Source organism: Zingiber officinale, chromosome 9B, assembly GCF_018446385.1.
Source record: "Zingiber officinale cultivar Zhangliang chromosome 9B, Zo_v1.1, whole genome shotgun sequence".
NCBI lineage: Eukaryota > Viridiplantae > Streptophyta > Magnoliopsida > Zingiberales > Zingiberaceae > Zingiber > Zingiber officinale.
In genome coordinates this window covers 59,852,627-59,996,805 of record NC_056003.1, presented here as the reverse complement: position 1 = coordinate 59,996,805, position 144,179 = coordinate 59,852,627, and the positions used below count along the sequence as shown (strand labels likewise).

The window sequence follows — 144,179 nt, the reverse complement described above, 5'->3', positions numbered from 1 at the left end:
GGGAGACTAACACACTCATGATAAGAAGGAACCCATAAAGTAATTTGGGATTGGTGCGGTAGTGCGGTAATAACTCTCTAGTGGAATGAGTTATTATCGATGAACTTGAGTTGTGTGTTCGGGGCGAGCACGGGATACTCGAGCTCATCGGAAGACCAAAACCAATTTCTCCTCTAGGTCCCTATTGTAGCCTCAATAAAGCCTCAAGTCCAGCCCAAGAAAACCCTATCTTGGTGTCCAAGAAGGGGCCGGTTCATTGCTTAGTGATCAAGCAATGGTCGGCCACATATTCTCTAGAAGTGGCCGGCCCTTGCCTTGGGCAAGGGGGCCGGCCGCAATATTTAAATTAGGAAGGTTGTTTTTGAATTTTTAAATTTCCTCAGATATTTATAATTTGTAAAAAGAGAGATTTCAAAAATTTATAAAATTTTCCTAATTTAAATTAGGCCACAAGGTTTTAAAATAGAGTTGTAAAATTTATAAAACTTTCTTTTAAAAAGAAATATTATTAGAGATATTTTAAATTTTAAAACTTGGTTTTAAATTTTAAAACTTTCCTTTTAATATCCACATTAGAAAAAAAAAAGAGTTTGTAAAATTTTATTAGAAGTTTTCTTCTTTTAAATTTAATAAAAAAAATTCTTTCTTTCCCTTTTAATAAGTGGTCGGCCACCTTGCTTGGTGCCCAAGCAAGGGGCCGGTCAAATAATTAAACATCAACAAATAGTTGTTTAATTAATAAATCAATCTAGGATTGATTAATTAAAAGGAAAGAAAAAGAAAAAATTGAAAGGAAATAGGAATGAGTCAAATTTTTTATAAAACTCTTTCCATAATTTTCTGTTGGGAAAACTAATATAAAAAGGGGGGAAGGGGAGGCCTTGAAAAACATAACAATTGATATTGTGTTGTTGGAGATCATCAAGTGGCCGGCCCCTCTCCCTCTCTTCCCTTTGCTCTCTTTTGCTCCTTTGTGGTGGTGGTGGCCGAATTCTAGAGAAGGAGGAGAAGCTTTCCGGGTGGTGTTCGTCTTGGAGGATCGTCGCCCACACGACGTCTAAGAGGAGGCGAGGGATACGGCAGAAGATCTCGAGGTTTTTAGCATACAAGGAAGAGGTATAACTAGTATTTAATTTCCGCATTATACTAGTTAATTTTTCTTTGTATAAATACCAAATACAAGAGGCATTCGATTCTTGTTTTTCGAATTTAATTTCGATGTTGTGTTCTTTTTCTTTTTTCCTTGTGATTTGATTGTTCCTTTTGGTTAACCTAGAGTTATATAAGGAAATTAAATATTAACTTTCCTTAAAAGGCTTTTCCTAGTCGGTGGTGGTTGCTCCTATATCCAAGAAGGCCAAGTGCCTCGCCATGCAGTACTGGAAGCCAATTTTGGAAACTAATATTTAATTGAATTTATAACCTAGGTGATATGGATCAAACGTGTTAAGTTCCGCAGGAGATCCAAATCTAAACCTAAAAGAACATATAAGTTAAACTTGGAATCAAACGTGTTAAGTTCCGCAGGAGATACAAGTTTAACTTAAAAGAACACACGGTAGCTAGGAAAGGTTCAGATCACGTATAAAATTTTTGTACAGTAGAGCCATTGGGTTTTTCGAGTAGCAACCAACAATTGGTATCAGAGCAAGGTTTTTGCCTCTGTGTATTTGGTATTAGTTTAATTATGCACATGTCATACATAATTTAGGCAGGTTAATAGTAGGATTTGCTAACTTTGTGGATACAGGATCCAACTATTATGGCTTATAGTTATTATGTGTGTGATTGGACCCTTGGACATGTCAAGGGCATTGATTATGTGTGCATGATTGTATTATAAAATATAGCAGGAGCTGTATTTAGTTTTATTAGGATTATATTTTTTTTATCTAGATACGTGTACATTCCTTTTATGGAATATAGGATCGATGGATGTAAATTTTATTTTATGTTCGATCTAGTTTACATGTACATTCCTTCGAGGAATATAGGATCGAAAAATGTAAAATTCTATTTATGTCGCGGATCGAATCTTGCAAAGCGTGCAACCTTTTGAGGATCAGAGTGGCGCAGCGGAACAAGGAGCAAGATGGATGCGACAACTAGACCCGGTGGCGGTGGCCATAGATGGCAGCAGCTAGGGATGACGACATACGGAGGACAACAATAGATAAAAGCCATAATAGTTGAAAATTAGTTTTTCTATTTATTGCTTTTGTATTGTGTTGTGTGTGAATGTTAGTGTACATGTTTAGTAGGCTAGCATCATCAAAATTCCTCACTTTAAATAACTAAGTGGGAGAGGAATTTATTTTAGTGAATTCCACGGTCTCCATTACTGGTTTGTAAGTGATGCAAACAAACTTGCGCGTTGGCTCTGAGTGCCTTCCTCCATATCGGATGAGTTTATTTGCGGATCACTAGATCAAACTTCCATTTCAGATGACTATAGGAAATTAATTAAGAGCGTGTGATCTTCCCCATCCGAAGGGGCACAATCTTATTAATGGACTTAGTGGCAAGTAATGGTATACACTTAGGCACGTCTAATAGTATCCTCCCCATCGGAGTCACTGCTATTATTTGTGTGACCGAAGGAAACCAACTATTAATTTTATTTGTCAAAAAGTTAGGTTGACAAGATAATAAAATTAATGGGATATACCCTCCTTTTACAAATGTTGAATTTGTATACGTCCACACTATCGTGGCATACAAAATTCACGGTGTTTTAAGGTGTTGGTTAATTTAAAATAGTATTGTTTGAGGAATCAATATTATTCTAAATTTAGAGTTCTGACCAAAATTTATTTTGTGATTCTTAAGATGACTTTCAACCCACTGCCATTATTCTAAAAGAAAACAGACTTACTGGTCCCAACTATATAGATTGTAAAAGAAACCTGGACATTGTTTTAACTGCTGAGGGCTATAAGTTTGTACTATCAGAGGAATGCCCAGAAACACCTAGCAATGATTCTACCCCAGAGGAGATTCAGCATCATAGTAAATGGGTAAAAGCTGATGAGATGGCGTGGTGTTACATCTTGGCTTCGATGTCAAATGTATTGCAACATCAGCATCAGGACTTACCAACAGCCTATGATATAATGAACAATCTCAAGGAACTCTTCGGACATCAGAATCGGGCTGCTAGGCAAGAGGCAATGAGAAAACTGATGACAGCCACCATGACTGAGGGGACTCCCGTGAGGGATCATATTCTCAAGATGATGGCTTACTTAAACGAAATACAAGTTCTTGGAGGGGAAATTGATGGGGAAACCCAGGTCGATATCATCCTCCAAACGCTGCCCAGAAGTTTTGAGCATTTTCGCCTGAACTATAATATGAATAAAAGGATGTATTCATTGGCGGAACTTCTGATAGAACTTCAGGCAGCCGAAGAGTTGTTTCGTCAACATTCTCAAATTCACTATGCTGAAAATGGTTCTACTTCTAAGCCGAAAGGCAAGAAGAAGAAGAAATAAAATGGCTCAGCAAAGAAGGTGAATAAACCTCAAGGTGCAGGACAGAAAGCTGGAATAAAGAAGCCGAAGGGAAAGTGCTTTATTTGTAAGCAAACTGGACATTGGAAGGCAGACTGTCCTCATAGAAACAGAACAATAAAGGTATATCTCATACTCTAGTAGTTGAAACATGTTTAGCGGTGTTATCTACCAGCACCTGGTGTGTAGATACGGGAGCCACTGATCATGTCTGCAATTCTTTGCAGGGGTTCCAGGAAACCCGACAACTATTTGATAGAGAGATAACTGTCTACATGGGCAATGCTACTAAGGTGGCGGCTGTTGCAGTGGGAGACGTCTACTTATCATTTGATAGAAATAGGAAATTGGTTTTAAGGAATTGTCTTTATGTACCCAGTTTTAGAAAGAATTTAATTTCAGTTTATAAACTGTATTTGGATGAATATTCGGTTTCCTTTAGTAACAATGTGGTTATAAAGAGAAATAAAGTGAGTATCTGTTCTGGTACATTGGTTGGCAATTTATATACTTTAAATCCAATTTCTCCCACAAAGCATAATATGGAAATTAATAATACATCTTCTAACTCTAATAAGAGAAATGAACCTTTGGAAATGAACCAAGCATATCTTTGGCATCTAAGGCTTGGTCATATTAACTTAAGTAGGATTCAGAGGCTTATAGCCGATGGACTTTTGAGTTCATTAGAGTTGGAAAATTTTCCAACTTGTGAATCTTGCTTGGAAGGTAAAATGACCAAAAGGCCTTTCAAGGCCAAGGGGTATAGAGCCAAAGAAGTGTTAGAATTGGTTCATTCTGATTTGTGTGGTCCTATGTCTGTCCAGGCAAGAGGTGGTTTTAAATATTTTATCTCTTTCATAGATGATTATTCAAGATACAGATACATTTACCTAATGCGCCGCAAGTCCGAGTGCTTTGATAAGTTCAAAGAATACAAGGCTGATGTGGAGAAACGACTAGGTAAAAGTATCAAGACACTACGGTCTGATCGTGGTGGCGAATACCTCTTAGGAGAGTTTAGGAATTACTTATTAGAGGCCCGTATTCAATCCCAACTGTCTACACCTGGTACACCCCAACAGAATAGTGTGGCAGAACGAAGGAATAGGACTCTTATGGAGATGGTTAGATCGATGATGAGTTATTCATAATTACCAAATTCGTTTTGGGGATACGCTCTGGAAACAACAGCGCACATTCTGAACTTAGTACCTTCTAAATCAGTATCTTCTACTCCCACAGAATTATGGAATGGGCGGAAGCCTAGTCTAAGACATATTCGGATTTGGGGTAGTTCAGCACATGTGCTGAAACAAGATGCTGATAAGTTAGAATCTCGTACAGAAGTTCGTATGTTTGTGGGGTATCCCAGAGGAACGAAAGGTGGTTTATTTTATAGTCCTAAAGACCAGAAGGTCATTGTTAGCACCAATGCCCAGTTTTTAGAAGAAGACTATATAATGGATCACAAGCCCAGTAGTAAAATTGTTCTAGAAGAACTTAGAGAGGACACGTCTACTTCAGTACCAACAGTACAAGATGAAGTACCACAAGAGACTGCAACACGTGTCACACATGATACACAACCACAGACGGTGCCTCGTCGTAGTGGGAGGGTTGTAAGGCAACCTAAGAGATTCATGTTTTTGGGTGAGTCTTCAGACTTGATCCCAGGCAAACATGAACCAGATCCCCGGACATATGATGAAGCACTCCAAGATATAGATGCAGTATCTTGGCAAAAGGCAATGCATTTCGAAATAGAATCTATGTATTCTAATAAGGTCTGGGAGCTTGTAGAATCACCTGATGGTGTAAAAGCCATTGGATGCAAGTGGATCTATAAAAGGAAAAGAGGGACAGATGGGAAGGTAGAAACCTTCAAAGCAAGGCTTGTTGCGAAGGGGTACACTCAGAAAGAGGGAATCGATTATGAGGAGACCTTTTCGCCGGTAGCTATGCTTAAGTCTATCCGGATACTCTTATCTATTGCCGCTCATATGGATTATGAGATTTGTCAAATGGATGTCAAGACAGCTTTCCTTAATGGAAGTCTTGAAGAAAACATCCATATGAAGCAACCAGAAGGGTTCATTGAAAAGGGCAAAGAGCATCTAGTGTGCAAGCTTAATCGGTCCATTTATGGACTGAAGCAAGCTTCAAGATCTTGGAACATCCGGTTTAATGAAGTAATCCAGTCATATGGATTTATTCAGTGTCCGGATGAGTCTTGTGTATACAAGAAGTGTAACAGAAACATGGTGGTATACTGGTATTTCTTGTACTATACGTTGATGATATTTTGTTAATTGGCAACAATGTCAAGGTATTATCAGACGTAAGGGTATGGTTGTCCAAACAATTTGTTATGAAGGACTTAGGAGAATGTGCACACATCCTTGGGATCAAAGTTATAAGGGATCGCAAGAAAAGAATGTTGTGCATATCCCAAACTTTATATATAGAAACAATCCTTGCTCGTTTTAGCATGCAAAACTCCAAGAAGGGTTTCTTACCTTTTAGGCATGGAGTAGCCTTATCTAAAGAGATGTCTCCAAAAACATCAAAGGAGATTGAGGACATGAAGGCAGTTCCTTATGCTTCGGCTGTAGGAAGCCTTATGTATGCATGTACGAGACCTGATATCTGTTTTTCCGTGGGCATGGTTAGCAGATATCAAAGTAACCCTGGACAAGGATATTGGACTGCAGTAAAGCATATATTAAAGTACCTGAGAAGGACTAGAGATTATATGCTAGTTTACCAAGCAGACGATTTACTCCCTGTGGGTTACACGGATTCGGACTTCCAATCAGATAGGGACAACAGTAAGTCTACATCAAGCTATGTGTTTACTTTAGGAGGTGGAGCCATTGCATGGAGGAGTGTTAAGCAAAAATGCGTCTCAGACTCAACCATGGAAGCTGAGTATGTGGCAGCCTCTGAGTCAACCAAAGAAGCTGTATGGCTCAGGAACTTTCTAATGGACTTAGATGTGATTCCTGGTTTGCCCAAGATCGTCACAATTTATTGTGATAATAGTGGAGCAGTTGCAAACTCAAAGGAACCATGAGCCCATAAGGCAAGTAAACATATAGAGCGCAAGTACCACCTGATACGAGACATCGTCAAGCAAGGAGAAGTTGTCGTCGCCAAGATAGCATCAGCAGATAACCTGGCAGATCCTTTCACTAAGGCCCTTCCGACGAAAGCTTTTGATCGGCATATGGAAGGGATGGGAATCAGATGTATGGCAACAGATATGGCAGCATAGACTTTTAGTATAAGTGGGAGATTGTTGGAGTGTATACTTAAAAGTTTAGCTTTTGTACACATTTATTTTGAAATAAAAAATCACATTGGTCAAATGTTTACATTTATTTGTTAAATGTAATTGTTCAATTAATTTATATACTAGATAACATGGAGTGTGGAGTCACACTTAGAAGATCATGTTGTCGGTTCTCTATAAATTATAAACAGTTGCTCACGACTAAGATGAAAAGGAACAAACCATCAGAATAGACGTAGTATAATTAAGTATTAGTTTATCTTGACAAATAAATTACACTGATACACTTTAAGTGTATTGAGTAGGATCATTTAGGTAAATTTTTTTTGTACTGACTTAGTAAAAGAACTAGACCTTAGTTATTATGGAAGTGTGTACTCTTAATCCTAATATAATAACAAGCATGTATATTTAATATTTATTTCTTTGACTTATCAAAGGGTGAGGTTTAGCTCAATAAATCAATATGCCCAATAAGTTGGGAAATGATATTACTTATAGTATGTGTTGTTGATTATAGAAGGAATCTGTGTCCTTGTTATCTAGGTTGAGAATGTCCCCAAGAGGAGCTCATAACGATTTCCATGTTAAACCCTGCAGGTGGACCTAGTCCAACATGACAATAAAGTTGGGCGGTACTACTCTTGGAGCTAGATATTATTTAAATGAGTTGTCAGTAACTCACTTAATTAGTGGACATTCGTAATCTTAAACACAGGGAGACTAACACACTCATGATAAGAAGGAGCCCATAATGTAATTTGGGATTGGTGCGGTAGTGCGGTAATAACTCTCTAGTGGAATGAGTTATTAACGATGAACTTGAGTTGTGTGTTCGGGGCGAGCACGGGATACTCGAGCTCATCGGAAGGCCAAAACCAATTTCTCCTCTAGGTCCCTGTTGTAGCCTCAATAAAGCCTCAAGTCCATCCAAAGAAAAGCATATCTTGGTGTCCAAGAAGGGGCCGGTTCATTGCTTGGTGACCAAGCAATGGCCGACCACATATTCTCTAGAAGTGGACGGCCCTTGCCTTGGTCAAGGGGGCCGGCCGCAATATTTAAATTAGGAAGGTTGTTTTTGAATTTTTAAATTTCCTCAGATATTTACAATTTGTAAAAAGAGAGATTTTAAAAATTTATAAAATTTTCCTAATTTAAATTAGGCCACAAGGTTTTAAAAGAGAGATGTAAAATTTATAAAACTTTCTTTTAAAAAGAAATATTATTAGAGATGTTTTAAATTTTAAAACTTGGTTTTAAATTTTAAAACTTTCCTTTTAATATCCACATTAGAAAAAAAAAAGAGTTTGTAAAATTTATTAGAAGTTTTCTTCTTTTAAATTTTATAAAAAAAATTTCTTTCTTTCCCTTTTAATAAGTGGTCGGCCACCTTGCTTGGTGCCCAAGCAAGGGGCCGGTCAAATAATTAAACATCAACAAATAGTTTTTTAATTAATAAATCAATCTAGGATTGATTAATTAAAAGGAAAGAAAAAGAAAAAAAATAAAAGGAAATAGGAATGAGTCTAATTTTTTATAAAACTCTTTCCATAATTTTCCGTTGGGAAACTAATATAAAAAGGGGGAAGGGGAGGCCTTGAAAAACATAACAATTGATATTGTGTTGTTGGAGATCATCAAGTGGCCGGCCCCTCTCCCTCTCTTCCCTTTGCTCTCTTTTGCTCCTTTGTGGTGGTGGTGGCCGAATTCTAGAGAAGGAGGAGAAGCTTTCCGGGTGGTGTTCGTCTTGGAGGATCGTCGCCCACACGACGTCTAAGAGGAAGTGAGGGATACGGCAGAAGATTTCGAGGTTTTTAGCATACAAGGAAGAGGTATAACTAGTATTTAATTTCCGCATCATACTAGTTAAATTTTCTTTGTATAAATACCAAATACAAGAGGCATTCGATTCTTGTTTTTCGAATTTAATTTCGATGTTGTGTTCTTTTTCTTTTTTCCTTGTGATTTGATTGTTCCTTTTGGTTAACCTAGAGTTATATAAGGAAATTAAATATTAACTTTCCTTAAAAGGCTTTGTCTAGTCGGTGGTGATTGCTCCCACATCCAAGAAGGTGAAGTGCCTCGCCATGCAGTACTGGGAGCCAATTTTGGAAACTAATATTTAATTGAATTTATAACCTAGGTGATTTGGATCAAACGTGTTAAGTTCCGCAGGAGATCCAAAGCTAAACATAAAAGAACAATAAGTTAAACTTAGAATCAAACGTGTTAAGTTCCGCAGGAGATACAAGTTTAACTTAAAAGAACACATGGTAGCTAGAAAAGGTTCAGATCACGTACAAAAATTTTGTATAGTAGAGCCATTGGGTTTTCCGAGTAGCAACCAACAGGAGGTCGCCCTCATCCGCACTAAATCCGCAACGTAGATGATCTCTGACCTCTTCATCGCTTATCTGCCTGAGGGTGCCCTCTGCTGAGCGTCCAGGGTGCCCTCAAGCTCCATGAGGGTGCCCTCTGCCCTGCTGTGCGGAGGTCATCAACTAGTGACTCGAGGCGCCTCCAAGATTCATGGACTGTTCATCAGTTCTGACTTCAGATTCTCGATCGGAAACCCTAGGTCAAACCGACGCCTACTATTCCCTCACCGGGGAACGCATCCTCACCTACTCCACTCAGGAGAGTTTACTTGTTGTCAGTTGATCGTCCAGACCAACTAGACTTTTCTCAGCGCCCGATGCTCCAAGACTTTTTGCTGGGCGTTCGCTCCACGACCCGCCCAGTGTTTCACCTGGTTCACGACACCAGGACTTTCCACCTAGAGTCCTCGACTCTTGGACTTTTGCCTGAAGCCCTTGACCCGTCAAGACTTCTCGCCTAGGGTTACCACCCCCTAGGACCTAGGGTTACCACCTCCTAGGGTTTTCCACCTGCCTAACCGCAGTTAAGACTTTTGCCTAAGAACACTTAGGACTTTTTTGTAAACTCATTTAAACATGTTAGATCACAAATGACCTCAACTTTGAACCTTTTTCCATTATTAAAACTTATGTTCGATCGTCGGATGCTTACCGCACCAACAATTGTTGGCGCAACGGGCCGGCATGAGGGGAGGGGTGAATTGCTTGAAACAAAAAAAAAATACACTCCTCATTCTTTCAACTCTTAAGGTGCAACAATAATAAATAAAAATAAAATAACAGAATTAAAGAAGAGACTCAGGGATTGACTTGGTTATAACCTAGGTGGTTGTTAATCCAAGGTGGTTGAAAAGCTCAGTCAGAATCTCCTTCTCTGAAGGCGGAGAAACCTTTTATACAATAAAAGCTTAAGTAGTTGCTAGAAAGTTAGTATAAGAGTTTATGATTAATTCCCTAGCTCCAAGGCCCTTTTTATAGGGCCTGGAAACTCTATCTTCAGCTTGAGGGCGCCTCCCATAAGCATGGAGGGTGCCTATAGTGTGGCATTTGGATAAAGTTTTATCCAAATGTGAAACAGTCACTTTAACTGGTTTAAGGGCGCCCTCAATGCTATGGAGGGTGCCCTCAATGTGGAGGGTACCCTCAAGGTGGAGGGCACCCTCAATGTGGAGGTCGCCCTCAATGTGGAGGGTGCCCTCAATGCCGCAGCGTATAAATAGCTCCATCTTTCCTTTAGATCTTCCGCTGCTCTGTTCGTTTGGGTGATTGCGGCCAACTGAAATGGGGCTCACCCTAACCTAATTTTTGGCCTTCTCCTCGAGTAGGCTTCTGCTCAGGCTTCTCACTCCTTGAACATCGCATACGTTCTTCTCGTCTACCGATGTACTCTTCCGCAGCTCTTTCATCCCTCCAACGCACCGAGCCCATCAGCTCCCTTCCCGTGTCATCCTTCTCGCCAGCTGCGTCTTCCGCTCGACTTCCTATGCTCCTAAGCTCCTGCACACTTAAACACAGGGATCAAAACCAAACAAGACCTAACCTAACTTGGTTAATCACATCAAAATAACCACGGGGTCCAACACTTAAGAATATCTTTCATAGCTTTCTAGTGCAATGGATTGGGTTTTGACTGATATCGACTTGTGACACTCAAAGTATACGCTATATCAAGTCTTGTAGATATCATATTATACATGATACTTTTAATGACTGACGCATAGGGAATGTGTGTCATCATCTCTATCTCTTCATCTATCTTAGGGCGCATAGACTTGGATAATATTGTACCATAACACATTGGTAAGTATCCTCTCTTAGATTCTTCCATTGAGAATCTTCTGAGTATGGTATCAATATATGTGGATTGGGTTAGCCCCAACATCCTCTTTGATATGTCTCTATAGATCTATATTCCTAATACGTAAGATGCTTCACCCAAATCTTTCATGGAAAATTTACTGGCTAACCATACTTTAATATCAGGAATGCCACTACACTCCCACTAACCTTCTTGTACACACATGATTCCTCGATATTTTAATAAAATTAAACTTTATGATTGTATCATCAAATCTGAGGTTTCAACTTCTCGATGCTCGTTTGAGACCATAAATTGATCTCTGAAGTTTGCATACCATTAAATCTAAGGTTCACTTCCCACAGATGTGAAATCATTAGGCTAAGACATGTAAATCTCTTCCTTAATATTACCATTAAAAATGTCATCTTCACATCCATCAACCATATTTTATAGTCATATCATGTAGCTATGGCAAGCAATATTCGAATGGACTTAAACTTTGCAACTGTTGAAAAAGATTCATCATAGTTAATTCCTTATCTTTGATTATATCCTTTTGCCACCAGCTTAGCTTTGAAGGTCAATACCTTCCCATCAACTCCAAGTTTCCTCTTGTAGATTCATTTACATCCTATAGGAATGATTCCTTCAGGTGGATACATTATTGACCAAACTTGGTTTGAGTACATGGAGTCCATTTCAAATTTCATAGACTCTAGCCATTTCATCAAGTGATATCAGATATTGCCTCCTTAAAGTACCTTGGATCACATCCATGATCAGGTTCATTCTCATTTCCTTCAAGGAGTAGACCATACCTTATAGGTACTCTTAAGATCCTATCAGATCTCCTTAAGGTGTGTAGTTATTCTACTAGCTGTTGGAGTGCAGGTTCTATTATTTTTTAGTTATGAAATCATCTTGAACCTCTTCAAGTTCTATCATCCTTCCTTTTCTATCTAATAGAAACTCCTTCTCTAAGAAGGTGACATTTTTAAAACAAATACTTCTGTTTTCTTGGGATTATAGAAATAATATCCAATAGAGTTTGGTGATCTATGACCAGCTCCAGCCATCTCCGCTGTCTCATGTTCATGTCTTTCTGAGTAAAGAAATACCTAAGACTTTGGTGATCTGTGTAAATCTTGCACTAAACTTCGTATAAGTAATGCCTCCAAATCTTGAAAGTGAAGACTACCGCTGCTAACTCAAGGTCATGAGTAGGATAGTTCTTCTCATAATCCTTGAGTTGTCTCGAGGCATAGGCAATGACTTTGCTATTCTGCATCAGTACAGACCCGAGCACCAATTTAAAAGCATCACTATAAATATCGAAACTTTCGTTATTCTCTGGAAGAGTCAGGATTGGAGCACTGGTCAGTCTCCTTTTCAGCTCAATGAAACTCCTCTCACAATCCTCTATCCATTCAGATTTTCGGTTCTTTCGGGTAAGTACTGTCAGTGTGGAGGCGATCCTTGAAAAGTTCTCTATAAATTTCCTATAGTAGCCTGCTAACCCAAGGAAACTCCTGATTTCACTGACATTCTTGGGTCTATTCCAATTACTCACAGCTTCTATTTTTGTCAGGTCCACCATAACCTCATCTTTGGAAATAATGTGGCCTAGGAAGGACACTTGATCGAGCCAGAACTCGCACTTGGAGAACTTTGCGTACAACTGGCTCTACTGAAGAATCTGTAGTATTGTCCTCAAATGTTCAGTATGTTCTTCCTGAGTTCTGGAGTATATAAGGATATCATCTATGAAGATGATTACGAACTTGTCCAGATATGCTTTGAATACTCTGTTCATCAGATCCATAAATGTAGTCGGAGTGTTTGCCACTCCAAAAGGCATAACTATAAACTCGTAGTGCCCGTACCTCGTTCGGAATGTCGTCTTCGGTACATCATCTGCTTTCACTTTCACTTGATGATATCCAGACCACAAGTCTATCTTGGAAAAGACTATAGCTCCCTTTAACTGATCAAATAGATCGTTAATTCTTGGCAGGGGATACCTATTTTTGATGGTTACTTTATTCAGCGCTCGGTAATCCACACACATTCGCATGGACTCGTCCTTCTTCTTTACAAACAACACCGGAGCTCCCCATGGTGAGTGACTAGGGTGAATAAAACCCTTGTCAAGAAGCTCTTGTAGTTTTCCCTGAAGTTCTTCCAATTCTGCCTGAGCCATGCAATAGGGTGCCTTTGAGATTCGATGGGTACCAGGGATGAGTTCGATCTCAAATTCAATTTCCCTATCCGGAGCTAAGCCTGGCTAATCATCCGGAAACACTTCTAGGTAGTCACATACGACTCTAACTTCCTCTAACTTTTGGTCTCTTTCTTGCTGGGTATTAATCACATGAGCTAGAAACCCAGCACATCCATCAGCTAACATTTTCTGAGCTTTTATAGCCAATAAGAATTTCTGGGTTCTCTTCCTTGATTCTCCGATGAACTCAAACTTAGACTCTGCCTTAGGTTGGAATAGGACTCTTCGCTTACGACACTCGATGGAAGCACCATACTTGCTCAGAAAGTCCATCCCAAAAATAACATCAAAATCAAACATGTTCAGCATTATCATATTACTATACAGTTCTCTGTCTGAAATTTTGATTGGCACAGCACGTAGTCAGTGCGTAGATGTCATTATCTCTCCCGAGGGTAGTTTCGTTAAGAATTGTCCGCGTAGGACCTCCGGGGGTATACCTATTCTTTCAGCAAATGCCATGGAGACAAACGAATGGGGTGTCCCAGGATCAAGTAACACAGTTGCATATAGACTAAAAATGCATATCTGACCTGTGACAACAGTGGAGGTGTTTGCTACCTCCTCTCTAGTAAGGGAGACAACTCGAGCATTTGTAGCACTTGGTGGAGCCTCCAGTCTGCCTTGACTAACATAAGGTCCCTCCAATGCGGCCTGCATCTGGTGTAACTGTGCCTGCTTGTCTCCATACTGAACAGGTTGTGCTTGGTAAAGGTAGGTGGATCTTGGTCGGGCAATACTTGGCTATATGCCCCTCTTGACCACACGTATAACAACCACTAGTGCCTTTGCAACAGATTCTAGGATGCATCTTTCCACACGTGGAACACGTAGCATACTTAGGCTGCTTGCTTATGGATCCTCCCTTTTTATTGCTCCACTGCTTTCGCTTGGAGCTCCCCTTCCAGGTTGAACCATGGCTCGGGGGTTTCTGAGTGCCAGAACTCCCTTGACTTTTATTCTCAATCAGTACTGGCTTCTACTGCTTGATACTATTTAGGTAATGTTCCATGATCAGGGCACTACTAATCAGCTCCTCTACAATCTGCGGTCTATTAATTCCGCTAGCTACATTCAAAGCTATTTCTGGCCTCAGCATCTTGAGCATTAGTCTTACCCGTTCTCGTTCTGTGCTGACCAACTCAGGGCATAGGTGAGCCAGCCTATTGAATTTCTTCACAGCTTTGTTAACTAATAAACTTCCTTGTCAAAATTCCATGAACTCATCGTAATGTTTGTTCGTGACCCGCATATGAAAGAACTCTTTGAAAAACTCAGTCTCGAAGTCAGACCAGGTCATTTAATTCACTATTCTTTTCACCTTAACCCGTTCCCACCACATTCTTGCATCACTAGTGAGGCAGAAGGAAGCGCACTTTATCTTTTCTACTTCTGGCCAGTCCAGCAACTCCATTATACTCTCTAGGGTTTTGAACCATGCTTGAGCATCCCATGGTTCGTTGGTGCCAGAGAAGTTTCTGCCACTGGATAAGGTATTCTTCCTGCCTCACTACCCTCGCAAGGGTTGTAGGTGTAACTGATGGAACCTTGGCCGTAATTGGTGCCACCACATTAGCTTCTAGTGGGACTATGGGAGGAGATCGCTGGTTAGCAGTCAGGGTGGCTATAACCTGCTGCTGTTCTGCCAATTGTCTCTGTAGCTAAGTTACTACTTCTAAAAGGTTTGCCGATGGTATAGACTCATTTATCTCTGGTTGAGGTTCATTAACTCTCGGCTGTCTAGCCGGCCATCCTCTGGCCATCTACATATTCATAATCAACCAGTGAGACATACGTCAGTCCACCATCATTCTTATTTGCTATTATTATCACTTTCATGTATAAGCATGCTTAATCTTAACTGTTGGTGCAATCGACCTCCAAGGTTTTAATGTCAGACAAATATGTTTAAGTATGCTTAAGTATGTTTAAGTATGGAGTTTGATTTAGGGAAGTCCTAGTTGTAGGCTAGGCAAGGGAAGTCCTAATTGGAGGCTAGGCAAGGTGAGAAATCTCGGTATATCGTGGAAGCCAGGTGGATAGGTCTGGAGGACTTGATCCCTGGGTAGCCGAATACTGAGTCCTAGTTGGAGGCTAGGTAAGGGAAATCTCGGTATGTCGTGGAAGCCAGGTGGATAGGTCTGGAGGACTTGATCCCTGGGTAGCCGAATATTGAGTCTTGGTGAGTGAAGCCAAGTTGAGAAAACCCTAGGGGGTGGTAACCTTAGGTAACGAGAAGTCTTGGAGGAGTCAACTCCAAGCAAGGTTGATCGGATGGTTTCCGGTCGACCGCGCACGGTCGACCGGACCAGCGGATCTCGGTAAATCTAGGTTTAGGTTTACCATTGTTTTCTGTATTACTATTATTGTTGTTGGCTAATATGGTATTGTAGGAAAAGTCTTAGTGGATCAGGTGATCAGACACTGAGCAGACAAAAGACCAAACATGTCTGGAGGATTATGTTTGGCAGGTAAGTTGAGGTATGCAACTGGAAGAGCAACAGTGAGGTCGGGTTCCTAAAGGGAACAACCTAAGGTTGCTGATCCAACTAAAGAAACTGGGAAGGTTTCCAAATTGAGATCAAGACAGTCCTAACTGTCATACTCATGCATTATATATTACTGTGCTAACCTTTGTGTTGCAGGGATACTTTGCTTAATACTGTGTTGCAGGTTTGACTGGATCGGTCGACCGAACCAGAGGATCGGTCGACCGAACCAGATGATCGGTCGACCGAACCAAGATGACTCAGCACAGATCAGTTTAATCAGCAACGATCAGATGCAGAAGGAAAATACACTGATCGGTCGACCGAACTCGAGGATTGATCGACCAAACCATCAATATTAAAGGCGCAGTAAATGCAGATCATGGAAAATCTCGACGAACAGGGAAGGATCCTGTTCGGTCGACCGAACCATTGAAGTCCAGTTAATGCAGAATATCGAGCCAGCTGCAGTCTTCATCGAGGAAGGAATGGAGCTGGTTCGGTCGACCGAAAAGAGGGATCGGTCGACCTAACCTCCAATACTCTTATAAATTGTGGCTCGAAGTCAGAGGTAGATGAACAACTTTTCTGATCAAAATTCCTGCTCTGCAATCGTCTCGTCTTCATCTGTGCAGCAAGCTACATCATCTGGAAGTGCCGACCTAAGCTACATCTCCATTTTATTTGTCGGTAAAATTTATTTTAAGCTTGCATTTGTAATTCATTTAAGCAAGATAGTAGGGTGTTACTATCTTGCTCCATTGTACGATCTGCTTCTTTCCGAAGAATTTCGGAAAGAAGAGTTATAGTGGTTTGCTCACCAGTGCGGTCAAGGACCGCGAGCCTTCGAGTAGGAGTCGAGCTAGGCTTCAAACAAAGTAAACAATCTGTCTCTTTTTACTTTCTGTTGTGCACGAATTTGATATAAAATAAAAGAATAGTTTTAAAAAGTGCGATATTCACCCCCCCCCTCTATCACTCCAAACGATCTATCAATTGGTATCAGAGCCTCGTTAGCTCTGAAATAACTTAATTGTTTTTCAAAGCATTTTAAAACTTTTTTCTTTTCTTTTAGTATATTATTTTTTCTTCTTATCTTTATCTTTCAAGCACTACTAATCCCAAGGCAAAAGTCTTGGAAATATTTTTCTTTTAAATCTTTTCTTGCAAGAATGTCGATATCATATCAAGAAGGATGAAGTATCTACAATCCTCCACCGTACAATCAGGTCTACTTCAATTCCTGGAGGCAAATGATGGAATGCTTCGTTGGAAGCAACAATTTTGACAACTGGATATCACTAAGACAACCTTCTCGAAACTCAGAATCAAACACAAAGGTAATGAATATGTTGATAGATATTTTGCCTAATGAAGTCTTGTGTCAATTAGAGGGTTACAAGAACGCATTTGAGATGTGGACCAAATTCATCAAGCTTCACGAGACTCCGTCGAGGCTAGAAGATCAAGACGAAAGTGAGTTCGAATCCGAGTCTGAATCCACAGAGCTATCCTCAGAGCCAGATCTAGAAGAACAAGATCAATCAACTTTATCGCACTAGTGGCTGAGGAGGAGGCTAATGGATCCAAACTCGAGTCAGAACAAGTGTCCAAACCTGAACCTAAGCCCAACAAAATGTTAGAGCCTGAATCTGAAGTGGCAATGATCAAGGGGGAGAATCCTAATGAGGATTCAAAAGGTAATATTTTAAATTCAAAATTTAAAGAACATATAACATGTTTTAGTTGCAGAGAAAAAGGACATTACAAAAATAAATTCCCGATGAACCAATCCGCACAACCGGAGGCAAAGGAGGAGCCTAAGCCTAGAGTCCAGAAAAGGAAGGACCACATCGAATGTTTCAAGTGCAAAAAGATGGGACACTACAAATCTCAATGCCCGGAGAAAAGACCCAAGGATTCAGGGGGAGCTAGTATGGTAAATAAATTTAAATTATATGAAAATTTGCATGCTTTAGATCCTTCTTATTTGAATTGTAATATGAAATTAGAAATACATGAAAATCCAACATTAAAATTACTTAACAAAAATAATCTAGCTAATAAAAACTTAATTAATTCAAATATAACTAAAATTGACCAAATCAACCAAAAACTTAATCAAGACCCCGATTCAGTTAATCAAAGTTTATTTATTCAAGATAATTTGAATAAAATCAAAATAATAATTATCTAGAATTAAATAACAATAAACATAATTTAACAAAAAAAAATTAAATAAAAATAAGAAACTAAACTATAAATCAAAGTTTAAAAAATTAGAAAAACAAAATAATGTTTTGAAAAATAAAATTAATATATTAGAAAACATTATTAATAATCTAGATTTAAGTTATAAATCAAAACCAAATCTAAAACAAAATCTCCACAAACCTAATTATAATCATGTACCTTTTAATTATGGAACATAATAATCGTAATAATAATAATAATAATAATAATAATATTAATAATAATATTAATAATATTAATAACTATAATAATAACAATAATAAAAATAATAATAATAATAACAATAATAATAACAATAAATCAATAAAACAACAATAACACAATAAATAAACAACTAAACAATAATAAATCATGTATGACTTGTTTGAATTCTATGACTTGCCATGTTCATGCATACTTATCTATTGTTTAACATGTCATGCATCTTTTCTTTATGCTACTAGTTTAGAACGGTTAGTTAAAAAGGTTTACCAAACCCTAACAACATAGCACCGGAATGGATTGGGATGATAGTACGTCAAGGAAACTTTATCGAAGGCATGTCTAGGCTGAATATAGAATTCTACCTAGTGCACTAGACTTAGTGGATCTGACCGAAGCTACCCCAGTTAAACATGGGCTAGTTAGACCAAAGTTTAGTATTAAGTTTTTTGGGCAGGAACAGTTTGGAAAGTCTTCAGCAAGTGGTCTAATGATATTCAAGTAGGTCATATGTCTCGCCACTGAACTGAAACTTATCCTTAGGACACCTACTTGATTAACCCAAAGCTAAGTTTGAATCTAACATGGGTTCAATAACCTTTTTCAATAAAATCTAATTCAAACTAAATTAATTCAAATTCAACCTGATTCTAACTAAATTCAAATTTAATTCAAAACTAATTTAATTCTAACTTAATTCAAACCTAATTTAATTATTAATTATTATTTTTAAAACTTAATTAAAATTATTTAAAAAACTAAATTAAAATTATTTTTAAAACTTGATTAAAATTATTTTTAAAACTTAATTAAAATTAAAATTAAAATTAAAATTATTTTTAAAAACTTAATTAAAATTATTTTAAAAAGCTTAATTAAAATTATTTTAAAAACTTAATTAAAATTAAAATTATTTTAAAAACTTACTTAAAATTAATTAAAATTCTTTTAAAAACTTACTTAAAATGAAAATTATTTTAAAAACTTAATTAAAATTATTTTAAAAACTTAATTAAAATTAAAATTAAAATTATTTTAAAAACTTAATTAAAATTATTTTAAAAACTTAATTGAAATTATTTTAAAAAAAACTTGATTAAAATTATTTTAAAAAATTAATGAAAATTATTTTAAAAACTTAATTAAACTCAATTAAAATTATTTTAAAAACTTAATTAAACATAATTAAAATTATTTTAAAAAACATACTTAAAATTAAAATTATTTTTAAAACTTAATTAAAATTATTTTAAAAAATTGATAAAAATTATTTTAAAAACTTGATTAAAATTATTTTAAAAAACTTAATTAAAATTATTTTAAAAAACTTAATTAAAATAATTTTAAAAACTTAATTAAAATTAAAATTATTTTAAAAACTTAATTAAAATTATTTTATAAATTTAATTAAAACTTAATTAAAATTATTTTTAAAACTTAATTAAAATTATTTTAAAAACTTAATTAAAATTATTTTTAAAACTTAATTAAAATTATTTTAAAACTTATTTTAAAACTCAATTAAAAACTTAATTATTTAATTATTTTAAATTAAAAACTTAAAATTAATCAAAATTATTTTAAACAATAAATAAATTAATTTAACTTTAACCTTTAAAAAGTAGTTAATTAAACTTATTTAATCATACTCAATTGAAACTAACTTATGTTTAAACCAATTATTAATCTAACAATCAACCTACAACCATAGCAATTAAAATTAATTCTTAACCTAATTAATAATCATTAAATTTTAAATTAATCCTTTATTAGTTTAAAATCTCTAAACTAAATATTAGTTCAAATAATGTTACCATTAATTAATCATTCATTTTAACCCAAAATTAATTTAAGTTAAACTAATATTTAATTTATGTTTAAAAAAAAACTCAAAACCAATAAAGTCATCTCACACAATTATAGGATTACCATACTTGAAAATTTAGAATGGGTGAGATGCTAAGAAAATTAAAATTTAAACTATTTTCTTAAAAAGGATTTTGAAAACTTATAAATCTATTTTCTTATGAAATATTTTTCAAATCTTGATTGATGATTGATTGGGTGTATTATATATATAATTATTGTTATTCACAGCCTAAGTCTTTAGAACCTTAAGTCAATCATGATAGACACACATAGAAAAGTCTTCCTTGTGGGTAACAAGGATATCTAAAAAATAGTGTCCAGTTAAGGGGGAGAGACTTGGTTGAAGGACATATTTTTTTCCTTTCAAAATCTTTCTTTTGAAACATTAAAAAAAATGCTTGATAAAATTTCTTTACAAATATTTTTGAAAATTATCTTTAAAACCAAATACTTTTTGAAAATTATCTTTACATACTTATTTAAAGAATTCTTATTTTGAAATTAACTTAAAAATATTTTTGAAAAATTGTTTACAAAACTCAAAATACTATCTTTTAAACCTAGCTCAAGCATTATCTTTTCAAAATCATATTCTTCAAACTTTTAGAAAATTTCTGAAAAATCATAGTTTCCAAAATACTTTGAATATTCCTTGAAAATAAAATTTTACTTAGAGAATTCCTTTGAGAATTTCCTTGAAAATTACTTGAAAATATTTTTTGACCTTAGCTTTAACAAGGATGCTTGATAAAAACTTTTTCCAAATATTTTTGAAAAGTATTCTTGAAAGAAATTTTGAGAAATTTTTGCAAGCATTAAAACTTCTATATCATAGTTTTGCAAAAATACTTTAAGTCTTGAAATACTTTTTGAGAGATTTTACTTTGTGCATTCTTTAAAATTATTTTGAAAAAGATACTGCAAATTTACTCGATTTTTTAATGGAATGAGGCTTTTTCAAAATCTCTATGACTCGTTTTTGAAAACTCTATTATACATCAAATGGGTGAGGGAATATCTTAGGCATATCTTGAAAATATTTACAAGTACTCCATCATTGTTGGAGCAAAACTTAGGGATCCTTAGCAATTAAAGCCATTTATGGAGAGTTCTTTTTGTTGTATGACAAAAGGGGGAGAAGAAGGGTTTAAGTTAGAAATCTAAATCTTTTTGAATTGACCTAACTTAAACATATTTGTCAAACATCAAAAAGGGGAGATTGTTGGTGCAATCGACCTCCAAGGTTTTAATATCAGACAAATATGTTTAAGTATGCTTAAGTATGTTTAAGTATGGAGTTTGATCTAGGGAAGTCCTAGTTGTAGGCTAGGCAAGGGAAGTCCTAGTTGGAGGCTAGGCAAGGTGAGAAATCTCGGTATATCGTGGAAGCCAGGTGGATAGGTCTGGAGGACTTGATCCCTGGATAGCCGAATACTGAGTCCTAGTTGGAGGCTAGGTAAGGGAAATCTCGGTATGTCGTGGAAGCCAGGTGGATAGGTCTGGAGGACTTGATCCCTGGGTAGCCGAATACTGAGTCTTGGTGAGTGAAGCCAAGTTGAGAAAACCCTAGGGGGTGGTAACCTTAGGTAACAAGAAGTCTTGGAGGAGTCAACTCCAAGCAAGGTTGATCGGATGGTTTCCGGTCGACAGCGCGCGGTCGACCGGACCAGCGGATCTCGGTAAATCTAGGTTTAGGTTTACCATTATTTTCTGTATTACTATTATTGTTGTTGGCTAATATGGTATTGCAGGAAAAGTCTTAGTGGATCAGGCGATCAGACACTGAGTAGATAAAAGACCAAACATGTCTGGAGGATCATGTTTGGCAGGTAAGTTGAGGTATGAAACTGGAAGAGCGACAGTGAGGTCGGTTTCCTAAAGGGAACAACCTAAGGTCGCTGATCCAACTAAAGAAATCGGGAAGGTTTCCAAGTTGAGATCAAGACAGTCCTAACTGTCATACTCATGCATTATATATTACTGTGCTAACCTTTGTGTTGCAGGGATACTTTGCTTAATACTGTGTTGCAGGTTTGACCGGATCGGTCGACCGAACCAGAGGATCGATCGACCGAACCAAAATGACTCAGCACATATCAGTTTAATCAGCAACGATCAGATACAGAAGGAAAATACACTGATCGGTCAACCGAACCCAAGGATCGGTCGACCGAACCATCAATATTAAAGGCGCAGTAAATGCAGATCTCAACAAATCTCGACGAACAGGGAAGGAGCCTGTTCGGTCGACCGAACAGAGGGATCGATCGATCGAACCATTGAAGTCCAGTTAATGCAGAATATCGAGCCAGTTGCAGTCTTCATCGAGGAAGGAATGGAGTTGGTTCGGTCGACCGAAAAGAGGGATTGGTCGACCAAACCTCCAGTACTCTTATAAATTGTGGCTCGAAGTCAGAGGTAGATGAACAACTTTTCTGATCAAAATTCCTGCTCTGCAATCGTCTCGTCTTCATCTGTGCAGCAAGCTACATCATCTGGAAGTGCCGACCTAAGCTACATCTCCATTGTATTTGTCGGTAAAATTTATTTTAAGCTTGCATTTGTAATTCATTTAAGCAAGATAGTAGGGTGTTACTATCTTGCTCCATTGTACGATCTGCTTATTTCCAAAGAATTTCGAAAAGAAGAGTTATAGTGGTTTGCTCACCGGTGTGGTCAAGGACCGCGAGCCTTCGAGTAGGAGTCAAGAGCTAGGCTCCGAACAAAGTAAACAATCTGTCTCTTTTTACTTTCTGCTGTGCACGACTTTGATATAAAAGAAAATAATAGTTTTAAAAAGCGCGATATTCACCCCCCCCCTCTATCGTTCCAAATGATCTATCATTAACAACAGTTCTTACTAATCATAACAGAAATAAATGCGTAAAAGTTATGGGAAGGTACTTTCTTACTTGGAAGCTGCAGGATCAATGCTTGATGTGTATATGGCGGAAGGGTGGAACTTGCTCTGATACCATATTGTAACACCCACCCCTCTAATAACTTTAACTTACAGGACAGACGTTACCCTTTCTGTATATCTAAATTTTGTCATTCTTACACATTATATACTGCTTAGTCCATGGATCTACTCTAACTTGTTTCGACCGATGGAACATGAACTGGAGCCAAGCAGAGATGCACGGTCGTGTGAATCCACACGGTCGTGTTCCCTTGGCTGAGAGGAAGAGGTGCACAGCCGTGTGAATCCACACAGCCGTGTCCCCTTTGGCCGAGAGGAAGAGGTGCACCGCCGTGTGAACCCACACGGCTATGTCCCCTTGGCCGAGAGGAAGAGGTGCACGGCAGTGTGAATCCACACGGTCGTGTCCTCTTTGGCCGAGAGGAAGAGGTGCACGGCCGTGTGAATCCACATGGTCGTGTCCCTTTAGCCAAGAGGAAGAGGTGCACGGTCGTGTGAATCCACACGGTCGTATCCCCTTAGCCGAGAGTAGGAAGTAGGGGGTTGTGTGATCCCACACGGCCATGACACGGGCTGTGTGGAGGTCACACCCCACCCTACAAAAGGGCTTGTTCTCCCCTTTGGGGAGACCCTAGAGCTCCCCTCTTCGCCACTCTTATACTGTCAAACTAACAACTTCATCCTAGATAAATAGTGATAGTATTTCATATAGAGCGAAAAGAAGATATTACTTTAACATTGAGTTCCCAACATGTTCCATAAAATAACAAGTTCCTGATCTCCTTCCACTGTTCCATCATGCGCACACACAAAACACTGCTCCTGCTGCCTCCTCTTACTCGAGCTTTCCTTTTTCTTTATCTGCAGTATAAGGAAATACAAATCTATAAGCAAATGCTTAGTAAGTACCATCTACTCACAAAATACGCATTAAAACAAGAATAGGCTTTTCAAATTTGCTTGGGAAAACACAAATCTCGCGTTGACGTTAATTCACACTAAAACGCATAATTCTGAAATATGTACATGGCATGCATTTTTAAATAGATTTATCATGCAAAACATCAACTTAAGACTAGGCTAGCAATGAGAACATGTAATGGAAACATAAGTCTTGACATACTATAGAGTTCATCCAAGTTAAACTTCATAACTCAAACTTAAGAAGGCTTCTACTAAGACAAATAACGCAGTTTGAAAACATTATATTACATAACTAGTGAAAATAATAATAACTTGCTTAGGCCCGGCATTGTACCACTTTGCGCACATCCTAAATAAGATCTGAGGTAGCTAATCCCGAACCTATCAAGGTAATACTAGGCGATCTAGGAGCCTAGGGAAGATCTAGGAGCCCACCCATGGGCCTTGTGTCTAGTAAATGTCATTTTAAAGTAAAATACTTTCTTTTAAATATCGCTTTCTTGTACTTGCACTTGTTTGTCATTTAAACAAACACCTTATATGTGATTAATCCCCTCACACTTATAGGGTAGCACTTTAGGGCACTTGAATACATTTCTTAGCCCCAAAACTAAATGGGAAGCAATTCAAGATACTCTAAACATGCTCTTAATCCTAAAACTTTAGAGGGCATCCTACATATCATATCATACATCTTCTTTAACATATTATAGCATGCGTCTTCTTAATCAGGCATAAAAGATATCACTACATGCATCATCGAAGCAACTTATACTACAGGTGAGTAGTACTTACATCCTTTCGTTATATCTTACTATTATTGGGTGAAGGAAGGACAAATCCTCGCTTGTACGCCTTAATCTCCAAGACACCCTTCCCGCGCGTCCTAATCCTTGTGAAATCTCTTCTCCTAGATTCTCCCCTTAAAGAACTTAGCACCTTGGAACCCTAGGGTTCTTGGCCGAAACCCAAAAAGAGGAGAAGAGGAGAAGGTTTCGGCTAGAGAGGAGAAGAGAAAAGGAGGAGTTAGGTTTTCTTCTCTTCCCTTCCCCTTTTATACTAAGTGGAAGTTGAAGCATCTCTTCACACAAAATCAACATATACTGAATAGTTTCCTATTTCCAATGTGATGCTTTACCACCACCTAATGACTACTTAAATCAATCTTAAATCAAAGGTCTAGGGTTCAAATCCCAGCCCGAGTCATTTATATATATATTTTTATTTCTTTTCTCTTCTTCTATTTATTTTTGCTCTTTTTGGAGGAAAGGAAATTTACGGGTGTTACAGAAGGGAGGATGGCCACGACCGTGTGGCACAACTAGCGAGGAGTAAGACACGACTGTGTGATCCCACACGGTCGTGCCATTCATTCACAAGCAAGCAGAACACGGTCGTGTGATCCCATACAGCCATACCAGTCATCCAGAGAGCAAACAAGGCACAGCCATGTGACCCTAGTCGAGGCCAAAAAGGAACCGGCCATGTGGATGCCACACGGTCCTGGCATGGGATGTTCCAAGCCTATGCCCTACTCTATTTAAAGGATTTTTCTCTCCTTTTGGGGGAATCTTTGACTTGGGACTTGTCTCCATTCCTTGGAGAAGGGTTCTCCCCCTTGGGGGAACTTTAGATCTTCCATCTTCACTGATCCATCCACCTCTGGAGTAAGGAAACACCTCCAAAGATACTAGACTTCAAGGGCACTCTCCTCTCTCTATTTCTTGTATTGAGTTGTAGTTTGCTATTTTTCATTATCTTTTGATTGTATTCTCTTATGATGGAGTAAATCTCTAGATCTAGGATGTAGGAAGTAGTTATGATGTGATGTAATATATGAACTATGTATTTTGATATTTTTCTATGCAATGAAGTATTTATATCATGTTCTATATATGTTGTGCCTTGTATATATTTGAAGAAATGTGTGTGAGGTCAATTCATGTAGATGTAGGGCTTTGATCACCATGTAGAGGAAGAGCCTTGGATTGTAAGACCATGGGACCCTGTCATAAAAGGTATCCCTTACTTTTTATAGTGTTCCCTTGAAACGAGGATCAATTCTTTACTAGGGAGATTAATTAGAGTTTGGAGGGTTCTCCCAAATTAATGTTAGAAAGTGATTTATGTAATCTAGAAATGTATGACCATGGGGCTCTATGACAGAGGGTAACCCTTTAACCAGAATTTCTAAGTTACCTCTTCTACTTAATTGTATTAATATACTACCATTAGAAAGTGAATTGTGTAATCTAAGAACATATGATCGGGGGGTCCTATGACAGAGGGTAGCCCTTTAACCAGACTTCCTATGTTACCTCTCTACTTAATGACGTTAAAGCTTGGGTAGACTCTTTGGTGAAACCAATGCAAGTTTATCTTAGGCTTTAGTTAAAATCCTTACATGAGTGTAAGCATAGAGTTAAGGATATAAATAATGCATAGGGGCATTAACTAGTATCATAACGAAACCAAAATCCTAGAATCTATCACACGCCAATCACTTGCGCTCCCTCTCTCTGTTATCTCTTTCCTCCTCTTTCTCTAAACCTTCTCTTCCCTATTCTCAACCTCTCTTCTAGCGTTCATGAACTAATCTTTGATTGTCTAGATAATTCACCGTATGAAATTAACTAGTGCTTAATCAACAGCCCTTGTGGGTTCGACAATCTTTTATATTACTGACAACATAACTGTGCACTTGGGGTTTCATAACAAGTTTTTTGTGTCATTGTCGGGGACTGTTTCCAATTAACATTAGTTGATTAGCATATGAGTTATTCTAGACTTGTTAATAGATTTTTTCTTTTTCTTATTTGCTTTTATTTCTGCATCTATTTTTCTTGTTATTAGTTTAGAGTTCAGTTTTCCTTTTCCTAAATTGTCATATTTCCTTTCTTGTTTTTTATTATGCATTTTCCTTCTTGTCTTTAATTTTATATTTTTTGTTTTCCTTATAATTTTTTTTATATATCATGAACACTTGTCAAGTAGGCCTTTAAGAGAATTTTTACACCTATTATTGCAAGATCAAGATCTCCCATTGATGAAAATTATGACTTAAAATATGATTAATTTGAGTTCCATCGTAACATGTGTGGTAGCATGTCTCACCCGGCTACTATTTGTCACTTCTTCTAAAGTGCTGCTAATACTTCGAAACTTCAGTATTTAGTTCAACCTCAACATCAAGATACATTTAAGCAAGTTCCTAATACTTATGGTCATGATTGAGAAAATTATCAAATTCAGAACCTTCAACCCTAGCTAATTCCAAAGTAAAGTGAGCAGTCACTATTCCAGCGGTAGATCTCTGACCCACCTCAACATTACAATCAATTTTGGATGGACTATCAAAATTTGGACTACGGTTGCATGTAAAATGTTGAGCATATTTTCCATGTAAATCAGAGTTAATCAGAGTTTTAGGATGATTTATCATTAGACGGACCACATTGTTCATATCCAGATAAGCCAACTAACTGGGCAGACTCCCAAGATCCAAATACTCTTACAACCAATCAGATGAAGATCACAACTGTAATGCTCGGAAATTCTCAAAATTATTTTAGAAATATTCTATGATTTTTTCTGGAATTTTAGGATATTTTTACAGAATTTTTAGAATAGCAGAAGTAGCAAAAATAAATAGAATCGTAAAATAGCTTAAGCGGGAATTGAACCCGAGACCGGGTTCTATGACTTAAGGTGAACTCTAGTAACCAAGTGAACCCAGCAGGGTCGTGCTGAAAGGAAAGGGAATCAATTATATTTATGTTAGAGTTGGGCCGAATTTGTCACTTAATATAAATAGGGAAGAATTAAGTGAAGAGTTATTTTGTTAACGTAACTCTCCTCTCCCTCAAAACCCTACACGCCGCCCCTCTCCCTACTCTCCTCCTCTCGGCGCACCAAGCCCCAAGGGCTAGGGTTCCATCTCAAGGGTTCCAGGAGCACCTTCCAGCGACAACTCCGACACGAGGACGTTTCTCTCCGCAAGAAGAACGCGTGGACGCAGAAAATTGTCGAGAAGATCGTCTCCACCAGAAATCTAGCGATCAGATCGTAAGGAAATCTAGCGCAAGATATAAGAAACCCCTCACCTGCAGTATAAGTAGCTTCCGTGTGAATTTTATCCTTCAGTTTAGTAGTATGTAGATTTTCGACACAAAGGATGCGAATTAGCGCATACCAAGTGTTCGATTAAATTATTAGCACGGTTAAAATGCAACTTAAGCATTTTACTAGCTTAGCTAAATGCGATAGAAGCATTCATTCAGTATGTTTAACTTTAGTACAGCTTACATGGGACTACGGTCCAATGGGTGGGCTCCCACAGTCGCCTCTAGGTTCAGATAACCTAGCTCTAGGTTCAGATAACCTAGAAATAGTAATATAAGAAGAACTCAGCTATAATCAGTATTTTATTTTAGCAGTGGCACTGTACTGGATTAGATATCCATTGGGTTGGGCTCCCACAGTCGTCCCTAGGTTCAGATAACCTAGTAACCTTACTAAATTCGGGACTTGCAAACCCGGGTCTAGTTAGGGATGCGCGCATAGCACGTACAGATGTCGGGCCCATCAGCAACATGATTATTATTTTAATCTATTTATGGTAAATAGTTTTCAAAACTTCATAAATAGTTATGTGAATTCAGTACAGCTTTAGCATTAGTTTAGAATTAGCTCAGTACAGTTTGTTTGTATCAGTTTAGTTTTCTATTGATACCATATGATAGCATATGTTAGCACTTGTTGCCATGACTAGTTTGTTTGTATGCCATGCTATGCTTTTACATGTTCAGTATATATATTTCAAATAGCATGCTTTAAAAATATAAATTGCATCGTATGCATGTTTTAGTGAGGTAGATGGTTTCTTACTAAGCTCTCAAGCTTACAGATACTCTTTCCTTATACTGCAGATAAAGGTAAAGGAAAGATGGACTAGCGGAGGCTGGAGGACAATGCAACGAAGATGTGTGTGTGAAAAAGGAGTTTGAAATGAAGATCTTAGGGATTTAGCAAGTCTAACTATTAGAACCTTGTTACTTTTAGTTTTCGTATTTCAGTTTGCTTAAAAGTCATGAACTAGTGAAATATGCACCATGCCATGTTTAGAATGCTAGTTAATTGTTGTTAGAATGTATTTCAGTTAGTTTAGAGTTGGTATATGAGATTTCTGCTCGAACCAGGGCTGAAATCAGGTTCTGATATGAAATCAGAAACCCCGATCGATCAGCCGATCGATTGGAGGCTTCTCGATCGATCAGCTGATCGATTGGGCAGCTTATCCCGCGAACAGAATGCGTCTGGATCGATCAGTTGATCGATCCAGCCGAGTTTCATCGCGAACAGAAGGTTTGTGGATCGATCAGCCGATCGATCCGAGTTGAATCCGCGTACAGCGCATCGTCGAATCGATCACTGGATCGATTGGACATACTGGATCGATCAGCCGATCGATCCAGACGTTAGTTCCCGCGTACAGTAGGGTCCTGAATCAATCACTGGATCGATTTCCCAACCGGGATCGATTAGCCGATCGATCCAAATTAGCCTCCGTGCACAGTAGCACGCTGGATCGATCCGTGGATCGATCAGAGGCCTAGTACTAGCTGAAAACACTTTAGTTCAGCTCCAGATGACAGCAAAGACCTAGAACACCCCTTCTAGCATAGCCACAGCAATTCAAGGGGTAGTTTAAACATTAAGTTCAGATAGTATAGCAATTAACAGAAGCATATTCATTAGTTCAGCAAAATTTTCATCAGATCAGCTTTCCGCACATGAGTTTGACAGAATAATGTAACGATCGGCCTCACAGCCTAGTTAGTAGAAGGCGGGTCGTTACAACAACACAAGATTATGAAGAGCTAATGGTGCAACAGGGAATCCAAGCTCTATGAATATTACAACAAATTTTTATTAAAGTTGTTGATCCTTCTATTGATGATATTGATGTTAGTATACTCTTCACCACTTATGATGATGATGATGTGGATAAAAGTGTAGGGACTTGTACTATGGAGGAAACGTTCCAAGAATCACCTCCTTTGATCTCACAACCAATTGATACTATGAAATTTGTAAGAATGGAATTGGTTGATGATAAATGTGTAGGGACTTGTGCAATAGAAGCAAAGCTCCAAGAATCACCACTTTCAAAGGCACCACCACTTGAGCCAAAGCAAGAAGCTTTACTTGATCTAGAGGAAGTCACCTTCAATTGTTTAGAACATTCTTGTACCTCTCTGGAAGGCAAAGTGAGTATCACTAGTAATCTTTTAGAAAACTTCATAGAGGTACCCATCGTTGATTTTATTGGATGTGATTAATCTTTTGATACATGCTTTGTTAAACCTAATATTTTTATAGTTCTTTCTTATCTTTCTCTTGTATGGGAGGTGCGCTTTTTCTTTGGGTGTGCAGGTTTTCAAGAGCTCAATAATTGGAAGCTCACACTGAACTGTCTTAGACTGTCAGAAAGGACTCTTAAGGAGATGAAGATGAAGAGAGAGGTGATATACTACATTGCTCTTATAACGACAACTCTCTTCATAATAATATGTGTCATTGGAAGAAAAGTCTTGAAGTTTCTCACTTTGGCAAGATTGTGATTTCAATGAGCCTAATTAGGGGTAGAGCTAATGACCTTAAATAAGTGCTTCTTGGGAGGCAACCCAAGTTCAATCTTATTTTCATTTATGTTTTTAATTTATTTCTAGTCTCTTTTCATTATTTATAATAACTCATATCCTTTACTTAATTTTTATTGTCTATTTCTTTTTGTAAGATTACAAGTTGTGGAGGAGTGCAAATCACATATCGGGAAGCATCTTCATAACTTGAATGTCTCAACTATTTGGAGCTCATCACTTGGTAACTACTCTTACTTTAAATCTCCTTCACATTATTTCTAATTTTGATTGGGACAATGAAAAGTTTAAGTTGGGGGGGATGTTTTGGTTTAGTGTAGTGTTTGTCATATTCCTTAGTTTTTACACATTTCTTTTTGCATAATAAATTTTTACTAGTTGCATCATTCATCATATCATGATTGTTTGTACCTTAATGCAAAATACTAGTATACTTGTTCTAGATTTCATGTGGTTTATTGGTTACTATAGTGCTAGTATGTTTAGTGATCTATCTTTTTTATCTATGATAGCATGAAGTGAGCAATGGTTTTACTATAGAAATTTAAGTATTGGCCTTGTTTTAGATTCTCTTTGCACTATGCCTAGTTTTGATAGTAGATAACTCTAAAAATAGTCATGATTCATAGAACTGGACTAGTACTTGTGTTTCTAAGATGACCTCTTAATTACATTTTGATTACTAGACGACCTCAGATCATGTCAACTCACTTAGAAAAATCAAAATCCCTACACTTGTATTTATATATTTGCATTTGTATTAATGCTTCATCTTTAAAGCACCAAAAGAAAAAAAATAAAAAAATCATATGAATAAGGGATAAAAAATAATTATCGTGAATGGAAACTAATAATTTATCCCTTTGAGACCGAGTTAGGTTACTGGGGAAATAAATGTTATGTTTCTCTTGATTCTGAGTAGTTCTTTGAGACCTTGTGTAGTTTTAGAGATATGAACCATGTGTATGGCAGGTAAGTGCCTATCGCCGGAAGCATAAGGAACATAATTTTATGACAACTTGACTAGGCTTATGGATTGGTACTTGATAAATTTATGCCACTATTGCACTGAGCACGAAGAACTATTACTTAGGTTGTACTCAAATAATTTTTGTATCTTCCTCATCAATGAAATCATTTGATAAGATTAGACTGACTTGCTAGAGATTATGATGCACTATTTAACGGCATGAGTCTAGATGCAATTTTTGCTTAAGGACAAGCAAAGATTTAAGTCTAGGGATGTGATGTGCGTAGATTATATATACTTTTATACATACTTTAATGCACATCTACTTATATTTCATTAGCAAAATCTATGTTTATTGTACCCTATTTCATTATAATGTCGTACTTCCATTATATTCTGTTCGGAGATCTGTTCTTTGCTTGTTTTGATTAATAGGAACCATTTAGAGCGAAAACGGTGTTCATTGACATCTAGAGAGAATACAAAGGCAAATGACACTGGTCGTGTGATGCTACATTGTTGTGTTAAAGGAGCAGAAAGGAGGATGGCCATGGCCGTGTGAAGCCACACAGCTGTGTGGCCTAACCAGAGTGGAGCAAGACACGGCCGTGTGATCCCACACAACCGTTCCATTCATTTACAAGCAAGAAAAACATGGTCGTGTGATCCCACACAGCCGTGTCACTCATCCAAAGAGCAAAGAAGACACGGCCGTGGTGATCCACACGGTCGTGTGACCCTAGCTGAGGCTAAAAGGGAATCAATCATGTGGATGCCACACGATCGTGGCATGGGCCATGCTAGGCCTGTGTCCTACCCTATTTAAAGGGTTTTTCTTCTCTTTTGGGGGAATCTTTAGCTTGGGGCTTGTCCCCATTCCTTGGAGAAGGGTTCTCCCCCTTGGGAGAACCCTAGATCTTCCATCTTTGCTGATCTGTCCATCTCTGGAGCAAGGGAACACTTTCAAAGATATCGAACTTCAAGGATAAGCACTATACTCTCTATTTCTTTGTATTGAGTTGTAGTTTGCTATTTTTCATTATCTTTTGGTTGCATTCTCTTGCAATGAAGTAGATCTCTAGATTTATAATGTAGGAAATAGTTATGATGTGATGTGATGTATGAACTATATATTAGGACCCTTGGCGGCCAGTAAAAATAACACGAACCTTCCTTAAACATTATAGCTTAATTAAATTAACATTTGCATAAAATAAATAAGAAACTAGAAACAAAAGACACAACGAGGTTTACTTGGTTATAACCGGGAAGGTTATTAATTCAAGGAAGTTGAAGCTCACTATCAAAGTCTTCTTCAAGCGGAGAAGCCTCTTACAGTGTTGATGGCTCACAAACAAGTAGTAGAACAAACTAGAAGTATTTACAAGTGTTATTTTGAATCATCGGGACCAGGGCTATATTTATAGCCCTGGTGGGGGTGCCTAGAAGGATTCTAGGTGCCTGGAGAGGGATAAAATTTAATCCCTATCACAACATATCACGTTTGATGTGATCCGGATAAAATTCTTGGTCTGAACGCCCGGACCAAAGTTAACATTATGTTAACTGTTTGGTTTGGGTTCTTGCTCTGGCTCCACTTGCTTGGATCTGGGTCTTCTGCTCTGATTCTGGCTCTATTTGTTTGGGTGATTTCGATCATCCAGAATAGGGCTCACCCGAACCCATTTTCTAGCCTTCGAGCAGTCTTCCGCTCCAGCTTCTCAACCCTCAAAAATGTCGCACGCCTCCTTCTCATCCGTCTGCATACTCTTCAACAACACCTCATCTCTCAGATGCACCAAGTTCGTCTGCTCTCTCCCGTGCCATCCTTCTCGCTAGCTGTGTCTTTCACTCGACTTCCTATGCTCTTAAGTTCCTGTACACTTAGACACAGGGTTAAAAAATAACAAGACCTAACCTGACTTGGTTGATCACATCAAAACTACCTTGGGGTACTAACACAATGAAGTGGTTATATCATGTTCTATGTGTGTTGTGTCTTGTATGTGTTTAACAAAATGTGTGTGAGGTCAATTCATATAGATGTAGGGTTTTGATTTTTGGGACACTTCAAAGCTAGAGGGGGTGAATGGATTCTAGCATTTCGTTGATGATGATGTTGCAGCAGATATAACTCGATGCAACAGCTCCCCAATACTAACAAGAGGATTTACTTGGTATCAACCTCAAGAAGAGGTGATTAATCTAAGGATCCGACCCTCACTCACACATCCACTATGTAAATACTCCTCGGAACAATCCAGAGGTGGAGAAACCTCGTACAAACTCACACAAGTATGCAACTCAAAACAAGAAGTAAATGTTGAAGCAATCCCAATGGTCCATGCGACCATGTGTTTTGGTGTTTGGGCAAAGGGTTTAAGTTAGGTTCACCCTTGTATTTGATATGTGTATTTGAGTTGTGCAAGTTTGCAGGATACACATGTGACTCAGGTTGTTGGCTTCGGATCTGGTGAAGGATGGAGCATCCGAGGGACCGTGGACAAGGCAGCAAGGACAAGGGTCGAGGGAAGCGACTTCGAGGCATACGTGAAGGATGGCATTGGGGATGAACCGCGGGCTTGAATGCATCCGAGGGACGAGAGCCAAAGGAAGTAGGCTTGAAGGCAAGAGGTCAAGGCTGTAAAGAAGTGTCAAGTGAGTCATAAGGGTGAGGGTACGAGTGCACGAGAGATTGTACTCGGAGTAAAATTCTAGTTTTAGGGGTTTACTGTAGCAGTACTGTAGTGTTATTGTAGCAGCATTGTAGCAATACTGTAGCAGTCGACTGCATGTTTTAGAAGTCAACTGGTGCAGTCGACTGGGCACGAACAAAATGGTTCTATTCGTTCGGTCAGTGTGGATCAGTCGACTGGTATCGAGCTGTTGGGATGTAACGGTCGAATTTCCATAGAGGGCAATTGACTGAGGGCAATTGACTGCATGTTTTGGCAGTCGACTGGTAGGCGGAGTTTTCAACCCGCGACCTATATAACCAAAGCTTGGGAGCTTGGTTACGAAATTAGTGGTGGTAAACCCTAATTAGTAGTCTACTAGTCTCAAGAGTCTTGGTTGGTGTTGTGGTGAGGTTTCTCCACCCACAAGGAGCGACTTGAGATAGCCAGAGTTTGTCGGGGGCTAATCCACCGACGGATTGGGATCGTCCACCTTAAGGACACGCCGTGGAGTAGGAGTTTTATCTCCGAACCACGTAAATGATCGTGTAGCTTGGTTTGCATTCTTTCTTATCTTTAGTTTAATTTACTTTAGCTTGTTTGTTTTGTATATTCCTCTATGCATACTAACAAGTGTAGGAAGATCAATCAATTTGGGGGCTCCGTCTATCCAACCCTCCTTCAAGCTGGTCGTTCGATCCCCAACAAGTGGTATCAAAGCGAGGCCGCTCTCCGTTGGACTAACCGCCAAGGAAGCACATGATGACCGGCTTGATTGAACCTCCATAATTTGAAGGAGGAAGCCTTGGGGACATCGCATATTGGATGATGAAGATAGAGGTCTTCTTCAACACAGATTGGGACACCGTGATGGTGGTCGAAGAGTCGTTTGAAGTCCCGAAGGACAAGAAAGGGAAGAAACTCCGACCGCGTCATTGGACGGAGGAGCAAATCTCACGATCAAAGGAAAATGATAAGGTAATATCTATTTTGATTGATTTTTTGTCTAATGACATGATGAGTCGTGTAGGAAAATATGAGAACGCCCACGATTTGTGGAGCAAGGTGAAGATGGTTCTACGGGAAGAACCTAAACCTACATAAGAAGAAGAAGAACCCAAGGAGATGGGTTTAATTGCTCAAGTTGAGGAGGTGCAAACGAAAGTTGAGCCATGCTCAACATCCGAGGAGGAGAAGGAAGATGAGGCATCATCTACATTCTCAAGAATTGAAGAAAATTCCAAGGCAAGTGAAGAAGAAGAAGAGGTCTTGGAAGTGGTCAATCTAGCAAGCACCTCCACCGAAGCAAAGTCAAAGGACCACATTGTGTGCTTCGGATGCAATGAGAAGGGACACTACAAGAGTAGGTATCCAATGGGTAAGAAGGTAACTCCTAAGCCCACTCAAATTATTTTAGATACTAATTTGGGTTGTAGGAATGATGGTGCCAAGAAGAAGAAGGAGAAGAAGCACATTAGATGCTTCACTTGTGGTGAAATAGGGCACTACCACACCAAATGCCCAAGGAAGAGAGAGCTCAAAAAGTTGGGGCATTTAAGGATGTGGGAAAAGAAGTGGAGGAAGAATGGAGGCTCATGTCAAGGGGGAGCTCCAAAGGTAAAGGGTAAGGTAAATCCTAATTTAAATTTGAAGTCAAATTTAAATTCCTCCATGCATATTAGGAAAAATAATGTTAATCATTATATGCCCATACAAAATTTTGGTTTCAAATATCATGATAGGAGTAGGGTAAATATGGATCATAACCCTAGGAAACTCATTCATGATAACTCTAGAAATGGTAGACCTAAGGAGACCCAAGGCATTAATCCCAAGAAGGGGAGACATATGCCTAGAAAAATGGGTAGGTCTAAGAATGTCCAAGGTGGACATGTTGACTCTAAGGTTAGGAACCTAGAGAAAGAGAATCAGGCCTTAAGGGGAAAGTTTTATAAGTTAGAACAATTCCTTAAGAGATTCAATGTTGGATCTAAGGAATTAAATATGGTGTTGGGTAGCCAAAGACCCAACCATGATAGATCGAGCTTGGGATACCGATCTAGTCCCTCCAAGGCCAAGGAGAGATCATATTCTAGGGTGGAAAATGATCATGGCAAGGGAGAGTTCTCCAAGGCTAAGGGAAAGTCATATGCTAGGGTTGCATATGATTATAGCAAGGAGAAGTCAATAAATGGCAAGGGAAAGCCATTTAAAAGTAAGGTTAAATTAACCAAGGACAAGGTGTCCAAGGTTAAGAAGGTTAGGTTTGTTGGCCAAGTATCATCGAAGATGCACCGATGTGGCTTAACAATTGTGGATGAGTCACCTAGGGAGGTGGCTAAGGTTAAGATCTCTAGGGGGAGCTCAAAGATTCATGTTGGGACCCATGGCCAATGGATCTCAAGTGGGTTTTACTTGGGAGTCAAGGTTGGGTCATGGAATGTGCCAAGTGGTTTGGAGACGGACTTGAGTCTCAAACCTAGGGAATTGGCACACATGGGTTATGTTTCATGCTTAGAAATATGGCATTGGGGTCATATAGCATGATAATTGATTTTGGATGTATAGATTCCATATAAACCAATGCTAGGGATGCATTGTGGGTTAGTATGGGCAAATACATCAAGAGGAAGTCAAAACTAGGACTTTAGGTCAAGGTTCAATTGAACTTTTTAGCTAGTTTTGTGTTTTGTATCAATCTTGGGATTTGTGATAAATATATTTTTATATATATTTTTTCCAAGTAGACATTGATATAATAGATCTCTCCACAAAATTTGAGAATTTTTGGAGGTCTGTAGAATTTCTGTCGCATTTCTGAAGTTGGCCAGAAAATGTTGATTTTTTCATGAATAGTGTACCAGTCGACTGGTAACAGTATTTTTGAGCACAGAATGTCTCTGTAAGCTCGTTTTTATCAGGACAGTCGACTGGTACTTCTTGCAGTCGACTGATACCAGTCTGAAAGTGTTTTCAGCACTAGATTTTGACCGAGTTAGCTCGTATAGATGTATGTGATCCATGGGGGATAAATACATGAGTTTATGGTCAATTGGATGATAAGTTTTCAACAATTGGGATATTATTCGAAAGCTTTTTGGATGTTAGTCAAAGGGGGAGAAGTAAAGTTTAGTTGGGAAAACCTTAGTGTCTTTGCGTAGGAGGAGCCTTGGGATAGGTTCTTAAAAATCCCTGTGGGAAAATTCCTAGCTCAATGAGGAGCATAGGTGTAGGGGGAGCCTTGGGATAGGTTCCAATGCATGATGCATTGTTTCGGCGTTGTAAGTCCAAGTGTGTAGCCTTGGCATCGTAAGTCCATTCGGCGGTGTAAGTCCAAGTGTGTAGCCTTGGCAACGTAAGTCCATTTGTTTTAGCATATTTATTTGCTATTGTTTTCCCTAAATTAAACGTATTGCCAAATATCAAAAAGGGGGAGATTGTTGAAGCAATCCCAATAGTCCGTGTGACCATGTGTTTTGGTGTTTGGGCAAAGGGTTTAAGTTAGGTTCACCCTTGTATTTGATATGTGTATTTGAGTTGTGCAGGTTTGCAGGATACACATGTGACTCAGGTTGATGGCTTCGGATCTGGTGAAGGATGGAGCATCCGAGGGACCGTGGACAAGGCAGCGAGTACAAGGGCCGAGGGAAGCGACTTTGAGGCATACGCGAAGGATGGCATTGGGGACGAGCTGTGAGCTTGAATGCATCCGAGGGACGAGAGCCAAAGGAAGTAGGCTTGAAGGCAAGAGGTCAAGGCTACAAAGAAGCGTCAAGTGAGTCATAAGGGGTGAGGGTACGAGTGCACGAGAGATTATACTCGGAGTAAAATTCTAGTTTTAGGGGTTTACTGTAGCAGTACTGTAGTGTTACTGTAGCGGCACTGTAGCAGCACTGTAGCAATACTGTAGCAGTCGACTGCATGTTTTAACAGTCGACTGGTGCAGTCGACCACGCAGTCGACTGGGCACTAATAGAATGGTTCTGTTCGTTCAGTCAGTGTGGATCAGTCGACTGTATGTTTTGGCAGTCGACTGCACCAGTCTACTGCAAGTTTTTGCAGTCGACTGGTATCGAGCTGTTGGGATGTAACGGTTGAATTTTCACAGAGGGCAGTCGACTACATGTTTTGGCAGTCGATTGGTAGGCGGGGTTTTCAACCCGCGGCCTATATAACCAAAGCTTGGGAGTTTGTTATGAAATTAGTGGTGGTAAACCCTAATTAGTAGTCTACTAGTCTCAAGAGTCTTGGTTGGTGTTGTGGTGAGGTTTCTCCACCCACAAGGAGCGACTTGAGATAGCCGGAGTTTGCCGGGGGCTAATCCACCGACGGATAGGGATCGTCCACCTTAAGGACACGGCATGGAGTAGGAGCTTTATCTCCGAACCACGTAAATGATCGTGTAGCTTGGTTTGCATTCTTTCTTGTCTTTAGTTTAATTTCCTTTAGCTTATTTGTTTTGTATATTCCGCTACGCATACTAACAAGTGTAGGAAGATCAATCAATTTGGGGGCTCCGTCTATCCAACCCCCTTCAAGCCGGTCGTCCGATCCCCAACAGTAAATACACAAAAAATACAAATAAAAACCTTCTTGCTTGACTTCTTGTAGTTTGTAGATGCCTCTTGTAAGCTTGAAAATGCAGCAGCACTTCAACCCTAAGCTCCCAATAAACCGGTGGTGAGTGTCAGAGAAGAATCGTGAGCTCCCTAAGAACTGTCCACGCGAACGCCTTTTATCGGGCTGATAATGGCTAGTTTTTCATGCTTAATCGACTACCCTAATCGACTAAGCCTTCCTAATCGATTCCCCTAATCGATTAGGAAGCTTTCTGTTCACACGAGAACAAGCCATAAGTGATTAAGCTTCCCTACTTAATCACTTACCAAACTCTTTGTGCATTTGCAAAATCAAAGCTTAATCGACTGCCCTAGTCGATTAAGCCTTCGTAATCGATTGCCCTAATCAATTACGAATCTCTCTGTGAACTAGCAAGCACTGCTTGATTGATTACCTTAATTGATTAAGCTTCGATAATTGACTAACCTAGTCGATTACCAAATCCTAACTTCCAAACCAAAGTCTAGGGTTCTTCTACTCAACATCTAGTCAACTGTGGCCTGTTGAAATCTCTCATTGCCTAGCATCTGGTCAATCTTGACCTGTTGAGATTTCTTCACCATGTGTCCAGTCAAACCTTTGATCCACTTGGACTTTTCTCCTAGTGCTAAGTGTCTGGTCAATCTTTTGACCCACTTGGACTTCTCAACTTGTGCCAAGTGTCTGATCCTCCATGACCCACTTGGACTTCCAATCACCAGGTGCTCAATCAACTTTGACCCATCTGGATTTCCACTGCCTGACTTCACTCACCAAAACTTCCTCACTGCCTGGCTTCACTCACTAGAGCTTTTCACCTAGCTTCACTCACCAAGAATTTTCTTCTGTCTAGCTTCACTCACCAGGATTTTCTTTCTTCCTAGCTTCACTCACTAAGGCTTTTCACCTGTCTGGTTTCACTCACTAGGATTTTCCACACCAAGTGTCCAGTCAACACTGACTCACCTAGTTTTTCTTCTTCTGCTAACCTTCCCGTTGGACTTGCCCAATCAAGTATTCAATCACCCTTAACCTACTTGACTCTTCTTCTCATCAAATTGGTCAATCCTAGACCATTGGAGAATTACACCAACAATCTCTCCAATTGGACAATTGCAATTACAATGTCCATACATTATCAAACATCAAAACTCAAACATTATGACTTAAGTTTGAACTAACTCAAGCTTAGTTAACCTGGTCAAACTTGACCTAGGCAAATTGCACCAACATTGATCACCATGTAGAAGAAGAGTCTTGGATTGTAAGACCATGGGACCTTGTGATAGAAGGTATCCCTTACTTTTTATAGTGTTCTCTTGAAACGGGGATCGATTCTTTACTAGGGAGATTAATTAGAATTTGGAGGGTTCTCCCAAATTAATATTAGAAAGTAATTTGTCTAATATAGGAACATATGACCGGGGGGCCCTATGACAAAGGGTAACCCTTTAACTAGACTTCCTAAGTTACCTCTTCTACTTAATTACATCAATCTACCGTTAAAAGTGAATTGTGTAATCTAGAAACATATGACCGGGGGGCGCTGTGACAAAGGGTAATCCTTTAACCGGACTTCCTATGTTACCTCCCTACTTAATGGCATTAGATCTTGGGTAGACTCTTTGGTACAACCTACGTGAGGTTGTGCTAGGCTTTAGTTAGAATCCTTACACAAGTGTAAGCATAGAGTTAAGGATATGAACAATTCATAGGGGCATTAACTAGTATCATAACAAAACTGGAATCATAGAATCTATCACACGCCACTCACTTACGCTCCCTCTCTCCATTCTCTCTTTCCTCCTCTTTCTCTAAACCTTCTCTTCCCTCTTCTCAACCTCTCTTCTAGCATTCGTGAACTAACCTTTGATTGTCTAGATAATTTACCGTGCGAAGTTAACTAGTACTTAATCAACAGTTTATGTGGGTTCGATAGTCTTTTATATTATTGATGACGTAGTCGTTCACTTACAGTTTCGTAACAAGTTAACTAGATAATTAAGATGCTAGTCTCTAACTCGAGCGGCCTTTTATCCTTATTTATTAGATAGCCCAATTGACTAGGAATATGTTTAGAATATCCAGTGAATATTGATGTATTTCATTTTGGTCATCATATGTACCACCTCATCTCACTATAGTATATTCAAGGACTTTATCTATGCATCTAGCATGGATATAAAGATAACGTAAATGTCATACTAAATTAAATTATATTAAAATAAATGATATTTATTTACAAGAGTCATAAAGTTCTAGCCAATAGTTGACTTGTAGGGCACCTACTCTAATAAAGAATTCTTACCAAATGAAGCATTGAGGAGAGTCAGTCTAGGGATCAATTTGAACATATGCAGCAGCCCTTCCTCAATTAGAACATTGTTGCTAAACTAAAAGTCCAGTAGCTTCTAGGATGCATTGAAGTAGCCCCGCTCTAGGTGGTAGTCCTTCAAAGCTAAAGGTGGGGGAAATTCTCATTATTAGCGAGTTGACAAAGAAATGGAACATGGTTTGACAAAGAACTGGTTTCCACCCCTTATGTGATGAAGGAAACTCCTTGATCAGGTTAATCCTAGCTCAGGAGGAAAAGAGAAAGACCCCATCTTCCATCTTCTTTAAGTAAAAGAAGAAATGGAAGCAGTAAGGAGAAAGCATAATACAATATAAACATAAAAAATTACTACCCCAGCTAAGATGTGGAAGGAATTGAGGCCAAGTTGTGATAATGAGATGTGAAAATATTGTGATACTTTGTTAAAGAAAACTGGGATAGGAAAACATAGATCACTCGGCATATGGCTTCGGAAGAAGGTCACGAAACTAGGAGGAGGATCTGGCCGGTCATTACCATTTGAAATCCCTAACAGATGATTGGCTGGAATCCCATAGGTCGTCCTTAACCAATCTAAGGATGCATCAGTAAAACTTGAGGTGGTAGATCTATACCAAGGAGAAGAAGAAGATTCCCCGACCATGGAGTGTGCTACAAAAGCTGGTTAAAAGAAAATTTGCAAAGATGAACTATAACAACTTACTGGGTGAGGAGAATGTAGAATTGGTGATTGTATGCAAGGGCATTCTTATTTAACCTAATATAACCCGACTCGCTCAATAAGAATCGTTGGATCTCTGTTGTTACACAAGCGGGACAAAATTTCCCCCCAAGGATCAAGCACATGGAACAAATAAAATTCAAAGTAATCATTACCTGGTAAAAGACGCATAATCTTCTCTATCGCAGGTCACATCACATTAATATGATGCAGCCTCGGAGGCACACTAGCGCACTCTGGGCTTGAGAATCGAGACGAATGACGCAGGCAGCATGCTTAAAAGAAGTATCTTCATTTAAAGAATAATGACTGAGGTGTGCTGACATTTAATGCGTAATATATTTAGAAATACATAATGGATCTGTCACATTGCTTAAACAGTTGAGGCAACTGGAATTATTCTAATTACACAACAGTCCAATCAATCGAACTCTCACCTCCTTCGACTAGACTTGAAAGGAAAACTTATGATTCAGAGAGTAATTAATAGATCTACCACATGGCTTAAGTAGTTGAGGCAGCTAAAATTTTTTGATTACACAACAGTTTAATCAGTCGGACTCTCACCTCCTTCGATTAGACTTGAACTGGAGACTTGTGATCCAAAGAGTAATTAGTGTACAATATGTAGATAAGAGAAGTTGGTGACCCTACTAAAATGGTGGTTCCAACGGAAGGGAAGTCGAGTCAACGTCCAGCCCCTTAGCCTCCTGGCCCCCGGGCCTCTTGGTATTGGTTAATCCTAGTAAAACGTACCGGTTCCACTGTACAAAAATTTTTGTACAAGTGTCGAACCTTTCCTTAAATAACTTATTGTGTTCTTTAGAAGTTAAATTAGGAATTACAGACGGAACTTAACATCATTAATTTCAAATTTAACTTATCTGTTTTTAATGGTTTAGATTTGAATCGCAAGCGGAACTTAACACTATTGATTCAAATCTACCTAAGTTATTAATTTCATTAAATATTAATTTTTAAAATTGGCTTCCAGGACTGCATGGCGAGGCACATGGTCTTTTTGGATATGGGAGTAGCCACCACCGCCTAGACAAAGCCTTTTAAGGAAAGCTAATATTTAATTTCCTTAAATAACTCTAGGTTAACCAAAAAGAACAATTGAATCACAAATTCGAAAAACTAGATCTAATTGCCTTTTGTATTTAGAATTCTTACAAAGACAATAACTAGTATGATGCGGAAGAAAATTACTAGTTATACCTTCTCTTTGTAAGCTAATGACCTCGAGATCTTATGCCGTATTCCTCGCCTCACCTTGGACGTCGTGTGGGCGACGATCCTCCAAGATGAACACCACCCAAAAGAGCTTCTCCTCCTTGTAATATTCGGCCACCACCACCACAATAGAAAAGAGAGAAAAGGGAGAAGGGAGGGAGAGACGGGACGGCCACCAAGAGAGTCTCCAAGCCGAAGAATAAGAGTTGTATCTCATGAAGCCCCCTCACCCCTTCTTTTATATTACTTGCCCAAGGCAAATAAGGAAAAACTTTTTACAAAAAATAAAATCATCCAAGAGTTTTTTCTTTTCCCTTTTTATTTTTCCTTTTCTTTCCTCTTGATTGAATCAATCACCAATTTTAATTTTGTGATGATTTTAATTAATTTTAATATGGCCGGCCACTTGCTTGGGCACCAAGCAAGGTGGCCGACCACCTCATCAAGGGGAAAAAGGAAATATATTTTTTTATAAAAGTTTACAGGAAAACTCTTATAAAATTTTACAAGCTCTCTTTCCTAAAGTAGGAGTTAAAAAAGGAAAGTTCTAAAAATTAAAACCATGTTTTAAAATTTAAAACTTCTCTTACAAAATTTCTTTTTTTTAACATGATGATAGAAAATTTTAATTTTAAAACTTTTCTCCCTTTTTTTCTTAAACCATGAGGATGGTTTAAAAAGGAAAGTTTTAAAAACTTTTAAAACTCTCTATTAAAACATGTGACCAAATTCAAATAAGGAAAGTTTTTAAAATTAAAATCTCTCTTTTAAAACTTATAGTTTTCTACAAAGAGAATATTTTAAAAATTCAAAAACAACCCTCCTTGTTTGAATATTGTGGTCAGCCCCTTCATGCTTGGTCACCAAGCAAAGGGTCGGCCCCTATAAAGAGGATGTGGCCGGCCCTTGCTTGGTCACCAAGCATTGGACCGGTCCACTTCTTGGACACCAAGAAGAGCCTTACATTTGGATGGACCTGAGGCTATAATAAGGCTACGACAGGGACCTAGAGGAGAAATTGGTTTTGGCCTTCCGATAAGCTTGAGTATCTCGTGCTCGCCCCGAACACACAACTCAAGTTCATCGATAATAACTCATTCCACTAGAGAGTTATTACCGCACTACCGCACCAATCCCAAATTACATTATGGGCTCCTTCTTATCATGAGTGTGTTAGTCTCCCTGTGTTTAAGATTACGAATATCTACTAATTAAGTAAGTTACTGACAACTCACTTAATTAATATCTAGCTCCAAGAGTAGTACCACTCGCATTCTCAACCTAGATAACTAGAACACAGATTCCTTCTATAATCAATAACACACACTATAAGTAATATCATTTCCCAACTTATCAGGCATATTGATTTATCGAGCTAAACCTCACCCTTTGATAAGTCAAGAAATAAATATTAAATATGTGTGCTTGTTATTATATTAGGATTAAGAGCACACACTTCCATAATAACTAAGGTATAGTTCTTTTACTAAGTTAGTATAAAAAGAACTTACCTAAATGTTCCTACTCAATACACTTAAAGTGTATCAGTGTAATTTATTAGTCAAGATAAACTAATACTTAATTACACTACGACTATTCTGATAGTTTGTTCCTTTCCATCTTAGTCGTGAGCAACTGTTTATAATTTATAGAGAACCGACAACATGATCTTCTGAGTGTGACAACACACTCCATGTTATCTACTATATAAATTAATTGAACAATTATATTTAACAAATAAATGCACATATTGACCAATGTGATTCTTTTATTTCAAAAATAAATGTTTACAAAAGCTAGGCTTTTAGTATACAATCCAACACTTGACTCTCGGGCTTCCTGGCTTCTAGGACTCCTTGTTCCTTAGCCTCCTAACTCCTCGATACCCCTACTCCTTGGCCTCCCATCTGTTGGTGCAAACGACCTAAGTTTGATCGGTATGATCATAGTTTTGATGTGTGCGTCAAAGAGTTTAAGTTAGACTTTCATATTATTTTGATATGTGTTTGAGGCATGCAGGACTTGGTGAAACACACATGAAAAGCTTGGTGCTGATAAGATTGGTAAGCTCATCATATGACTCGGGTTCATGAGATCGGTGAAGGATAGTGCATCCGAGGGACCATGGACGAGGAGCAACGGAGTGAAGCCGAAGGAAGCGGACTTCAAGGCAACGTGAAGGATGACACGGAGAGGAGTCGCGGGCTTGGATGCATTTGAGGGATGAAGGCTGAGGAAGAGGGCTTCAAGGGATACTCCAGAAAGGATGAGTGTGAGTGTGTAACCGGGACCAGTCGACTGATGGAAGTTCCAGTCGACTGGTCCAGTCGACTATGCAGTCGACTAGGAGCGAATAGAAGCATTCTGTTCGCTCAGCCAGCAGCGACCAGTCGACTGGTACTTTTACCAGTCGACTGGTAAGTAGACGTTGACACTGCGAAGTAGTTATTGGCTACCTCCAACGGTAGCACCAGTCGACTGATGGAAGTGTCAGTCGACTGGTACTGAGATGAGTTGATATGTTGATCAATTCTCTCCTCTTATTTATAGGAAGCTTTGGGGCATGAAGGAGGTTACTAATGCTATTTGAATAACTCCTAAGTCATTGTCCAAAGCTTCCAAGTCCACTCTTCCTCTCCAAACCTAAGTTCTATCTTGTAAGAGGAAGAGAACTTTGTGAGAGGTTGTACTCCACCGAGAAGGAGTAAGATCTAGCCGGAGATTGTAGGGGATTGATTCATCGAAGGATCAAGGGTTCGTCCACCATAAGGACACACCGTGAAGTAGGAGTAAGCAATCTCTGAACCACGTAAAGGAATCATGTTAGCGTTTTTATTCTTGTTTGCTTTCATTATTTAGTTTTCGTATTTCCACTACGCACTAACGTCTTGTAGAGAAGCAATTGGAATTGGGGGTGACCTAGCTATCCAACCCCCCTTCTAGTCAGCCACCGATCCCCTACAAGTGGTATCAGAGTGAGGGCGCTCTCCATCGGACTAATCGCCAAGAAGAGCAACATCATCAAATGGCCGGCTCAAGAATTCATCCACCCAAATTCGAAGGCGAATTCTCTTGGTGGAAGAAGAGAATGGAGGTATTTTTTGAAACCGATTTTGATATTATGCTAATCATGGAAAATGATTTCAAAATGCCTTGGGATCAAAACAATGAGATATTAGAGAAAATAAGATGGAATAAGAAGCAAAGGGAAGAGCATCTAGCAAACTCAAAGGTCTTACATCATCTACTAAATGCCCTTCCCCAACAAGAACTACTCAAGCGCGAAGGAGTTATGGGAAAAACTAGTAGAACTTCATGAAGGGACATAGGAAGCAAAACTAGCAAGAAGAGATCTTCTCCGAATTCAACTCAACAATATCAAACTCGAAAAAGGAGAAAATGTATCAATTTTGCACGCTAGGATTAAAGAAATTTTGAATGGACTAACAAGTGTAGGTGAGAAACTCTCAAACCGAGATATCTTGATGAAAGCCATCAATGCTTTCCCAAGAACCACAACTTGGAGCTCCATTGTAAATTCATTCTACATTTCAAAGGATCTAGAGAACAGCTCTCTAGATGAATTCTTTTCAACCATGGAGCTTCACGAGTTGAAGGATTAGATGGAGAAGCCAAAAGATCAAGAGGACTAACCCTTGTGGCAAATAAGGGAAAGGGTAAGAAGAAGAAGTCTTCGTTCCCACCATCCTCCGACTCTGAAGAATCAAGTGTCTCAAGGGATAGCGATCAAGAGGCGTATATGGTAAGGAAAATGAGAAGGGCATTTAAAAGGTTTTCAACTAACAAATCTCATGCTAGGAAAAGCTCAAGAAGCAAAAGTAGAACAAGGAGGGTCATTTGCTATAATTGCCCAGGAGAAGGACACATAAGAGATAAATGCCCTCTCTTGAAGAAGAAAGAAGAAAGGAAGAAGGAAGAGAAGAAGAAGTCAAAAGAAAAAGGGAAGAAGGTCAAAAACCTTAAGGCAACATGGGATGATCTATCGTCATCGGAGGAAGAAGAGCACCATGTATCCCATTTTGTACTATGGGAATTGATGGCATTGCCTCCACCTCATCCGAAAGAGAAGAAGGGAGGAGCTCAAGTGAAGATGAAGAAGGGAGATCAAGTGAAGGGGGAGGTCAAACATTGGATTCGGGCGTCTCGGTAAGTGAGGTACATAATCTTCCTCCCCATGTTTTAATTAAAATTATTACAAGTACAAATGATGATTTGTTCAAGGCAAAAAGGAAAAATAAATCCTTGAAACATGATATAATTTGCCTTGAAGAAAAATTAGAATCCATGTGTTCTAAGGACAATAATATGCATGCTTCTTCTATAAATTCAAATGATTCATGTTTATTAGAAAAAATAAGGCTTTAAGGGAAAAGGTAGAATACCTTACCAATGCCCTTAGAAAATTTGAAATTGGCTCTAAAACCCTAAATATGATTATTGGGAGCCAAAGGGCAAGTTTTAAGAAAAATGGATTAGGATATAATGAACTCAACAATGAAAAGACCTACCATTGTCTACTTACTAGGGGCAATCAAAAATCAAGACTATATATAGAAAATGGATTCCCAAGGAATATTTGGTTAACCCAATTAGAAAGAATTTCTATTGGGTGTCAAAGTCAATCCTCAAGGGTTATAGGATTTTGGGTTAGTCAACCATTGAAATCATAATTCAAATCTTTGAAAAATGGTTGATTTGAGACCTTAAGGGGGAGCACTTAGCCTTGATAGAAATTCATGTTAAAGAGGGCTAAGTAGATGTTACCTTTATTTAATCTCACAAAAACTTGCATTATTTTCCAAACATAGATGTGAGATGATAGGATGATACAAATAATTCACTTATGCTTATGGCATTTTGATGAGTTATGAAATGTATCAATTTTTAGTGATCATAGGCCAACTATGGGGAAAATAAATGTTTAATTAATGGACATCTTGCCCATAGATCATAGTTGGACATTTTAAATATTTTGAAAATAATTCTATGTTTTACTTACTGTGGTATAATTATTTTGAAACATATGAATTCAAAACAAGTTTTTAAATTGATACAAACTTGAGTGATTTTAAAGGTATTTGAGTTTTTATCAAAACTTCAAAAATATGATGAATTTTTATGAAAACATACTTTTCCTTGTTAAAGAACATTATAAGAAATATGTGTTCAAAATTTCATGATTTTTTAACTTTCTGGAATTTTTTATGCATTTATGAAGTTAGCTTCAGAATTGCTAAAATTCGGATTGGTTTGTGCCAGTCGACTGCAATAGTTATCAGTCGACTGGTAGCTATTTTCTAGCACTTTCAGAAGCTGATTTTGGGTATTTTTAAGCCCACATTGATACCTTGGTATATGTACTTATTTGGTACAATTTTTGATGGTGTCAAAGGGAGAGAAATGGGAAGGTTTAAGTTAAAAACCTAATTGTGTGTAAAACTTGAAAATTAAGATTGAGAGCATATGTTAAGGGGGAGCTTGGGTTTTATATTTCATGTTTATATATTGCTTAATTTTCATGTTGTTATCTGTGCCTAACTTAAACATATTGTCACACATCAAAAAGGGGAAGATTATTGGTGCAATCGACCCAAGTTTGATCGGTACAATCATAGTTTTGATGTGTGTCAAAGAATTTAAGTTAGGCTTTCATATTATTTTGATATGTGTTTGAGTCATGCAGGACTTGGTGAAACACACATGAGGATCTTGATGCGGCTAAGCTTGGTAAGCTCATCCTATGGCTCGGGTCCATGAGATCGGTGAAGGATAGTGCATCTGAGGGACCGCGGACGAGGAGCAACAGAGTGAAGCCGAAGGAAGCGAACTTTAAGGCAACATGAAGGATGTAACGGAGAGAAGTCGCAGGCTCGGATGCATCTGAGGGACGAAGGTTGAGGAAGAGGGCTTCAAGGGTGACTCCGGAGAGGATGAGTGTGAGTGTGTAACCGAAACCAGTCGACTAATGAAAGTTCCAATCGACTGGTCTAATCGATTATGCAGTTGACTGGGAGTGAACAGAAGCATTCTGTTCGCTCAACCAGCAGCGACCAGTCGACTGGTAAGTAGCCGTTGGCAAACCGTTGGCACTACAAAGTAGCCGTTGGCTACCTCCAACGGTAGCACCAACCGACTGATGGAAGTACCAGTCAACTGATATTGAGATGAGTTGATATGTTGATCAACTCTCTCCCTTTATTTATAGGAAGTTTTGGGGCATGAAGGAGGTTACTCATGTTATTTGAATAACTCCTAAGTCATTGTCCAAAGCTTTCAAGTCCACTCTTCCTCTCCAAACCTAAGTTCTATCTTGTAAAAGGAAGAGAGCTTTGTGAGAGGTTGTACTCCACCGAGAAGGAGTAAGATCTAGCTGGAGATTGCCGGGGACTGATCCACCGAATGATCAAGGGTTCGTCCACCTCAAGGACACGCCGTGGAGTAGGAGCAAGCAATCTCCGAACCACGTAAAGGAATCATGTTAGCGTTTGTATTCTTGTTTGCTTTCATTATTTAGTTTTCGTATTTCCGCTACGCACTAACATCTTGTAGAGAAGCAATTGGAATTGGGGGTGACTTAGCTATCCAACTCCCCTTCTAGCCGGCTACCGATCCCTTACACCATCTCCTTGACAACTCGACTCAAGATGCAAGACTATTTCAAGAAAAGGATAACCATCGCATAAATCTCGAATTGTTTTGACAAAAGGATAATCATCGCGCAAATCTTAGATTATTCCAGACAAAAGATAGCAGTGTGAATAAGTCTTGAATTATTTAAGGAATTAAATAATGGTAACGTGAATATCGGAATGGAAGGAAAACAGTCTATCATCTCCCTATAAAAGGTAGCTCTTTCTGGCATCCAAGGCACACATGCACATATACATCTAAACCTTAATATTGTTCTTTGCTTCCTTTTCATTCTCTAACTTGAGCGCCGGAATGGTTGTGCCAGGAAACCCCTAGCTGTCATTCTAACCTCTTTTCCTCTTATTTGCTATCATCTAGGCTCACAGAACCACATCATCCTTATTGTCATCAAGTGAGTGCCAATTAAGTTGGAAACAGAGCCAACTCATCGGCGATTCACTCGTCGACATTCGCTAGCAAGATCAATCAAGTTAAATAATTTTATAAGTCAGTCCATACTCTATTCTCTAGGTACTTCCATACCTCTATCGAAATATCATTTGGTCCAACGGCTTTTCATTTTGTATCATATTTAAAGCTTGTTCTACTTTTGAAGTTTGAATTCTACGATAAAAAATTAAATTTCTATACTCATTTGACCTACTTAAATTACCTAAGTTAAGTTGGTCACCAAAACATTCATTAAAAAGTTGATGAAAATATTTTTTTTACAACTATTTTATTTCTCCATCATTTATTAGTATCATATTGTATTCATCTCTAATACATCTTATTTGGATAATGTAGGGGATCTCGTGTGGCCAACTAGAAGGGGTGTTGAATAGGCGTGCCCCCAATTGTTCACTTCCAATACACGTCGATGTAACATGGTTCGGAGATAACTTTCTCCTACTCCACGGCTATCCATAAGGTGGGTGATCCCTGTGATCCTTCTGTGGATCAAGCCCCGGAACTCCAGCTAGCATGAACTCCTTCTCGGTGGAGTAAACCTCGCACAACCTTGATCAATACACCGCACACCAATCACAGCTTCAAGGTAGACTACTAATAGGGGTTAACCACCTCTATGTCGTTAACCTTAACCAAGCTTCCAAGTCTTGGTTATATAGGCCACGAGTTAGAAAACCTCGCCTATTAGTCGACTGGTGAAAGTGTCAATCGACTACCCTCTGTCAAGATTTGACTATTACAACCCAACGGCTCGATACCAGTCGCTGGTGAAAGTACCAGTCGACTGTTTCACACTAGCCAAGCGAATAAAAGTATTCTGTTCGCTCCCAGTCGACTGGTACCCCAAGTACAGTCTCTCAGCACTCGGACCATCACCCTTATGATTCACTTAACTCTTCGTTGCAGCCTTAACCTCTTGCCTTCAAGCCTACTTCCTTTGGCTCTCGTCCCTTGGATGCACCCAAGCCCACGGCTCATCCCAGTGACATCCTTCGCGTATGCCTCGAAGTCACTTCCCTCGGCCCTTGTCCTTGCTGCATTATCCACGGTCCCTCGGATGCTACATCCTTCACCGGACCCGAAGCCATCAACTTGAGTCATATGTGCATCCTGCAAACCTACACAACTCAAATACACATATCAAAGACCAGGGTGAACCTAACTTAAATCCTTTGCCTAAACACCAAAACACATAGTCGCACGGACCATTGGGATTGCTCCAATAGATAAGATCTCTTATCTTCCTCTCTCACACTTTAGCTATTCTATAAATATCTTTTCCCCTTCTTTTGTATCTAATTTTTAATATAATCATTCAAAATTTTTATTTTTTTACTTTATTTACTGCTTTCTTAGCTTTTTTTTACTATTATATATCTTTTACGGTTTTTCTTGTTCTTATAAATGTATAATTCATTGTAGACTATTCGTTTTTTCTTGTACTTTCTTATTTCACCACCAAGATTTCTTACTTGGTGGTGTATGCCTCTTTGACTCACCGAGGACACTATTGACTACTATTTTCAATTTTAATATCATCTTATCTCATATCGTATTAGAGTTACCGTATATTTCACTTAATGTTTGTATTTCTACCTTCTTCTTAAATGTGTTTTGCTTTTCATCCTCTAACTTCCACCACTTAATTCTAGGAGTCATGCATTTTTTTCTTCTATTGATATTATGATTGAGGCGTATATCCAACACTACTAACCTATACTGGGTAGTTAAGTTTTCTCCAACGATGACCTTACAATCTTTATAAATTTTTCTATCTCTCTTCCTAACCATAAGAAAGTCAATTTATGATTTATTATTCCCACTTTTGAACATGACCAAATGTTTTTCTTTTTTCTTAAAAAAACGTTTTAGCTAATATAAGGTCATATACTATCGTAAAATCTTATATAATTTTTCCATTTTCATTTCGTGTTCCAAACTCGCATGCACCCTCTCATATTCATCATTTTTCACTCTGACATATTAATTTAGATCTTCTCATATTAAAATCATTTTATTTTGTAGGATATTTTATAATACTTCATCTAGGTCATCCCAAAATCTTGATTTTGTATCTTCATCTAATCCTACTTGAGGTACATATATGCTAATTAAGTTTATAGTTTCGTTTGTCGCTACTATTTTAAGAGCTTTAATTCTATCTCTCTTTTACTATTACAACTTCATCCTCTAACGAACTATCTACAACAATACCTACTCAATTTCTTATTTACTGTTTCCTATGTATCATAACTTAAAACTCGAGTTCTCTATTATCTTTTGTCTTCTCGTCCATCCGTTTTGTCTCTTAACCATACAAAATACTAATTCTTCTCTTAATCATCGTATCTACTACCTCTATTACTTTACTAGTGAGGATTCCTATATTTCATATTTCAAATCCTTAGACTATTAGTTTTCTTATAATATTTATTTTTATACATATGGTGTAAGAATTTTTGTTTATTTAATACTACACTGAAGTTCTTATGAAGATGTAGAGATTCTTGCCGATATATTGCAATCAGATCTTGTAATGTGAATTATTACATATTTAATAATATACATGAGTTCTGAAAATGTAACGGTTCTTGTCGAAATGTTACAGTCAGATCTTATAATACTTTCTTTCCAAGAAACAATCTAACATTAATACAATAATTAAATAAATTCATCCCTTAAAATATTTATAATGGTTTAATGCTGACGGATAATTTAACATAATTCTCCTTTTTATTCAGGCTTAGATCAATCATGATTGAATAATTCACCGTGGCAGAGTTAAAAAAAAAGAATATCCTTTTGTTAATTTAACTTAATATGGAACGGTCCTTAAACATTTATATGACTCCGTTTAATATGTTATCATGATATTGCAAAAATAATAATAAAATATTTTTAAATATTTTTAAGTTTGTTAAATATCTAGAAAAAAATGTATATAAAATAATGACAATACCCTCGGTATCTTAATTCTTTAATTAATTGTAAATTATTCTACATGCAATTTCAACGAAATATTATAGGCATCTTAACAAAAAAAAAATTATAGGCATCTTAACGAAATATTAATCAAATTAAAAAAATATCAATTACAACTATTTCTTTTAATCAAATTAAAATTTTTAAATATAAATAGGCATCTTAACAAATAAAAAAGACATGATTCTGAAAAAATAAAAATAAACCGCATCTAATATTATACACCGTCCCTCCACAGTGAAATTAAATAAGTAAATAATGATGATCCTTCTCTAAATGGGAAGGATTTTATTTTCCAAAAAATTATTTCTCTAAAAATTTGATCTCTATTTTCATATGATAATTTATCACTCAAATATCAACTAATTAGATAGAAATTATTTTTAAATTATCATTAAGGCTAATCCAAAGGATGAAAAATGAGAGGGACAGGAATTGTAAGTAGAAAAACTGATCCGAAGGGGGAAAGGAAGGAAAAGAGAAAAGAAAAGGGTGTCGAAGGAAGAAAAGGAAAATTAAAAAAATAAAATACGAGAAAACGAGAAGACCGTGGCCAAAGTGCAGCTCAAATTGTTTGTCCCTAATATCATCTGTCCTCGTGTTTTATTCATCGTTCTAGCTCATCATCAGTGGCCTTTGGCCATCGTCCCAATCAACACTATAATCCTTAGGAAAGGTGAACTCAAGGGAGTCGTCATCGGTACGATCGGCATTAGAATCCGGCCGGATCTGAGCAACTTTTCTCTACCGCCGATCTGAGCCCCTGCTCAGATCCGGCCGGATTCCGACGCTGATCGTACCGACGACGACCTCTTTGGATTCACCTTTCCTAAGGATTATAGTGTTGATCGGAGTGGTAGCCGAAGACCGTTGATAGTGGACTGTGACGGCGATAGAACACGGGGACATAGAGATCTGGGACAGGAGATTTGAACTAGGCCAAGTGCAACAGCGTGAGACGACCTTGTGGACCACTGAGTGACGCCATGCGAGCAACTTCATAGGGGGTCGTTGACCGTGACCACACACGCCCGCCGACCACAATCGTGCATGCCCACCGACCACTATCATGCAAGTCCCACATGACCGCGCTGTCGGAGGTTCCCCAACCACGGCCACACATGTCCGCCGGCTACGATCAACAAGGCCGATGTTCACAGTCGCGTGAGGCCAATCACGAATGGAAGAAATTTAATTTGCACTTTAAAAGAAGAAAATTGTTTTCTGCCCTATTTAAGCAGAAAAAAATATCATAAAAATATACACAAATAAATTTATAAATCCATTTGAGCAACCTCATAGGGGCCACCGATTGAGGTCGCACAAGTCTACCAACCACAGTCGCGCGTCCATCAATCCACAATCGCACAAGATTGAGGCTGATCGCGAATGGAAGAAATTCAACTTGCACCTTGAGGGGAAGGGATGAAATTACTTTCCACCCAATTTAGATGGATGAAAAAAATAATCAACGAATAAATTCATAAATCTATCTATCCATTATGTAAACAAAAGAAAAAAATCATCAATTTTTATGAAATATAATGCAAAAAAAAAATTCCATTTTGAAAAACTTTCCACAATTTTTTTTTTGTTGTACTCCCAAGTAAACAGGCCATAACAAAATTATGGAGCGGCACCATATGATCAACTGAGGTGGCAAAGATTGCCATATGCTTCAAATGATTAGATAACTAATTTAGGTTGAACTGTACTGCAGAAATTCCATCTATTGAACACCAACACTATTCTTGTATGTTACACAAACATGTACAGGTTGCAACAACAGCCATACAAGTGATTACCTGTGACGAAAGGGGTTTAGGGACGCGTATCATTCTCTCTGCTAAAGCTCCGGGTGCGCATTCTGGTTCCTTCAGGAAGGATCATGACCTTCCTTCTCTTGTGTGAAGTTTGCGCTGATCTTTTACCAGTCACTTCGTCATCATCAGTGATTATGACACCTTGGGAGGAAGAAACATTTTCATGGCAGTCCATGCACATTTCACGGCAATTGTCGTCGTGTCTCGGGGACTTTGAACTAGTTTCCTTGGGAAACTCACCTTCTTCGACTACGACCTCAGTGGTGGCAAGTTCAAGGCATTCTTCATCTACATCCACTGTTGTAACTTTGGGTAATTCACAAACAACCTCACATGGATCTGAGACACTTTCCTGGCCATCTACAATCTGGCAATCTGCTCTAGTGATCCTCTGTGAGTCTTCAAGACATTTGTCTTCCTGAGAATCTGCTACGATACCATCCAGCATTTCTCTGGACATTGAAGTCAGTGTCTCTGGAACACGACCAAAATCATCTGGAGAAGCCTTCTTATTTTCAGCTTCACTGCTTATATTAGTGTTTCCACCATCGGCATTTGGAGATTCAAGAGTGGAACTGATGTCGTCCTTCACATCCACAAGAATGCAGGGTGCTATAGAAGTTCTGACTGCTTTAGGAGAGGTGGAAGAAAGCTGGGTATTGAGGTTTCGATGCAAGGGCCACCAATCATCTTTCCCCACGTTTAAAGATAATTGCTCACTCCCATTAGCATGTTCCTGTTCAAACAAATAAAATAAAATAAAAATACAATATGAAGGAATATTTTAGTCCATAGAATTGCTATAAAATCAACTAGATATGAAACAGGAGTAGGCACCATTGTTGGGCACGAAGCAAACAGCTTTGAGGAAGTAGAATGCTCGTGAACATGCACACCAGGATCAGGTAAAGGCATATTACTTTCTGGTGCTGATTCAAGAAATTCTGGAAACAAAAATCCTGCTTCCTTATCACACGGAACGATAGCAGATCTCAAAAGTTTAATTCCATCTCCTCTGTCAGGAGACGATGCAGTGTCAATGGCATCCTCGTCTGGACTGACAGAAAGCAGTTGACCATGTTTCTGCTCCAAGTTATTTCCAGGATACACAGAAGTAGAAGCATTCCCGTTGCAGGACGTGCTAGGGATAACTTTATGAGAGGATTCCCTGAGAAGATCACGTATCAGCTTCCGAATGTGTGAACGCTTAAGAGAAGCCTCAGAAGGCAGAAACCAGTCGGCACTAAGCTGCAGGTATCAACACAAGTTAGCTGGGTCGATGGATTATTTCTCTAAAGTTGCAAATACAGACTTCCAGATATGGACGGTCATGGCAGAAGAAAAAAGGTTAACAAATTGCATAATAATCTTACCATACATGTTGGCAGTATACGATCTTCTGGATTTAAAAAACAGACGAAAGTGTGACAAATTTACATGCAGATGATCCCTAGTCAGCAACACTTTTTACCAAGGACAGGTAAGAAAAAAAGAAACCAAAAACTACATGGCCTACATGTCTCAAAATGGTCAATGCCAGTCGGGCATACAAGATACTGGCGAACCAAGTATGTAGATACATGTAACCCGGGCATTACTTAAGTAAGATAAAAGGAGATAACCAGAAATATAGCTGTCAGACGGGTTAACCCGTGGCGGGCCAACCATTTGAGGGGACAAGGTGGGCCGACCCGTCAACTTGACGAGTTGAGAAATTTCCAACCCGACCCAATCTAAGGAGGATTGCGGATTTAGTGGGCCAACCCACATGCCCATCAAAATTTTTTAAAAAAATTTAAAAAATATTTCATATCTTCAACGTTTTACTTCCGAAAGGTTTCATCAATCATCATCAATCAAATGTATCCATAAACATATATTTTAAATATAAATGGACGTAAATGAATACTTATGTGGGATGAAAAATACTATTTTTATTTTAAAATTATAACAAAGAAAGATAATAAATTGACATAAAACTTAACTTACATGTGTTTCTCAACCTGCGGGCCAACCAAAGCCCGTTGCGGGCCGACCCGCGTGGGTCGCGGGCCTAGACGGATCAACCCGCGACGGGCTTGGGTTGACAAAACTCCAACCCAATCTACTTAAATTGTTTGGCGGGACGGGCTAACCCGACGAGCTCAACCCAAATTGACCGCTCTAACCAGAAACAAAGAAAAGAAGATGGCAAATTGGAAGAGAGCTCGAAGACCCCACGAGGTTACCTAGGTCACCTCCAAAGGAATAAATGACTTATTTGAACGGGTGAGAAATGAATGAGAAACTAGGAAAAAATAAATGTTGAATATTTTTAGATAACAAAATGTGATGTTTTTTTCCATCGTCATGTTTTTGTTTTCCTTCCAAAGGAACTAATGATTTAAGAAATTGATTTTACAACAATCTACCAGCAAAATAGATCAACTATGTCCAATGACTTATGATTAAATAATGGATCTTGCTCAATTGGTTTAGAAAATCAATTCTCAATAGCTAAGAGAAATAAAATTAAAGGAGAATACAACAATAACAATCAAGTCTTGATCCCACTGAGTAAGAATGGCTATATGGATCCATTTGCACCATTGAACTAGATCCCTGCTATATCTAAATAAATTTTATCATGTTTTATTTTATTTTTTTTAGTTGGAACCAAGTATTTAGCTCTTTGAAGCGATTAATCTTGAAGTAACCGACCTGGCCCTACGGAAGTTTTCCATCATGTTTTATCATGTTTTCATTTTTTTTTATCCTGTTATTATTGCTAACCTTCTTTGGTCTCCCTCTTCCTTGATTAATATGTATTTATTTTTGTCATGGTCTCACATCGCTTAACTCGGATATCTTAAACATCGGAGTTTCCCCTCAATAGGTACAACTCTGATTTTCTCTCTAATATACTTATTTCTTATCTTGTCAAACCTCTATTCGCACATCTATTTTAACATTCTCATTCCTGCAACTCATTTTTCAGTATGCTTGATTCATAGCCAAATATTCACCTCTATTTAACACACCAAATCTAACCGTTGTTTTATAAAACTTCTCTTTAAACTTTAGAAGTATCTTAGGATGACAATGAACAATTGACGCCCTTTATCACAACCATCTGGTTTATATCCTAGGTAAAACCAGGGTATGAAATGTCGTTCCGTGCCGCCCGGCACGGACGATTTTTATCGTTTCATCGGGCGGCCGAAACCGGCACGGGAAGCGTCCCCGTCTCGGCGGCGCCGGAGGAGACACGGGACGCTTCCGTCGGCGCCGAAGGAGACGTGGGACGGCTCCAGCGATGTCCCGCGACGCCTTCAGCACCGAAAGCGTCGTGCGCGACACCTGCGGCGCCAAAGGAGTCGCCGAAAGCGTCCGACGACCCTACCGGACACTTCCGGCACCGTCGGAGGCATCCGACGACGCTTCCAGCGTCGTTGGACGACCCCGCGGGATCGCGGGCGATCTCGCGTACGCAGGTTTTTTTTCTTTTTGAATAATTATTTATTTTATTTAATTAATTTAAACAATTCCTAAGGAGGATGTGTAATATTTCAAAAAGACTTTTATAAACCCTAATTAAATTATCCTAATAAAATATATAAAAAATATATTTAAAATTAAAATAAATTTAATAAATTTATTAATTAATATTCTGAAAAAAATAATGTTTTAAATTTAATTTAAAATTTTAAAAAAATATATAATAATTCTTATTTATAGTCTAATATATTTTTTATTATTTTAAATTTCATTTAAATTTTTAAAAAAAATCTAAAAAAAATAAAAAATTCTAATAAATTATATTTATATTCTGATATTTTTTTATTTTTAAAAATTTTTTACTTGATATTTTTTCACTATTTAAAATATATATTATTTAATTAATAATTAATTAAATGAATAAATAGTTAATTTATATAATTATTATTAATAAAAAGTAATATCTTGTATTAATTTATATTATTATTATTATTATTATTATAGATACTTCCATTTTAATTTAAATTATTGATATATCAATTCTATTTAAATAAAATTATTTTTAATTATTTTTTTCTAACAATATTAAATTATTCAATAATTGAGAACTTATAATAAATCAATATACAACTCAAGGTTTAAAATTTCAACCCGTGCCGAGGTTTCGGTCTCAGACCGGAACGATACGGTTTCGGTATCGTATCGTGCCGATATAGTTTCGGTATTTTTTATTTATCTATAGTAATTATAAGATAAATATGTTTATTATGTATATAAAAATAAGTTGTATATTGATTTATTATAAGTTCTCAATTATTGAATAATTTAATATTATTAGAAAAAATAATTAAAAATAATTTTATTTAAATAGAATTGATATATTAATAATTCAAATTAAAATAGAAGTATCTATTATAATAATAATAATAATAATACAAGATATTACTTTATATTAATAATAATTATATAAATTAACTATTTATTAATTTAATTAATTATTAATTAAATAATATATATTTTAAATAGTAAAAAATATCAAGTAAAAAATTTTTAAAAAATAAAAAAAAAATCAGAATATAAATATAATTTATTAGAATTTTTTTAAAAATTTTTTAGAATTTTTTAAAAAAATTTTAAATATTTAAATGAAATTTAAAATAATAAAAAATATATTAGAATATAAATAAGAATTATTATATATTTTTAAAATTTTTAAATGAAATTTAAAATATTTTTTTTTCAGAATATTAATTAATAAAATTTATTTAATTTATTTTAATTTTAAATATATTTTTATATATTTTATTAGAATAATTTAATTAGGGTTTATAAAAACCTCTTCGAACTATCACATATTCTCCACGCATCCTTGGGAATTCTTTAAATTAATTAAATAAAATAAAAAATTATTAAAATAGAAACAAAAAAATCGCATTCTGCCGCCGCGAGATCGCGCTGCGAGATCGCGGCCGATCCCGCGAGGGGCGTCCGGCGGCGCCGGAAGCGTCCGACGACCCTGCTGGACGCTTCCAGCGCCGACGGAGGCGCCCCCCGTCTCCTCCGGTGCCGCCGAGACGGGGACGCCTCCCGTGCCGGTTTCGGCCGCCCGGCGGAACGATAAAAACCGTCCGTGCCGGGCGGCACGAAACGAGATTTCGAACACTGATACAACTTATTTTTATATACACCATAAACATATTTATCTTATAATTACTATAGATAAATAAAAAATACCGAAACTGTATTGACACGGCACAATACGATACCGAAACCGTATCGTTCCGGTCTGAGACCGAAACCTCAGTATGGGTCGAAATTTTAAACCTTGGGTAAAACAACTCTAGCAACCTCTCCATCCTTTTGCAAAAAAGAACCTAAATACTTGAAACTCTTAACTACAAGTAATTCATCATCTCTGATTTGAGAGGAAAATAAAAACTTGAAATTTCAGAAACTGACTGGTCACAATATGTACAAGCCCAACAACATAAGTGACAGCCAATAAAGTCATGCCGAACTATTCAAACAAGTGAATATTTCCTTGGTCTTCAAGAAAGGAGGAATAATGTAAAGCCACTTTGATGAGGTTCTCGTATTGAGTTAACACATCGCTAACAATATAAAATGCATAATAAATTAGAAAAAAACGTGTGCTACTGGATTTTTTTTCCATGAATAATTGTGTGAGCATGAAAATTCAATAACATAAAAGATAGCAAATCGTCTTTGAAAGTTAGAAGATGGAATCACTTTTAGAAAACAGAAAAGAACTTACAAAACTGGAGAACTTGGTGACCTGGAATGGATCAAAATTTGAAGGAGCCTCTTGCAAAAATAATTCAACATAATGGAGTAGAAAAAGCCCACAATCAAATGAGTTTTCTTGTTGTGGCACCTACAGTACAAGAAACACAATAAAATTACCCCTCATCATATGAAAAGAAAAAAAGATTTCAAAACCCAGTAATACAAGCATTACATAACAACGTATTTCACAAACAGTGTGCTTCATAGAGAATAGGAAAAAATGATCATGTTCAAATAACAAAGAAAAGAATTGCTGAATCATTTGAGAACCACAAACCAGATCTCAATTAACAAAAAAAATTTGTCAAAGACCCAAAACAATGAATCTTTATATACAACTATCATTACTAATAATTTTTAGTACATGTAATAACAAAATGTAAGGATTGTTATTTATCTAATATTTATGGATTAAAATAAAACAAGGAAATTCAAAGGCCAAGGAATCTTTCCAATAAAGAAAGCATCCAAGTACAAACTCCAATCAGCGAAGCAGACCAAGAAATGGCCAATTTACACTCAGTAATGATGTTTGTATGAACCTTGCCCAACAAAATTTGAAATTGTATTATCGATCAATGCAAGTGTCTGTGATGTGATATAGGAAAAGAAGGAAAGAACAAGACCAGAGAATCAGTAAAAATATTTCAATCAAACAGTCCAATCAACAATACTAGAGAATGAAGTATTCTAAAGCAGAGTCATGATGGTTTAAGTTAGTGTATAGTTAATAGAACATTAATAGAAAAATTGATTGCAAAATTGATTCAATTATCCGCTTTTTCTTACTTAGTTGTAGAGAAACAAACCAACCTCAAGTGAAACAAATCGTAGGTTCAAAAATTTTGAAGAATCATCGTCACTTGCTTCTGTATGCCTTTCCTTCCACTCCTCCCACATGTAACTGTTATTTTTAAAGTGAGAGATTAGACAACTACAATTTTGAATAGACAAACAAGTATAATGAGAATCAAATCTGAAACCAAGTGATAACAGAAATTTTGCCAAGTGAGTATGGGTATAAAAATTAGCATCATAAAGAAACAAGAATGTCAAATCGAGATCAGTATCTTGAATCGTTTTGGTGAATTTTTAAATTTAAAAATTGGATCATATCAGATAAATAATATAAAATATGATAAAAAAAATAATTCCACATATTCAGAATAATTTTCATATCAAAAAATGTGAAAATTGAATATAGTATTCCATTCAACGGCACAATAGTATAGACAAAGTAACTTGATTTAATTCAGAATGTACAAGTTCACTTCATACATTGATGACAATGTATATTGTTCATCTCCTTCCTCAAACTGAAATGAAATAAGCAATAAAAAAAATTATCATCAAATGTTTTTCACATAAAATAATCATCACAGTCAAATGGAAGATGTCATGTTATCCTTCCTCATTTGGTGTAATGATGTCACAAAACTCACTCTTATAAGATCTGACAACCAGATCACAAAACTCACTCTATATATATTATTTTTGCCCCCAGGGCACAACCAAGTTAGTTATCACATGGCAGGTTTGCAGAATTGAGCAAGGGTCGAATCCCGGCAAAGACCGATGAATTACCTCCCATGTGATGGCTAGCTTCACTTTCCTGATTTACTCCCTCCCAATGGTGTGGGACAGTCGTTGGCGGGCCGCCAAGATGACGGATTTCATCTTTTTTTGCAGAAATTATAGAACATAGCTTATTATTTTGTCTTTTAATTATTACATATAGTAATTTTGGGCTAGGGAATATTAGGGGTGATTTGTATTTTAAGAGGGAATAATTAGGATTTGATTTGGATGGAATAAATGGGGTTTGAGCTAGGGTCTAATTCGGATTTGATTTGGGTTAGATTTGAACTCAAATGATCTAATTGGGATGAACTTGGGTTGGACCAAGAGGTTGTGGATCCTGTTAGGGTTAAACTTAGAGTTAACTGGTTCTATTTAATCCCCTATTCCTTCTCTTCTCAATCCCCCTCTTTGTAGATTCCTCTCCCCTCCGTATCACTCTCCAAATGCTCTTGGGCCTGCAATGTCTTCCAGTGATTCTCAAGACTTCCTCTCGGAAGCACCAGCAAGTTGCCCCTTGAGCAGTGCTCTTTCTTCTTTTTTTGTTGTTGTGAATTTTGATCTCTCTTGAGAACTCTAGAGTGATTGTTCTTTCTGTACAATCAATGAGTCCCCTCTTCCATATATTCCTCTAATTTTCCTTTTTCCTAAGTCGTGAGGCATATTTTTTAGGGAAGTTAACCTTCCCTATCTCTTTTCCTCTTAGATGCTACCTTGTGTTGGGAGATTTTAAGGATCATTCCATTCGTGATTTAAAATCTCATATTGTGCGGATAAAACGATCAAAACATATTATTTTGATAAATTATCAAAACTCGATACTAACCACATGCAATTTCATATATATCGTTGTGTCAATTATGTCTAGTGAGTATTGTTTTATGTCAACATTCGACACCTCTTGACACGCTACAATAGATCACGATCATAGCATTCTAGATGGTAAATAAAATTTGATTTTAAGTATATGGTTATAGTATCTTTTTCCTTTTCGATCTTCCTTTCACCTCCAATTCGCCATCAACACGAAACCGAATCAGTATCGTAGTATCGTTGCAGTTAAAAACACAAACTCTGGCATGACTCCCAACGATGAACCTAGATTCCATTATCTCCTGTCTTCTTTCTATTCCTTGTTGTATTGTTGTAGAAGTTAGACTCCTCTTTTAATTTGTTATTTTCAGTTGTAAATAGTAACATATTATAGGTTGTTTGTGTGATTGTTTTCCACCTATTGTTGTGTGGATAGGATTAGAGTGGGGCTTATTTAAGCCAATCCAGATCTGCCCCTAAGATCGTAATCCTTCTGGTTAGATAAATTTATTGTTTTAAGAATTTTTCTTATTGATTTCATTAGGAGAGGAGCTGTGAATTTCCAGCATCCTTAAGTATAGCGGTTGATCTAAACCCCCTTGGTGCACCCTTGTAGACGATTCACTTGCTTTATGTCAATATGCTTAATTTCATTTTGTCAATAGTAGATTTTGCATAGGAAATTGCTGGTATATGCAGCAAAGGCAACAATAGATTCAATAGTTAAGAGCTTAATGGATTAGATAGGAAAGTACAAATGGTAGAGGGAGACCAAAGAAATAATAAGTTAATATAACAAAAATAATCTAATTGATTTGAATATATTTAGTAGAAGAGGTGAAAATTTTCAAAGATTAGTAAAAGGGGTAACCATATAAAGCCTAGAATATAGATATTGATACCTTTGGATAATGTTCTTAAGTCCATTATGACTGCCTTTAATAGAATCCATATGTAGTATACAGGGCACTTTACATGAATTGACTTCATCGCCTGAAAACCAAAATAATACATGATGACGATATACTCTGCATAGATTGTATAAATCCAATCGGGCAATTCTTACCTTTCAGGTTTCCTACTTCTCCAGGATGGCAAATAATAAGCAAACTCCAGTGCAGACTGACATTAAGTGATGTGAATCAGAATGTAATGTTAACTTTCTATTATGATAAAATTGCATAAATGCTTACTTAAAATTTACTGGGATGAAAATGTAGTCCTTCTCAAATATGTTAACTTTCCGAGTCCACTTACGAACACGTAAGAAAGCAGCTCTGCCTTCAGAGATACTACCCCGGTCCTTATCTAGATCTGCTAGCTTGCGGAAGAAAAAACTGTTAAAGAAGTGGAACCTATGCTTTTGATCAGATTGAATCTTGTCTTTCAAGTACCTGAAACAAACAGATCAAATCAAAATACAAAATGAGGCAGAGATGATGTGGAACAAGAATAAAGATTACACAATGATCTGAGATACTAATTATGTTTTACATTTGTATAAATTCTATCTCATGAAGGAATGATGATTTTGCATGTGAGAAAAATAGATGAAATAGCTTTGATTCCCAGCGTGGGTGAAAAAAATAGGTGAAATGACTAATCATGATGTTGAAGAATTATTACAAAATCAGCATGTATACAGATCTCTCCCTCACATCAAACCATCACACAGCATCTCCCTCCTCATGGCTACTACCACTCCCATCTTCGCCTCAACACTCCCACACCAACTGCACAATTGGCTGGGGCTCAAGTAATAGTCAACAAAAGTCGACAGCCTCCTAATTCATCTAATTTTTGCTGCAAATTTAGGTTGAATCAATTGGATTTGATGTTTCAGACAAAGTTGTGTCTAGTTTCTCTAAAATATAGAATCCTACTGACTGATTATATTCCAATTCTGCAGTTTCATAATCTATACCATACTATCGACTCTAATACCACTAAAGGCATTGCAAATTGAAGTTTCTTAACTGAGATATAATGGTGGCATTATTCTTAAAAAGCAGTTAATGAAACCAGAATATACATTTGCACATATAGTTCTTCACCACAGAACTTTATGCCTGTATATGTGGATGTAATCACGTATTGATCAATTAGCTGGCCAGGTAAACCTAGTTGCCTAATCTAATATCTTTAGTCCATAGAATAGTTGTTGAAGTAGATGAATTATTTAGCTTATGCTTAATCAATAACAACAACAACCAAGTTTTTAGTTTTTATCCCACTAAGTGGGTTGGCTATATGGATCTTCCTACCATATTCGATTTGTTCCCCTACTATATTCTCTTCTATATTTAAATAAATTTTGTCATGTTGTATTGTTGTCAACCAAGTGATCTTTGGTCTCCTAAGCCCTATAACATAAACAACAATCAAGTTTTTATCTCACTAAGTGATCCGCTACATGAATCCTCATATATCATTGGACTCGATCCCTACTATCTTCTCATCTATATTTAAATGTATTTTATCCTATTTTATTGTTGCTAGCCAAGTCTTCTTTAATCTCCTACTTTCTCAATTAATGTGTAGTGTGTATATTGTTTATGGTCTTACATTGTTTAACTGATGCATTTATTAGTGGTCTAAGTACATAGTCATACCATCTTAAACGCATCTATCGCAATTTTTCTTAAATGGGTGCAACCGCGAATTTATCTATGATGTTCTCGTTCATTATCTTGTCTATCCTCGCATATCCACACATCCATTTTAACATGAGACTCACCTTTAACATGAGACTCATCTTCCGCTCATGTGATCAAACTACCATTTTATAATATAGTACCTTACAATCACAAAGAAGATTTGACATCTTTTCCATTTCAATCATTCTACTTATATGATTATGTCCTATATAAAACTTCTATATCAACCCCTCCATCCTTTTGCAAAAACAATACAAGATACTTAAAATTGACAATTATAAGTACCTCGTCATCTCCTATCTTAACAATTATTTTGTTATGTCTATTACTATTAAACTGAAATTCCATATATTCTGTATTTACTCTACTAAATTTAAATCTTTTACTTTCGGGATCTCCTAAGCATTTACTCTGCATCTCACATCAACCAAAATAATGTCATTTGCAAACAACATGCACCATGACAATGCATTTTAATTTTTAAATATGTTTAATGAGTTTATCCATAACTGGTATAAAAAGATATGAACTAAGAGTTGATGTTTAATGTAACCCTACATCTATAGGAAACGTTTAGATTAATCCACTTGGAATCTTCATTCTTATCATTACATATTCATATATATCCTTAATTATGTGAGTCTTGTTTCTTTTTCCGAAACTTTTCAATCAGTTGTTTGAGAAAATGTGTAACTTCTATCATCCAGCTTTTAAGCATGAATCTAAATTAATTTTCGATCGCCTTAGACTCCTTTGTTAATTTTTTTTATCACTCTTTTCTAAAGTCTTGGCACAACGGTAAAATTGTTGCTTTGTGGCAAAAAGGTCACGGGTTCGAATCATGAAAACAGCCTCTTGTAAAAAGCAAGGTAAGGCTACGTACAATAGATTCTTCCCTGGACCCCGCACATAATTTTGTAGATCTTTTTGTTTTTATATAAGAGGATTAAGTACTTACCCTCCATTGATTAAGTATTTTCTTCATTTTTAATATCACGTTGAATAACTTCGTAAGTCATTCATGTTTCCTAGTACTTCCATACTTCTATCAGAATATCATGCAATCCAACCACTTTTCCATTTTGCATCTCATTTAACATGTGTTCTACTTCTAAAATTTGAATTCTTAAATAAAAATTTAAATTAAATTTTTATATTCATCTTACCTATTTAAATTTCAAAAGCTAAATTAGACATCTAAACTTTCATTTACAAAGTTGATAAAATACCTCTTCCGACGCACATTTATTACCCTTTTGAATTCTTCTTTAATATATTTTATTTGGATAAAATCACTTGTTGTCCTCTCTTTCTCACTTTAACTATTTTATAGATGTATCTTTCCCCTTCCTTGTATCAAGTTGTCTATACAAATGTTCGAAAGTTTTATCCTTGCTTCTCTCACTACTTTCTTGGCCTCTTTCTTGGCTATGGAATATTTTTTAAATTTTTTTTTAATCCTTGCAAGTATACAGTAACTTAATAGATTATACTTTTTCTATCTGTCCTCTTGACTCACCGTGAATGTTCTTAGCCACTAATTTTAAATTTTATCTTATCCCATATTGTATTTGAATCGTCATGTATTACTCATAATACTTGTTCTTCTACCCTCTCCTTAAAGATACTTTATTTCTCATCCTTTTAACTTCCACTACCTGATCCGAGGAGTCATACTCATTTTTCTACTACTAATATTATGCTTGAGGCACGTATCTAACACCACTAACCTATACTAACCTATACTGAGTGTTAAATTTTCTCCAAGGACGAACCTTACAATCTTTATAATTTTTATATCCCTCTTTGTAATCATAAAAAAGTTCAATTTACTACTTATTACTCTCGCTTTTAAAAGTAACTAGGTATTCATCTCTCTTCTTAAAAAATAGATTAGCTATTATAAATTCATAAGTTAACGCGAAATCTAATATAACTTTTCTTTCTTCATATCTTGTTCCAAAATCATAATCCCCATGCACCATATCATATTCCTCCTTTCATACTCATATATGCCCATTACGATCTCCTATTAAAATCATCTTATTTATTAAAAAATTTTGGACTAGCTTATCTAGGTCTTTCCTAAATCTATATTTGGTGACTTCGTCTAATCGTACTTAAGGTGCATATATTCTAATTACAATAATAGCATTTTTCTATCTCGGTCTTAAAAGTTATAATCTTATCTCCCTTCCTAACTACTCTTACTTCGCCCTTTAATGAACTATCTACAACAATACCTACTCTATTTCTCATTTTACTTTTTCCTATGTATCATTAATTAAACCTGAATTCTATCAACTTTGTCTTATCCAACTGCAATTTTGCTCCAACTAGTCAAATATCTAGAAGCCGAAAATGGCGATCATGTGGATCATGCAGGCAGAAAAACAAACTGAAAGATGGAGTCGAGTGGCCTTTTATCACACTAAGCAAAGAAGGCAAACAAGTGTGGCTTCTTGTGAGATCAAGAGTAGATTCCAACGAAGGAAATGGTGTGACTAGCAAGTGAGCATGATAAAGGAACAGATGGGCAATGTTAGGGAAAGATTTGCATTGCCAATGCAAGAGGTCCAGGTGGGGATGTGGGGAAATGACTACCAACACGTTGTAGTCTCTCCCAACGGAAAAGGGAGTGACCCTATGTTTGTTGAGAGGAAACAAGCGAGGTTTAGCAGTGATGGATGAAGGTGGAAACAACTCCATAATGATGGCAGACATAGATTAGTGGATGGGAAAAATTATCGAAAACAAATGCCTAATTGGTGGTGTAGAGGCGACTATGGCACTACCTAGGCAATGACAATGACAATGTTGTAAGCAACAAAGAGTTACCTGAGCGAGAATCAAAGACTGAGATAGCTCACCAGGAATAATTCAATTATCCTAGTCTTATTCAAAAAGAGCATGAGCAGAAGAGGACACAAAGACGTCGCAATTGTTGACAGGGTACTTGCATGAAGTAGGGTTCATGAACTCCAAGAAGCAATCAAAACTAATAGGGAGAAGAAATAAGGAATTCAATTTTTAAATCAATTGATGCAGAACGAAACATCTGAAAAATAAATTTGGCGAAGCACTAGGCTAATACCAAATTAATGTAGCACAAGCTACTAAAAACACTGAGACTCACAAACAGAGAAAATATGATAGATTGAAACATGACGGATACTAACCCCTCCACTTCTATAAAAAAGGACAATATAAGACCAATTCTTTATGAAATAATGCCCTACCTTAACTATAAAAAATTAAACATTTCGTAGAAGTTAAACATCTTGAAAATTTTAGTACAACTCTTAAAATGAAACAACTTGCATAAATTTAAAAATTTAAAGGAGACCTTATATTTATCTCTAAATCGCACACGGATCACCCTCAATTGAAGGAAGAAGACCCATTCAATTCAGCGCACAACACACTATCTATTACTAACATGATACATTATATAACTAAAAAATCTTAGCAATCTTAGCATACACTACTCTTGTTTGACAAAATTTGATGAAAATTAAACATGAAACAGAATTTATCTGTGTGACCAATTTATGTTTAGTCATAAGGCCAAGAAACCAGCTAAAATCAGCTGTAAACAATACCTACTAGGTAGGAAGGTTATGATAAAATCAACCACTACCAACTTGCTCTTTACTTGTTAAGGATCAAGTAAAAAATATTTCAAATGAAACCACGCAACTTGCAAAGGTGAGCTAGGCAGAAAATTATATAAACACACTATGATTCAACATGACAAGATTTGAAGACACAAGAATAAAGGAATAATGAAGGTGATAATTTGGAATCCAGGCAGACATTTCTCTACTAGGATTGACATGACAACCTACAAAGAAACAAAGAAAAATGTGTTTCTGTATCGGCAACCGCTATCTAAATATAAATATATTAGTATCTAAGCATATGTCATTCTCTAGTGTATGAAACCGTAAAAGCATGATGAATTTGAATGATCAATCTGGAGCTATTTTCATGGGAAGGTACAAATTCAACTTACCAGGTAATAAAGAACATTTTCACTTCCCACGAAAATAATAGAATAAGGTTATGAGATGGAATCAAGAAATATCTAATGATTAAGCATAGCAATGATTTGAACTCACTTGATATAGAAGTCAATAATGGTGTCATTGATAAAAGTTTCTGGTTGCAGAAGATCAATATCTCTTTTGTTGATACAGACAGCATCAGGATCTCCCTTAGGGTAGACAACATCTTCAAAAGAATCTTCAATTCTGAAAAAATTGGAGTACGTTAAGGATCTATGACTCAAAAATCAATGAATAAACAAAATGTCTCACCACTAAAATAAAATAAATGAGACTTGTATCGATAAAGTGTTCTTCTGCAAATGGCATGAGAAATTTTAAGAGTTCTTTTTGAGTAATCCTACACTCTTTTCTTTAAAAAGAAAAACTAAAGTAAGAATTAGGGCATACTAAACCAGATACCATCTAACACCATAAAAGGGAGAGGCAGAGTACTAAGCCACATCCTAAACCAGTATACCTATAATTTGGTATTGTTTCTGCAAAAGCTTTTTTGTAATTTCTTAGTTTCTAACCAAATAGAGTAATAGAAACTATCTAGCCTTTATGCATTTCAGTCAACTAGCACAACTATGGGCCAACAACCACATGAACCCCATATTGAGATTTAGAAATCATTCTCTTTCTGTCGGCATGGTGAAACTAAGATTTAAAATTTCAAGTTATGCCAATATTTCAGTCTTGGGATGCAACAATTCAGTTTTTGTACTGCATCAAATTGTGATGATACAGTTTCAATACGTTTTCCATTTTAAATATGTATATTAATTTTTAAAAATATTTTTATTAATATTTAATTTTTATATATGGCCACTATTGATTTTATATTTCAAGTCTTAACTATTGAGTTCGTGTTTTGATATATACACTCGTGAGATATTTGATGCTTATTAAAGTTTTGCAACGGCTATTAGTAAGGTATAAATTCAAATTTTATAATTGTATTATTATTGTACATAATAAAATAATAGTTTTATTACAGAGACATTGAGTTCGAGGATTTATCTAAAATGATGTCATGGGCTTCGATACCTTCGGAGTTAAACTTTTATTTGAAAGATATGATATTAATTCTTAAAAAAATTAATTTAAAAAAAAATTCTCAAATATCTAAAAATATTAAAATTAATTTTAGTTTAAGAATAATTTTAAAAATTAGTTATCATTTTTATAATTATTTAGAGATTTAAAGTTATTTTTGAATGTATTTGAGAGTTTGTATTTTAAAAATAATTATTTAAAATATTTAAAATTATATTTTGAGAATTACATATTGCTTTTAGAATATTACAAGTAATTTTTTACATGAATTAGAAATTTTGAGATTTAATTGGTTTAACTCAATTTTGTTACTTTTATGTATACAATTTTTTATTTTATTATATACAATAAAAAAATATTACAAAAAATAAATAAATTCATATATATAATATAAAATCGTTATGATAGTTATAACTAATTAAATATAACAGTCTATCAGTTTAATTATTAATAAATAATAGTATAACTGCTAATTGTAACAGCGAATTAATTGATATAAATGAAAAATGAATTATAACATCATAACAACATTTATATTGAAACTGTTTTATAATTAATTAATTGACTATAACATTGAATAAGTTTCATAACTATTTAATCATAACAGTTATTATAAATTAATTATAAGTGAATAAATTCAATATATCAATTTAATTATAACTGCTATATTACAACATTAGTCTAAATGTTATAATAATATATTATTATTTTAACAAATAAATAAATAAAAATTGTTCCAATTATTATAACAATGATATAATAATTAATTAAATATATAAAAATCAAAGTCACAATAATTTTCATTATAGCTTTCTCATCACAACTTTTCCTCTTCTCCCTTCCCCATCGTCACTCTAGTTCTTCCTCTCTCACACATGGTGGCAAAAGACGAATACGCTCGCCCCCAACGCCCCCGCCAACCCATCCGAGGGCCAACACGAAGGAGGTAAATCACGGGCGGCTACTAGCCTTTGGAATAGTGACTAGCACATAAAGGAGCCATTTACCTCGGCTTTGCCGAGATTCAAACCCAGGCCTCATGGTGGCAACACCTCATGTGGTAGCCATTAGTCCCATCCGAGGGGACAACTTCCTCTCCCACACATGATTCGATAGACAATCGCCAATTAACATTAGTGATAGTCTCCTTTGACCGCTTATCTCACTCATTTATTACCAATTGTGAATAACCACGGCTCTGAAGAAGAGTTATTCTAACACATCTCGTTGTTGCTCGTGGCACTTGTTATCTCTCATTGTCGCTTGTATAACCTCTCATCAACACTCATGCTAATAAACCCATTAATCCGTTAAGTTTATCCTAATTCTCTATTCCTATCATTCCAAATAAGGTTTTCTTCATTCGAACCCTTAACATAAAGTGGAGAGGGCACAAACCAAATGCATTTAAATGAGGTAAGTTGTAAGCATCTTCTTCTTCGGCTCCTCTCCTCGTCCACCTAGGGGCAACCAACACCACTCACACACCTACAACTGTTGCTGCATCCCATCTGAAACCCAAACTCTAGCTCAGAATGAAATATTAACCTTGATTCGCATATAGTGTAATATTTCAAGAAACCCAAACCAAAGAAACCAACATACTTTGTTACCTACTTATGGAAATCAAAGGATATGTGTGTAGAACAAATGCAAGATAAATGAAAGTCTCGTGTCAAAATAGTTTCTTTTGTTTAGGGAAGAAAAGGAAGAATAATCACAATGAAAGCTCATGAAATATAGGTCAACAAGAGTTTTTTGTCTACTCTAATTTCCACATGCATAAGAATATTAGAAAACAACATCAATGCAGATAGCAAGCAGCGAGTAGTACGCACTCTGTGAACTTGTCCCTAGAAAATAATGCATTGGAACCCACAGAAACATCTTCCCATATCTTGTCTCTGAAAGTAAAAGAAGATTAATAAGAAGACATTCATAAGGAAACATATTCATGAAAGTTAATTTAGATAGCATTAGGCAGTCATCACGTTAAAACACAAAGACATGGCAAATCAGTCATTCTCTTCTATACTCAGCATCACGAATGAATTAGTACATGCGTGCAAAAACATTAGTTGGGCCATGTTAAAGACCATAACAAGTGAATGAAATAACAGGGCTAATTGAAGCGACATATTTAGCAGACCAGAGACCCAGAGGCACCATTTCTTCACTATTTCAAACATAGCTATTATAACTATTTATGGTGCAGTTTCCAACAAGACAGACAATAATTGGTTCAAAAGCATTAGTTGAATATTAAAGAAATGATTCAGCCATCATTCAAGAAAGCAGTTCATGAACAGGCATACAATTTGTTCTCATTCACAATTAGCCTGGATTTGCACTCAGATGAGTGAGCATACACCACTCATATAGTATCCAAATTGTGATGGTGATAGCATTCAAACGTTAAAAGACATGCATATCAGTTTAGCTTTTAAACGGCATTGTTTCAACAATGGAATCCAATTTGCTTGGTCTAATAAAACTAATATATGTTGAACTAAACTATCTTTTATAGCTGCTTATATTGACCAAAAAGTTAGATATGTATCTCAATATTCATATATACATATGAACTAATCTTTTTTTTCTAAACCTTCAACTCAAACATGATACATTACTGAAAATTAAGTTGATATGCATCTCAATATTCACATATACATATAAAGTAACCCAACAACAAGCTGCATATGGTTTTTTTTTAACCTATAATTCAAACATGTCATTGGCTACATTGGACTATGGCAATGCATCATACATTACTGAAAATTAAGTTCTTCAAGGAGGAAACAAATTGAAGCTAAATGGCTAGCATGATTTATAAGTTATGATACAATAATACTTGCTCAACATATTAATGAATTTCATGAGAAACAGGAATAAGATATGATAAACTAACTAGGCATCTGTTAAGTTTGGGAAAATTGAAACTAACCAATTGCATTAAAGACAACCATCATATTGGCATATATAGATTCATCATAAAACACTGATTGAGAAGTATCAATGTGGAACAAAACCCACTACACCTAATACCTCTATTACTTTTAACGCTCCTTGAGCTTGAGCATATAACAGATGCTATATTCTGAGACTGGCAATAGGGAGCAAACTATTATAATCAGAAACTTTACCACAGAACTGGAACATTCAAGTGTTGACATAATGATTTTGAGGTCAACTTTACATATAATTTGCTGCTAACTATTTATATGGGGTTGAATGTTGGCTATGAATCAAGCATACGAACAAAAGATGAGAGTCGTAGTGATGAAGATATTATAGTGAATGTGCAAGCATATGAAGATGGACAGAATCAAAATAAGAACACTAGAGAGAGTAGGGTTATGCCTATTGAGAAAGAACTTTAAGAGACGCGATTAAGATGGTATGAAAATGTATGACCAATAAATGATTTAGTTAGATGCTGTGAAATCATGGTGGCAAAAGGCGAATACGCTCGCCCCAGCGCCCCCACCAACCCGTCCCATTGTTGGTGCGGGAAGCATCCGATGATCGAACCTGAGTTTTCATAATGGCAAAGGATTCAAAGTTAAGGTTTGTGGTGATCGACCATGTTGAATAAGTGTTTCAGGAAAGTCCTAACTGCGGTTAGGCAAGGGGAAAATCCTAAGGGGTGGTAACCTTAGGTCCTAGGGGGCGGTAACCCTAGGTGAGGGAAAATCCTAAGGGGTGGTAACCTTAGGTCCTAGGGGGCGGTAACCCTAGGTGAGGGAAAACCCTAAGGGGCGGCAACCTTAGGTCCTAGGGGGCGGTAACCTTAGGTCCTAGGGGGTGGTAACCCTAGGTGGAGGAAAACCCTAAGGGGCGGTAACCTTAGGTCCTAGGGGGTGGTAACCCTAGATGGAGAAAAACCCTAGGGGGCGGTAACTCTAGGTCCTAGGGGGTGGTAACCCTAGGCGGAAAGTCCAGTCGGTCTGGAGGACCGGACTAGCATCAGGTAATCTCTCCTGAGGGGAGTAGGTGAGGACGCGTTCCCCGTAGAGGGAACAGTAAGCGTCGGGTCGACCTAGGGTTTCCGGTTGGGAATCCGAAGTCAGACTCGGACAGTCCAAAGACTGTCAGTTCTTCTTTACTATGTTTTATCAGATTCTAACATTGTCTTGCAGGGTATTTGCTCGGACTAACCTTGTTTTGTAGGAGAGGAACCTGCTGGAAAAAGGTGGTCCGGGCGCCCGGGATGGATCCGGGCGCCCGGGATGGATCCGGGCGCCCGGAACAGGTCCGGGCGCCCGCGACCAAGTTTTATCCCTGCCGCGACTTCGCCACGTGGAGCATCATGGTTGGTTGGCCACTTCACACTCCAGGCGCCCGGAAGGGATCCAGGCGCCCGGAATGTCATATAAAAAGAGGGTCGAGGGTGCAGCCAAATAACAACAGATTCTAAGCTTTCTTCTGTGAAGTGCTGCCAACGAGACGACCTTGACGTGCTACAACTCGACGTCGACGACCCGAAGCTCAGACTCTTCGATTTTGTGTTGTCGTTATTAGTTTACTTATTGCATTAATTGTAATTCAAATTGTAATCTTTCCGATATTATAGTTGTTGCCCACCGAAAGCGGTCAAGGACCGCGGGCCTTCGAGTAGGAGTCGTCATAGGCTCCGAACGAAATAAAACATCTACGTCTGTTGTGTTTGCTTTTACTTTCCGCTGCGTTTCTACTCTGTATTTTAAAATCGTTAAAATAGCCACGAGCGCTATTCACCCCCCCCCCCTCTAGCACTTTCGATCCATCACCCAAGGTCAACACGGAGGAGGTAAATCACGGACGGCTACTAGCCTTTGGAATAGTGACTAGCACATAAGGGAGGCATTTACATCGGCTTTGCCGAGATTCGAACCTCAGACCTCATGGTGGCAACACCTCATGCGCTAGCCACTAGACCCATCCGAGGGGGCAGATGCTGTGAAATCATGATAAACACACATATTAATCAAGGGAGAGAAGACTAAAAAAACTTGTTAAAAATAATAATAAAATATAAAATTTATTTAAATATAGATGATGATACAGTAAAAGATCAAACTCAATGACGTAAGAGGATAAGTATAGCTGACTCATTTAGTGAAATAATGATTGGACCAAATGATATTTGATTCGACTTCACTTTGGATTATAGAATAGAGCCTCAAATTGTTTCTATAAAAATTTCTCAATTTAGCATCAACTTAATTCCTCTTCTTCAACACTAACTAGGAACGGCTTCTCTGGTGAAGCTATTATAATAAAAAGAAAATTAAGGTCACAATATTAGGAAATGATTCTATCCATGATCTATTAGCAAAGCATGGGCAGTTGAGGATAATTTAAAGGAGTTGTGTGATTTGTGTTCAGGGGTTGATTTCCCATATGATAAAAAAATTGGATTCAAGCCTAATCAACTTTAAGGTTGGTAGTTAGGTGTGGAGAGCATTCACATTCAATGGGGTTTAATATTTAGACTCTGAGTTGGAGATAAGTTGTTGAGCTACACATGAATCAAACTAATTGTTAGATAAATAAGGTCAACATGCAATTGGATTTTAGAGTTAGTTAGGTCTAATTGTTGAGCTTGGTGTCATGCCAACGAGCACGGCTTGAGATCTTATACCTTGTACCTATCATGTCAATAACCTATTAAATAAATTAGTAGAAGTAATGTATATAGGGTGAAAGATGAGAGCTTTTGAATTTATCTTTCCTAATGTGAAAGTTTAGGGGAGCGTCGGGTGTTTTATGTGACCGTAAAGTATCTCTTAAACTTAAAGGTAAGTTCTATAAAACCGCAGTTAGACCTGCTATGTTATATGGAGCTGAATGTTGGGCTATGACTCGAGCACATGAGCATAAGATGAGAATTACAGAGATGAGGATGTTAAGGTGGATGTGTGGACATACGAAGATGGACAAAATAAGGAATGAGAGCATTAGAGAGAAAGTCGGAGTTGCATCTATTAAGGACAAACTCCGAGAGACACGTTTAAGATGGTACGGACATGTACTTAGACGACCAATAAATGCTCAGGCGATGTGAAACTATGATAAACATGCATATCAAACGAGGAAGAGGAAGACCAAAAAAGACTTGGTTAGCAATAATAAAACAAGATAAAATTTATTTAAATATAGATGATGATATAATAGGAGATAGAGCTCAATGGCGTAAAAGGATTCATACAGCCGACCCCACCTAGTGGGAAAAGGCTTGGTTGTTGTTATTGTTGTTGTAATGTGAAAGTTTCACTTTGCCCCTAGAATTATCCACTTTTCCATTTCCCTTCTAAAACTATCGAAGCCATGAATTTAATAATTTTATTGGGGCAAAATTTTTTGTTGACCTAACTTTCCCATTTATGTTTTTATCCCCTAAAATATATAAAATTTAGGCTTAATAAAGTAAAAACAAAATATATGAAATTAAATTTAGTAGTATTAGAAATAGCAAGACAACCGTTAAGATATGAGATCATGAGTTCCTTGTAACCAAAAATTTTAATCTAGCAACATCTTTACAAAGGATGGAAGGGTTGATAGAGATGTGTTAAATAAGATACAAGCAAGATGGTTACAATGGAGGAAGGCATCAAGTGTTTTTTGTGATCGTACCTCTAAAACTTAACAATGTTAAGCTATAAAGCGAACACACAAGCAAAAGATGACTCACATAGATGAGGATGTTAAGGTTGTGGGACATACAAGGATGAACGGGATAAGAAACAAGAACATTAAAGAGCAAGTCAAGATAAAATTCATTTAAATATAAGTAAGGATATATTAGAGGATTGAGTCGAATGATATAGGAGGACCAATATAGTTGATTGCACTTAATGAGATAAAAACTTGATTGTTGTTATTACTGTTGTATCCCTCGAAATTTTATAAATTATATTTTATCCCTCAATTTTGTTCCCAAAGTTTGGCTTAACATTGTTAGGTAGTTTAACTAAGAAAATCTAATTGATTTTGACAATAATTTTGCAAGTTCAAATTCATTAGTATTTTGACAAAAGTGCACATATTTTGTCTCATTTCGTATATTAGGACATGAATATTTTAGAGAATAAATATTTTACAAAAATATTATGAGCAATTTGTATTAGTAAGGTTTAAAAACAAACACAGAAATATAATGTGCATTTTGCATTCCAATTTAATAAAAGAACTAGTCACAGTGGAGCATGTTTTTTATGGCTATTTATGCATTTTATCTTTTGAAGAGACACGTCTAGCAAATAACACTACAAAATGACCTCTCATATAACTTCTATAGATATATTTTTTTCTGCAATGATTATTATAATATTTATTGAAGTTCTTCAATAACTTCACGGTGGATTCCTAATTCCACCAAGTTAAGGCTCTATGTCTTCTTGTATTCTAATTTCATTAGCTGTAGAATCCAATCATTAAACTCTAAAATATTGCTAATACTCATCTCATGGATTGTATAGTATAATACAAGAAAGATGAAACGAACACTCAAATCAACAATCACTCATGTTAATTTTGTCAGACAGAATTAAGATAGAACAACACTCACATTCCATAGCATAAACATTCCATAGCATAAAATTCAAGAGGGAAGAGAAAAGTGAAGCAAGAATGCCACTTTAATGCCCATGTGAAATTGTGATTGTTAAAATAATTAGTGACATAACTTGCATGTGAAGCTGAAAAGTAAGCTAGTCATACCACAAAAATAAACAATGCCTCCACCAAATCAATTTCTATCAGACAACAATAATCCAATAATATGATACCCAAATTTACATGACTAGCAACAATGAAATACCAAGCTATGGAAAAAAGTAGAACACAAGTAGAGAGTCAAGTACTAATATTAATGGTATCAAGGGGAAAGAGAACAGCATATAAAAGCACACTCAAGCATCCTAATATGTAGCAACCAAAAATTTTCTAAGGAGAATAATATATCTGACAACCCAATTAAACTCCAAAAAACCAAATCCACTACAAAGCTATGTATAATGGCTGAAGCCATTGTTTGCAACCAGGGGTTAAAAAAAATCAAATTAATTAAAGCGATAATTTTAAGGAAACAGTGAGCTTCATGAAGTGACTAAATTGCAAAATTCCACAGTACATAACAAGTGACAATGCAATAGTGTGCTATGTCAAAAAGTAGAACACAAGTAGAGTCAAACTACTAATATTAATGGTATCCAATCTAAGAGGAAAGAAAATAGCATAAAGCACACTCATCATCCTATTATGTATCACCCAAAAACTTCTAAAGAGAATTGTATATCTGACAACCCAATTAAACTCAAAAGAACAATCAAATTCACTACAAGTTATGTATAACAGCAGAGGCCATTGTTCCCAACCAGGGCAAAAATAAAATATAATAAAATAAAGCAATCATTTTAAGGAAACTGCACTTCATGTAGTGACTGAATTGCAAGCAAAAAGCAAAGAACATACCTAGAGTCGAAATTCCATGTGACTTTGTATTTCGCGGTTAGATTCCTAATCTTTTGTTCCTTCTCCAGCCAATGCACATCATTCACAGAAAATATTACTTTCAACACATCTACATGAAAGACGCTCAAATATCACATCACATAAATTCAGAGGTAGGATAGAGGAGAATTATGCACTATTGTGATTGAAATATGTTCTTCTCACACATGATGGTACTTCTGTATCGCCTCACAGAAACAAAAATGGAAACAGGAACCACATTATCATCAATACAATCCATAGCTCCAATCATCATAAAGGTAAGGTGAATTTGTATCTTAGAAAATAAAAATCAAAACTTTGAAATGATATCATCCTTGAAAAAAATAAAACTTCCCAAATTGAAAATAGGCCATTTGGATTACTATTAAAAGTCAACTGACAATGTATTGTTCTGTCTACGTGCACAAAAAAAATTAAAAGACAAATATATAGTACAATTCGCTGATTTTAAGACAAATTCTCTAATGGACATGTTTTGGCACGGAAACAGTCCATTTCATGTTTCCAATTTCCGATTGCCGCTGCCCAACATCTTTCACTATAATTTCTTTTCTTATTTTTGGGAAAGATCAAGCATCTTCTATCTGAATAGATATATAATATTAATGAAGCTTCTGTGTCCTATGACAAGGATTGAAGTCAAGTCACAGCATACTCGATATGCGAGTACAAACACATACTTAAAATGGTCACACAAGTTAACTTTGTGTTTGAAAAAAATAATAATAATTTTGAGTTTGAAAACAAAAACAATATCACTGTTTAAAAAAATCAATGTAAGAATGATTTGCACCTACAGCATCATGCAAAGATTTGTTACTAGCTTTCGCTACGGCTCCGGTGGGTTCCCTTAACCGAGCCACTGCCTATGAGTCGCCGGCTCATTCTTCAACAGGCACGCGGTCAGAAATCGTATTCTCCTCCCACTGCTTGGGAGCTCACGGTTTCATGTTCTATTTCACTCCCCGATGGGGGTTCTTTTCACCTTTCCCTCACGGTACTACTTCGCTATCGGTCACCCAGGAGTATTTAGCCTTGCAAGGTGGTCCTTGCTGATTCACACGGGATTCCACGTGCCCCATGCTACTCGGGTCAGAGCGTAAGCTAGTGATGCTTTCGGCTACTGGACTTTCACCATCTAGGGTGCAACATTCATTCCATTGCTTCGCCTAGCAACACGATGCCTGTATTGCTCTCCCACAACCCCATTTTCACAGTTTAGGCTGCTCCCAAATAAACCAGTTCACTTATATAGTTATACCCTATTTTTCTTCCCAATTCTCCCAAGTCCTGACTCCCGCAGCATAACTCCACTACGTCTGAATATATTCTCCATTTTCTTGGCTCTTTCTTCTCTAGGTCTTTGTTACTGCTGCCTTCTTCTATTGGTACATATGCTCTATTTTCTTGGCTCTTTCTTCTCGAGGTCTTTGTTGATATTACAAATAGAAATGAGAAATTAAATGTTAAAGCATGAGATATGATCAGTATTTAAATCAATATCTGTTCTGGAAAATATTGAGATGATAAGTATTTGATTGTATAATGAGATGAACAGAATTTGATCAATATAACAATATGTGAATATTTGACCAGTATTGTTTATTTGTAGTTCATGAAAAATACTGATTGAATATTGTTGTTAGTATTTGATTCCTATTTTGATAATATTTTTTAATGCAGAATGCCTAGCCACCTGGACACTCACCTACCACCTAGGCATTAGCAGTCGACTAACCCTAGGTAATCACTTGACCATCTACCGCTAAGAATCACTTTTTAATACCTTGTTCGTTATTAAGAATTATTAATTCACAGTATCAGTGAAGTGCTGCAAACTTTAAAATAGTAGTGCAGCATTGGAAATTCCTTAGGGAAAGATCATAAGATCTTATTTCTCACACTTCACATAAGAAACATGTTATATGTTATTAGTTCTCTTATGAGATGTCAACTAATAAATATTGCACCAACTACAATTAGTAAGAAGACATGTGTTTCTAACATTTATCACTACTAAAAGTAGTGAAGTTCATGTCATCATTGTAACTATCATCAAGCCATGTTCGTCTCTACTATGTGGGATTAACTCATCACCTCATATCTTAACAATTATCTCATTACGTCTATAATACTAAATTTAAATTTTATATATTCTATTTTTACTCTAATAAGCCGAAAACTTTTCACTTCTAGCATTTCCTGTCGAGATTCGAGTTTAGCAGTAACTTCTTCACGTGTCTCATCTACTACTATGTCTTGGATATAGAGTTCATCCATAATTAGTATAAAAAGATAAGGACTTAGAGTTGATCCTTGATGTAATCCTATTTTTATGAGAAATGCTTTGGTTAATTACCCTAAAGTCCTCACTCTTGTCAGTACATCCTCATACATATCTTTAATTAGTCCAATATATGTTATGATAACACCTCTCTTTTTATAATTCTTTATAAAATTTCCTTCAGCACTCTATCATTAACTTCTTTTTAGGTTAGCAAATATCATGTGTAAATCTTACTTTTGTTCCCGATACTTTTTAATTAGTTGCAAGCTTCTATTGTCGACCTTTTGGCATAGCACTGAATCATTAAATGCCCTAAATGGGAATAAACTAGTAGCACTTAACTATAACACAAGTATTTTTCTTATACCTTTTCAGACACAGAGAAGCTTGAGTACCCTTAAATCAAACTGGACGGGAGGATTGTGGTATGCAGCAATGGAGCAAGTTATTGAGTTCTTTCCATGACATTCAATTTTTGTACGGATAATATTAACGTCTAATCTGGATTGGACTTGAATGATTCTGACCTAACTAGATTGATTTCACTTTCAAAAACTATGAACTGAACTTTGGCAGCAGATTGACAACTATCTCACATTTAGTTTTGTATGACAGCAGTGATATGGAAACTGGAATAAGGCCTAGGGCATGAGAACCTTTCTGGCAGGAAAGGTGCCATGTGGGTTCATCTCCTCATTCGGCATGTAATTGTCATTCCCAACTGTTATTCCAATTTGGGAGAAATGTCTCTTGCAGGACATGCTAAACCAACTCATGCTACTTGTCCTACAAAATTTAGACTATCAAATGACCATGTCAAATTTATATAATACTTAGTTAACTTTTTCCAATATATGTGCGATATACATTTAATAAATGTCTCCACTGGTTCTGTTCCTGGCACTTCTTTATGCACTAAAGAATAAGACAGGATTTTTATAATCTGCAAAACAGAAAAGCAGATAAAAGCTCCTCCCATCTTGCCTGATGGCATTCCTAACTGAAATCCAAAACCAGGAGAAGAAAACAGGAATGAATTGGACCTGCTAAGACTCCTCATCTTTGATTAGATAGGGTATCTAAATTATCTAACAACTTGCTCTATCTCAAAAAGGTAAATCGATAAGAAAGAGAAATATAAACAAATCCATACAAAGCATTAAGAAAAAGGGAAGAATTATAAAATTTGATGCACCATAGTGGTTTGATGGAATAAAGATATAAGAGACAGTAAAAGAAAAAAGTAAGAATTTATGTATAATTATCATACCAGTATTGTTGTGAACTTTATCTATTTTAGTTGCAATGTTTTCTCTGAAGCATAGTTTGACTAATGCAGAAGCTACCTGTGGTAATAAGAAATACTGCACACCATCACAGCTAATCATAAACACAAAAGTAAATTCTTTCACACCTTAGAGAGTGAAACTCACACTTTCACTCCATTGACAATCAATGTGATCTATCTCAGTAACCGCCCATTCAGAAGCAAACTTCTCGTCACTCCCACTTGCATCTGAACATTCAATCTTAACATTGTCTATCGAGAAAACAAGTTGAGATTCTCCATACAATGTGCCACCATGTATGACATACTCAGGGAAGACTGTAACTGTTAACTCATCATTAAGCTGCAAAGCTCCAAACAAGAAACAACACTTGGGTAGATTTTCCTCAACAAGGCAAAAGTAAGCAGTTCACACCATAGATTCGAAAATTAAAAGCAATTAAATAAGAATTTTATTCCAGTACAATGAATTTATATTGTATAGAGCTATAATGCATGTCTTCAACCAAGCAAAAGAAAAAATATACTGTGCAGAGAGAGAAAGAAATTAGCATCAAAAAGTAATAACTAAAAAAAATAAATTGAAGATATTTTCAGATTGGCACTTTGGCAATAAAAGAAAATAAATTGAAGAATATTTGAGAATAAAGCTACTCCAATAAATTAAAGATACAATTTGTCCATCGTTTGGATAATATTTCTATTGCAGCAATAAATAGCGAACTATTTATAATTCCTATTAAAATTATCATATTTTTCTTATTTAGAATATTTATTTTAATGAAAGAAAACTTCGACGCAATAGTAAAGTTGTTATCTTATGACCTTATGGTTACGGGTTCAAGTCGTGGAAACAACCTCTTGCAATTCAAGATAAGACTACGTACAATAAATCCAATGTGATCCAACCCTTCCGAGACCACACACTATCCTTTTAGAATATTTATTTAATATTTATTATCAAGTCCAACCTATAAAAAGAGTCCATAATTTTATATTTTCACTATTTTTTGTGGGTGTGAGAGTATACTCATCTAGATGAGGATCGTCTTTATTCATTTACTATTAAATTGAAACCTAAATTTGATTGTATACTCATGCTCTGAGCAACTCGTCGCTCTCATGATTTCCTTCATGTTGTTGACACACTCTGCTCCTCAAGCTCAATTTACCACTGCAACTTTCCTACACACATCCATTACACATCGATGATTTGCTTTGGCCATCCAACTTCTCTTCCTTCAATGGCATCAACATCTAGTGATTTAATTTTTTTTTAACATTTCAAAACATATTGTAGTATCAGTCAAAATAATTAAAAAAAAATTAAAAGAAAAAAAAATCTAACACACCACTGATCTAGCTAATAATACCTAGCAAGTGAATTTTGAGTGGTGGAAGTGACTACTAAAAATTGGCAGTTAGCCATAAAATAAAACACCCCTAGCTTGGCCATTTTCAACTAATAAAGGAAGTGAATATCACTAGATATCAAAGAAAGTTGAAGATGTTGAAAGAGCATAATGGTCTCGACCAAGATGTGGAGGGGAACAGAAAAAAAAATACGACAACCTCTAAGAAAACAGCAGTGACGGAGGAAACAAAGTCGCCTTCGAATTGGCAGACAAAGAAAGCTGAATGCCCATCTAGGATAGGTGGGAACGGTATGTGGATTTTGGAATGATTATCTTGACATTGGAGGATAACTACAAACTTTGATGGAGGGTCAAATTCTCACCAAATGTGTTTTGAGATACTAAATGATGGAACCAAGGACCTCAGTCAAAGCAAAGGATCCTCTCTGAGTGCAACCTTGGCAAGGCCTAATGGTCAACCTTGGGCCCACCATTGACAAGTGGGCACTTTCCCTTGGAGGCCATCTACACTATGAAGAGGAAAAGGAAATGATGAAGAAGGTGGGGACTTACAAAAACTGAGTGGAAAAGGAAAATGACAAAGAAGGTGGACTTACAAAAACTGAGTTCGAACGGAGCAAAAAGGAGCAGCAGGCTAGAAGAAAAGTGAAGGGAGAAAGAAAGACGTCGAACTTTATAAACCCTTCCCCTCATTTAAAAAAGTGATAAATAGACACCTCAAATCCACTAAAATCTAAAATTTGGTAGCCTCGAATCCCCACAAGCCCTTGATCTAATGTATGGGGAGTAGCATTCGAGATTTGATGGTAGGGAAGCAAACATGTGTCAATCATAGGCCTTAGGCAGTGTTAACATCGCAGGCTAGATCTACTCATGATCCAAAGATGAAGGTCAACCTCAAGATCCCCGCACCCCATCCAACAATGCAATTAAACCTTAAGCTAACAATTGACAAACCATTTTAATAGATAGAGAGAAATCGTCATTCCAGCCTTACAACGCAGCCAGCAAATGTTGTGTAGGAGAAGATAACAGTTGTCTAGGAGATGACAATTCATGATGGCAGTATGGTGTGTGGTAGCAAGGAGACAATTCAAAATCAAAAATGGGTAGTGGCTTAGCGTGCTAACATGGACCCACTTGCGGTCTTTGAAGTCCCTACCTTCATTCGATTCTGCTCATCAACCTAACTTGAAGAGGGACTTCTGATACCCAAGATGACGATACCCTCCTGCTCATCAAACTTGGTCTATGTGGTTCGACTCCAAGACAATACCTCAAAACACGTGATATCGAGCCATGTCAGTGTTCTCGGTGACCCAAGCACCAGCCTTAGAGCACTCAGCAGCTCAAGCACCTTCCTCGACTTCTAAGGTGTTTGGCAGCCCAAGCAACTCCCTAAGCTTCCAAAATGCACAATGGTCGAGCACCTTCCTCAACTTCAAGAGTGCTCATGAACCCAAGCGCCTGACTCAACATCTCTAACTCATAAAGCTCCGCTCAGGGTTACGATTGAGCTCCGTACACAACTTGCCCCCTCTAAGTGCCTCAAAACTCTCTAGCCTCACTAATGCCGCTAGCCCCAACCATCCCCCAACATGGTTCTAACACGAACAGCCTTACCCCGTGCAAATACAACCAAAGTAAATGAACCATAATTGGGTAAGCAACATATTAGGAGTCACAGCAACGTACAACTATGACAAGTATATCACAATTGGGTAAACACCCGACAAGAGACGCAAGTATATCACAATTGGGTAAACACCCGACAAGAGACGCAGTGATAGGGTATGGTCTGTGTGGGCCTAGTCCATCATTAGGCACACCTTTGTTAGCGTTCATAATAATACATGAAACAGCCATTCATACAACCCAAAGGACCGATCATATAAAAGAGGTAACATCAACAGTAGGAATCCAAATCTCATTCTTTTCAATTCTCTCTCTAACATACTTCTCTCTCTCAAGCTCCATCAACGGAGACTAACTTAAATATCAGAGGGGCTTTGCTACACATTTCCACTGCTTTAGCATGCATGCTTGTCCACATCACTAGAGGAAGCTTCAACACTAGCATCCAACGAGGCGGACTTTTTAGACACATTAATAAAATGCTGGGAGTAATTTAGTAAAAGAAATAGAAGATAAATCACATTCTAGTAACTGCAAAAATATCTTGAATATATTAATAAAAAGCATGAAAGTTAGAGACATATATTCTTCATAAATAAGTTATCACTTGATCCAACATAAAAGTTTATTGCTATTACCTCATACATGTCTGCTGTGTAACAACTTTTAAACTCATCAGAATCCAAACAGCCTGCGCAAACAAATTAAGTTGCAGAAATGAAGATATTAAACAAGAACAAAACTGCTATAAGACATATTGACCTTCATACCTTCCTCTTCCGTGCTATCAGAAGAAATACTTGATTGAGATGCAGTCATTACCGACCATCTCTCTTCATCTTCTGCAATCATGTCCACATTCATCCCCTGAGGATAAATTTGGGAAGCAAAATGAATATTTAGAGGATACTGTTTCTGTCAGAGCATGTTATACATCAGAACTAATGTCGAAAAACTATTTGTTGCCTACACGGGTGGGATTGGTAGAATTTCCAATAGCCAGATCACAGTTTGTATTTAGAGTGGCTTCTTCAAATTCATTTTGACACAGTTGACCGTGTTCAACATAACTTGTAGAGGAAGCTATGATCTCATCCAACTGTATCTTCTCATTGCTCAAATGATGGCTCTGTTCTGGAAGATCTATGGCATAGAAGCCATTCTCATCATCTCTTCCATGCATACATAAGATACCAGATACATCTTGCTTGAGAGTCAGCCCTGAAGTATCTGCATCAGAAGATACCACAACTCCATTAGAATGCACAAATAACGAGAATAAAGAGAAAATCGGGCTAGGAAAAAAACTTCTGCAAAAAAATAAAAAGCATGCCATCCAACACAAATTTTGATGTTTATTTGATCATGCATACCTACAACAATTTGTCCATGTCGTTGAGAATGAATCTTCTGTTGAAGCTTAAAATTAAGTGGCGTGTCTGATTCACTCTCAATTACATGCAATTTGATCCTCATAATCACTAAAAGTATAGCCTCCACCTATATGTCTCAATAGACAGATGTCGCCTAGCATTGTTTATATTGCCTACATTGGAAAAAACGCCTAAGCTGAATCATGCAGAATCCATTTTTCCCATAACCAAATCACTAGCCCAAATACTGTAGAAGATGTATATATAAATTATATCATGAACTCAAACATCATTTCTTGTTACCTGTATATTAAGAAACAGTGGTCTAAATATTGTTCTATGCTGCCCTATATGGACAGTACATACTAGTTTGTGCATGAAAAGGTACGTGGACCAAGTTGGATATGGTATGATATGGCTCAAGTGAAGGGCTATATATACTGATCAATGCAACCCTAGTCACTGAGACAAGAACCTATAACCTGAGCCGATGATCAATACTCAACATGAATGGCTAGATAATGTGTCAAATGATATTTTAGCAATTTAAATAAAAGCATCCTTCCCACTTCTAATCAAGCCCCTCCTAACCACATGCTTGCCTAGCTAACCTAAAGACATATTCCCTCCTAACTTCTCATAACTCTAATAAACCCTCTTTTTATTAAAACTGTCTATCTCTATTCTCAGATACCTGCATTGTCAAAGTTCCCAAATTTAACCTTCCTTGAAGGAATATTATTTGGTAGGTGGTTTAAAGTATAGCATTAGAAGATAATGAGTTTGATCCAATAAACTAAACATTGAGTGATCATTGGACCTTGTCCCAGCATTTAGATTCCTTTGACTTCATGCTCTCAATTGATAAAATGATGTATTAGATGCCTAGATGCTTATGCCAGGAACTTGTGCCCGAGTACTAAGGCACAGGAAACTTCTATAGACAAGGTCATCTACAAGTTAATTTACTTCCACTAGATCCATGCAAGAAGCCAAGGACATCAATTTCCATAGCGTAATGTGGTAAAGCACCATAATCATAGCATTGCATCCCCACCCAACTCGAATTCACATAAGTATCCCGAAATAGGTAGAATATATTAAGATTTATATTATAATTTAAGAATAAATAGAAAAGTAAGGTTTGACAACACTAATGTTCAAAAACCTACATAGAAATAGTAAAGGTGGTGCAAAGATTAAAATTTTGAGGCATGTAAAAGTTTCATTTATCTAATAACCCTACAATTTCACAATTTCAGTACTGTATTCTGTCGTGTTGATACGATTTCAATATTTTTTAAAATATAAATATGTTAATTAAAAATATTTTTATTAATATTTTATTGTTATAAAGAAGGATTAAGCAGGTTTAAACTGGATTTATTTTGATCAATTTAAATTAAACTAAATTTATATATACAATAATTTAATTCATAAGTATATTTTATAATATTAGAAATTATATTATAATTTTTTTTTATTTTTCGAATTTTGTTTCCTCGGAATTTTTTCCTCTATTTATCTCACTCATTAGTGCCAAAAAATGAAATCGTCACCTTAACGGCCCCTCCAGGACAGCTCCACACTATCTAGAAGGGGTAAATCACGAGGGGCATTTGTCCTAGTGCAACGACCCTTTGCATAGTGAGGTCAAGCACCGAGAGACATTTTGCATGGGAATTGACTATAAGACCTATTGAAATAACCATCCATGCAGGTACCAGCGCCAACATGAATAGATGGAGGAAAAGAATGTTGTTCTATGAGACAGCACGAACGGTTTTTACCATTTCACCGCCCAACCGAAACTAGCACCAAACGAGCTATAATTTTGGCGCGTGATACACGCGCATCCGCAACAGCATGCACGATCAATTAATCGAGCGACGGAAGGAATTGAATCGATTCAATTCCTTCTGTTGCGATTAATCGATCACGGTAAAAAAAATCTATAAAAAGGCACAAGAGAGCGATCAATCAGCAGGCGAGGCGAGCAGTGACGAGCCAAGGCGAGCAGCGGCAAGAAAAGGCCACAGCGACGAGGCGAGGCGACAGCGGCGAGGCGAGCAACGAGGTGGCAGCAAGGGCGGCGACCACTCCAAAGGTATGATTTCCCCTATTCGCCAGCGTCCCCGTCTCGGATACGTTGCAAGCGGCGCCGGAGGAGTCGTTGGACGCCTCCAGCAATGCTAGAATCGTAGTCGAACCCCGTGATCCGTTGTTGCTGCGTGTGTTGCGTGTGTGCCCTAGTTTTTAAAAATTAAATTAAATTTTAGATTTAATTAATTTAAACAATTCCCAAGAAGGTATGATATTCCAAACAGACTTTTATAAACCCTAATTAAATTATCCCAATAAAATATATAAAAAAATATAATTAAAATTAAAATTTTAATTAATATTTTAAAATTTTATTTTTTTATGTTTTAAAATGCATTTAAAATTTTTAAAAAAATTACAATAAATCTGATATACATTTTAATATTTTTTTTATTATTTTAAATTTTATTTAAAAATTCAAAAAAATATAAAAATTCAGATATATATTTTAATATTTTTTGATATTTTAAATTTCATTTAAAAATATTCTAAAATAATTTTAAAATTTCTAAAAAAAGTCTAATAAACAAAATTAATATTCTGATTATTATTTTATATTTTTTACAAATAATAAAATATAAAAATAAGAGATATTTATAGAATAGCAAAAGTGAGAGAAAGGAAAACAAGAGATCTTAGCCAAATAAAATCTATTAAAGATGAATGTAATAGGGTATTAGTAAATGATGGAGAAATAAAAGAGCGGTGGAAGAGGTATTTTCATCAACTTTTTAATGAATGTTTAGGTGACCAACTTAACTTAGGTAATTTAATTAAGTCAACTGAGCATAGAAATTTTAATTATTATCGTAGAATTCAAACTTCAGAAGTAAAACAAACTTTAAATGAGATGCACAATGGAAAAGTCGTTGGACCAGATGATATTCCGATAGAGGTATAGAAGTGCTTAGGGAAACAAGGTATTGAATGATTTACAAAATTATTTAACATGATATTGAAAACGAAAAGAATGTCTGATTAATGGAGGATAAGTACTCTAGTTCCCATATATAAGAACAAGGGAGACATACAAAATTGTGCAAACTATAGGGGTATTAAACTAATGAGTCATACTATGAAACTTTGGGAAAAAGTAATAGAAAAAAGATTAAGGAAGGAGACCATAGTGACTGAAAATATACATCTCCTTAGACAATTAATTGAAAAATATCGGGAGCAAAAACAAGATCTACACATGTATTAATTGACTTAGAAAAAGCTTATGATAGAATTCCAAGAGAAATTATATGGAGAATTTTAGAAAAGAGAGGTGTTAGCGTAACATATATTGAACTAATTAAGGATATGTATGAGGATGTAACGACTAGAGTAAAGACTTCAGACAGAGTAATGAAGCATTTCCAATAAAGATACACTAATTATGGACGAACTCACTGCGCACATTCAAGTCACAGTATCGTGGTACATGTTATTTGCATATGATATTATTTTGGTAGATGAGACACGTGAAGGAGTAAATGCTAAACTAGAATCTTGGAGGAAACACTAGAAGGGAAAGGTTTTAACCTTAGTAGATTAAAGGAAATTTAAATTTAGCAATATTAGAAGTAATGAAACAATTGTTAAGATAGGAGAGGACGAGTTGCCTGGACCGAGAGATTTAAATATTTAGGATCATTTTTACAAAACGATGAAGGATTGAGAGAGACGTCTTACATAGAATACAAGTAGGATGGGTGAAATGGAGAGCGTCGGGTGTTTTATGTGATCATAAAGTACCTCTTAAACTTAAAGGTAAGTTCTATAAAATCAGTAGTTAGACCACTATGTTATATGGAGTTGAATGTTGGGTTATGAAGTTGCAGAGATGAGGATGTTAAAGTGGATGTGTGGACATACGAAGATGGACAAAATAAGGAATGAGAGCATTAGAGAGAAAGTCGGAGTTGCATCTATTGAGGACAAACTCTGAAAGACACGTTTAAGATGGTACGGACATGTACTTAGACGACTAATAAATGCTCCAGTTAGGCGATGTGAAACTATGATAAACATGCATATCAAACAAGGAAGAGGAAGACCAAAAAAGGCTTGGTTAGCAACAATAAAACAAGATAAAATTTATTTAAATATAGATGATGATATAATAGGAGATAGAGCTCAATGGCGTAAAAGGATTCATATAGCCGACCCCACCTAGTGGGAAAAGGCTTGGTTGTTATTGTTGTATATTTTTTACAAATAATAATTAATTTATATAGTTATTATATATAAAGTAATATTTTCATGTTAATTTATATATTTATTATAGATAATATTTTATCTTAGAATTAATTTGAAATTTGAATCTATGAATATTAACATATTTAACTTTTATACTTTTATGATTCTGGCTTCCTGAACATATAAATATATATTTTTGTCAAAGAATGTTTCGTCATATATATTTTTATCTTAAAATGTCTTTACTTGATATGTTTAAAATGTCTTTACTTGATATATTTAGGAAATATTACAAATCCTTAATTTTAGAAGTTTTGTATGCTGTCAAGTTTATGATTCCTAATAAAACATTTATAATCTTGTGTAATTCTGATCATTCTAAATTGAGAAAGATGAATTAATATTTTTTTTGGAGATTGTTTCAAATTTCAAGAAGTTACTCTTTATAGTTTATATACTTAATTTGTAAATTTACAATGATAAATACATTCTTGACATTATAAAATGACGGTCATTACCTGAAAATACGTATTATTCTTAATTTTTATATAATGCATAGGTAATGGCACCAAAACAACAATCTCATGATCCATCTTGGAGACACGCAAGATTAAAAAATTGATTCCATTGGCAATGTTTGCATTGTGATATGATTGAACGCGGCGGTAGGGTCACACGTCTAAAACAACATCAAGCTGGTGGATATTCAGATGTTTTTAATTGTCTAAAAATTTCTCAAGAAGTTCATCGTGCAATGAGAGAGTAACTTGATGGCAAAAAAGAATTAAAGTATAAACAACAACGACAACGTGAACTTGTTGATAGCCGAAACTCTAAAGAACCAATCTATGATGAAATGGAAGGTCGTGGTGAAGTTCCAAATAACGAAGATTTTTTAGCAGCTCTCAGTGCCTCTCAAACTCAATATAACTATAAGCAAAATATGCGACATAGAAATGGCTCTGGTGCCAGTGAAAGTGGCTCAACTACTGCAGCAACATTAGGAGTACAAGTGTTCGTATTACTTTAACACAAGGTGGTATTGGTCATGTTTTTTTCCTTCTATGGGACGAAGACGTGCAGCTGATATTGCTGATATTGATCCACTAGCATTCCCAGACCAAGTTAGCAAACAAACTAGGACTGATGATGCATATTCAAAAGAGAAGAAGAAATCAATCTTGTTAAATTTTTTCATTTTAATTATATTCCCCCTAATGTAGTAAACAACACATACTATCGTAGCATAGTATCCAACATCTAAAAATCTGATCCGGGTATTCAACCTCCAACTACATATGAACTTATCGATCTATATTTAGATGAACAAGTGGAGGAGATCATGACTTGAATTATATCATGCAAGAAGCAATGGAGCTTATATGAGGTTACGTTGATGTGTGATGGTTGGACAGGACATACACGGATGAGCATTATCAACTTTCTACTATGCTACAATAGAAAGGTAATATTTAGAGCTGTGCAAAAAAATCGGGAAACCGAAAATCGGACCGGAACCGGTAGTTTACCGGTTCCGGTTTAACGGTTAACCGGTTTTAACCGATTCCAGTTAACCGGTTTTTACCGGTTGGTTCCCGGTTTAGAATTTTTTTTTACTGGTTAACCGGTAAACCGGTAAAATCAGAACCGATCTGTTTTTTTTTAGAGCCCAATAACCCACTCCAATGCTTCGGCCTACTTTCATGTAAAGATGAACAAAACAAAAGCATTTGGAATAAACGTTAAGCTCCCAGTTGAAGATGAGTTTTATTATATTGCTCTGATCGTGTCTCCACCTGCTTGCATTTGCCACTACTTCATGGTTACCAGGTTAGCTTTTTTAATGAAAAAATGTTAAACTTTGTAGATTAATACTCCAACCTCTTTCAAGGAAGAAAATTGTTAAATTTAATTAATACATGTACTCTACCGAACGTAGTAAACTAGCGGTAGATGGCTAACTTTCCTATGCCACCATTAACATAACAGCGCTATTGAAAAGTAAATCTAGGGAGCGACAATATCTTTATATGATCTTCCCTTCCGTTTGTCTATGGCATATAATACGAGTGTTTGTGGCAAATTCATGAAAGATTTCTATGATGACAGGAAGGAGAAATTAAGTTAACAAAACAAAAATATGAAGAAGTTAACTCTTATCTTCTTCCCTGATGGCTATTGAAGCATGATACACAAAGTTCATGAGAAGAATTTCTAACTTCTGGATCTAAATTCTGTGCTAGTGCAACAAAATAATCCTTTAGCACAATTAGTACAGCAGCTGGAACCGGTTCTCGGTTGCAACCGGTTAACCGGCCGAAACTGGTTCAACCGAAACCGGTAGAACCGGTAAGGATACCGGTCAGTTAACCGGTTCTACATAAAATGTGATAAACCGGAATTAACCGGAACCGGTTAACCGACCGGTTGAACAGGCCTAGTGATATTTCATAAATCTATTGATGCAACTATAGATTATCATGATGCACCCTATATATATCATTTGATGGATAGTGTAGTTCACGAGATAGGTGCAGAACATATAATGCAGGTGATTACAGATAATGGTGTCAACTTTAAAAGAGCTCGAGAGTTATAGGAGCAAAAGTATCAAACCTTATTTTGGACACCATGCGCAGCACACTGTATCGATTTGATGATGGCAAATATTGGTAACCTCAATATAGTGAAGAAGGTAGTGAAAAAAGGTTAATCTTTAACAAATTTCCTCTATAATCATCATTGGATTCATGGATTAATAGAGAAATTTATTGATGGGGAGATTCTACGACCAAGAGCGACTAGATTTGCCACTCACTTTCTCCTGTTAAAATCATTGAATCAGAAAAAAGTTAGATGAAGGTCATATTCTCTTCTGAGGATTGGGAAGCCTCTCGATATTCTAACACGACCGAAGGTAAGAAGGTGCAAAAAATTATTATATCGATCAGATTTTGGGACTATATCGCAGATATTCTTATAACAGTATAACCATTGTTCGTTGCTCTACGTAAAGTTGATATAGACAAGAAGCCGCAAATGGGCAATGTTTACCGCCTAATTTATGTAGCAAAAGAGGAAATTAAGAGGCATCTACAATCACCGACCAAGCATCAACATTACATTGATATAATCACTACAAGATGCGACGATCAAATGGGAAAATCTATTCATTTGGTCGATACGTATTTTTTAATGATAAAGAATTTTTAATATTGTTATTAACAATTATATATGTTTAATTATTGTAGGTTATTCTTTCAATCTGACATATTAATATTGTTATAATCTTGGCACAAATGATGATTTATTAATGGCCCTCAGACATGTAATATCAAGACTATATACAAAGAGAGAATCAATTGTTAAGACTATTAATGAAAGTCGATTATTTCGAGAGAAATATGGTTCTTTTAACAATCCTATTACAGTGTCATCAGATATAAAATGGATGTAGGTAAATATAATAAAAAATTATTACTAATTATTGTCAACAAATATAAATAATATTTTAATTTTGTTCTTATTTATCTTATAGAGCGGTGGTTACAATATAGAGGATCAGCTCCAAATTTAAAAAAGATTGCAGTATTCTCTTGACAACGTCTTCAAGTGGTTGTGAAAGAAATTGATCAACTTTCTCCTTCATTCATACAAAAGTACGAAATCGTCTTTCTGATCGTTACTTAGAGAAGATTGTCTATGTTCATTATAATATGCGTCTTCAACTAAGAGTGATAACAAAAGAGAATGAAGAACAAGAGTATGATGATGTAGACCCATTTGATATTGAATTTGTCCAAACTGAGAATGATCCAATGATGCATTGGTGGAGCACTATTGAGGCTAAGAATCCATTACTTGATGAAGCAGGTGACCCACCACAACCATCTCAATTTTAACTCAACAGATTGAAAAAATACAAGCTAAAGGAGATATCTGTAAGGAAGAAGATGATGAAGCTTTTGATCAAGAATTTTGATTTTCTAGATCTCAGTCTAGACGTTCTCAAACATCTAAATTCCAAACCCAACCAAAGTCCATAGATAAAGGCAAAGGCAAAGCTCCTGCAATTTTTTCTAAAAATAAAGAAAAAGGCAAACCTCCTTTTACGGGAAAGGGTCAATTGAGAACTAGAGAAAATCCACTCGATGCAATTGATGAGCAAGAACATGATGAATGAAACATCATCACCTTCTGACACTGTAATCCGATGAGAAATTCAAAATGAGGATAGTGATGTTGATAACAGTGTAAATACTCATGGAAGCGATGACAGTGGTGATGCATCTAGTGGTAAAGATTATGTTCCCCCTACTCTAGCACGAGGCCATGGATATGTGAGATAAATTACACACATGCAACTCAAGATTATGATCATGGAGTTAGAAGTACCTATTCAATATCAACGTCGATATAATGGTGACAAACAAAAGAAATTTAATAATTATCAAGATATGCAGGAGAGTTTAGCTGAGATTAATTCTAGTCGAAATTCATCATACTCACAACTTTCTTATTATAACTTTGATGCATCATATGGTGATTTATCATACCAGAGCTCGGCCTTATCCTGTGCCTGTACCCATTCTGATTTCAATAGCGTCGGTTCAAATCCAACATCCAATGATGAATCGAGACGCGCTGATGGACATATGGAGAAATCAATATCAATATTGCATAACATTGGATGATTATTTAATTTGCGCGTTAAAGAACTATACAGTTGACATAAGCAGAATGTTGCAAGAATCAATGCTTCCATCTGATTCACATCAGTCCTTATGGTATTAGTAAGGTAACATATTATGTATCAATTTTAATTCAAGTTATTGATAGATCAATTTTTTTTAAAGAAAACTACATTTAATTATTTTTCCAACAATATTAAGTTGTTCAATAATTGAGAATTTATATTAAATCAATATACAACTTAAATTATGCACAATAAACATATTTATCTAATAATTACTATATATAAATTAAAAAATACCGAAACAGTATCGGCACGGCACGATACCGAACCGTATCATTCCAGTACCGAAACTTCGGCACAGGTCGAGATTTTAAACCTAGATTATATCTAATTATAATGGGTTCATTCATCAGAATAGATAGAAAGTGAGCATAATATCGTCCTCACAAAAGATCATTCCTATAGAATTCACTTTTAAATTCATGCATGAGGCAGACAATGTTGGCCCAAGGTTTGTTTCAACAATTTTAAGGATAACTAATTGAATTTTTTTTTGTTCGTTTAGTAGGTATATCATTACATGAATTAACCAAATCAAGCTCCAAATAAATTGAGTATTAATCAACACCCCCCAACAAAGACAATTTGCTTAAGTAAAACTACTTATAGAATTTTAATGAATAATTTATCGTAAGTTGCTTATTTTCTTACTCATGTTTTTATATCAAAATTCTAATCAACTTTAACAAATTTTAAATAAGCATCTTAAGTTTTGAATTAATTAAACATTTTAATCTAAAACCATAATTTTATCATTAAGCCAAATACTAGATTTATTTAATTGTCATTAGTCAAACTTGTAATTTGACTTTGCTCAAAAGATTTTGATTCGTTGTTACAATTCTTATTCTACTAAATTTATTTTATTCTCTTGTGATGTCATACAAAATTATTCAATATTCAAATCAACACACAATTATGGTAATACTTATTTTGTCACCTTTAATTATAATTCTTCTCTAACATCATTTAAATTCTACCCACTCTCCAACGTTAATTGCATAATTCAAATTCAATATTGTCTCCAACATTAACCGAAAACTCTAAAATTTAATATATATATCCCGCGTTAATTCATGAGTTTAAGTTTAATCTTATTTTGAAGGCTCGATTTTTGAAAGCTACTGTTGAACTTCTTTTTTGGAAATTTAGTCTTTAACAGCATTTGATTTAATCTCTGTAATGAAAGCTTTTAAGTTGATTCAAATATTCATGGTTGGTTCTTATCTTGATTAATTTAGTCAGTGAGCCTTTTCCATTCGCGCCATAGAAACCTATCCTTAAAAAATTGAGAGTGACCAGAGGAGTCTAGAAACATTTCTACAAGTGAATTTTTACTGACCTTATCACATTTAACTATTGTTGCTTTATTTAACTTGTGATGATTTATTTTATTAGATGAGTTCTAACATGTACGTACCCCTCAAAAGAGCATGTGCCTTTACTAGCTAGTGTTACCTGGTTAAGGAATATGGCCTTTTCAGAAAGGATTGAACCACATGTACTCTATATATCTTAATTTTTCATCATAAAAAAATAAGTGAATGGGTATGGAAATGGAGTAGGCTATTGAGGATCAAATCATTATAAATTAAAGTGTTTGCATTGCTTTTACCATTGTGTTTGTTGATTGATTGCCTAGATTAATTTATTCATTTACACATTGCAGAATTCATTTAAATTCAAATTTTTTCCATAATCTTTTTAAAATTGTATACCCACAAACCACTTCCCTTTTGGAGGTTAACTGAAATGGCTCATCCATTAAAGATATGGTATAGATGACAATATTAAGACTCATGATTCAAGTAGACAAAATCCTACTACAAGATAAAATTGTGCGATGTAGAAAAGGTAAATATTCCATATAGCTAATTTCAAACAACTTTGAACTCTTTTCATTAGATGTCACTTAAGTTAAAGTGAAAAAATATATCCCTTTTTGCAGCCCTTATTTGTAGAATGAATGAGTGGGTTCAATTGAGAATCTCAAATTGGCCTTCAGTTATCTCCAGAGGTAACTCACACATAATGCCAGACTGCCAATAGCAATAAGCAATAATGAGCCAACAAGCTAGCTGTCTATAGTTCATACAGAAATCATTTCTGAAAGAGGAACAACCAAATCATTAAGGGTACTTAATTCTAACAGGATATGAACAAGGTGTTTTAAGGCAATTAAGTATCCACATTTGGCTTAACAAATCATGTAGTAGATCCATTTATATGTCGATTCTAAACAGAAAACTAAGAAAAATTTATGAAAAAAAATAGGTATGAAGTTTTCAGACATAGATCAAACAATAACAACCTAATCCATCTCTGAATTAATATATTATTGGCCAGACCAATAGTAACAACTAGTTTGACATTTAATCTACTCTGAAAATATTTAAATGATACCAAATATACAATAAATACTGACCATAATAGGCAGATAGCATATGCCAATAAAATATAAATTATACGAACTAGACAACCAATCCAAGTCAAGACAACTCAACCAGTCTACCTAGTTTTTCATAGGGTCAGTACAAAGTCTAAAACGTAGATTATACCATCTAAAACATCATTCAAAGATTTCAGCAAGAGTAAACTAAGTCATAGTACCACATAAACCATTCTGTGAAAATTCCGCCATCAATTAACCATTGTTCTAGGGAAAAACAACGGAAACTCAACCAAGATATCTAATTTTAAAAAATAAATAAATAGGTAAGTGGATGAGGTGCTTACAGGCCTGCAGATAGCGGTACTTGTCAACCTCGTCGTCCATCTTAGATCCCACTTTGGAGTGAAACCTCGCTGTGTACCTCTCGACCGCCGCCTCCACGGCCTCCTCCTCCGCGCTGAAGTCAAACACGGCGAGATCCTTCTGAGACAAATCCCTCATCACGCTACCGAGAACTAAGAAAAGCAATCCACCAGTCGAAGAGGGGAAGGCCGAATATTTGGCATCGCTCGCCGCGTCTCTGCAGGTCTGAGAACCTGAGGATCGCGTGGGGATTTGGTAAAAGAAAAAGGAAGAGCAGTCGCGATTTCGAACCCTAAATTTATAGTAACAGCGTTACGAAGAATATAACGGGCCGGTTCGATTTGCAAATGAATCGGAATTTGATTGTGTTATATTCTGAGGAATTTAGGGAATTTTTAAAAATGAATTTGATAATATAATATAACAAACTAATAGCTACTCCATAATTACAACCGCTATAATATTATAACTACTCCATAATTATAACATTATAAGATTATAATTACTACATCGATAATTGTTACAATATAATATTAGCTAGTATTTTTATTGTAATAATTATGAACTATAATAGCTAAGCATAATATTATTAGTATTAATTAAAGTTAAAATATTATTATAAAATAATATTGATCAGTGTTAACTAGAGAATATTCATATTGTTATAGTTATGAACTATGATCATATTATTATTAGTGTTTATCAGAGTTAAAGTGTTTACGAATTCTACTATAATAAAATCAAAAGATAAAGATAAAGATAGTTTTGTAAATAAAAAATATACTAATGTGGGATGAAATTTTATTTTTGATAATAAATCCAAAAAGATGCTCTTTTGACTTATTCTATTAAAAAAATGCTCTTTTAATTTTTTGTAAAAAAGAATATTTTATTCATGTTATTTGTTAACTAAATAAATCTAAATCTAAATATGTGTGTGAAAAAATTTCATTTTATTAAAATGAAATAAATTTTTCATGTTCAAATGCAAGCATAAAGACATGGACAATTCTTAGGGCCTTTACGAGCACATTACACTATAAAAAAAATATCTATTTAACAACAAAATTAGTGATGGAGGTTAAAATTCGTCGTTAATATGTCTCTAATTAGCGACAAAATTTAGTTTCTATAGCTAATTAGCAATGGAGAAGAGTTTTTGGCATTATTATGGGGACGAAATTTAATTCCCATCGATCAATAGCGATGGAATAGAGATGGAATCTCTTTTTCATCATTTTGTTAGCAACGGAATTATATAATTTTGTCATTAAATAGCGACAGAGTTTAAATCCTATCGCTAACATAATGATAGAAAAAATATTCCATCACTATTTTAGGGATCAAAATTAGGGCTAAACCCTAATCTTGCATTCCCCGATCTCTCTGATCTCCAACATCCTCTCCTCTCTAATCTCTGACGTCCTCTTCTAACTCCGATGTCTCTGGCGTCCTCTCCACCTCGATCTTGGTTTGCTCCTCTCCCCTTCCCTCTCCTCTCATTTTTCATGTCGTGAGCTCACGAACATGAGCTTGGCTACTTGTGAGCTTAGGTCGCGAGCTTAACTGTCCGTGAGCTCGTGGCCATAAGTTTAATCAATCAGATCTACCTTGGTCATGAGGTCTCATTGAGGCCTCGACCGGCCACAAGTTGTAGGATCTAGGAAAAAAATCTTAAATACTATAAGTTAGATTTTAACCTAGTTTTGGCCAATTGTAGGATTTAGAGTCGAAATTCTAACTCAATGGAGGCCCTTTAGAAATTTTTGATTCCTTTGATTAAGCAACTTCTTGTATACTTCAATACTTTGTGTGTTTATTGCATGCTTAGTTAATATACGGATTTATGTTTGTAATATCTCTCTTGTATTAATGGATATGCATGTTTAAGAATATGCTTATATTAGTCATTCATCTTTTGAGATTATTTTTATTACGACATATATTTGTCCAAGGTTTTAAAAGAAAAATAAGAAAACATATCTCCCAAAAAAAAAACATTTGTGATCTCCTACCAATGCAAGCCAACAAGTAGTCTCCCACTCATAGTAACAAAACAAGTTAAAGGAAAAGGACTTATAACCGGCACTTAGCGCCCCTGGACAGTGTATGATCCATTTAACCTCATCTCCTCAGCTACTCTGCCTCCGTGTCTCCTGTCACTTTGGGATAGCATCTCCCTCATCTGCAATCATGATAGGATGAGTTTATCGTGTTGGATCGAAAGTGCTAGAGGGGGGTGAATAGCGCTCGTGACTTTCACTATTTTCGAATTCGTAAATCGCACGAGTTTAAGCAGCAGAATAAAGAAAAGGAAACAACACAAACACACAAGGACACGAAGAGTTACTTGGTTCGGAGCCTGTGGCGACTCTTACTCCAAGGCTCGCGATCGTTGATCACTTCCGGTGGGCAACAACTATAAGATCGAAACAATAGTACAGATTAAGATTTACAATGAGTGTAGAATGTAAATTATACTGAACAACAAATTCCAAAAAAAATGGAGCTCTGGGTCGTCGGAAGGTTGCCGCAGCACTTCGGGATGAACTTGTTAGCAGTAGAACGTAGAAGGATTGCTTATGAATGCTTGTTCTAAGCTGCTGCTCGAAGTCCCCTTTTAAACAGTGCTGGAGGCACCTTCAAGCCTGTCCGAGGCACCTCGAGGCCGCCGAGTCGCACGCGTGGATCAGCTCTGATCTGGTCGTACCTTATCCCAGTGAAGGCGCCTCCAAGCTGCTCCAAGGTGCCTCCAACGCCTGGTCCAAGGCGCCTTCAGCTTCCTCTGAGGTGCCTCCAACTTCTCTAGACAGTTGGCTTCGGCTAGCACCCGAGGCGCCTCCAAGCCCCATGGAGGCGCCTCAGACACTGTTCATCCGAGGCTAAGTGTGCTTCTTTGTTCCTACAAAATGTGTTAGTCCCAAACACAAACCCTACAAAATAAAGTTAGCACAGAAACAATATGATAGATATAATTGACAGTCATCAGACTGTCCGGGTCTGACTTCGGATTTCCAACCGAAAACTCTAGGTCGACCCGACGCCTACTGTTCCCTCTACGAGGAACGCGCCCTCACCTACTCCACTCAGGAGATTTACCTATTGCCAGTGTGATCCTCCAGATCGACTGGACTTTTGCACAACGTTCGAAGCTTCCAGACTTTCTGCTGGACTTCCGCTTCCCGGCTAGTCTAGTCTTTCACCTGGTTCGCGACACTAGGACTTTTCACCTAAGGTTCCCCCTAGGACTTTTGCCTGAAGCTCTCGACCCGCCAAGACTTTCCGCATAGGGTTACCACCCCCTATGACCTAGGGTTACCGCCCCTAGGGTTTTCCACTTGCCTAATCACAGCTAGCACTTCCCTGACACACTCAATTAAGTACGTTAGATAACAAAACAACTTAACTTTGAATTCCTTTATCATTATCAAAACAACGGTCGATCGTCGGATGCTTCCCGCACTAACAATCTCCCCCTTTTTGATTATGGCAACTGGAATTCAAAACTAAGTAAAATATATGCATGAAGTTTAAGTAAGCAAGCTTAATAAATTTTGAATGCACGCATGGTTAAGCTAAAACTTAAACTTTGTCAAGCTCCCCCTTAATAAAGGCTTTCTTTATAAATTTTTCTTTATAAAATTTTCTTTTGAATTTCCCTACTCTCCCCCTTTGCCATTTATCAAAAAATAAGCACGTTTGAAAAAAATCTTAACTTTTTATGAAGATTTTAGGAAAAAGGTAAGAGGAAAAAAACTAAGTAAGAAATCTTTAAGACACTTTTGTTTTAAAAGCGATATTTCTTGTAAATCAAATCGCTAAGTAAGATAGTTTGAGCTTGAAGTTAGTTTTCTAAAACTTTATCAATTAATTTGGCTAAAAAAAAGTAACTTTAGTTTTAAGCAACTTAGTCAAAATTTTGAAACCTTAGGCTTTTAAAGAGGAAAAATTATTTTTGTACACTTAGCTTTTTATAATTAATATTCTTAGCTAAGTGAAATTAAGGTCTAAAGAGTAATTTTTCTTTCAACTGAGTTTAAAAGGCTAATAAAAAGTTGACTTTGAAATATAGCTTTAGCCAATTTCAAAACCTAGTTGAATTTTTTTTAAAAAAATTGTTTTTGAAAGTTTTAGCTAAATTTTGTGAATCTGTTAGAAAATACTTAGCTAAATTTTTAAAAGTTATTAAGGGAAAATACTTAGCTAAATTTTCAACAGTTATTAAGGGAGAGATTTGAAAAACTTAGAAAATTTTTTGAAAGCAATAAAATTTTTGCAAAAACTTAGCTAAATTTGAAGGGATTTTTCTTTTAGACGAATAGTCAATATAAATCTTTGAAGGCAAAAGAGGAGCTTAAAATCTTAATGTCCAAGCATGAGTTGAGTTAGATTAATTGTAAAATAGCTGATTACTTTAAGTAAGGTATCAGAGCCTTAATGTTTAAGCCTAAGTGAAAAAAATTAGAAGTCAAGCACTTAGGTTCGCGATCACATGTCTAACCATTTAGCTACTCACTGATTACCTAGAGGGCAACAACTTTCACTTGGTTAGTCAAGTTAAGTCAATAGATCCAGTTAGATTTGACTAGGACTGGATGACTTGACTTGATTACTGTTTAATTAGGTGTTTAACGCCCAGACTCATATTGATGCACAGATATAAGCATTCTTGAGTCCAAGTTGTGCCCTATGTATCTCACTCCATTCTATGTTTTTCAAGCACAATCAAAGTACACCTAGGTGTTTGTGAGATGCTTTGGCTGAATTCTAGGGGCACATGATTTCTAAGGTAGAGCCTAGGCTAAGTCCAAATTTGAAAAATTAGTAAAATTGGGATTTTGAAAACAAAATTTTGCCTAGAATTTAGAAATATTATTTTGAAAGCAAGTAAAACATTTAAGAGTGAAGGTAGGAAACTGATTTGAAAATCAAAAACTATTCTACCCAACACATTCCTATTTGCCTTCTAAGTGCACTGAACTCAAGTTCAGGTAAGGGTTCTGTGAAAATGTCAACTAGTTTGATTTGGACTCAACATAGCTGAGTACAATTTCACCCTTAGCTACATGATCCCTTACAAAATGGTGGTTTACCTCTATGTGTTTGGTCCTAGAGTGGTGAATTAGATTTTTGGTTAAATTAATTGAACTCACATTATCAATTAAATTTTTTGTATTTTTGTATTCTAGCTGATAGTCTTTTAGTGTATGCATCATCCATAGAAGTTGGGAAGCATATTGTCCTAGGGCTATGTATTCGGCTTCAGTAGTGGATAGAGCAACACAGTGTTGCTTTCTGCTTGACCAACTTACTAGGCACCGACCTAGAATTTGGCAGCTACCACTTGTGCTTTTTCTATCTAATTTGCACCCGGTATAGTCTGAATCAGAATAGCCAAAAAGGTTAAGGATGCAAGTTCTAGGGTACCAAAGTCCCGCATTTAAGGTTCCCTTAATGTACCTAAGTATCCTTTTAACATATGTTAGGTGCGACTCTTTTGTACAAGATTGGTATCTTGCGCACATTCCTACTGCAAATAAAATATCTGGTCGACTTGCAGTTAGGTAGAGTAGGCTACCTATTATACTTCTATAGTACTTTGGGTCTACTGGTTTTCCTTCTGGGTCAGAATCAATGTTGCTATTTGTTGCCATTGAAGTGTTTATAATTTTTGAATTTTCCATGCCAAATTTTTTAATTAGTTCTTTAGCATATTTAGTTTGATAAATATAGTTTCCATCTTTGGTTTGTTTAATTTGTAAGCCTAAGAAAAAATTGAGTTCCCCCACTAAACTCATCTCAAATTCGTTTTCCATTAAATTAACAAATTCTTTTAAAAGTTTAGTGTTGGTTGAGCCAAAAATTATGTCGTCAACATATATTTAGGCAATAAAAATTTCTTTTTCTATGGTTTTGACAAATAGGGTCTGATCTATTTGACCTTGGTTAAAGCCCTTGGATATTAGGTATTTAGATAACTGTTCATACCATGCCCTAGGTGCTTATTTTAGTCCATATAAGGCCTTTTTTAGTCTAAATACATGGTTTGGATGATCTAAGTCCTCAAAACCTGGGGGTTGACCTACATATACCTCTTCCTTAATAAATCCATTCAAAAAGGCTGACTTGACATCCATTTGGTATAATATAAATCCTTTATGTGTTGTATAAGCCAGCAGCATCCTAATGGATTCGAGTCTAGCTATTGGTGCGTAGGTTTCGTCATAATCTAAACCTTTAACATGGCTGAAACCTTTGGCTACTAGTCTGACCTTGTTTCTAACTATTTCACCCTGATCATCTAATTTGTTCCTAAATACCCATTTGGTGTCAATTATGGACTTATTTACGGGTTTAGGTACAAGTTTCCAGACTTGGTTTCTATCAAATTGGGCTAACTCTTCCTGCATAGCAATGATCCAATCTGGGTCAGGTAAGGCTTCCTCTATAGTCTTAGGCTCAATTTTAGAAATAAGGGCAATCTAGCTCAAGTTTCTATAAGAAGACCTAGTTCTAACTCCTAGGTTTGGGTCACCCAAAATTTGGTCAGGTGGGTGAGTAATACTTATTCTTGTTGGTCTTATATTTGTGTTAGGAGTTAGTTCCTCTGGTTTACTACTAATGTTAGATTGAATTTCATCATCTTCTGTAATTTTTGGATTGATGTCAACGTTTTCATTTATATTAGGTAGGTTATTGTCTTCATCAAAGATTACATTAGTTGTTTCTTCAACTTTTAAAGTACAACAATAACAACCAAGCCTTTTCCCACTAGGTGGGGTCGGCTGTATGAATCATTTTACGCCATTGAGCTCTATCTCCTATTATAACATCATCTATATTTAAATAAATTTTATCTTGTTTTATTGTTGCTAACCAAGTATTTTTTGATCTTCCTCTTCCTCGTTTGATATGCATGTTTATCATAGTTTCACATCGCCTAACTGGAGCATTTATTGGTCGTCTAAGTACATGTCTGTACCATCTTAAACGTATCTCTCGGAGTTTGTCCTCAATAGATGTAACTCCGACTTTCTCTCTAATGCTCTCATTCCTTATTTTGTCCATCTTCGTACGCTCACACATTCACCTTAATATCCTCATCTCTGCAACTCTCATCTTATGCTCATGTGCTCGAGTCATAGCCCAACATTCAATTCCATATAACATAGCAGGTCTAGCAGCAGTTTTATAGAACTTACCTTTAAGTTTAAGAGGCACTTTACGGTCACATAAAACACCCGACGCTCCCCTCCATTTCACCCATCCAGCTTGTATTCTATGTAAGACGTCTCTCTCAATCCCTCCATCATTTTGTAAAAATGATCCTAAATATTTAAATCTCTCGGTTCCGGGCAACTCGTCCTCTCCTATTTTAACAATTATTTCATTACTTCTAATATTGCTAAACTTAAATTTCATATATTATGTCTTTAATCTACTAAGCTTAAAACCTTTCCCTTCTAATGTTTCCCTCCAAGATTCTAGCTTAGCATTTACTCCTTCACGTGTCTCATCTACCATCATAATATCATCTGCAAACAACATGCACCACGGTACTGTGCCTTGAATGTGCACAGTGAGTTCGTTCATAATTAGTGTAAAAAGATAGGGACTTAGGGTTGATCCTTGATGTAACCCTATCTTTATTGGAAATGTTTCAGTTACTCCACCTGAAGTCTTTACTCTGGTCGTTACATCCTCATACATATTCTTAATTAGTTCAATATATGTTACGCTAACACCTCTCTTTTTTAAAATTCTCCATATAATTTATCTTGGGACTCTATCATAAGTTTTTTCTAAGTCAATGAATACCATGTGTAGATCTTGTTTTTGCTCCCGATATTTTTCAATTAATTGTCTAAGGAGATGTATAGCTTCTATTGTTGACCTTCCAGGCATGAACCCAAATTGATTTTCTGTCACTGTGGTCTCCTTCCTTAATCTTTTTTCTATTACTTTTTCCCAAAGTTTCATAGTATGACTCATTAGTTTAATACCCCTATAGTTTGCACAATTTTGTATGTCTCCCTTATTCTTATATAAGGGAACTAGAGTACTTATCCTCCATTGATCAAGCATTCTTTTCGTTTTCAATATCATGTTAAATAATTTTGTAAGTCATTCAATACCTTGTTTCCCTAAGCACTTCCATACCTCTATCAGAATAACATCTGGTCCAACGACTTTTCCATTGTGCATCTCATTTAAAGTTTGTTTTACTTCTGATGTTTGAATTCTACGATAAAAATTAAAATTTCTATGCTCATTTGACTTAATTAAATTACCTAAGTTAAGTTGGTCACCTAAACATTCATTAAAAAGTTGATGAAAATACCTCTTCCACCGCTCTTTTATTTCTTCATCATTTACTAATACCCTATTACATTCATCTTTAATACATTTTATTTGGCTAAGATCTCTTGTTTTCCTTTATCTCACTTTAACTATTCTATAAATGTCTCTTTCCCCTTCTTTTGTATCCAATTTTCGATATAACTGTTCAAAAGTTTCATTTTTTGCTTCACTCACTACTTTTTTAGTTTTTTTCTTGGCTATTGTATAATTTTTTAAGTTTTCCTCATTCTTACAAATATATAATTCCTTATAAGCTATTCGTTTTTCCTTCACTTTCTCTTGTACTTTCTCATTCCACCACCAAGATTCTTTACTTAGTGGTGCATGCCCCTTTGACTCACCGAGTATACTATTAGCTACTATTTTCAACTTTGATACCATCTTATCCCATGTTGTATTAGAGTCATTGTATATTTCACCTAATGCTTGTACTTCTACCTTTTCCTTAAATATATTTTGTTTTCCATCCTTTAACTTCCACCACTTAATTCTAGGAATTGTATATATTTTCTTTCTATTGATTCTACGTTTGAGGCGTATATCCAACACTACTACCCTATGTTGGGTAGTTAAGCTTTCTCCAGGGATGACTTTGTAATCTTTACAAATCTTTTATCCTTCTTCCTAACCATAAGAAAGTCGAATTGTGATTTATTATTCTCACTTTTGAATGTGACTAAGTGTTCTTCTTTTTTTCTTAAAAAGCGTATTAGCTAATATAAGGTCATATGCTATCGCAAAATCTAATATAGTTTTCCCTTCCTCATTCCTCATGCCAAACCCATAACTCTCATGTACTCTCTCATATTCCTCATTTTTCACTCCGACATGCCCATTTAGATCACCTCCTATTAAAATCAATTCATTTGGTGGAATATTTTGTAATATTTCATCTAAGTCCTCCCAAAACTTTGATTTGGTAGCTTCATCTAATCCTACTTGTGGTGCATATACGCTAATTATGTTCATAGTTTCTTTCGTCACTATTATCTTAAGGGCTATAATTCTATCCCCTTTTCTAACTACTCCTGCAACTTCATCCTTTAACAAATTATCTACAATGATACCCACTTCATTTCTTGTTTTACTCTTTCCAGTGTATCATAACTTAAAACCCGAGTTCTCTATCATCTTTGCCTTCTCGCCTATCCATTTTGTCTCTTGTACACACAAAATACTAATTTTTCTCCTAATCATCATATCTACTACCTCCATTGATTTACCAGTGAGAGTTCCTATATTCCATGTTCCAAATCTTAGATTATTAGTTTTTCTATCATATTTGTTCTTATTTAACCTATGGTGTGAGAACTTTTGCCTATTTAACACTACACCCAAGTTCTCATGGAGATGTAGCGGTCCTTGCTGAGACGTTACAGTTGGACCCTGTAACGCGAACTCTTGCATATTTATCACTACACCCGAGTTCTGGAGATGTAGCGGTCCTTGCCGAGACGTTACAGTCGGACCCTGCAACACGTTCCTTCCGGGGAACAACCTAGCATTAGTACAATAGTTTAATGGATTCATTCATTGAATATTTGTCATAGTTTGACGCTGGCTGGCAACCTAACGCAACCCTCCTCCTTTATCCGGGCTTGGGACCGGCCATGACCGGTCATCATGGGCGGAGTTCTTTAACTTTTAAAGTATTTTGGTTATATACCCTAAATGCCCTACTAGTTGAGGAGTATCCTAAAAAAGATTCCTTGGTTTGATTTGAGTGTAAATTTTCCTAAGTAATCTTTAGTGTTTAAAATATGAACTTTACATCCAAATACTTTTAAATAGTTTAGGTTGGGATTTTTATTATAATATATTTCATAAGGGATTTTATTGTGAAGTTTATTAATTAGAATTCAATTTTGAATGTAGTTTGTCGTATTTATTGCTTCCGCCCAAAACTGATGATTTAAGTTATACTCGCTTAACATGGTTCTAGCGGCCTCTTGTAGGGTTCTATTTTTTCGTTCCACTAGACCGTTCTGTTGAGAGGTTCTAGGGCATAAAAATTCATGTTTGTATCCATTAATCTTACAAAATTGGGTAAACCTTTAATTTTCATATTCACCTCCATGATCACTTCTTATTCTTTTAATTTTGGTATCTTTTTCATTTTCTATTAACTTGCAGAAATTATTAAAAAATTCAAAGGTTTCATCCTTTGTCTTTAGAAATTTTACCCAAGTGAACCTAGAGTAATCATCAATTATGACTAAGCAGTATTGGTTCTTACTTAGTAATTTGGCTCCATGTGAATCAAATAGGTCTAAATGTAGGAGCTTAAGTAAGGAATCAGTTCTATCTAGGTTGGTTGACTTGTGGGTTGATTTGGTTTGCTTACCTTGTTGGCAAGCTTGGCAAACTGTATTTTCTAGGTTTCTCAATTTGGGTAGCCCTCTAACTAACCCATTTTGACTCATTTTTGAAATGAGTTTGACATGAGTGTGACCCAGTCTTCTGTGCCACAGGGTGGTTTCCTCTTGTTGTCACGCCCCGGAGGAGTCCCTGACCGAAGAAATTTCGGCAGCACCACCCCTGTACGGTGGACAATCTAAAACTTTCTACATCCACAATATACCTCAGCCACAGGCGGTTGGAATATACACTCAACCACGCAGTTATATATACAGGCACCTCGGCTGATACCAAATAACTAAAATACAGCGAAAAAGGATAGAAAACCAAATATACAAGACTGCTAGCCGGCTAGGCTTACACCACACAACAACACAATACTCCGGAAACAAAACTGGAACACCAGGCCAAATACACACATACCATATACCACGATAAACATAAATACAATGCGAAGACTGGTCTTCTAATGTGACGTGGGGACCGGCAGTCAGGATACTCCAAGCGACTCCATAAACAACCATGTACCTGAAAAAAAGATAGTGTCCACGGGGGTGAGTTCAACAACTCAGCGAATACCAACAGACATGTCTAGTAAGTTATATCTAAAAGCAATAAACATGGAATACAGCTTCCTAGTCATATATAGGAAATATGCAAAACTGAAAGGTAACTGAGAAAGTTGTACTCACCAGGAACTCCTATCCAGAATAAAAGGGTCATCAAACCAGATACACAATATGCCTCCTGTATGCATGTCAAACAAATGCATCCACCAAAATACAGCATATAAGTGCAGCAACACAGGCAAATAAATGCAATAAATGACATGGTCACCCCTGACGCCAGTCAGTCATCTCACACACAATGGTGAGACTGAGTGGGTAGGGCTGTGACAACCGTGCACTATGACGTCACTGCTCCTGATGAGTGACCGAGTGGACAGGATGCTGTCGGAGTACACACATTCCTACCCCAAATCATAAGTGGGGGAGCGCAATGCTCTCATCTCCCAGTACACCATGACGGAGAGGGATCCCTGACGTGCTACCACGCTGCGTCACACTTCCCATGAGTGGACCAACGGAGCACCGAACAGAGCAAAAACTGACGTGATACCACGCTGCGTCATGCTACCCATGAGCGGAACAACGGAGCACCGAACAGTGATGAAACTGGCGATATGCTCTACAATAATGGAGCAGTCTATCACGCAGCATGCAATCATGCGAATGGTGCATGCCACTAAGCATGACAATATCCTGAGCCAAATCCACATATATATATATATATAAATGTTTACCCTAGTACAAGTAAATCAAATCCACAGATCTAGGGTATACAAGTCCTCTATGGTATGACAACTTAGGTCCTAAACATATCGACCTCCATAAAATATGTACCATCAATGTACATGGATCAAAACAAAAGGTCTAGGTACACGGATCAGGTATGATATAAAAATATATATACACATGTCAGATAATAAAAATCCAGAGTCTAGTCCTAAACTCAGTAAAGCATGGTATGTCACTTACTCTAGGAACTAAGGTACTCATGGCAATAATCACGAGGTATAAACATGGATACATAACAAGCGACAAAAACAGAACATGCTATGGGTATCAAACCGTGGCATACCAAAGGCAAACATGATCATTGCTTGTAGCTATAAAATACTATGCATATCCAATTGACAATATCATAAAAGATAAGTCAAGAGGTACCCGCCTCCAATGTAGATCGAGCTAATAAATCGAAATGTCGAAGTGCTTGTCCCTAATCAATGTCCTGTAATAAATCGTACAATTTAGCTAATTTCCATTATAAACAAAAATAGCTAAACTAAATCTTAATCTGATTAGGAAGCTATGTTTTTAACTCCCTTTAATTATCTTATCCTTTCTTCATAGTTGATATCTTTGAATTTGTCCAACTAGAGAAGTCAACTAATGAACATATCTCTAATCCCTATTTAAATATAACTAACAAATTAATTAGGATTAGCTCTATTAACTTTAAGCCTTCCCTTATTCAAATCCTGTGTATGCTACAAAAATGATAAATTTCCTCCACTTCTTACCTCAACACCAAAACACTACTATTGATCCACAACCGAAGAAGTAGGAGCAGCACATCCCTCTTTTGGTCAGAACAGAACCACAGCTTGGTTGCTTAGAAGAATCACCCAATCAATAACATTCAATTTGGAGGACCAACAACTGTTCTCCAATGTATTGATGCTTGGTCAACAACATGATCATAAATGTTGAATCAGCTTCTTGAGTTGGCTTCACATTCCAATCAGCAACTCTCCAATCAGCAACGTTCTTCCCGGTCAGAAACCCAACGTGAATTACTTCATGTTCCTGTTCTCAGGCGGCGCGAGATGCTTCTTGGGCGACGGCAGCAAGAAGAGGAGAGGGAGAACCGTGTCAGCCGGGGCTAGGGCTCACAGATAGCGGCAACCGGTGTGACGACGGCGACTTCAGACTTGGGCACAGCCAAATAGGGCTCGAACACTCGTTTTCGGGCGGGCTCCTGGTGTCCGTAAAGAGAGAGAGAAGGAGGCGATCGGAGTTGGTGCCAGTTGTGAAGTCGGCGTCGGCAGAAGAGAGGAAGAGGGGAAGTGGCAGTGGGGGAAATCGCTAGGGCTTCCTTTGGCCACTCCTTTTTGTACCGGAGGGGAGGAGAGGAACCGTCGCAAGCGTTAGTGGCGTCGGTTGGGAGTCGGTGGCGCCATAGGGCACGGATCGGTGAGGAAAAGGGGGTGCGGGTTTGGGGAAAGGAATGACGTTTAGGGGAAATAAGAAAAAGCAAAGAAAATGTTATAAATAAAACATTTCCTCACTTAAACGGGTATCCTAAATACGCTTTATTCGTACCCATAAATTCGTCCCCTCAAAACCCGGCGTACGTGCTCTGAAAAATTCCTAGAAAATTCCAGAAAATTCCCCTATCATTGTTCGCCATTTTTTTCGGTATTTTACATTCTCCCCCACTAATAAAAATTTGGTCCCCAAATTTCGTTATCTACCATCAGCAAATACTAACCACAGGTAAAGAGTATAAATGCTGAACGGTAATTTAAATCACATACCTCAAGTGAAAAGATGGGGGTATCGAGCTCGGATAGTATCCTCGAGCTCCTAGGTAGCCTCTTCGTCTGTATGATGCTGCCATCCGACTTTAACCAGTCAGATAGTCTTGTTCCACAACTGACGCTCCTTCCGGTCCAAAATCCGTACCGGAATCTCCTCACAAGTGACGTCAAGCTGAATGGAAACTAAGATATCTGTCAGCACATGCGTCGTGTCAGATAGGTATCTCCTCAACATAGACACGTAGAACACATCGTACATGCCTACCAATGACGGTGGTAGTGCTAGCCAATATGCTACCGCTCCAATCCTCTCCAAGATCTGGAAAGATCCAATGTATCACGGAGCTGGCTTACCTCTGAGGCCAATCTCTTCACCCCTTTCATGGGTGAAACTCGCAGAAATACATGGTCGCAAATGGAGAACTCTAAGAGTCTCCGACTTCGGTCAGCATAACTCTTCTGGCAGTCCTGTGCCTCTGACACTCTCCGTCTAATAGTACGGACCAACTCTGCCTCATGCTGAGCTCTATGAGGTCCCAATAACTGGGTCTCCCCAACCTCATCCCAGAGGGTGGGTGTCCGACAAGGTCTACCATACAACGCTTCAAACGGTGCCATCTGGAAAGCCGAGTGAAAGCTATTGTGTAGGCGAACTCTACCAATGGCAAATAGTCATCTCAACTGCCTCCCAAAATCCAATACATATAACCTCAGCATGTCCGCTAGAGTCTGAATGGTCCGCTCTGACTGTCCATCTGTCCACGGATGGAAAGCTGTACTAAAACGGAGCTAAGTGTCCAAGGCCTGCTGCAGACTCTATCAAAAAAAATGAGACGTGAACCGGGGGTCTCTATCCGAAATAATAGTCAACGGGACACCACATGATCTGATGATCTCCCGCAAAACAGATCTACCAATCGATCCAGGGAATCAGTCTTCTGGATCACTAAAAAGTGTGCAGATTTGGTTAATCGATCAACGATTACCCAAATTACGTCATGGCCTCCTCGTGTCCTCGGCAAACCCACTACCAAGTCTATAAATATGTTCCCATTTCCACTCAGGAATAGGAATCCGCTGTAATAATCCAGCAGATCTTTGGTGCTCAGCATTCACCTGTTGACAGACAAGACATCTAGCTACGAATTCTGCGATGTCTTTCTTCATACTCTTCCACCAACAAGAACGTCTCAAATCTCTGTACATACGGGTACCGCCTGGGTGGATCTTAAATCGAGAGCGATGAGTCTCCTGAAGTAGGTCCTATAAGACCGGATGAGACTGAGGTACGCATAATCTGGCTGCAAATAAATTGCAAATATTGATCAGCAGCCTAGGGCTCTCATATCCTCGTCCTGATCAATGACTGAGCAACCATGGTAACCAGAGTACCCTGCTCTGTCTGTCCTTACCCCTCAAGGCCCAAATCGGAGAAACCTTGAATCAAGTCTGTGACCACAACTCGGTGGCAAGCTAAAGTCCCTCTGGACTTCCTGCTAAGTGCATCGGCAACCACATTAGCTCTCTCCGGGTGATAGCTAATGGTACAATCATAATCCTTCAGGAACTCCTTCCATCTCGTTTGTCAGAGATTAAGTGTTGGGGTTTTCGGGCCGCAAAAATCATTTTTTCGCGTCGCGAAAACCCCGAAAGCCCCTAGCGAACGGATCCGTGCAAAGAAAAGTTTGAAAACATACGAATACGAGTTTCTACCTAGATCTACACTTAGATCTACAAAAGAAAAGGTTATACCTTTGAAGGGAAGCCTTTCGCGTTCTCGCTCGTCCAAATGGTGCCGGATCTCGAAGTTGTCAACGTAGACAACTCTCTATATGTATCCACACGAACACGTAGATGGAAAATCACACAAAAGATGTGCTAGCACCTTTTGATGATTTGGCCAAGAAGGAGAGGGAGAAAGGAGAAGAGCACTTGAGGAAGAAGATGGAATAATGCCTTGAATGAAATGAATCCAATTCATTCCACCTAAGTGGCCGGCCACCTTCACAAGGTGTAACCCCCATCCTCATTAAATGTAGCCATTAAAGAGAATAGCTTTGTAACCTCTATGAGGTGGCACACTTTGATGATGTGGCACATCATCATTAGTCCTCCTAATGTCAAATCATTAATGATGTGACAAATAATCAAGTCAAACTTGACTCTTCCTATGCCTCTCAAGTCAAGTCAAACTTGACCAAATTTCTCCCATGGTTGATCTGATCCAACCATTTGATTCAAGCCAACTTAATATAATGAATCTAATTCATTTAATTAAATTGATTCAATGAGTCATAATCTAAATTAGACTCATTGAACACATGAATCAACTTGAGTCTAACTCAATTAGCCCAATTAGGATTACTCTTAATCCAATTTGATTCATCAAATGAATCTAATCCTCTTGGTTCATCATATGAATCTAATCTCCATCTAATTGTCCTTAGTGTGTGACCCTATAGGTTCTTGTAATGTTGGCAATGCCCCTAAACCCATTTAGGAGCATAAGTAATGAGCGGTATCTAGCAACACATCATTACTACCCAAGTTACAAGAATGTTGAGATCCAACATCACCTTGTGACTACTAATTGTGACTCCTCACAATATATGACAAGTGTCTTTCTATCCTAGACATCTAGATTGATCAATGTGAGGCATAGACCGTGTCATCCTCTGATCAATCTAAATCCTGAACTCCAAGTAGACTCACTAAATCAAATGAGCTCAATATCTCATATTGACTCATTTGGGCATGACCAGTGACTTCATGTCCAAGGACTAGTAGTCATACTAACAGAAAGTATATGACACTCATATAACGATCCATGATACTTTCTTATGGCGGGTCATTCAGTATACATTCTCTGATGCATGCCCATGTGTCAACTTGATATCTCTATATCCATGACTTGTGAGATCAAGTCATCGAGTTGACCTACATGCTAGTTTTATTGCATTAACATTGTCCTTGAATGTTAATACTCGACTAAGAATGATTAAGAGTAGTGTTCCCTATATCATCTCACTATCGATTCAACCAATCGATTGATATAAGTAAGAACCTTCTACTCAAGGACGTTATTATACTTAGTTTATTTGGCACCAATACAAGTAAGTATAATAACCAAAAACCAAATGCCTTTATTTATATAGAATATGATACAACAAGTCCAAAAAATACAATCATCAAATGATTGGCTTTAGGGCTCTAGCTAATAATCTCCCACTAGCACTAGTGCCAATGATGGGCTCTAAGCCCCAATGACCTAGTGCGACCATCATGCTTCCTCTGTGATCTGCGATGTTAGCCTCTGTAGGTACTCTGCAAATCTTCACATCTCCTCTCAATGATCTCGAATAAGATGGAAGCCCGTAGTATGTGTTTGGTCCAGTGTGTGGCGAGGTTCCTTCGTCTTTATAGCTCCATCACAATAGAGCTCAATAGGGTCGAATGCTAGGAACCACCCTAAGTTCATGATGAACTCATAATCCAAACCGCCTCCTCACGCCTCGACGATCAATGTACTATCATAGAATCGCCATCGTGTCCTCGTCAACTCTTCCAAAGTGACACCACCATTAATGCAAAATACTAATCCCGACTACGATCAATAATCATCCTGATCGGCCGAAGTCGACATCACCGTAACCTTTACGCTAGCTCATCATTGCCTCCATATATCAAGAAATATTTTTAGTCCTTCTTAAGTACTTAAGAATATTCTCGACCGCTATCCAGTGACTTTCACCTAATCTAACTGGTATCCGCTCATCATGCTCAAAGCATACGAGACATCGTGTCGAGTACATAGATGGCGATTTGATAGATCCTATGGTCAAGCATAAGGATCCGATCCACGCTCTCTCCTCTCTGTAAGAGGGACCTTCGCCGAAAGACTCACGCGACATCGCGTAAACCCCTTCGAGTTCTCGTACGGCAAACCGAACGAGTACCTGTCAATGTATGTACTCGACTTGGGCCAAGCAATCTTGGATCTATCTCTATAGATCCGTATCCCTAGAATGCGGATGCCTCACCTAAGTCCTTCATCGAGAAACATGTCCCTAGCCAAGTCTTGGCAGATCGTAGCAAAGGATGTCTTTCCCAATGAGTAGTATGTCATCCACATACAATATGAGGAAGACAACTATGTCCCCTGCAACCTTCTTGTAGACACAAGGTTCATCTTCGTTCTTGATGAAAACAAACTGTTTGATTGCATTATCGAATCGAAGATTCCAGCTCCGAGAAGCTTGCTTTAATCCATAAATGGACTTATGCAGCTTGCATACTCTGCTAGTATGCTGTGGATGTATCATGTACACATCCTCGAGTAGGTTTCCATTCAGAAACGCAGTTTTGACATCCATCTGCCATATCTCATAGTCATGGTAAGCTGTAATAGCAAGCATGATCCGAATGGACTTAAACATCGCTACTGGAGAAAAGGTTTCATCATAGTCAATACCATGAATCTGCTTAAAACCTTTAGCTACCAAGCGACCCTTATAGATAAGTCCATCCATGTCAATCTTTCTCTTAAAGACCCATTTACACCCAATGGGTTTTACCCCTTCAGGTGGATCAACCAAAGTCCATACTTGGTTGGTGTACATGGATTCCATCTCGGATCTCATGGCCTCTAGCCATTTCTTATAATCTGGTCTCATCACAGCTTCCTGATAGGTGGTAGGCTCATCCTCTATGAGCACAACGCCATCATGGTCAGACAAGAGAAATGAGTATCTCTCAGGCTGACGACGTACCCTATCAGACCTGCGAAGAGCTATGTTTACTTGAACTGGTTGTTGTTCCTCAACTCTTTATGGAACAACATCATCCACAACACTTTGTGGTTCCAGTTCAACTTCCATCGAGGCTTCAGTGCTAGGATCTGCATCTTGAACTTCTTCAAGATCGAATGTACTCCCACTAGTCTTTCTAGAAACAAAGTCTCTTTCTAGAAAGATTCCAGTCTTTGCCACAACTATCTTGTGCTGACTGGGAATGTAGAAGTAATATCCCTTAGTTTCCTTGGGATATCCAATAAGGTAGCACTTGTTGGATTTGAGTCCTAACTTGTCTGAGACTTGACGTCGAACGTAAGCCTCACAACCCCAAATCCTCATGAAAGACACCTGGACATCTCTCCCAGTCCATATCCTATATGGTGTCTTTATCACGGCCTTGGATGGAACTCGGTTGTTGTGTCTAGAGCATAGCCCCAAAGGTATGTTGAAAGATCTGTGTGACTCATCATAGATCGTACCATATCTAATAGGGTACGATTCCTGCTTTCGGATACACCATTCCACTGTGGTATTCCAGGAGAAGTGAGTTGGGATAGAATCTCACACTCAGCTAAATAGTCACGGAACTCATGGCTAAGGTATTCTCCACCTCGATCGGATCGAAGTATCTTAATACTCTTGCCAAGCTGGTTCTGTACATCATTCTTGAATTCTTTGAACTTTTCAAAGGATTCAGACTTATGTGTCATCAAGTACACATAACCATATCTACTAAAGTCATCAGTAAATGTGATGAAGTACCTATAACCGCCTCTAGCAGCGATATTGAAAGGGCCACATACATCACTATGTATGAGTCCTAACAAATCAGTCGCTCTTTCGCTGTGCCCATTAAAGGTAGTCTTGGTCATCTTGCCTAGTAGGCATGACTCGCACGTCTCATAAGATTTAAAATCAAATGAGTCCAGCAAACCATCCTTATGGAGCTGGGATAAACGCTTGTCATTTATATAACCCAGGTCTGAGATAGGTTCGTTCGTGTCATTGACTTGAACCTCTGTTATTTATGTTATGTATTTCAAGGTCAGAATATAGAGTCCGTTTATCGAGGTGCACTATAATAAAACATATCGTTTAAATAGGCGGAACAACATTTGTTCTTTATTATAACGAGAAACCTTTCTTGTCCAAACAAGAAACCGATATAATGCTCTTAGTTAATGCAGGTACATAACAACAATCGACTAACTCTAGTACAAGCCCAGGGCGAGATAGAAAATAAGTCCCTACAAGAATAAAGAAGAACTCAGGCTCCATTGCCTACCGTAGGTCCATTCTTTTCAATACCACCGCTATTTTCATTCGCACATCAAGACAATGTAAGAAGCACATCCGTATCTAATACCCATGATGTAGAAATAGATAGATCGACTTCTATAAAATATATACCTTAAGTGGAAGTCTCACTTCGCTTCTTCTTAAGATCCTCCAAGTATACCTCGGCCTCTTCGAGTCTTGCCCCGACCAGGGAAGCGTGTAGCATCCTCGACCCTCCTTTAGGCTTCAGGTTTCGCCTTGCTTGGGACTTTCCCTTGGCTTGCCGCTTCTTATGTTTTCGAACCATCGAATGTTGTTGGGCTTATCCTTCTTAAGGTTCCAAATAGTCAAGAACATACCAAGCAAAAGGTTTGTCAATCTCGTTTATATTGTAGTTTAGAACGAATCGATCAGAGCTATCCCAAGGATTGCAAGATCGTGTCACACAACTCGCCAAGTGAACCCCAACCTTTGAGGTTCTCTATGCACCCAATTATTTTGAGTACATATGAGCTCACAGGAGCCCTGCTCGACATCTCAAAACAAAGGCCTTCGAGATCTCAAATCTCTCATGCCTCGCTGACTGATACATCTAAGATGTTCAACTATATCGTGCGCCCATTAACTCGTGTTGCTTCTGAAGCTCGGAGTTCATGGTCGCGAGCATTAGACAAGACATCTAATGTGTCATCTCGATGCTTCGAAAGCATCTGGCCAACTCACGGCAAGGCGTGAGGAGCCTCCTGAATGGGCGCCCAACGCATACCACGTTCGTGAGAACTATTCTCAAGTTCCTGTACCAGTCTAGGAAATTTGCTCTGTTGAGCTTGTCCTTCTCAAGAACAGATCGCAGGGAGAAAGTATTCGTATTTGACGTCATGGTTATCTACAACAGAAAAATGCAAAAAATAAATATCATATTCTTAATCATTTAATTAGACCTTTAACTAAATGATGCTCCCACTGAATTCTATAATTCATGTGGGACAAGATCCACATCATACTAACCCTTGAGTCAGCTTTGGCTAATACGCCTAAGACTTAGTATGATCGGTAGGTAACTAATTACCAATTAAATCTCTATGCAACTCTTGTTTATATGATAAAATCCGCATTTATATTAAAACTCGAGTTAGCTTTGGCTAATACGCCCAAGAGTTAATATAAACGTGATTTTGACCTATCTACCAACCATTGGATAATGCCTATAGTTAAACTCGATCCAATTGAGTTAACTAGTTACTCAATCTAATTGAGTTGTACTCACCCATGCGTTGATAGGCGGGACCAAGATTGTCCCTCCGTACCCTACCAAGATAGTATGTGTTGCTCTGCTTTGGCAAATTCAACAACATGCGATCGAGGTAGTGGTAGGTATCACGGCATGGTAGGCATTATGAGTTGTCGCAATTTAGATCTAATCTAAACGATGATGCGTATCATATACTCGATAGATCTAATCTAATCGAAGGGTGCATCATGTGCACGACTTAGATCTAATCTAATCGTTAGGCACTAATTAATTACTTAATTAACTAGCATGCATCACATACACACAAAAGTAATTAATTAAATAATTTTGTGATTATGTCATGGCCCTACTACGATCTTCTCAAGCCAATGAGAAGATCGGATGGTCAACCTAAGGTCAACAGTTTCTCAAGCGCCTTCCTTTTGACCACCTTGTGTTGGTCGCGCCTTCCTCGTAACTCCGTCTTGAGTGGACCTTCCACCGCTTCAAAATTTACATTACATTTTGAAACTCGAGTTACATTCAAGTCTAAATCTAATTTACAACCAGAATATAAATAGGGAGGCACGACTCGCAGGTCGCGTATCAAATACATCACACGCAAACACATAAAATGGCACGCAGGCCATAATTTGAATTACAACACAAATTATCCAATCGAATTGGGTATTTGGGTCATGACTATCACAAAAATAATATATAATTCAATATTATATATTTCTATAATTTTCTGTAATTTTTCCTATAATTTTACAATTTTTACGAGTACAATTTTCTGGCGGTTCCTGTTTAGCGATTTTCGGACGCAATCGCGGAACGAATCCCCTTACGGGGCCGGGGGCAGCGCCCCTACCCGCGATCTAACCATCGCGAGGGTTCCTTTGCGATCTAACAGCGCCTTAGCCTGCTGTCCCAAAAAGTTTTGGGGCGAAACTTGGCCGTTTTGGGAAAAACTTCTCGGTAGTCGAAGCCTACAAGTGTCGAAACACTTGTGCTTCGCTTCTACGAGAAAAATACCCATAAAAACTATAAAAATCATAAATTTACAGAATATTACAAAACTGAAAAGTTTTCATAAAAAAAAATCAAATTAAACTCGTTGGGTTTTTCGGGCCGCGAAAACCGCATTTTCGCGTCGCGGAAACCCCGAAAGCCCCTAACCAACGGATCCGTGCAAAGAAAAGTTTGAAAACATACGAATACGAGTTTCTACCTAGATCTACACTTAGATCTACAAAAGAAAAGGTTATACCTTTGAAGGGAAGCCCTTCGCGTTCTCGCTCGTCCAAATGGTGCCGGATCTCGAAGTTGTCAACGTAGACAACTCTCTATATGTATCCACACGAACACATAGATGGAAAATCACACAAAAGATGTGCTAGCACCTTTTGATGATTCGTCCAAGAAGGAGGAGAGGGAGAAAGGAGAAGAGCACTTGAGGAAGAAGATGGAATAATGCCTTGAATGAAATTAATCCAATTCATTCCACTTAAGTGGCCGACCACCTTCACAAGGTGTAACCCCCATCCTCATTAAATGTAGCCATTAAAGAGAATAGCTTTGTAACCCCCATGAGGTGGCACACTTTGATGATGTGGCACATCATCATTAGTCCTCCTAATGCCAAATCACTAATGATGTGGCAAATAGTCAAGTCAAACTTGACTCTTCCTATTCCTCTCAAGTCAAGTCAAACTTTACCAAATTTCTCCCATGGTTGATCTGATCCAACCATTTGATTCAAGCCAACTTAATATAATGAATCTAATTCATTTAATTAAATTGATTCAATGAGTCATAATCTAAATTAGACTCATTGAACACATGAATCAACTTGAGTCTAACTCAATTAGCCCAATTAGGATTACTCTTAATCCAATTTGATTCATCAAATGAATCTAATCCTCTTGGTTCATCATATGAATCTAATCTCCATCTAATTGTCCTTAGTGTGTGACCCTATAGGTTCTTGTAACGTTGGCAATGCCCCTAAACTCATTTAGGAGCATAAGTAATGAGCGGTATCTAGCAACACATCATTACTACCCAAGTTACAAGAATGTTGAGATCCAACATCACCTTGTGACTACTAATTGTGACTCCTCACAATATATGACAAGTGTCTTTCTATCCTAGACATCTAGATTGATCAATGTGAGGCATAGACCGTGTCATCCTCTGATCAATCTAAATCCTGAACTCCAAGTAGACTCACTAAATCAAATGAGCTCAATATCTCATATTGACTCATTTGGGCATGACCATGCACTTCGTGGTCTCACTCTATCAAGAATATCGATGTCTCTCCCGTCATATAGGAGAGATAGATCCCATCTACATCACTCACATCCCTCCGTATAATTTGTTACATACCCAGTAATCGCCTTTATAGTCCACCCAATTACGGGTGACGTTTGACGAAACCAAAGTACATAACTTAGTTTATTTGACACCAATACAAGTAAGTATAATAACCAAAAACCAAATGCCTTTATTTATATAGAATATGATACAACAAGTCCAAAAAATACAATCATCAAATGATTGGCTCTAGGGCTCTAGCTAACATTAAGTTCCTTCTAAGTAAACAGATATTTGAGACTCTTATGGTCAGTAAGAATCTCAAATGTAACGTCATATTAAATAATGTCGCCAAATGTTCATGGCAAAAATAATGGTGACTAGCTCCAGATCATGTACAGGGTAGTTCTTCTCATGCTCCTTCAACCGACGAGAAGCATAGGAGACTACTCTATCGTGCTGCATCAGAATAGCGCTCAAACCCTGAATAGATGCGTCGGTGTAAAGGACATATTCGTCCTCTCCAGAAGATAAAACTAGAATCGGAGCCGACACTAGTCTCCGCTTAAGCTCCTAGAAGCTGGTCTCGTAGTCCTCGAACCACGTAAACTTCACGACTTTCCTGGTCAGGCGTATAAGTGGCATAGCAATCCGAGAGAAACCCTCAACGTATCTCCGGAAATATCGAGCCAAACAAAGAAAGTTGCGAGCCTCTTCCATTGACTCCGTCTACTCCCAACGATAACAACCTCGATCTCCTGTGGAACCACGGTATACCCTACTGGTGACCGTGTGTCTCAAACATCTCACAGAAGACAACCAAAATACACACTACTGATCTTCTCATATAGATGTTCCCATCAAAACATCTCTAGAACTATGCAAAGATGATGTGCGTGACTCACCGTGAATCCGAAATAGATCACAGCATCGTCAACAAAGACAATGGAAACCGATCCAAACATCCTCGAAATACCAGAATCATCGAGCCCCTGAAAACATCTAAGGCTCTGCAAGCCCTAATGGTAAAACCAAGACACATAATGTCTGTATCACAGACATTCCTAACGCTAAGATTCCCGACAACAAGTCAGAAATATGATCATCAACGATATAAATCACCAAGAATAGATCCTTAGTGTGAGAACAACGCTCCATCACAAGAAATACCACATATGTGGGAGCAACGCTCCACCACAAACAATTCGAAATATGTGGGAGCAACGCTCCATCACAAACAATCTGTAATATGTGGGAGCAACGCTCCACCACAGTAATCCAAAATATGTAAGAGCAACGCTCTACCACAAATCAACAATAATATGTGGGAGCTCCGCTCCACCACAAACGATCCATAAGTGTCCAAGGCACCTAACTATCCAACTAGAGGCTGCACGAGATCACTCAACCACATATCACTGTGGGCAGCCAAAGGTATAACAATCCAGCAATCAAATCAAACTCATCGTCAAATCTATCAACATCATAGTGAGTAGTCACCCACTGATAAGAAAATGGGTTGATAGGATAATCCAACAAATGACATAATACAGACACTCCACATCCTGTATTCAACCTAAGTGGAATCATCATGCTGCTACCAACAATACACCTGGCACATGTGCTCACACAACATATGTATGATCGACCTAATCCTCCAATTTGTACACACCACACATACTCACAACATAGGTATAAATCATCGTGATACCTCCAACAATGCATACCGAACTCGTGTGCATATACCAACATAGATATAATCAACAATACACCTCAAACAACACTCATATGACATATATACACCTATGCCAAGAGTATAATCAACGTAATACTTCCAACCAATCATAATCGACACGAGTATACACTCAGAACAATCATATAATAAACAAGATACCTCAAATATTACACCGAACACATCTGTACATTTCACAACATAGATTTAATCGACAAAATACCTCCAATACATCAATCAGACCACTCGGTATAATCTACTAGAAACCCACAATAATCATCATCTGGACAAATATACACTCACTACATGCAATTTTGACCGTCTATCATAGAACTCCTACAACACATAATAATCAAGTGTATAAACTACACAGGTATGTATAATTAGCATATTTAATCCAATCTACCACACAAACCCTATGCTATCTACTCTCATGGTTTAGGGGTATAACTAAATAAAATCTAACATAAAGATCATACAGGAAAACATAATCATAGACAATCCAACTAGGTACATACAGTCTAAAATTAAAGTCCACATGGAATAGGATACATCGATCCTCAATAGACTGACCAAGCCGACAATGGTATACGGCTAATTCAATCTTTTCCATGTCAGTACGAGTCATGTACTCAAATGTACTCTAGATACCTAACTAAGCACAAATAATCAAAAGATTCGAACCTCCAAAAATAGAGTATGACTGTCCTCTACTGATCAAACTAACAAAACTAAATCAGTCATCTACTAACTAATCAAGAATACCTTAATCCTCCACAAGCAACTAAGGTATATCAATATACAACTACCCAAATCAACAAGTATAAATCAGACTCCTATTGATCAATCTAACAAGAGTAAACCAATATTTACTGATGAAATTAACTAAGATAACATGGTATTCTACTGGCTAAGTTAACATGAATATGTAGATATTATCCACTACCCAACTAATAATAACAGAGGCTGGTATGTGCCTCAATCTCCTAACCAACTAGTAGTAATGGAAGGTAAACTACTGGTAATATGATATGGAAAATCACCAGAGATTATAACTCTTAACCTTTATTAAGGTCGATCATCATCAGTGGCTAACCCATCACATGTAATAAGGCTACAACATCAGACAGATACCAGATACAAAGTACTATTACATGTCATAAACTGTAATACTCAACGGTACATATACTAACAAAAATGTAGGATAACAGTATACCAACATACCTCCTATAGCTTGGAGATGTCCTGCTGCCATGTCCCAAAACTCGAAAAGTCACATCGAGAAGACCAAAACACGAAATCCAAAACACAGGAAAATAAGACTTGTAAGCCGATCTTTGATACCAAATAAATTGGTATCAGATAAATCTCGAAAATCCAGAACACATAGCAAGTATCGTAAACCTGCTCTGATACCACTTAAATTGTCACGTCCCGGAGGAGTCCCTGTCCGAAGAAATTTCGGCAGCACCTCCCATGTACGGTGGACAATTTGAAACTTTCTACATCCACAATATACCTCAGTCACAGGCGGCTGGAATATACACTCAACCACGTAGTTATATATACAGCCTACTCGACTGATACCAAATAACTAAAATACAGCGAAAAAGGATAGAAAATCAAATATACAAGACTACTAGTCGGCTAGGCTTACACCACACAACAACACAATGCTCCGGAAACAAAACTGGAACACCAGGCCAAATACACACATACCATATACCACGATAAACATAAATACAATGCGAAGACTGGTCTTCTAATGTGACGTGGGGACCGGCAGTCAGGATACTCCAAAAGACTCCATAAACAACTTGGTACCTAAAAAAAAATAGTGTCCATGGGGGTGAGTTCAACAACTCAGCGAATACCAATAGACATACCTAGTAAGATATATCTAACAGCAATAAACATGAAATACAACTTCCTAGTCATATATAGAAAATATGCAAAACTGAAAGGTAACTGAGGAAGCTGTACTCACCAGGAACTCCTATCTAGAATAAAAGGGTCGTCAAACCAGATACACAATATGCCTCCTGTATGCATGTCAAACAAATGCATCCACCAAAATGCAGCATATAAGTGCAGCAAACACAAGCAAATAAATGCAATAAATGCATATGGTGCCAATGACATGGTCACCCCGACGTACGACCATCTCACACACAATGGTGAGACCGAGGGTAGGGTGTGACAACCAGACTCGACGCCACCGCCTCCACGAGCGATCGAGTGGACGGGATCGCCGTAGTACACACATACTCCTACCCCAAATCATAAGTGGGGAGCACAACGCTCTCATCTCCCACACCACGACGGAGAGGGATCCTCGACGTATACCACGCCACACACTACCCACGAAATTCAACGGAGCACCGAACAGAGCAAAACTCGACATTACGACGATACGCTACCTACGAAGGAACAACCGAGCAATCTGATGGATGAAACCATATGCTCTACAATAATGGAACGTTTATCACGCGACGCAATCATGCGAATGGTGCATTTCACTAAACATACCTATATAATGAGCCAAATATATATATATATATATATATATATATATATATATATATATATATATATATATATATATATATATATAAATGTATAATGTAAATACATATAATCAAATAATAGTATACAGGTCCTCTATGGTATGACAACTTAGGTCCTAAACATATCCACCTCCATAAAATATGTACCATCAATGTACATGGATCAAAACAAAAGGTCTAGGTACACGGATCAGGTATGATATAAAAATATATATACACATGTCAGATAATAAAAATCCAGAGTCTAGTCCTAAACTCAGTAAAGCATGGTATGTCACTTACTCTAGGAACTAAGGTACTCATGGCAATAATCACGAGGTATAAACATGGATACATAACAAGCGACAAAACAGAACATGCTATGGGTATCAAACTGTGACATACCAAAGGCAAACATGATCATTGCTTGTAGCTATAAAATACTATGCATATCCAATTGACAATATCATAAAAGATAAGTCAAGAGGTACCCGCCTCCAATGTAGATCGAGCTAATAAATTGAAATGTCGAAGTGCTTGTCCCGAATCAATGTCCTGTAATAAATCGTACAATTTAGCTAATTTCCATTATAAACAAAAATAGCTAAACTAAATCTTAATCCGATTAGGAAGCTATGTTTTTAACTCCCTTTAATTATCTTATCCTTTCTTCATAGTTGATATCTTTGAATTTGTCCAACTAGAGAAGTCAACTAATGAATATATCTCTAATCCCTATTTAAATATAACTCACAAATTAATTAGGATTAGCTCTATTAACTTTAAGCCTTCCCTTATTCAAATCCGGTGTATGCTACAAAAATGATAAATTTCCTCCACTTCTTACCTCAACACCAAAACACTACTGTTGATCCACAACCGAAGAAGTAGGAGCAGCACATCCCTCTTTTGGTCAGAACAGAACCACAGCTTGGTTGCTTAGAAGAACCACCCAATCAATAACATTCAACTTGGAGGACCAACAACTGTTCTCCAATGTATTGATGCTTGGTCAACAACATGATCATAAATGTTGAATCAGCTTCTTGAGTTGGCTTCACATTCCAATCAGCAACTCTCCAATCAGCAACGTTCTTCTCGGTCAGAAACCCAACGTGAATTACTTCACGTTCCTGTTCACTGCCAATTGAACAACAAATTCCCAAAACTCGCAAATTGAAAATCCTTACAGTGGCATACCAAAATCGGGCGGGCTCTTGGTGTCCGCAAAGAGAGAGAGAGGAGGCGATCGGAGCTGGTGCCGATTGTGAAGTCGGCGTCGGTAGAAGAGAGGAAGAGGGGAAGTGGCAGTGGGGGAAATCGCTAGGGCTTCCTTTGGCCACTCCTTTTTGTACCGGAGGGGAGGAGAGGAACCGTCGCAAGCGTTGGCGGCGTCGGTTGGGCGGCGGCGGCGCCGTAGGGCACGGATCGGTGAGGAAAAGGGGGCGCGGGTTTAGGGAAAGGAAACGACGTTTAGGGGAAATAAGAAAAAGCAAAGAAAATGTATTTATAAATAAAACATTTCCTCACTTAAACGGGTATCCTAAACAGGCTTTATTCGTACCCATAAATTCGTCCCCTCAAAACCCGGCGTACGTGCTCCGAAAAATTCCTAGAAAATTCCTAAAAATTCCGGAAAATTCCTCTATCGTTGTTCGCCATTTTTTTAGGTATTTTACACTTGTTGTGTCAAGAGGCACTTTATTGATGATTTGGGTAGATCAATTATGTAGATGTTATTTTTCCTAAATCCCTTAAGTATGACTTCGTGGTTATCAATATTTTTAATTAAACACCTAGATTTATTTAAAATAACTAGGTAGTCACTATCACACAATTGACTTATACTTAGTAAATTAAAGTTAAAATTTTCAATTAACAAAACATTTCGAATAATGAAATCGGAATTAAGTTCGATATTACCTTTTCCGATTACCTTAAGTTTATCGTCGTTTCCCAATGCAACTGATCCTAGGTTCTTGTATTTGAGCTTAGTGAACTTCAATCTATCTCCAGTCATATGTCTGGAGCATCCACTATCCAACATCCATTGATCCAATTCCTACACATAAAGTATTTGAATTGGATTCATTTCAATGGATCAACAGATAGTTTGATTGAAATAAGATCTCTAATTCTCCATCTTACTCATTCTATATTAACAATCAGTTATGTCTATGAGTGATTGTGAGATGATTGAGTTTTAATTTTAATTTTAAAAAATATTTAAGTTAATTTAATTTTGAAAAATATTTAAGTTAATTTAATTTTAGAAAATAATTTTAAGTTAATTAATTTAAAAAAATAATTTTAAGTTAATTAATTTTGAAAAATAATTTTAAGTTAATTAATTTTCAAAAAATATTTTAAGTTGATTAATTTTTGAAAAATGAATTAAGATAATTAATTTTAAAAAATAATTTTAAGTTAATTAATTTTTAAAAAATAATTTTAAGTTAATTAATTTTTGAAAAATAATTTTAAGTTGATTAATTTTTGAAAAATAATTTTAAGTTAATTAAATTTTTGAAAATGTTTACGTTAATTAATTAAAAAAAATTAAGTTAATTAAAATTTTAATTTAATTACGAATTTTGAATTTTAATTTGAATTAATTTAATTTTAATTATGAATTTTGAATTTGAATTTCAAGTTTTGATTTATTTTTGAATTTCAAATTTAATTTTCTTTTAATTTTGATTCCTTAGTCATCTCACCCAATCTAAATTTTCAATCAGGGAATCCTATAATTTCTGTGAAATGATTTATGGTTTAATTATAAGGTTTGGTTTTAACCTTGTGTTAGATTCAGGTTGAGTTTTGGGTTCAACAAATAGGCATTCTTTGGATAAACTTCTGGGCTATGGTGAGTCACAAGGACATCATTAAAGTAATCATGCATTCGAGGTTTTCCAAATAGTCCTACCCATTGAACTTAATACTAAATCTTGGTCTAACTGGTTAGGATCCATAGAGGGTAGCTTCGGTCAGTTCCACTTAGCCAAATGCACCAGGTCGAAGCCATATCTTCCTAGACATGCGATGACTAAGCTTCCTCAACGTACTATCATCCAATACTTCACCAGTACCGTGAGTCAAGTTAAACCGAGCCCAGTTTAATCTAACCTTAATTACCCTGCCGGGTAGTCTACTCTTGGTTACCCTTGTCGGGTGGATTAAATTCGGAAGTGAGCTATTCTGGAGCATTCCTTGGATTTTCAAGATTTTGTTTGATCTTAATTTGAATTTAATTCGAATTTAAATTTGATTTAATTTATATTTTAATTTAATTTGATTTTTTGATTTTAATTTAATTAGATTTAATTTAGTTTTATCTTTATTGCTTTTCTTTTAGCTCCCCCTGGATCATAGCCTCGATATAGTCTATCGAGGTAATGTATTTGATCCTTAGGGATCCAATATTGACAAAGTCCAACTTGATTAACCAGGTTAAACTTGGGTACCCATGCTTGGACTGATTTACTATTTTGTCTATTTACTAAGGACAGGTAAGACTTATATTTTCTTTTAATTTTATAACCTAGCCCAGTTTTGTTGTAAATGACCTTCCCTCATGGCCATCTCTTTGCTCTTAGGTTGTTAAGCCGGATGAAGAGCTCCAAGCTCTGATACCACTTGTTAGGATCTTGGATGGCTAGAGGGGGGTGAATAGCCTCTTCAAAAGCTAAAACTTAAAGATAAAACTCACACGAGTGGTTAGCGCAGCGGAAAACAAGTTAAGAACAGAATAAGAATAAGAGAAGAAACAAAGCAAACCACAGTGACTCAAGTGTTTACGAGGTTCGGGGATAACTTGCCCCTACTCCTCGGTGTCCGTAAGGTGGACAAGCCGATCTTCGGTAGATCAACCCCGGTGAACACCCGGCTATGAACTTTCTCCTTCTCGGTGGAGTGACCTCTCAACAAAATCTCAACGGGTATGTAGAATATAGCACAAGACTTACTGAGCTTGGTGACTTAGGAGAATGAAAATTAAGCTTACAGTCACGCGAAGGTCAGTGAAACAGAGAGCAAGTCGAGACAGCCGCTTCTCAGCCCCGAGCGTCAAAGCTTTTGCACCGATCGACAGAGGTTTTTTTTTTTTCTTCCAAAAAAAAACTTCTACTTAACCCTCTCTTCAACCAGCCTTTTATGTCTCTGCCATCTCTGCCTTTTGCCCGCAACGGATCCCTGCCAAACTGCAGCAAATCTCTGCATCCAGCCATAGCATCGCCAATCACGCTTCTTTCTCATCTGATCATCTGAGCTCACACCAATGGAATTCTGGTCTTCACTGGTGTCTCTGAGCTCCACCCAATCACCATGAGTTGAGCTGATCGATGCCAGATCACCGCCAGATCGCAGCCACGACTTTGCTGCTTTAACAGGTTTACAGTGGAACATAGCAAAAGTCTCTCTGGTATCCTCTACTAATGAAGCTCAATTTGAAATCAACCAATTGCAAATTACCAGTAACCTGCACCTCAAAATCTTGCAGCAGATGGTTAGAAATATTTAGGCAAAAGCAACTTTGAATCGAAAGAATCGAGAAAGTGCATGCAAACAGATTATAGTATGGATCGGTCCGCATCGATCCATACGCTCAAATCTCTTTTCGATCACATCGATCGGCCGCATGACCGATCAGATTCAACCCGATCGGTCCTCGACCGATCGATGTCACAAGATAAGCCCGATCGGTCTCCGGACCGATCAGATCAATCGACCGGTCCCAGACCCCAAGACGACAAGAAGATATCGAGTTTCACCGACGGTGGCGGACCGATCGAACAACACAAGATGCCATCGAAGTGTTTACCGATCGGTCCGTAGACCGATCAGCACACTTAGAAACATCGATCGGTCTCGCCGACCGATCACCCGTACAGGTTAATCGGATCGGCCATCGACCGATCCAAGGTTGTGATTTAAGAGGCAAGCTTCCAAGCTTGCTACCCTTAATCCTGACAGTCCAGAGACCGAGCTACCGAGCTCTTCTCCGACTATACATGCCAAGTTTCCATACTGATCTCCCAATACCGGATGTCCGATCACCTCGATCCATCCGATTTTCCTGCCTCGCTTCACTCACGAGACTTTCCAATGCCTGGCTTCACTCACCAGACTTTCCAAACCTGGCTTCACTCACCAGACTTTTCCATTGCCTCGCTTCACTCACCAGACTTTCCAATTGCCTCGGCTTCACTCACCGTGACTTTTCCAATTGCCGGCTTCACCACCGTGACTTCTCCATTGCTCGGCTTCACTCACTGGGACTTCTCCCGTGCAAGCTCCGCTCGGACTTTTCCCAATCGATTAATCAGTCAACCAAGTCAACCCCGATTTTCGAAGTTAATTCAATATCCGATTGAAACTTAAATCGTGTCAACATCAAAACAACATCCAGGTCGATGTATCAACAATCTCCCTTTTGTTGTTTGACAACACGATTTAAGTTTAGATCAAGTGCTTTCATATCCATAATTTTAGGGAAATCGGGACCTCCCCCTAAGACGGATATATCTCAAATATCTTCTCCCCTTTTCATATTGAGTTTACAATTCGTCTCTAAACTTCAAATACTCTCTCCCCCTTTGTCAAACACCGAAAAGGTATATATATAAAAAAATATGAGGACTGACAAACACCTCCCCCTTAAACCCATATCATAATCCACAAAAAGAAGTAAGATATGATAGAACTCAAGCAATGTCATATACATAGCATGAAAAAGATATCATAGGAGTACAAAACGCATGAAAATAAACATAATGTCTAAAATAGCAACCATCCAGGACAGGCAATCAACATCGTATCTAGAACAAAGTAGCACAATCAACAATCAATCACATAATCAAAATCAACTCGCATCCTCATCATGAGGAGCAGTGTCATCAGCAACAGGATAAGAGAATCCCTGAGGGGGCACGCCGCTGCCTGAAGATGGATCGTCTGTAGAAGGCTGAGGTGGTGGGTGGCTGGCCATCCATCCCATAAACGCCTGATGAGTAGCCAGCTGATGTCTCTGTAGGGTCTCAAAGCGTCGGTCAATGTGGAGACGTAGACCAACGAACTCAGCAGCCACCATCTCCTCGTGGCGATCAAATCGGTCCTCCAACTCCGCGATCTGCCAGCGCAGATCTGGATCCGCCTCGACACGTGCAGCTGGAGCAGGAGCACGAGCACCCTGTCGTGGGAGTGGTAACTCACCCAGTGCCCTCCCATCCATCCACCTAATGGTCCCATCCTGACTGAGGATGCCAGATTTGGAAAACGCACGCTTCCCAAGTCGACAATCCTGGCGAACCATCTTCACCAACCTCCCCTTAGAGACATCTATACCCAAAGTCTCGAGCCAACCAGTAATGACATGCCCATAAGGCATATAGACATTGTCGCCGCTTGGCGTGCTATGGAATACGATGGATGCATAGATATTGGACATGATATCAAAATCTAGACGCCGACGTAACCCGTAAAGCATCAGACAGTGATACGGGCGAATCTCTGCCAACGATTTAGTGGTGATCGGTAGAAGACATTGTGTGACCACTTTAAAAAGGATATAGTCAGGAGGAGAAAGGCTAAGGGCTGGAAATGTGGGAAAGTCGTCATCCAACTCATTTAATCCATCCTGTCTGGGGTGTCCAAAGAAATACTCATAGATTGAGTCAGGTGAGGCATCGAGAGGAGGAGGCACGGGGTCTGGCAAATCAGGGTAGAAAGAGAGCAACCCCGTACTTACACGACAAGCCAAATAACCCAAGAAGTCAATCATATTGAAATCAACGTTTTGCTTAGCCACTCGGGTTCTATAATTACCATCCAAAGTCTGATGAAGATTATTATAGAATTCCGAGACTAAGTCAAGGTTGATGTCTCTCTCCAAATATACCAAGGCGTCAAGTTTGTAGTAGGCGATAGTTTCGGTTATGGACGGACAAAATTCGTTCATGTACTTCTTATCAACCGACCTACACGGGAGCAACTTGAAAATCCTGTCCTTAAAGTGTTTCTCAAACTGTTGGTTCGGGAATCTCCCCGAACTGGATGGTTGAGGTCGGGAAGAGGTAGGAACCTTAGATTTGGACTTATCCGACTTAGAGGTACCCTCCCCTGCAGATTTCTTCCTAAGGATGAGAAATGGGACATGACCGGGGTACACATGGGAGCACAAGACCACAACAGATGAGTACCGACCCAAAAACGCAAATGCAGTGAGAACTAAATTAAAAAAAATGCTAAGGATGAATAGAATGGGAAGAGGAAGTTACCTTGGAGGCATTACTTCGTTCGTCGGAGAAAGAAACGAGGGTCGGCCGGCGCTGGGAAGAAGAAACGAGAGAAGCGGAGAGATAGGGTTCGCGTGAGACGCCAAAGAATGGGAGGTTTTAAGAGGGTAGGTGACCAACCCGATCGGACGGCCGTCCGATCAGGAGAAGGATTGAACGATCAGATCCTTGGATCGGAGATAGCGGATCGGTCCCTGGACCGATCAGGCATCCTTCAGATCGGTCCCGGGACCGTTCAAAACGCGAACAGAACCTATCGAAATTTCCTGATCGATCCGCAACCTCTCTGTTCGATATCTGAACGGTCTGCAGACCGTTCAGATATGATTGTCGCAAGAGAGCCCCTGACCGGACTGTGGACCGATCAGGGAGTCTCCTGACCGGTCCAGCGACCGATCAGTGTCTGATACTTCAGACTTCTGATATCTGAAACTCGTATCAAAAGTCCTAAATTTTGTTCCAACAACTTCCTAGGATCCTAGAAGCCCATAGATTATAGTTAGTGATATCAGATGGATAATTCCTAATGATTTGCTCTCAAGAATTGAACTCATTCAAGGCTTAGAAATTCAAAATTTAAACCTTCTCGATTCTTAGCTTCAAAATCAGTGAATCTCCACAAACTTAGGAAATTGCTGAAACTACAATCTGTAGTGAAGCAAAGTCCCAAAACTGACATAGGCTACCTATAACCTATTCCAAAATTCGTCCTCTCTATGATTAGTTTCAAGTTTGTCAAAATAAGTCTTAGTTCCTAATACTTCTTTATCAACTTGTCCTAACATCAATCAAAGTCATGAAATGTATCAAGCAAAAAGTATCAACCAAACACATTAACTATGTTAGACAATTTCTAGACAAAAGTCCAACCAAGATTCCTTGGTTGGAATGTATGAGTAAGATCTAGGAACCAAATACACATGAATTGTGTAATGGTGTTCCCCAAACTCAATTAATGTCTCGTCAACCTAAATATTCAAGGGATGCATGATACATTTTGAATAATTTGGTTGATCCTAGCATCTCACCCCATTTCTAGCAAACAAAAACATTTTGTTAAACCTTATAGTGTATGTGAGATGTTCCCAAGTTGCCCAAATTTTTGTCCCAATTACTCTTGTCATTTTAATAGTCCTTATTGATCATGGTGAAACTCTAATGACCTAAGGAGCCAAACACATTCCCAACTCCCTCCTTAAATGACTAAATTCATTTTCCGGAAGGGGTTTGGTGAAAATATCAGCTAGGTTTGACTTTGACTCAACATATGTGAGTGCAATGTCTCCCCTAGCTACATGATCTCTTATGAAGTGATGACGCACTTCAATGTGTTTAGTCCTCGAATGATGGACTGGATTTTTAGTTAGGTTGATCGTGCTAATGTTGTCACATAGCACTTGTACACCCTTATAAGAAAGTCCATAATCCTCTAGGGTGTGTATCATCCACAACAATTGTGATACACTCTCTCCCATGGCAATATATTCAGCCTCGGTCGTGGAGAGAGCAACACAATGTTGCTTCCGACTTGACCAACTAACTAAAGATGACCCTAAAAATTGGCAACCCCCACTCGTACTTTTCCGATCCAATTTGCACCCAGCATAATCGGAATCGGTATAACCTATCAAGTCAAAAGACTCAGTGCGAGGATACCAAAGACCTACTCTTATTGTGCCCTTAAGATATCTCAAAATTCTTTTAACTGCAATTAAATGAGATTCCTTTACAGACTTGATACCTAGCGCACATGCCCACAGAAAAAGTATATCGGGTCTACTTGCTGTGAGATATAGAAGACTACCGATCATGCTTCTATATTGCGTTAGATCAATTTGGTTTCCACTCTCATCATTGTCAAGGCGAGTGTTTGTCGCCATTGGAGTGGACACTTCCTTAGAGTCACTCATATTGAATTTTCTGAGCATCTCTTGAGTGTATTTTGCTTGATGGACATAAATACCATCTCTAGTTTGTTTGATTTCGAGTCCAAGGAAGAAAGTCAATTCTCCCACTAGACTCATCTCAAACTCACTCTCCATGTGAGTGATGAACTCATTTAAATAGCCCTTGTTGTTTGAGCCACAAATTATGTCATCGACATATACTTGGGCTACAAAAATATTTTCACCATCTCTACGTAGAAATAGTGTTGGGTCTATTTGTCCTCTAACAAAGCCCTTCTCTAGTAGATATGTTGACAACCTTTCGTACCAAGCTCGTGGTGCTTGTTTAAGCCCATAAAGTGCTTTCTTGAGCTTGTACACGTGATTTGGAGATTCGGTATTCACAAATCCCGGTGGTTGTTCAACATAAACTTCTTCCTTAATGAGACCATTTAAGAAGGCCGATTTTACATCCATTTGATAGAGCTTGAAACCTCTATGTGCAGCAAAAGCTAGCATTAAGCGAATGGACTCTAATCGGGCCACTGGAGCATATGTCTCATCATAATCAAGGCCTTCAACTTGACTATAGCCCTTGGCTACAAGTCTTGCCTTGTTTCTAACTACATCTCCCTTTTGGTTCAATTTGTTCTTGAAGACCCATTTGGTTCCAATAATGGTGGTCTTCTTAGGTCTGGGAACCAAGTCCCATACTTGGCTCCTTTCAAATTGACCTAATTCGTCTTGCATAGCTATGATCCACTCAGGATCATGCAATGCCTCATCAATTAATCTAGGTTCAATTTCTGAGATCAAAGCGACCTCATTGGACTCATTTCTAAAGAATGACCTAGTCCTAACCCCTTGATGGATGTCTCCCACAATCTGGTCTTGGGGGTGACTAGTGTCTAGCCTAGACTGCCTTGGTGCTGATGGTGCCTCATGAGTGGTCTCACTTGGCACAGACAAGGACTCAATATCAGGCAATGGATCCACCTGAGTTCTTTGTTGTCCTTGCTCATCATTATCAGAGTCAATTTCGACTCTTTCGATGTTTTGGTCATTCAAACTTAGCCTTCTAAGTTCGAATTGAATTTGTTCTACATCCCTTGATTGATCATTTAAATTAGGGATTTCTTCAAAAGCTACATCAGAGGACTCTTCAATCAATTTAGTCCTACTATTGTAGACTCGATAGGCTTTGCTGATGAGTGAATACCCGACCAGTATCCCTTCATCAGCCTTAGCCGTGAACTTCCCAAGATGATCCTTTGTGTTTAAGATAAACACCTTACAACCAAACACCCTAAGATGTTTAATTGTAGGTGGTTTCCCAAACCAAAGTTCATGAGGGGTCTTTCCTAAAAATCTGTGTATTAGGACTCGATTTTGCACATAGCAAGCTGTACTCACAGCTTCGGCCCATAAGTAGCTCGGCAAAGAGTACTCATTGAGCATGCTTCGTGCAGCTTCCTGTAGGACTCGGTTCTTTCTCTCCACAACCCCATTTTGCTGTGGGGTCCTTGGAGTAGAGAACTCATGTCTATAACCCTTCTCTTGACAAAACTCTAAAAACCTATGGTTTTGGAATTCACCACCATGATCACTCCTAATGGTTTTAATTGTGGTTGATTTTTCATTTTCCGTTCTTCTACAAAAAGAAATGAAAATATCTATGGTTTGGTCCTTATGTTTCAAAAAGAAGGTCCAAGTATATCTAGTGAAATCATCAATAATCACAAGACAATATCTACTTCCATTCAAAGATATTACACTACTGCAATCAAATAGGTCCATGTGCAATAAGTCTAACGGAGTAGAAGTACTTACAATGCTTTTACCTTTATGAACCGCTTTTGTTTGCTTACCCTTTTGACATGCATCACATAGTTTGTTCTTTTGATATTTGATGCTTGGTAAGCCTCGCACTAATCCTTTGTTTGCTAGCTTCCGGATGTTCTTCATGTTTACATGTGCCAACCTTCTATGCCATAGCCAAGACTCTTCTTCTTTCGACATGAAACACTTAATCAAAGCATTAGTAGCACTTTTAAATGATACTTGATAAATATTGTCTACCCTTGTGCCTACTAGTACTGTGTCAAGTGTGTCAATGTTTTTAACCAAACATTGACTTGAATGAAATTCAATTGTGTAACCCGTATCACACAATTGACTGACACTTAGGAGATTAAAAGTCATTCCCTTGACTAGAAGGACATTCTTGATATGAAGACATTCGGATATATGAATGTCTCCAACTCCTATTACCTTAAGACTACCATTGTTACCAAAGGACACATTACCTCTACTTTTGTTTTGAAGAGAAGCAAATAGAGATTTGTCCCCGGTCATGTGCTTGGAGCATCCACTATCAACAAACCAAGTTGATAGGTGCTCCCCCTCGATCAATGCCTACAAGATACGAAAGATAGATGTTTTAGGTACCCAAATCTTGGGACCTAATGCATCTACAAGAAGTGACCTAGGAACCCATGCTTTGGTCATACCCTTCCTAGTTCCATGAACCCTAGAATCATTTGATCTATGGTATTGGGTCCTAGACACTAATGAGATAAAACTCGATTCTTTGGGTTGATAACCTATCCCGGCTTTGTTGTAGACTGCCCTTTGGGCATTTAAGATCATGTCTAATGTCTTAGAGCTAGTTGAGAATTTCTCAAGCATTTTCTTGAGCTTCTCAACCTCACTCTTCAAAGCCTTGTTCTCATCTTCAAGAAGCTCTAGATGGAGGTCATCAACCTCATCTTCCCTAAGAGCCTTTAGCATTTCTACTTCTTCTTTTAACAATTTATTTTCTGTTTTCGATTTTTTAAGCAATGTAGATAAATGAGTAATAGTCTTATAACATTTTTCTACATGAGAAGAGGTTACCTCTTCATCATCCGAGGATGATGAGGCCGCGTTTGAAGCATCACTTGAGTTGCCATCGCTTCCGGAGTCCTCCCTTGCCATGAGTGCTAAATGGCGAGTGCTCTTCTCCTTCTTCTCTTCTTCCTCGGATGAGCTTGAAGATGACTCATCCCAAGTGGCCTTAAGGGCCTTCTTCTTTTTGCTTCTTTCTTCTTTCTTCTTGGCTCGTTCTTCCTTCTTCTTGGCTCGTTCTTCCTTCTTGAGCTTAGGACACTCACTTCGGTAGTGCCCTTTCTTACTACATTCATAGCACGTAACGTTAGATTTATCAATGTTCGGATCATTAGGTTTACCTTTGTATCTTCGGCTTCTTCTCATGATCCTCCTCACGAAATTCGCCATTTCGCTTGATGACGATGATTCGCCTTCGTCATCGGACTCGGAGGAAGAGGTGGATGAGGAGATCTCCTTTTCTTTCTTCTTTTCCTTCTTCCTTCTCCCATCCTTGCTCCTTTCTCCTGCAACAAGAGCAATACCTTTCTCCTTTTGGCCTTTGTTAGCAAGTTCATGTAATTCCATTTCACAGAAAAATTCATCTAACTTGACAATTGAAAGATCCTTGGATACCTTGTAGGCATCTACCATAGATGACCACAAGGCATTCCTAGGAAAAGCTTTAAGTGCATACCTTACAAGATCGCGGTTTTCTACATGTTCATCTATGGAATGGAGACCGTTAATGATCTCTTTAAACCTACCATGAAGTTCACTTACATTCTCATTTTCCTTCATGGTGAGGTTCTGGAGTTGGTTGAGGAACAAGTCTCTCTTGGCAATTCGAGAGTCCCGAGTCCCTTCTTGAAGCTCAATGAGCTTGTTCCATAGATCTCTTGCACTAGTAAAAGGACCTACCTTGACTAGTTGGTCCTTGGCGATTCCACATTGCAAGGTGACCATGGCCTTGGCATCGGCTTGTGCTTTGCGGAGTTGTTCGGTAGACCACCTTGACGATTCGAGCTCCTTACCTTCCTCATCTCTTGGTGGTGTGTAGCCTTCCTTGACTGAGAACCACATGGCAATGTCCGTCTTTAGGTAATACTCCATGCGTCCCTTCCAGTACTGGAAATCTGCCCCTTCAAAGTAAGGTGGTCGATTTGTGCTAAAACCTTCCCTCATGGCCATCTCTTTGCTCTTAGGTTGTTAAGCCGGATGAAGAGCTCCAAGCTCTGATACCACTTGTTAGGATCTTGGATGGCTAGAGGGGGGTGAATAGCCTCTTCAAAAGCTAAAACTTAAAGATAAAACTCACACGAGTGGTTAGCGCAGCGGAAAACAAGTTAAGAACAGAATAAGAATAAGAGAAGAAACAAGGCAAACCACAGTGACTCAAGTGTTTACGAGGTTCGGGGATAACTTGCCCCTACTCCTCGGTGTCCGTAAGGTGGACAAGCCGATCTTCGGTAGATCAACCCCGGTGAACACCCGGCTATGAACTTTCTCCTTCTCGGTGGAGTGACCTCTCAACAAAATCTCAACGGGTATGTAGAATATAGCACAAGACTTACTGAGCTTGGTGACTTAGGAGAATGAAAATTAAGCTTACAGTCACGCGAAGGTCAGTGAAACAGAGAGCAAGTCGAGACAGCCGCTTCTCAGCCCCGAGCGTCAAAGCTTTTGCACCGATCGACAGAGGTTTTTTTTTCTTCCAAAAAAAACTTCTACTTAACCCTCTCTTCAACCAGCCTTTTATGTCTCTGCCATCTCTGCCTTTTGCCCGCAACGGATCCCTGCCAAACTGCAGCAAATCTCTGCATCCAGCCATAGCATCGCCAATCACGCTTCTTTCTCATCTGATCATCTGAGCTCACACCAATGGAATTCTGGTCTTCACTGGTGTCTCTGAGCTCCACCCAATCACCATGAGTTGAGCTGATCGATGCCAGATCACCGCCAGATCGCAGCCACGACTTTGCTGCTTTAACAGGTTTACAGTGGAACATAGCAAAAGTCTCTCTGGTATCCTCTACTAATGAAGCTCAATTTGAAATCAACCAATTGCAAATTACCAGTAACCTGCACCTCAAAATCTTGCAGCAGATGGTTAGAAATATTTAGGCAAAAGCAACTTTGAATCAGAAAGAATCAGAGAAAGTGCATGCAAAACAGACTATAGTATGGATCGGTCTGCAGACCGATCCATACGTTCAAATCTCTTTTTCGATCGTTACTGATCGGTCTGCGGACCGATCAGGAACTAACCTGATCGGTCCTCAGACCGATCAGGTGTCGCGCGCACAAGCCTGATCGGTCTCCGGACCGATCAGGAATCAATCTGACCGGTTCGCAGCATGCTACTGAGTTCTCACGGAGCGGTCGGCGGACCGATCAGTAACAACACAGTATGCTACTGGGTGTTTACTGATCGGTCCGTAGACCGATCAGGGCACACTTAGTGTCACTGGATCGGTCTGCCGACCGATCACCCGTGCCACTTGTGCCACTGGATCGGTCATCAGACCGATCCAAGGTTGTGATTTAAGAGGCAAGCTTCCAAGCTTGCTACCCTTAATCCTGACAGTCCAGAGACCGAGCTACCGAGCTCTTCTCCGACTATACATGCCAAGTTTCCATACTTGGACTTCCCAACACCAGATGTCCGATCACCCTTGATCCATCTGGATTTTCCCTTGCCCAGCTTCACTCACCGGGACTTTCCACCTGGCTTCACTCACGACTTTCCCTTTGCCTGCCTTCACTCCCCAGGACTTTCCAATTGCCTGGCTTCACTCACCAGGACTTTCCAATTGCCTGGCTTCACTCACCAGGACTTTTCCAATTGCCTGGCTTCACTCACCAGGACTTCTCCAATTGCCTGGCTTCACTCACCAGGACTTCTCCCGTGCCAAGCTCCTTGCTCGGACTTTTCCCAATCAGATTAATCAGGTCAACCAAGTCAACCCTGATTTGTCTGAGTTAATTCAATATCTGATTGAAACTTAAATCAGTGTCAACATCAAAACAACATCCATGTCAGACTGTATCAACAAACCTGAGTTTTCAGACTGGAGTTTTCTTCCTCAAATTTTTGAACTTGAGTTGAATTTCCAGTCTGACTTGGGTCAGGCAAGGTTTTGGGGTTAATCACTTCTTTAAGGACTGCTACTTCCTTTAGAAGTGACTTGACCTTTAGGTTTGATTTAGCTAATTTGCGTAGTAAGTAATTAACTAAATTATTAAGTCGAGGAACACTTACAGCGAGGTCTGGCCCTTCGGAAACGGATACGGATATGTGGCTTCGCTCTGACTCAGCTTTTGACTCGCTCTCGCTCTCGGACAGTTCAATCTGGTCCCGGGCCATAAGCGCAAGTAAACTCGTCTGATCGAGTTCATCGTCGGTGTCTTCTTCTGAGGATTCTTCCCCTGTTGCCTTCAGCACCTTCCTTTTCTTTTGCTTCTTTGCTTCCTTTTAGTTTGGGCAGTTGGCCTTGATATGCCCTTTCTGGTTGCACCCATAGCAGATCACCTCGAACTTGACTCTTGAGCTTGGTTGACCCTCCTTGGATTGTACTGCTTTCTTTAGGTCTCTCTTGTTGAAGCCCTTCTTCTTCTTGTAGAGTTTCTTTACAAGATTTACTAGTTCGGTTGTTAATTCATCGTCTGAGTCGGGTTCGACTTTCGATTTTGGTTCAGTTTTTCGCCGTGATTTTGGTTCGCGTGTTCGACTGGTACCTGCAACCAAAGCAACCCCCTTCTCGATTGGCTATGTATTAGTCTGTTCATGCAATTCAAATTCACAAAATAACTCATCTAATTTTATAGAAGATAGATCCTTGGAGACTTTGTAGGCATCTACCATCGATGCCCACAATGTGCTCCTCAGAAAAGCGTTTAGTGCGTACCTTATGATATCTCGATTCTCGACTTTCTGCCCGATTACATGGAGGGAGTTGAGAACATCTTGTATGTGAGCATGGAGTTGACTTGCGGTCTCTCTGTCTTGCATTTTCAGGTTATATAATTTATTAAATAGAAGATCTCTTTTACTAACCTTGGTGTCAGAGGTGCCTTCGTGGAGTTCGATCAACTTCTCCCAAAGCTCTTTTGTGTTGGAGAAAGGTCCAACTCTGTTGAGCTCCTCCTTGGTCAGTCCGCACTGAAGGGTGCAGGTTGCTCTAGCATCAGCTTCCACCTTCTTGATTAGGGTCGGTTCCCATTTTTCACAGGGTATCGGCTTGCCGTCTTCGTCGGATGAACTTGTTAGCAGTAGAACGCAAAAGGATTGCTTGTGAATGCTTGTTCTAAGCTGCTGCTCGAAGTCCCCTTTTAAACAGTGCTGGAGGCACCTTCAAGCCTGTCTGAGGCGCCTCCAGGCCGCTGAGTCACATGCGTGGATCAGCTCTGATCTGGTCGCATCTTATCCCATTGAAGGCGCCTCCAAGCTGCTCCAAGGCGCCTCCAACGCCTGGTCCAAGGCGCCTTCAGCTTCCTCTGAGGCGCCTCCAGCTTCTCTAGACAACTGGCTTCGGCTAGCACCCGAGGTGCCTCCAAGCCCCATGAAGGCGCCTCGGACACTGTTCATCCGAGGCTAAGTGTGCTTCTTTGTTCCTGCAAAATGTGTTAGTCCCAAACACAAACCCTGGAAAACAAAGTTAGCACAAAAACAATATGATAGATATAATTGACAGTCATTGGACTGTCCGGGTCTGACTTCAGATTTTCAACCGGAAACTCTAGGTCGACCCGACGCCTACTGTTCCCTCTACGGGGAACGCGTCCTCACCTACACCACTCAGGAGATTTACCTATTGCCAGTGCGATCCTCCAGATCGATTGGACTTTTGCTCAACGTTCGAAGCTTCCGGACTTTCTGCTGGACTTCCGCTTCCCGGCTAGTCCAATCTTTCACTTGGTTCGCGACACTAGGACTTTCCACCTAACCACCCCTAGGACTTTTGCCTGAAGCTCTCGACCCGCCAAGACTTTCCGCATAGGGTTACCACCCCCTATGACCTAGGGTTACCACCCCTAGGGTTTTCCACTTGCCTAACAGCAGCTAGGACTTCCCTTACACACTCAATTAAGTACGTTAGATAACAAAACAACTTAACTTTGAATTCCTTTATCATTATCAAAATAACGGTCGATCGTCGGATGCT

At 37.6% G+C, this 144,179-nt stretch overlaps 1 protein-coding gene across 2 annotated transcripts; it reads right to left on the bottom strand.

Annotated features, from left to right (window-relative positions):
• Positions 1 to 54,902: 54,902 nt before the first annotated feature.
• LOC122023555 (probable ubiquitin-like-specific protease 2B) lies at positions 54,903 to 99,519 on the bottom strand. 2 transcript variants are annotated; one of them, XM_042581711.1, is made up of 17 exons: positions 99,229 to 99,364; positions 87,450 to 87,622; positions 87,047 to 87,306; positions 86,847 to 86,943; positions 86,715 to 86,767; positions 83,211 to 83,408; positions 83,048 to 83,123; positions 79,449 to 79,557; positions 72,830 to 72,895; positions 70,005 to 70,136; positions 64,420 to 64,620; positions 64,293 to 64,348; positions 64,129 to 64,219; positions 61,649 to 61,739; positions 60,804 to 60,923; positions 55,889 to 56,299; positions 54,903 to 55,787 (listed from the first exon to the last, which is right to left on the bottom strand). In XM_042581711.1, exons 2-17 carry the CDS (start codon positions 87,550 to 87,552, stop codon positions 55,050 to 55,052), a joined length of 2,802 nt encoding a protein of 933 aa, XP_042437645.1. In that variant the 5' UTR covers positions 87,553 to 87,622; positions 99,229 to 99,364; the 3' UTR covers positions 54,903 to 55,049. The 2 variants fall into 2 exon arrangements, with proteins under 2 accessions (XP_042437645.1, XP_042437644.1); XM_042581710.1 differs by lacking the exon at positions 87,450 to 87,622 and having other exon boundaries at positions 99,229 to 99,519.
• Between the last annotated feature and the right edge of the window lie 44,660 nt (positions 99,520 to 144,179).

Coding starts and splice junctions, on each gene's coding strand:
- LOC122023555 (XM_042581710.1), bottom strand. CDS start 99,385: ATGAGGGATTTGTCTCAGAAGGATCTCGCCGTGTTTGACTTCAGCGCG. Junction 86,944..87,046: donor ATTCTACCAATCCCACCCGT/GTAGGCAACAAA, acceptor ATTTATCCTCAG/GGGATGAATGTGGACATGAT. Junction 79,558..83,047: donor TAAAGTTCACAACAATACTG/GTATGATAATTA, acceptor TCTTTCATGTAG/ATGTGTTGAAAGTAATATTT.